This window comes from Molossus molossus, unplaced genomic scaffold, assembly GCF_014108415.1.
Source record: "Molossus molossus isolate mMolMol1 unplaced genomic scaffold, mMolMol1.p scaffold_m16_p_6, whole genome shotgun sequence".
In the NCBI taxonomy this organism is placed as follows: domain Eukaryota; kingdom Metazoa; phylum Chordata; class Mammalia; order Chiroptera; family Molossidae; genus Molossus; species Molossus molossus.
This window is the reverse complement of record NW_023425399.1, coordinates 83,902,306-84,046,484: the sequence shown is the minus strand read 5'-3', so window position 1 is coordinate 84,046,484 and position 144,179 is coordinate 83,902,306. Positions and strand designations below refer to the sequence as shown.

The 144,179-nt window shown below is 36.9% G+C and overlaps 1 protein-coding gene and 2 pseudogenes across 12 annotated transcripts; 1 reads left to right on the top strand and 2 right to left on the bottom strand.

Moving 5' to 3' along the window:
- Positions 1 to 11,473: 11,473 nt before the first annotated feature.
- Positions 11,474 to 12,151, bottom strand: LOC118619262 (annotated as a pseudogene).
- Positions 12,152 to 30,473: 18,322 nt separating this feature from the next.
- On the top strand, positions 30,474 to 121,889 carry TRAPPC8 (trafficking protein particle complex 8). 12 transcript variants are annotated; one of them, XM_036244174.1, is made up of 31 exons: positions 30,804 to 30,979; positions 39,468 to 39,662; positions 47,448 to 47,531; positions 54,362 to 54,451; positions 55,530 to 55,704; positions 58,013 to 58,166; positions 61,012 to 61,105; positions 61,713 to 61,972; positions 62,589 to 62,704; positions 63,357 to 63,507; positions 66,961 to 67,061; positions 70,374 to 70,479; positions 77,498 to 77,515; positions 78,406 to 78,537; positions 82,432 to 82,656; positions 83,529 to 83,637; positions 85,031 to 85,225; positions 85,640 to 85,770; positions 87,970 to 88,044; positions 88,488 to 88,614; positions 91,015 to 91,169; positions 98,706 to 99,148; positions 100,475 to 100,622; positions 101,805 to 101,901; positions 103,139 to 103,207; positions 103,297 to 103,355; positions 105,512 to 105,685; positions 107,379 to 107,480; positions 112,385 to 112,530; positions 119,763 to 119,852; positions 120,846 to 121,701. In XM_036244174.1, exons 1-31 carry the CDS (start codon positions 30,823 to 30,825, stop codon positions 121,078 to 121,080), a joined length of 4,413 nt encoding a protein of 1,470 aa, XP_036100067.1. In that variant the 5' UTR covers positions 30,804 to 30,822; the 3' UTR covers positions 121,081 to 121,701. The 12 variants fall into 12 exon arrangements, with proteins under 12 accessions (XP_036100071.1, XP_036100069.1, XP_036100070.1 ...); XM_036244172.1 differs by having other exon boundaries at positions 77,495 to 77,515; XM_036244173.1 differs by having other exon boundaries at positions 30,805 to 30,979; positions 61,716 to 61,972; positions 77,495 to 77,515.
- LOC118618159 lies at positions 106,833 to 107,233 on the bottom strand (annotated as a pseudogene).
- Positions 121,890 to 144,179: the final 22,290 nt, after the last annotated feature.

Below are 144,179 nucleotides of genomic sequence, written 5' to 3'. Positions count from 1 at the left end.
TTTGTCCCTGGCCCTGGTTGGTCGTGTGGGTGGCAGCCACTCGATGTGTCCCTTCACATCAATGTTTCTCTCTCTCTCTCTTCCTCTCTCTCCCTCCCGCTCTATCTGAACAAAAAAATGGAAAAATGTCCTCGGGTGAGGATAAAAAAATAAAATAAAATAAGTGTGTGTTTGTTGATTTATTTTAGAGAGAGAGGAAGGGAGAGAGAGATAGAAACATCGATGTGAGAGAGATACATTGGCATGTGCCCTGACCGGTAATCGAACTGGGATCTCTCAGTTCATGGGATGATGCTCAATCTACTGAGCCACACTGGCCAGGCAAAATAATTTTTCTTTATTGATTTTAGAAACAAAGGGAGGGAGAGGGAAAGAGATAGAGACATCAATGAGAGAGAACATCAGTTGGCCTCCTGCATGCCTTACACTGGGGATGGGCTCACATGAGCATGTACCCTGACCAGGAATCCAACTGGAGACCTCTTGGTGCATGGGTTGACACTCAACTACTGAGCCACCCCAGCTGGGCCAGGAGGCTAAATTTTTAATGAATATCCCTGGTAATTCTTATAAATATTAAAGTTTGAAAACCACTGCTTATACCTGGTGATTCTTATCAACATTAAGGTTTGAAGACCAATGCTGGGATCCCTCTTGAATTCCCCAAAGTATGGGTAGACCTTCTTTTTGTTTTTGTTATTTTTTAACCCTCACCTGAGGATATTTTCCCACTGATTTTCAGATAGATTGGTGGTGGTGGTGGGGGCGGGGTAGGGAGGGAGGGAGAGAGAGAGAGAGAGACATCCATGTGAGAGAGACACACCGATTGGTTGCCTCCTGCATGACCCCAAGCCCAACCCAGGTACGTGCCCATGACCAAAACTGAACCTGAGACTCTTTGGGCCATGGGCCAATGCTCTAACTGCTGAGCCAAACTGGCCAGGGTGAGTAGCCCTCCTTTTGCTTTCTCCCTTTGGAGCCTTGTGCCTCTCAGGGTGTTCCTCTTGTTTGTTCTTCCTTTTACTGTACCACTGGCATTTCTACTCAGTTGCAAGTAAAATGGAAAACCTAAATCATCCTGAGAAGACATATTTGGAGCCCTCTTCTTGTATTTTTTTTTTTTAAGCCGTATGTTGGGGAACAGGTAGAATAAAGAACACACATCCTAGGCATAGATGGTTCTTGTTAGTAAGATCAGGAGTCTATGAAAGAAACAGAATGTTTAACAATCACTATAGCATATACTTTTACCTTCAAGATTTGAACCTAGACTATTTTATTTCTTGCAGATGTCATCTCTAGCGGTGACTCACAAAACCAAACACTGGAAGACTCTTGGTTTTTCAGATTTTCCCACCTCTCATAAAATATGCTTATTTATCCATCTAGAAGTATATTATTGTCTTTTAAAAGAGTAATATATGTGTATGGTTAAAAATTAAAATAGCATAAAAGGATAAACAGTGAAAAATAAAATCCCTCTCACAGTAGCCCCAACTAATGACACATCACAGTGGTCAATTTATACTCTAGAGATATTCTATGCATATAAAGCATATAAATGTATATATTATCCCCCTTTTGTACACAAATGTACACAACATTGTACATCTTGCTTTATTCCTTGAATAATGGATCTTACAGATTGTTGTAAATTATTATCTCCTTCTTGTTAACAGCATATCTGTTATGTTAGAATAATGTAGTTCTGGTTTCCCTTTTTCACTTCATGGGTGAAAAGGTATCTTGCAAAGAAACTGAGATCTCTTTGATGACTGTGATCACTGTTTCCAGACTTCTCAACTACTTTTCCTTTGAGGTATGCTCCAATGTAACTGCAATAAAAAAGCTGAGGATTAGTTAACCCCACTCTATTATTTGAATTCATCCCAGGTAGATCTCACGTTCAGTCAATAATATTGCACAGCTCACAGGTAAGAGAAATATTAAAGGGATAGTATTTGCTAAAGCAATGTTTTGCAACTGCAGGTTGTGACCTATGAGTAGATTGTGAAATCAGTTTGGTAGGTTTAAAATCCAGCATATATTAGAGAAAGAGGAGACTAGAAAATATGTGTAGCACATACAGAAAATATAAGTATTGCCTTATGAAACATTTCAGTTATATAAGTGTGTGTGTACTGGTTTCTGATATGAAATATATCCTTAATTGAAGTCACAGCAAAAACAAATTAGAAAAACATTGTCTCCAAGTGTATTCCTCGGGAAAATGAGTCCTTTAAATCTTAAGACAATGTAGGAGGTTTAAATGTTAAAAGATAACTGGGACATATTGAACATTTGAAGTTTATTTGAACAAAAATCTATTGAGATAGGGTAACACCGGAAGTGGTTAAGAGCTCTCATTGGACAGGGGCCAGGGGAAGACATACTGAGAAAATGTGGAAGCAAAGAAATGAAATTGATTGGCTATAGCTTAAAGCCTAGGTGGCTGTAATTGATTGTCCTTAGGTTTTGATTTCTTAACATTCAGGCATTTACAAACTGAGATTTGGTTTGCTTAGTAGGCCCACAAGGATTAGAGTCACCTAACAGCCTCCTTGTTTAATTTATTTAACAATGTTCAAATATATTTGGCAGAGTCTGAGAACCAATTTGCCTTTTGGAGGTTCAAAACTCATATAGTACATTAAAAACCCTGTAAAGTCTTGCAGTGGAAAAATCTGTTTAACCAAACATTTCCAAAGAATGATTGCAGAACTTTTTTTTTTTTTTGTCTTCCAGAGATAGCATCTACGAACATCCTCCAGCGCCGGTGTTGGAAGAAGCACGTCTGTCAGCAGCATGGCCTCTGATTTGTGCTGGTGAGTTGTCATCTCTGAGAGTGCTAACTCCTGTCCCTGAGTTTGCTCTACTTCAGTCTAATCCAAAGAGGGGACTGTGGTGTGCACAGGGAGAGAAGTCAGGCCACTGAGTAAGGAAACAGCGTAAAGCAATTGTTCAGTCTCAGTCTGATACCCAGGATCAAATTGCTGCACCAGGCCTTGCTTCTTCTGATCACTTACCCAAATCCCAGCATTTCTTCCAGGTCTGTAGCTAAAATCTCTTTTCAAACTTCCTCCAATCCAGCCATGCTAAAGTAACTAACCTGGGGCCAGAGTGTGAGACCCCAGGGCCTTCCCTTGACAATTCCTTCTACAGCTCCATTAAGTATTACATAAGGAGCTCTGAATTAAGAGTCTTAACATCTGGGAAGGACTTGGTAACTAAGTAAACTGAGATACTGTAATGCTGGGTAAGTTACTTAACTCTTGTGTGGCTCCAGTTACCATATCTAAAATAAGGAAGCTGGACAGATTTTGGAGATCCCACCCTGCATCAGTATTTGGGTCTTTAAACTGGTGTTCTTAATTTTTAAAGTAATCCTGAAAATTTTCCCCTCCAGATTTTTTTTTCCTTCCTCTTTTCTTAACTTACTTTCCAAGGTTTTTGAGGTTCTGCTCTTTGCCAAGCATCATATCAACTGCTGGCAAGATGATGGTGAACAAATAATTCTTACATCCTGTCCCTAGAAATCACCTGCTTAGACAAAATGGTGATTCCAAACTCTGTCTGATCTCGGCCCAAGAGCATTTTGATAAGGGCAGTCTTTTACCTGATCACTATCATTATTACCGAAAACATTTCACTTCACAGAAACATCTACTCTGCTCAAAAAATAAATATGTGATTCACATTTATATTAAAAAATAAATAGATAATGCCAGTTTCCTGTTTGGGATGCTTCCATAATGAATAGTCCCTTTTGTCCCCTTTGAGAAGAACCATGATATCAATAAGTGCTGTCCCCATACAACAACAGCTGGCCAACATCCATATTATATTCATGCTTTGAAAAAGTCCTCTCTGGTGGAATTCTCTGTCCAGGCAAGAATCATTTCTGAGCAGCTGATAGACTGCTTTCAAAGTGAGTTAAATGAAAGTACTTACTGATGCTAATGCAATTATTCTGTACAAAGGGTAGAATATCCATGTTAAACCTAAATATCAAATATACTGAGAAGGTGGATACAAAATTAAATGTCCCATAAACCTTTAACCATATAGTCTGTAAGTTTTCTAAAAAAAAACAAAAAACAAACAAACAACCCCCCCCCCAAACAAACCACACACAAACAAAAACAGAAAAACAAACAAGTAAAACATGCTGGCTTTTTAATTAACAACATCCAGGCATATTTTTGGAGTGTTTTCTATATACATGGCAGTCACTGTCAAACTTGTTTTTTGTTTTTTAATTTCTATTTGTTAAGTGACCTTGAAAAAGTGTACTGTCCAGATGATGGAAGATAATAGTTGTATTGTACTTTGTACTGGTCAGATCACATCTGGAACATTGCGTTCAATTCTAAGCACTGCATTTTTAGAGGAACACAGACAAATGAAAGTATTCTCAGAGAAGTGAGGAAAAATGGAGCGGGAACTCAAAACCACGCAAAACGGAACTGCTAAAGAGGAGATGTATTTTTAGACCAGAGAAGAGCAGATTATAAAGGCACACAATAGCTAGGTAGCTCTCTTCAAATATGTAAAAATATGTAGTATCCTTATTATATATTGCTCTGGAAAGGAAAATGTAGACAAAATGTTGAAGTCATGTGGAGCCATGATTCAGCTCAACGCAAGGTGTAGATGAAGTCTTTGCTTCAGTACTACTTAATGACCAGAAGTAACCGAGCAGAGGCGAGACTACCATTTGGCTGGAATATTGTAGCTCTTCTTGCCTTTCAATTAATCTGAAACCCAGAATTTGATGAAAAATTAGGTCACATTGTATTATTCTACAATTCATTTGAAAACATTAGCTGGTGCAATTTGATACAGAACCGAAGTCTTTGTGGGTATCACGGTCCTCTCAGCTCTAAACCGGCCGCCAAGTTGTACCTGATGTCATTCATTGTTCTTATGTATATTTCCAAACATAAGTAGTATAAAATATCTCATATTATGACCTCAAGGACATAATTTGAAGACATGAATAAAGTTGCAGAACCTAAAATGTAGCCTTTCAGCTTTTCAAAAACTGAAATTTCAAGAGTATTTTCTTAAAATAGATTGAGCTCAACTTGCCCTGCAATTTTCTGGAAGAAAACCTGGTATCAATTGTCACAGAATCATCCCAGAAAGTGCTCTCTGATGTTCAGAAGTGGGATGAAAATCACATCCCGTGCGTGCAGCATCCTGTGTGTGGGTAGAGCGCCTCTATAAAGTGTCATTCATTGATGCGTTGCTCTGAGTGAGGGATGAGGGTGTGGGTGACAGGACAAAGCCAGTGAATACATGTAGGGTGAGGAGGAGGAGAAAGAAAATACATGATAGAGGACAGAGCTCTGCAAAAGCGAGGGAAGTACTGGCAGTGTCACTTGGAGCAGTGGCTACAGCATTCAACAGAGTAGCTCAGATTATGCGCACATGCATGCAAGGAGACTGTGGGAAGAGTCTCCAGAAGGCACTTTGATGGGTGACAGGAGAATTGCATAGTCTCAGATTTCAATCCGTTGGTGTTGAAGAATAGAGAAGCCTACAGAATCTGATGATGGTAAAAAACATTAATTTATATTTGAATACTATTCTATATTTTTCAAAGTTTGTTCACGTTATGAGACCAAATATAACATTGAAAAAAACTTTAAAATATTCTTGAAACGTTTGGAGTCCCAAACCTGCTTAATGACTGCCAAATTCTGGGTATCCAGTGTTTGTAAGGCCAGTGAATTTAGTGGGTATTAGTGATGATCTCTGCATTTTATTCTTGCAGTAACTAACACACAGATCATTTCCCATATTTCACATTGTGACTGAGCAGTTTGGAAGGTTAAAGTTGGTTTTGTGGTGTGTAATATTGTCCAGGGAGAAATTTGACACAATTGCTCATAAGCATGAACAGCAGGTCCAGGATGCACTTTATATGTTTATTCTGGTTTATGCTAATAAATCTTATTGTTTTAGGGCCTGTGCCAGTGAATCCTCAAACTACAGCAGAAATGTTGAGTACTATTTTTCAAATTAATTATTTTTCTACCTATGGTGTTTCTCAGAAAACATCAATTCAATTGGATCTCAAATACAACATTAAGAATTTGATTCAGATCCATTTAGGATTTATTGAGGAGAAAGTAAAAATACAAGCTATGACAGTATAAAGAGTCATGGCAACATAAGGAGCATAGCATGTAATAGATAAGACTGTGGAGTCGGAGCCTGACTGCCAGAGTTTAAATTCTAACTCTACCACTTACTACATTGGATGTTGTGGGTGAGTTAATTAATTTCTCTGTGCCTTGGTTTCCTTGATTGTGAGATAGAGATAATAATAGCATCTGCTTCTTGGAGTTATTGTGCATTTTCAATGAATTAATACATGAAGAATACTCTGAACAATGTCTAACCTTTGGTAAATGCTCGGTGAGTGCCTGGTATCATTTAGTCAAGAATTTCTACTTGGAGTTCTAAGAATTAAGTAAACATTTCCTTAACCTTACCAAATATTTTGAAGTAGCAAGAAAGAATTTTAGAACCTAGAACTTTTTAGAAATTATACTTTTACTGTTTCAAAATTTCAAACAAATGGACAAATGTAAACATAATATTTGGATATTTAAAATGAAAAAAACTTCATTTTTAAAAAATAAGAGAATTTAGGTATATGTAGATTAAGGGACTTACTGGAGATGGGAAGAGGAAGCCTATACTAAAGGATTTTGTTTTGTGATAACCTCTAAAGTATTGCTTAAATATGTAAACCATAATCTGCAAACAAAAATATATAAATATCCAGAGCCAACGTTGGATCACAGATACTATTAACACTTTTGTACCCTTGGTGTTTTTATAAACAGAGTGTTCAATGTAAAGTCAAAGCCCAGGATGAGTGTGCATGGGTGAGTTGACTCATCTTACCTTCTGGAAAATGTACTCATTTGCTTTTTTCTGCCAGTAACTTTAGAACAGTATTTATGCATAGGCAATGTAGAATGCTTACCTGGGGAAAGCAAACCATATAATTCAAGACAAATGACCACCTTTGGTCTGAATTATCTAAATGACTATGACTAAATTGGTTTGTTCTTTGTTATATTTTGTTTGCTTCCTTTTGGAAAAAGGAATCAGTAGGAAAAGTAGATGAAGAAAGAACAAAATTATCCATACAGTTGTCTCAATTTTCTACCCAGGGACAGTCAGTGTTGACCCTTAAAATAGATAATATGAAGCACTGTGTGTTTTGCCCCAAAATAAGAACCCTAGCTCCTGTCATTTTACCATTATAGTGTAAGTCCTATTTAAATTTTGTTTTAAAAATATTGACACTATTCAGATGTTTACTTTAAGCTAGTATCAGCCCAAACCCACATGGCAGTGTCACTACAGCCTGTCAGCAGACAGCAAGGCCAGCTCATCACTTTCTAAACGTTTGTCTAGGAAGAGAAAAGGGGCTCAGACATGAGATGTGAGAGAGGACTCAATGTTTTTTTTTTTTTTAGTCAACAGTATTTTATTTATTGAAAAAAAATTGTGGTTTAAGCCAGGTTTTATTTTTCAATTACAGTTGACATACAATATTATATTAGTTTCAGGTGTATATCCCAGTGATTACACATGTGCCCTGACCAGGAATCAAACCTCATGTCTTTATTCATTTGGATTCTTTTTTCTTTTTGCTGTTCTGATTGGGTGTTTTTGTTCTCCTATATTCCAAATTGATTATTTGATTTTTGGCTTTCTCTACTCTACTGTTAACTCCCTATAAATTATTCTTCATTTCAGTTAGTGTATCCTTCATTTCTGATTGGTTCCTTTTATGGTTTCCATGCCTATTTTTATGCCGTTGAAGTTCTCTCTAAGTTCAACTACTCTTCCCCTAAATTCATTGAGCATCCTTATAACCAGTTTTTGTTTTTTTTTTAAATCCTCACCTGAGGACATGCTTAGAGAGAGGAAGCAGGAAGTAAGACAGAAACATCAATGTGAGAAACATCGACTGACTGCCCTCCTTATGAACCCTAACCAGGGATAGAACCTGCAATCCAGGTAAGTATCCTGACCGGAAATTGAACCAACAACCTTTTAGTGCACAGGACAATGATCAATCAACTGAGCCACTCTGATGGGCTTGGTAGAGTGGCCTAATGTAGTAAGTGTCCCATAGAGTCCAGTGACATAGCCTCCCAGATCACCCAAGCTGGGCACTCCAGTTGTGCCCTTCTCCCCTCCACCCCCACACGTATACTCTCCTGTTGTAGTTGAGACTTGATTTCTCTTGGCACATTCATGGGAGATATTTATCCCCAGGCTGATTCACTGCAAGGACTGGTGTGACCACCAAACACTGACCACCATGGAGGATCAGCTGTGCAGGAGCCCACCCAACAGAGCAAGACTTACTTTAGTGGGCCCCTCTGGTGCCTGCTGAGTTCACCACTTGAGTGTGTCACTGTGGAGGAGGTTCATCCATATTGTAGCATGTATCAGTATTTAATTTCTTGTTATTGACAGATACATTTCAATACCCATTCATCATTCAGTTAACAGATGAATCATGAACATAATCAACAGTGAAACAGTGAATGTTTTCCTACAGTTCAGGACCAAGTAAAGGACATTCTTTTTGATGACTTTATTCAATCTTGTAATGAAGGTCTTTCTCATCACAATAAGTAAAGAAAAATAAAGCATAAAAATCAGAAAGGATTAATGCTATACTATTTGCAGGTGATGTGATTTTTAAAAAATGCTAGAAAAACAATGGTTAGAAATAATGAATAAACTTAGAAGGCCATAAAGTAAAAGGTCAGTATACAAATGTCAATTATTTTTTTATATGCTAGTAGCAAACAACTGGACATTGAAAAAAAAAAGAAAAAAGATCCAATTTACAACAAAACACTAAATACCTAGGAATAAATTTAACAAAAGATATGCAATACCTCCTCACTGGAAGGTATAGGATATTGCTGAGATAAAGCAAAGACCTAAATAAATTGTGAAATTTACCATGCTTATGGATTAGAATAGTCAATTTTGTTAAGATCTCAATTCTTCCAGATTGATCTACAGATGCAACACAACTTCAATCATCATTTTAGTGGGGTTAAATCAATGAGCTGAATCTAAGATTACTTTAAAAAATAATTTAGAGTAAGCAGCCCTGGCCGGTTTGGCTCAGCGGTTAGAGCGTCGGCCTGCGGTCCAGAGAGACCCGGGTTCGGTTCCCGATAAGGGCACGTACCTCGGTTGCAGTTTGTCCCCGGCGCTGGTCGGTCGTGCGGGTGGCAGCCACTCGATGTGCTCCTTTCACGTCGATGTTTCTCTCTCTCTCTCTGTTCCTCTCTCTCCCTCCCACTCTACCTGAACAAAAAATGTCCTCGGGTGAGGATTAAGAAAGAAAAAAAAAAAAAAAAAAAAAAGAATAGAGTAAGCAGAGTAAATTTTAAATGTTGTTAATTCAAGAAATATTTATTAATAGTTGCTACAAGATAAAGTAATTTTAAAAGAACAGCCTGGTCAGTGTGGCTCAGTGGTTAAGTGTTGACCCATGCACCAAGAGGTTGCCAATTCAGTTCCTGATCAGGGCACATGCCCAGGTTGTGGGCCCAATCCCCAGTGGGGGGCATGCAGGAAGCAACCAATTGATGTTCTCTCTCATCGATGTTTCTCTCTCTTCCTCTCCCTCTAAAATTAATGAAGAAAAAAAAAATTTTAAAGAACTGAAATGACCTGATTTCAAGACTTACTATAAAGCTGTAGTAATCAAATGGTGCAGTACTAGCACAAGGATACACATAAAACAGTGGGATACACATAAAACAGTGGGACAGAATAAAGAATCCAGAAATAGATCTTCAGATATGTGGCAAGTCGATTTTCTACAAAGGTTCTAAATACTCAAATGTATTGACATAAAGTAGTTCATTTTCTTATTATCCGTTTAATGTCTCCAGCACCTTTTTGTCTTCTTTTTCATGCCTGTATTTGTACCTTTTACCTTTTTTATTGTTAAATCTTCCAAAGGGTTAATTTTATTAAAATTTTCAAAGAAAAAAACATTTTGCTTTGTTCAATTATCTCTAGCTCAATTTCTTTGTAGTCAGAGACTATAGTCCGTATAATTATAATCTTTTACATTTAGTTAGTTTTTTTTTTTTTTATCCTCTTCTGAGGACATTTTTGCATTTATCTTCATATAGAGCAGGAGGGAGAGAGGGAAGAAGAGAGAGAGAAACATCAATGTGAGAGAGAGACACATCCACTGGTTGCCACCCACATGACCCCAGCCGGGCCGGGGACAAACTGCAACCAAGGTACATGCCCTTAGCGGGAACCAAACCCTGGTCTCTCTGGTCTGCAGGCTGACGCTCTAACCACTGAGAAACTGGCCAGGGCTAGTTTTAGCTTTATATATTATTATGCAAACTTTTATTATTTTATTTCTAAATTAATTAAATTTTGTTTTAATGAACATTTAACATGACATCTGCCATTTTAACAAAATTTTAAGTGTAGGTATAATGTTGTTGGTTTTTTAATCCTCACCAGAGGACATGCTTATTGATTTTGAGAGAGAGGGGAAAGAAGAGAGATAGAAAGAGCGAAACACTGATATGAGAGAGTGCATAGACCAACTGCCTTCTGCATATACCCTAACCTGGGACTGAATGCTTAACCTAGGCATATGTCCTAACTGGGAATTGAACCAACAACCTTCCTGTGTACAGGATGACGCTCCAACCGTGCCACATGGGCTAGGGTAATTTTTATTTTTATTGATTTCTTAGAGAAAGAGAGAGAGAGAAACATCGATTTGTTATTCCACTTATTTATGCATTCATTGGTTGATTCTTGTATGTACCGACAGGGTATTGAACCTACAACCTTGGCATATCTGGACAATGCTCTAACCAATTGAGCTACCAGGCTAGGGCCTATAGGTACAAGGTTGTACAGCAGACCTCTAGAGCATATTCATCTTGCTTAATGGACTTTTTGCCCATTGATTAGCAACTCCCCATTTCTTCCTCCTCATGACTCCTGGCAAGCACCATTCCACTTTTTGATTCTATAAATTTGACAATTTTAGTTACTTTATGTAAGTGAATCATGTAGTATTTGTCTTTCTGTGATTGACTTATTTCACCTAGCATAATGTCCTCAAGGTTCATCCATGTTGTTGCATATTGTATAATTTTATTTTTTTTAAATCCAATTTTTAAAAAGTTTATTATTTTAGAGAAAGGGAGGACAAGAGAGAGAGAGAGAGAGAGAGAGAGAGAGAGAGAGAGAGAGAGAGAGAGAGATTGAGAGAAAGAACATTGCTGTAAGAGAGAAACATTGATCAGTTGCCTCCCACATGCACCAGGATATCAAACCTAAAAGTTGGATATGTGCCCTGACTGGGAATCAAACCTGCCACCTTTTGGTGCACAGGACAACACTCCAACCAACTGAGCCATACTGGTCAGGGTTCCTTCTTTTTCCTCCTCGCCCCACCAAATACTGTTACTTTGCTACAACCTAGAAAAAAGTTAAAGGTATGCCTGGGACACCAAGCCGAGGAGTGCACATTGATAATGGGAACATACAAAGGCAGGTGTTAAGGGCCAGCAGCCCGGTCACCACTGCTCAGGCCAGAAAGCGGATGAAAGCCTCCATGACAAAGGCCTTGTAGATGCTGAGGAACATCATTAAGGAGGCCAGCCAGCTGAAAAGTGAGGTACAGGTCCTTGTGTGTTATCATCCACACTTGTGCAGATGAGATGATATAATGAACCCCAATGAAGTTATAGATGTTGCCTTCCCAGGTGGGAATGAAAGTGGCCAGGAACAACATCTTGCACAGATACATGAAGAGGTAGGTGACCTCAGCCAGGACACACTTCCAGAAGGCCTTGTACTGGGGCAGGCCACTGAGATTGTAGGTGATGAAGTATGGGAAGTAAGTCAGAGCAAAGCAGTTCCCAAAGTGAAACAAAGTCATCGCGCCAGCCTCTGGCCTGGCAAAGGCAGGTCTCTACCTTGTGTGCCTGGAGCCCTTGCCTCCACTGGGGCCATAATTTCCTTCTTTTTAAAGCTGAATCATATTCCATTGTATGTATATACCACATTTTCTTTATCCATTTCTCTGTTGATGAAAATTTAGATTGTTTCCACATCTCGGCTATTGAAAAGTGTTGTAATGAAATGGAAGTGTTAATATTTCTTCAAGATGCTGACTTGAAAGTCAAGATGCTGACTAGGAGTATTGGATTATGTGGTAATTCTTTATTATTATTATTTTTTAAATGTTTTTAGTAACTTCCATACTGCTTTTTCTAAATCCTCACCTGAGGATATGTTTTATTTAATTATTATTTTTTGGTAATCCTCATCTGAGGATATTTTTTTCATTGATTTTCAGAGTGGAAAGGAGGGAGGGAGAAAGAGAGAGAGAGAAAAAAAAACATTGATGTGAGAGACACACATTGATTGGTTGTCTCCTTCATGTGCCATGACTGGGGCTAGGGTTCAAACCTGCAACCCAGGTATATGCCCTTGGACCTGAGACCCTTTGGTTCATGGGCTGATGATCTATCCACTAAACCACACCAGCCAGGGCCCATGGATATGTTTTTATTGATTTTAGAATGAGATTGGGGGGGGGGGGGGGAGACACACACACACACACACACACACCGGTTGCCTCCTATATGCACCCTGACCATGGATCAAACCTGAAACCTGGGTGTGTGCCCTGACTGGGAATCAAATCCATGACCCTTCAGTGCACATGACAACACTCCAATCAACTGAGCCACACCAGCTAGGGTCCATATTGTTTTATATAGTAGTTGCACCATTTTGCATTCCCATCAACAATGTATAAGGGTTCCATTTTCTCCACATCATTGCCAACACTTGTCTTTTGTTTTTCTGATAATAGCCATCCTGACAGGTGTGAAGTGTTATCTCATTTGACTTGCATTTTCCTGATGATTTTGTGATGATGAGCAGTTTTTCATATGCTAGTTGACCATTTTTTTTTTTTTTTTTTTTTTTTTTGAGAAATATCTATTCAGGTCTTTAGTCTATTTTATTATTTATTGGTTTCCTTGATATTGAGTTGTAGGAGTTCCATATGTATTTTGGAGATTAACCCTTTATCAGATATAGAGTTTGAAAATATTTTCTCTCATTCCATATGTTGCCTTTCACTCTATTGCTTGTTTCCTTTACTGTGGAACTTTGCAGCTGAAAGTATTTGAAAATAATTTTAAAAGAAATCTCCTTTTTCTGCTGGAATCTCTGAGTGGCTATGCCTTCGTGATGATTTGTTTTTCTCTGTATTCCACATTTCAGACTTACTACTCTCTCTTCTCTACTTTGTTTCACAATTCTGGAGGAAAATTACATAGGAGATATTAGTGAAGCAGACCTGTGTCTTGATGAGTGTAAGCATGGTTCAGAACCATGGAGAGCAGCTCACATCGTTCAAACTTCTAACAGTCATGATCCGATTTTGGCAGGGCTTTGTTGGCCCTGCTCTAAACCGTAGAGTTTAGAGCAATGCCTAACGTATAAAAAGTGGTCAATAAATATTTGTTGAATAAAACAAAAGGACAAGAATTCTCCATACTAGAATCAATTTATGCAGGACTATGAACACTTTTATAGCTCTTGATATATGCCATCAAATTGCTTTTCAAAAGTGGAACATTAATTACACAGCCACCAAATCAAATTTCTTTGATTTTTCTCTTTATATCCTTCACTCATTTTTCTTTTACAGTATATTTGACATGCAATATTATATTAGTTTCAGGTGTACAACATAGTGATTCAACATTTATATTCCTTATGATGTGATTACCACAGTAATTCTAATAACCATCTGATACCACACAGAATTATTATAATATTGACTATTTTCCAATGCTGTGCATTACATCCAGATGATTTATTTTTTTCTTTATTGATTTTTAGAGAGAGAAAGGGAGAGGTAGGGAGAAATGGAAACATCAATGAGAGAGAACATCGATTGGCTGCCTCCTGCATGGGGATTTGGCCTCTAACCTGGGCATGTGCCCTGACCGTGAATCAAACCGGTGAGCCACACAGGCTGGGTCAGGTGACTTATTTTTTTTTTATAACTGGTGGTTTGTATCTCTTATTCTCCTTCACCTTTTTTGTTTGTTTACCAATTTCCCGAGCTCTCTGACCTCTGGCAACTATGTTTGTTCTCTGTATCTGTGAGTCTGTTTCTGTTTTATTTGTTCATTCATTTTTATTACACATTTAAGTGAAATCATACCGTGTTTGTCTTTTTCTGTCTGACTTACTTAATACTCTCTAGGTCCATCCATGTTGTAACAAATGGCAAGATTTCATTCTTTTTATGGCTGGGTAATATTCCATTGTATATTTATACCACCTCTTCTTTATCCATTTGTCTATCAATGGACACTTAGGTTGCTTCCATATCTTATTGTAAATAATCTGCAGCGAACATGGGGATGCATGTATCTTTTCAAATTAGTGTTTTTGTTTCTTTGGATAAATTCCCAGAAGTGGAATTGATGAGTTATATCTTTAAATTTTTTAAAAATTTTAATTTTAAAAAATTTTTTCTTTATTGATATTAGAGAGGAAGGGAGAAGGAGAGAGATAGAAACATGGATGAAAGAAAACTTCAATTGGCCACCTCCTGCATGCTCCTCCCTGGGGATGAGGCCCACAACCTGGGCATGTGCCCTAACCAGGAATTGAACCAGCGACCTCTTGGTGCATGGGTAGATGCTCAACCACTGAGTCACAGCAGCAGGGCTATATCTTTACATTTTTGAAGTGTTTTCTGCTTCACTCATTTATCTTATGTGGGTGATAAAATAAGTGCTGCCCTGTTCTCAAAAAACTTTTAATCTAGATGGGGAATAGATAACAAAACAAATGTTATATGACAATGAGATTAAATCTATATTAAGGTATGCTATGAGACTTATAGAGGAATATCTTAGTACTAGACCTGAAGGTCACAGAATTTTATCTTAAGAGAAGGTAAAATTTGAACGGAATGTTGAAAGAACAGGAAGTAATCTGGCGAAAAGAGGATGATGCAGAAGTAATGGTGGGAATAAAGGAAAGTTCTATAATAGGTTTCCATATTACTTTTTATTGTACATGACTGTTTGTTACTGACCACCGAAGCATGGATGGACTCTTAAAAATAACTAATCCTTTTATCTGTCTTGATAAACTGAACCAAGGAAAGAGAAGAAATCATTTATTACATCATGTAAAACTGAGATTTGGACAGTCATATTAAGTATGGTGCAAAATGTGTGTGTGTGTGTGTGTGTGTGTGTGTGTGTGTGTGTGTAAGAAAGAGAAGGAGGCCCTGACTGGTTTGGCTCAGCAGTTTGAGTGTCGGCCTGCAGACCGAAGGGTTGTGGGTTCAATTCCCACTCAAGGGCACATACCTGGGCTGCAGATTTGATCCCCATCCCTGTCGTGCAGGAGGCAACCAACTGATGTGTCTCTCTCCGACATCAATGTTTCACTCTTTCTCCCCCGCTCCCTTCCACTCTAGCTTAAAAAGAAAAGTCAAATGGATAAATGTCCTTGGGTGAGGATTAAAAACAAAACAAAACAAAGAGAGAGAGAATCATACAAAAAAGCCTAGGCTCCATAAAAGAAAAGAGGCAGAGACGAAAAGGTCAGAACCCTGACTGAAGAAGCTTTAGCGTTAGCATTTCTATTTGTTTGTATGAAGACCAGTGTATTTCAGGTTCTACCCTGAGTTTTATGAAAAGTCTAAATTGTAACAATTCCCTCTGTATTATACTTGAGTTATTTTGAGTGAGGCTCAATTTTTTTTGGAACTAAAGCCTTAAGGAAAACGTGTTCTAACTACAGGGAATTGATAGATTTAAGAAAATTCAAGTGTTTAAAATATAGTTTCCATATAAATGGAATCATATGTGGTTCTTTGTGACTGGCTTCTTTCACATAGCATGTTTTCAGGGTTCATCCATATTGTAGCATGTATCAGTATTTAATTTCTTATAATTGACAGATAAGATTCTATTGTATGGCTATATCACATTTTACTTATTCATTCACCAGTTGATGAACATTTGGATTGTTTCAAGTTTTGAGCTGTTACAAATCATACTGACATGAACATTCATGTACAAGTTTTTGTGCAAACATATGTTTTCATTCTCTTAGGAGTAAAACTGCTGCATCATATGGTAACTCTATGTTTAACAGTTTGAGGAACTCTATGTTTAACAATTTAGAATACAGCTTCCCCCCCCCCAAACAGCTACACCATTTTACATTCTCACTAGCAGTCTCTGAAGGTTCACATTTTTCCATGTCCTCGTCACGCTTGTTATTCTGTCTTTTCAACTGTAGCCATCCTAGTGGGTGTGAAGTGGTATTTTATTATGGTTTTAATATTCATTTCCCTGATAGTTAATGATGTTGAATATCTTTTTCATCTTCTTCATGAGCAACTTTTTCATCCTATTGCCTATTTGTATCTTTTTTTTTATGAGAACTACTTGCTCATATCTTTTGTCCATTTTTTTAAAAACTTTGAGAATGTTTTCCTCTTTTGTGAAATGACTTTCTGTCACTTGCCTATTTTTTATGTGTTTTGTTAGTCTGTTATGGTTAGCGTTTTTTGAATCTTGTTTAAGTAATCCCTTCTTTCTTTGTGAAAGGGAGGCAGTATAGTGTTTTAAAACAGGGACTCAAGAGGCAGATCACCTAAGTTCAAATCACAGATCTTCGACTTAGTGGCTCTGTGTCCTGGGAAAATTTAATTCACCTCTTTCCCCTAGTTTCTTCATCTATAAAATGGGAATGATATTAATAGTACCTGCCTATATATCAGAGCATTTGGAGGTCAGGGGATGCTTAGCAAATTTGCACATTAAAGTTTCTTAAGCTGAAAAATTTTATGTTATGCTACTTTACAGGTTTGTTATCAAGCATAAATGAGGACAAAATGGTGGCGGAGTGAATGGAAGCTACACAGGCCATCTCCCAGGACCAAACTGGAATTACAACTAAAACACAGACAAATCGAAGGGAAAAAGCAACAGAAAAGCAGCTTGCAAGGACCATATAACCAGGGACACTGACTCGATCCTGGTAGGATTGCGAAGGTGTGAGACGGGGGGCTGGGAGCCCACAGTTGGCAGCTCGGCAGTGGCCTTAGCTGGGAGCAGTGCCCTAGGGTTAAACTCCCAAGTGGCTCCACATTGCAGAGCCACAGCCACTCACCTTGAGCTCTGGCAGAGGGAGGGCAGACAGGACTGGAACTGTGTGGGGACTCTCAGAATTTGGAGGGCACTCAGAGCTTTTGCTGAGTTGCAGCCACACAGGACGGTGGCCATATTGCTCCTTCCCAGGGCTCTCGGGAGAGGCAGCAGCCCGTCCCTCAGAGATTCAACCCCACCCAGTGGACCACTGAAGTGTTAATTGAGGCTCATTACCAACCAGCATCTGCCCCACCCTCGGGAAATCCCCTTACAATGAGCACCCGAGGGAGTTTTTCATTCAATTGACAACACAAAACTCTTCAAGTAACCTGGACTGCTAGCCTCCAGGCAAAAAGCTAGAGGATAACAGTACCATTCCTAGGCTAGCAACTCTAACACCAGGAAAGTAAGACTTGATAGTGGTGTTTAACGTGGGTCCTCCCTTGCTCATCTAAACCCAGGAGAGGAAGACACAAACAGCAGAACACCAATACCAACAGGGAAAACTTGGCAGGCTCCAAAACCCACTGTGATAGCCAAAATGGTGAAACACAGAAACAAAAGCCAAATGAAAGAACAAGAGACCTCCACAGAAGATGATATCAATGTGGAACAGTTAGGCAAGTTAACAGAGCTAGAATTCAGAGTCTTGATCTTGAGGAAGCTCAACAGCATGCGTAAGGACATAGAGATACTTAAAATAAGCCAACTGGAAATTAAAAACCACCAAGAAGAGATCAAGAGTGACATATCAGAAATAAAGAACACATTGGAAGGTCTAAACAGCAGAGTAGAGGAAGCTGAGGACTGGATCAGCGAATTAGAAGACAGGGTAGAAAAAAATCAACCAATCAGAAAACCAAAAGGAAAAAAATGATTGAAAAACAGGAAGACAGCTTAAGAGAACTGTGGGACAACTGGAAATGTAATAATATTCACATCATAGGCATCCCCGAGGAAGAATATGAGCAAGGGTTAGAGAATATATTCAAAGAAACAGTGACAGAAAATTTTCCTAATTTGGTGAAGGAAGAAGGCATTCAAGTTCAAGAAGCACAGAGAGCCCCAAGTAAGAAGAACCCAAACAGGCCCACACCAAGACACATAGTAATTAAATGCCAAAAATTAAAGACAAAGAGAGAATCCTAAAAGCAGCAAGAGATAAGCAACAGGTTACCTACAAAGAAAACCCAAAAGGCTCTCAGCTGACTTCTCACAAGAAACAAACACTACAGGCTAGAAGGGAATGGCATGAAGTAATCAAGGTCATGAAAAACAATGATCTGAATCCAAGACTACCCAGCAAGGATGTCATTCAAAATAGAAGGTCAAATAAAGAGCTACCCAGACAAAAAAAGGTTAAGGGAATATATTAGCACCAAACCAGCATTACAAGAAATTTTAAAAGGACTGCTGTAATTAGCAGGAGAAATGGTAAGAAACATATAACCACACTAAACAAAAATGTCAATAAATAAGTACATATCAATAATCACCTTAAATGTAAATGGACTGAATGCTCCCATAAAAAGACACAGAGTAGCTGATTGGATAAAAAAGCATGACTCATTTATGTGTTGTTTACAAAAGACCCACCTCACAACAGAAGAGTCGCATAGGTTGAAAGTAAAGGGATGGAAAAAATTTTTCCTAGCAAACAAAAAGCAAAAAAAAGCTGGGGTAGCAATACTCATATCTGATAAAATAGATTTCAAACATATATGCACCCAATATAAGAGCACCAAAATATATTAAAAATCTTCTGGAGGACTTCCAAGGAGAAATCGACAGGAATATAATCATAGCAGGGGACTTCAACACCCTGTTGACACCACTGAATAGATCCTCTAGACAAAAATTATCAAGGAAACAGAGACTCTAAATGAAGCACTAGACCAAATAGATTTAATAGATATCTACAGAGATTTACACCCCAAAACTACAGAATTCACATTCTTCTCAAGTTAACATGGGACATTCTCAAAGATAGACCACATGATAGGACACAAACTAAATCTCTACAAGTTCAAGAAGACTGAAATTATATCAAGCATCTTCTCAGATCACAATGGCATGAAACTAGAAATCAATTGCAACAAAGACATTTGAACACACAGAGGCTAAATAGTGTTATTAAACAATGAATGGGTTACTGAGGAGATCAAGGAAGAAATTAAAAACTTACTGGAAACCAATAAAAATGAACACACAACAACACAAAATCTGTGGGATGCAGCAAAAGCAGTTCTGAGAGGGAAGTTCATAGCACTACAGGCCTACCTCAAGAAACAAGAAAAATTTCTAATTGACTGTCTAACCTCACAACTTAAAGAATTAGAAAGCAAACAAAAAGAAAACCCCAGAACAAGTAGAAGGAAGGAACTAGTAAAGATCAGAGCAGAAATAAATGACGTAGAAACCAAAAAAACAATTCAAAGGATCAATGAGACAAAGAGTTGGTTTTTCAAAAAGATAAACAAGATTGATGGACCCTTAGCTAGACTCACCAAGAAACCAAGAGTGAGAACCCAAATACACAAAATCAGAAATGAAAGAGGAGAAGTAACAACTGACACCACAGAAATACAAAAGATCGTTAACAGCTACTATGAACAATTATATCGCAACAAATTCGACAATCTAAGTGAAATGGACAAATTTCTAGAAACACACAGTCTCCCAAAACTGGACAGGGAAGAGATAGAAAACTTGAACAGACCAATAACAACTAAGGAAATTGAAGATGTAATCAAGACTCTCCCAGCAAACAAAAGCCCAGGCCCTGATGGCTTCATGAGGGAGTTTTACCGAAAATTCAAAAAAGAACTAACACCCATTCTCCTCAAACTATTTCAAAAAATTCAAGAAGAAGGAAGCCTTCCAAACTCGTTTTATGAGGCCAGCATAATTCGAATTCCAAAACCAGAAATAGACACTACAAAGAAAGAATGCTATAGGCCAATATCTCTGATGAACATAGACGCCAAAATCCTGAACAAAATACTAGCAAATCGGATCCAGCAATACATCAAAAATATTATTCACCATGACCAAGTGGGATTCATCCCAGGGATGCAAGGCTGATACAATATTCACAAATCAATAAATGTGATATACTTCATAAACAAAATGAAGAACAAAAACCACATGATCATATCAATAGACGCTAAAAAAGCATTAGACAAAATCCAGCATCCATTTCTGATAAAAACGCTCAGCAATGTGGAAATAGAGGGATCGTATCTCGACATAATAAAGGCCATATATGAAAGACCTACAGCCAACATCATACTCAATGGGTAGAAACTAAAACATTTCCCTTAAGAACAGGAACAAGACAGGGATGTCCACTTTCACCACTCTTATTTAACATTATACTGGAAGTCTTAGCCATAGCAATCAGACATGAAGAAAAAATAAAAGGGACCAAAATTGGAAAGGAGGAAGTGAAACTGTCATTATTTGCAGATGACATGATATTATACATAGAAAATCCTAAAGACTCCATCAAAAATCTACCAGACTTAATAAATGAATTTGGCAAAGTAGCAGGATACAAAATTAACGTCAAGAAATCGACGGCATTCTTGTACACCAATGATGAACTCACAGAAAGAGAAACTGAAAAAACAATCCCATTTACCATCGCAGCAAAAAAATTAAGATACTTAGGAATAAACTTAACCAAAGAAGTAAAGGACCTATTTGCAGAAAACTACAGGACATTGAAAAAAGAAATAGAGTAAGATATAAAAAAGTGGAAGCACATACCTTGTTCATGGATTGGAAGAATTAACATCATTAAAATATCCATATTACCCAAAGCAATCTATAGGTTCAATGCAATCCCCATCAAAACACCAACGACGTATTTCACAGAACTAGAACAAACACTTCAAAAGTTCATATGGAACCAGAAAAGACCCCGAATAGCCACAGCAATTTTGAAAAAGAAGGACAAAGTAGGTGGGATCACAATACCAAATATCAGGTTATACTACAAAGCGACTGTAATCAAAACAGCCTGGTACTAGCACAAGAACAGGCATATAGACCACTGGAATAGAATAGAGAACCCAGAAATGGACCCAAGGCGATAAGCTCAATTAATATTTGACAAAGGGGCAAGAGCATACAGTGGAGTAAAGACAGCCTCTTTAATAAATGGTCTTGGGAAAATTGGATAGCTACATGCAAAAAAATGAAACTAGACCATTAACTTACACCATACACAAGAATAAACTCAAAATGGATAAAAGACTTAAATGTGACCCGTGAATCCATAGAAATCCTAGAAGAAAATGTAGGCAACAAAATTTCAGACATCATACGCAGCAGAATTTTCACTGATACATCACCTAATGCAACAGAAATAAAGGAAAAAGTGAACACATGGGACTACATCAAACTCAAAAGCTTCTGCACAGCAAAAGAAACAACCATCAAAATGGAAATGCAACCCACTGTTTGGGAGAACATCATTGCCAATGATACATCAGATAAGGGGTTAATTTCCAACATATATAGAGTACTCATACAACTCAACAAAAGGAAGACAAAGAACCCAATTAAAAAATGGGCAGAGGAGCTGAACAGACACCTCTCCAAACAGGACACACAAATGGGCAAGAGACATATGAAGAAATGCTCAACATCACTAATCATCAGAGAGATGCAAATTAAAACAACAATGAGGTATCACCTCACACCTGTCAGAATGGCCGCCATCAACAAATCATCAAACAAGTGTTGGTGAGGGTGTGGAGAAAAGGGGACTCTAGTGCACTGCTGGTGGGAATGCAGACTGGTGCAGCCACTATGGAAATCAATTGGTGTTACCTCAAAAAATTAAAAATTGAACTTCCATTTGACCCAGTGATCCCACTTCTAGGAATATACCCTAAGAAGCCTGAAACACCAATCAGAAAGAATATATGTACCCCCATGTTCATAGCAGCACTATTTACAACAGCTAAGATCTGGAAACAGCCCAACTGTCCATCAATAGACGAATGGATAAAAAAGCTGTGGTACATATACACAATGGAGTACTATGCAGCTGTAAGAAAGAAAGATCTCTTATCCTTTGAGATGACATGGAGGGACCTGGAAAGTATTATCCTAAGTGAAACAAGCCAAGCAGAAAAAGACAAATACCACATGATCTCACTTATATATGGAATATAATGAATATAACAGTCTGAGGAATAGGGTAGACCCAGAAACATGGAAGTAGGGTATAGACTGACAACCCTCAGAAGAAGGGGCGGTGGGGAGTAGGACGAGATAAACCACACAACTTATATGCATGTATGCAAAACCAATGGACATGGACAACAAAGCCGGGGATGGGGCGGGGGGGATGAGGAAGAGAGTGTCAATGGGGTAAAAAAGGAGAAACATCTGTAACAAAAATAAAATAAAAAAAAAAGCATAAATGAGTTAGCATGTGCAAAATGTTTAAAATCCTACCAGGCACATAATAAGCATCAAGTAAATTTTTGTTATTATTATTTGCATCTTTATTTTACCTGACTTGATATTTTATATGTTGCGACATAGAAAACAATTGAATTTTTGTTCCATAGAGAAAACTAATTATTAAAAAGCATAATTTATTGCCCTGGCCAGTTTGGCTCAGCGGTTAGAGCGTCGGCCTGCGGTCCTGAGAGACCCGGGTTCGGTTCCTGCTAAGGGCACGTGCTTCGGTTGCAGTTTGTCCCCGGCCCTGGTTGGTCGTGCGGGTGGCAGCCACTCGATGTGTCCCTTCACATCGATGTTTCTCTCTCTCTCTCCCTTCCTCTCTCTCCCTCCCACTCTATCTGTACAAAAAATGGAAAAATATCCTCGGGTGAGGATAAAAAAAAAAAAAAAAAAAAAAAAAAAAAAAAAAAAAACTAATTATTAAAAAGCATAATTTATTGATAAATCCATTCTTTCTACATTGCTTTATGTTTCAAGTTGGTCTATCCCTCAGCCCTCTATTCTATTGCATTAGCCCATTTGTCTACTGTCCTTTAATAACTATTATAACTTGAATATGTTTGCTAATAGGATAAATCCCTCTACTTTTTTCACCATCTTCAAAATTACCCTAACTATTCTTAGAAATTTGCTCTTAAATATGGACTTTAGAATTAGTTTCTCAAATTCTGTAAAATCTCTGTGGGTATCTTGATTGGAATTGCATTGAATCTCTAGATTAATTTTGGGGGAATCTTTGTGATTTCTCTGTCACTTTTAGTTAGAATTCTTGCACGGATACGTCTAGCTGACAAAAACCCATCAAATAATGTCTTAACTTTAAGAGAAATTGAAATTTTGAGCTCTAATTTCTGGTTTTTGGAGGGTAACTGAAAGGAAGATGGACAATCCTATAAATATAATGAAGGCACACTATATATTTAGCCTTGTTACATCATTTCTAAAAAAGTTTACAGTAGTCCCTTCCTATCTGTGGGTTCACTTTTCATGGTTTTAGTTACCTGTGGTCAACTGCAGTCCAAAAATATTAAATGGAAATTTCTAGAACTAAATAATCCATAAGTTTTAAATTGTGCCCCATGATATGTAGTATGATAAAATCTCTCTCTGTCCACTCCATTCTGCCTGGGATGTGCATCATGCCTTTGTCCAGCATTAGTCAATTAGTAGCCCTCTTGGTTATTAGGTCGATTGTCTCAGTATTGCAGTGTTCAAGTAACCTTTATCATGACCTAAAAGCATGGCACAATGCCTATGTCATTCACCTGACTTCATCTCATCATGTAGGCATTGTATTATCTCACATCATCACAAGAAAAAGGTGAGTACAATAAGATATTTTGAGAGAGACTGCATTTCCCTTTTATTATATTGTTGTAATTATTTTATTGTTTTATGAGTTATTGTTAATCTCTTACTATGCCTAATTTGTAAATTAAACTTTATCATAGGTATGTATGTATAGGAAAAAAACATAGTATATATGGGGTTCAGTACTATCTGTGGTTTCAGGCACCCACTGGGATTTTTGGAACATATCTTTCATGGATAAGGAGGGACTACTGTAGCTTTGTTTCTTCCTTTTGAAATCCTACAAATTTAGTTTCTTTTTCTTCTCTAGCTGCTTTTAGAGGAAACTAGAACAGTATTAAACAGAAACAGTGATAATGGACATCCTTGTCACATTCTGATTTTAAAGGGAATGGTTCTTACCTTTTACTATTAGGTATAATATTATGGATTTTGCCACATAATCTTTATCTGGTTAAGAGTTTCCTTTTACTTTTTTCTTGAGGCACTGTTGTGGGTGGACCCAGAGTTGAAGGACAGATGAACATCAGATCCTGATCTCAAACTTCTGTTATCATTACAGAAAAATAAAGAATTCAGAAACCTACCATAAACTCAAGAAGAGCTGCAAAAACAGAAACATTCAAAGACCTTGGGACAGAATTCCAACATCAAACCAAGGAACATGGACTTGCAGATTGCTCATAAATTCCAGTACCTTCTCCACCACATACACAGGCAGGTAGAGGGCCATCGCCACACCCTGCCCGCCCCAGCTCTACCAGCACCATCTCTACGGAGGAATTGCTCCTCCTCCTCCAACTCCTTTACCCCAAGCCACCATCATCACCTTTGTTCAGGGATCTCCTGCTCCAGAACTACCACTTGCTCTATCCTAGGAAATGAAGCAGTAATACATGTATAAACCTCAAAAAAGTGTATAAATAATGGTTCAATATTTGTATATATAGTGAAATCACAATAAATCTAGTTAATATTTGAAAGTTACTAAGAAAATAGATCTTAAAAGGTCTTATCACAAGAAAAAAATTGTAGCTATGTATGGTAATGGATGTTAACTAGACTTTGCCCATTTTCAGTTGGGTGTTTTGTGTTTTTTATCATTGAGTTGTAATCGTTTTTCACATATACTAGGTTTTCCCTGTTGTATATCTACATTTTTGGTATCCAAATCCAGTTTTTGGCAGTATTTCCATGTATCAGATTTTTATGAGATCACATTAATGTATGATTTGCAAAAATGTCCTTCAATTCTGTGGGTTGTCCTTTGAAGTACAGTTTTTAAACTCTGATTATGTCCAGCTTATCATTTTTTTATTGCTGTTATTTGTGCTTTGGCTGCTATAGCTGAAAAATCATTATCTAATTCCAGGTCATGAAGATTTACACCTAAGTTTTATTCTAAGAGTTTTATAGTTTTAGCTCTTACATTTAAGTCTTGGACTAATTTCGAGTTAATTTTTGTATATGGGGTGAGATAAGATCCTAACTTTATTTTTCACATGGAGATATCCAGCTGACCAGCACCATTTGTTGAAGAGCTGATTTTTATTCCTCTAATTGTCTTGCCACCCTTTCAAAAATTGTCCATAAAGATGAGGGCTTATTTTTGAACTCTCAATTCTATTCCATTGATCTTTATATCCATCCTGATGTTAATACTACACTGTCTTGGTTATTGTACCTTTGTAGTAAGTTTGTAATTAGTTAGTGTGAATCTTCCAACTTCATTCTTTTTTAAAGATTGTTTTGGTTATTCTAGGTTCCTTGAATTTTGACATAGATTTTAGGATCAGCTTGTCTATTTCTACAAAGAAGCCACCTGGGACTTTAATATGAATCTATAGACATATGAGATGTCATTCCATATGTTTAGGTCTTTTAAAAATTTTTTCAAATTGCATATATATATATAAACTTGCATCGCTTAGTTAGCTAAAAAAAAGTACATATCTTTTGAAGACTGATTAGCAGCTATAATTATTCTTTTTATTTTTATGTAGCTAAAATCCTTTTTAATGTATTAGAATTAAAAATGTTTACAAAGAAATATACATAAAACAATACTCGTTGCTCTAAGTAATTTCTGAAATCAGAAGAAACAAATAAATAACAACAAGTTTTAGTTAATATATATACTGAGGAAGTATAATGAAAAGTCCTTGAGACTGGAAGTCAGGAAATTGGGTAGCTTTTACTAGTTGTGTGCCTAACTAGCCACATAATCTTTGGAAAATTATTTTACCTCTCTAGGACTGTTTCCTCACATATAAAGTGATATTGTAATTTTTCCTAAATAGGAAATCATGGGTCTATGCTACTAATCTACAATATAGCATGTAACTGTATTTACTTTTAGACTAAATCTTGAGAAATAACGCATTTATAAAATTGTTTAGAGTTGAGATATTCAATTTTTCCATGCACCCCTCACCCCATCTTAGAAGTATAAAGGAGAAAATATTTACATAAGATTTTTACTTGCTGCAGATTAAATTAGAGAAAGCTGTATATGGAACTTAAATACCTATAGTAAGTATAGCCCTGGCCGGTTTGGTTCAGCGGTTGGAGCATCAGCCTGCGGACCAGAGAGTCCTGGGTTCAGTTCCCGCTAAGGGCATGTACCAAAAACAAACAAACAAACAAAAAACCAAAAAACAAAAAATAAATACCTATAGTAAGTATAAATTAGAATTATGAGCTTTAGAATGCAAAATTATGGTTATGACTCATCCTTAAAATAAATGAGAAATGGATGTCTGTTGTAGTCAGAATATTAATGTTATTAACTTGTCTTAAAACATTCAGTACAGTAAATGAAAATTTAAAAGTGTGGGCCAATATGCAGATTATATATTTAAACCTTTCTTTTTTTAGTATTTTAAAGTAGCATAGCATAAAAATTTTCAGCTTAAGAAACTTTAATGTGCAAATTTTTTAGGCATCCCCTGACCTCCAATGCTCTGATATATAGGTAGGTATCTCCTTTGTGAGGACTGGACTAGGTAATCAGTAATTAGAATTGTTTTTATTGGATTTTAAAGCCAGTACTCAATAGTACCATCTACTGTTAACACAGTGAAATTTAATAATAATGGAAAGAATGTTACAGTCTCAGATCTTCACATTGAAATGAATATAAGAAACATTCTAGTCCCAACTTTCTAAGCTTACAGATAAAGAATGTGAGGCTCAGAAAAGATAAGTAACTTGTCAAAAGTGACAGATTTCTTTCTAAGATGATACGCACTATTGCAAACTAAAATTTCTGTAGGTGCTTTCAAAGCAAGGAAACATGGAAAAGCAAGTGATAGTCTCTAGGTTTAAAAACCAAGCTGGGAGCCGGGAAAAGGGAGTCAGTGGGGGGAAAATGGGGGAACAACTGTAATACTTTCAACAATAAAGATTAAGAAAAAGAAAAACAAACAAACAAAACCAAGCTGGCTTTGTTTATGGCTCCAGTGCTGATTATCTTTGGGCAAGTTAGTTGACTGCTTTGTGCTTCCATTTCTACATTTGAAAGTTGGTGACACGTGCTTTTCAGGGTTTGTGTGAGAAACAGAAGTAGTAGACAATGTATGTAAAGCATTATGCTTCATATGTGATCAGTAATGGTGACATTATTTTATTCACAAGTGACAGAACTGCTTTTGAATCCAGATGTTTCTGATTTCAATGTCTGTTATTTAAATTTGACCACACCAGCCACCAGAAGAGACTGGCCTTATTTATACCTGCAAAATAAAACAATTCATGAACATTTGATAACACAGTATATCAAAATATAAGCCCATTGGCATAGCATAAGTTCTATGGGATTTGTTGATTTTGGGTAAAGAAGGAAGCTGGGTCTCATCCTCAGTACTTGGAAAACAGGTCCTTAATTTCTTGTCTTATTATTATTTAGTTCAGACAGCTCCCTCTTTTTAGTGATAGACTCTGTCCTCTTGGCCTGCACATGGCCAAGGCCTGGCCAATCATAGCACCTCATTTTTCCTGGACACAGTGAATGGTTCAGGAGTCATGTGATGCAAAAAAAAAAGCCCTTGTCTGGAGGAGTCAGAGAAACAGAGAAGTGTGGTATCTTGGATCCCATGCAAATACCTTCTGCAGTGTACCTCATTCTTAATAAATGTTTTGGAGACTCGACTCTTATCACATATTCATTTTCCTCCTTTTCATTATTTATGTATGACTAACTCACGAACTTACATTTTTCAGCCTCCTTTGGAGATAGGTGTGACCAACAGACTCACTGGGGCCAATGGGATGTGAGTGAAACTGTTGAATGCCATTTCTACAGTTTGATCTTAAACCATTAGTCATGTGCTTCTCTATATTCTATTCCTGCAAAGCAAATGTGTCAGTGACTCAGCTTTAACATTTAGATGAGAACACCATAGAAAATGAACACCTTAGATAAACTAGGAGAGAAATAGATTCTTACAGTGAAGTCACTCACTGGAAACGTGTGTGCATGTGGTGTTAGATTGTAAAGTCAATGCAGAAGACAAAAATCCATTTCAGCTCTCAGCTACCAAAAGGAATGAAGTAATGATTCATGTTACGACATAGAGGAACCTTGAACACATTAAGGTTCAAACAAAAAGTCACATAGCATATGATTTTGTTTATATGAAATGCCCAGAATAGGTAAATCTATAGAGACAGTAAATTAGTGATTTCCAGGGCCTGGAAGTACGGTGGGGTGGAGATTGACTGGTAATGGGTACCAGGATTCTTTGGTGGTGATGAAAATGTTCTGGAATTGGACAGTAGTAATGGTTGTGCAACTTTCTGACTATATTAAAAACCACTGAATAGTATACTTTCAAGGGGTAGTTTTATGGCACGTGAATTATATCTCAAAAAAACCATTTAAGCTAAATTGCCCTTGAAAGTCCTTCTTAAAGAGTCTAATACAGCTAGTTTTACCTTTAGTGTAAAAAATAAATTGCCTTTTTAACTTTTGAGTTGAGTACTTGATAAAGTAGTATGCTTGCATTTGGGAACCCTGTTACCATAAATATGTATAACTCATCATAATCAGTTATATGAAATTCTTACATTATAAAATGCAAGGAAATGACATAAGAGGTATTCAAAAGGGAATATATGTACCCCTGGGGATACAAAAAAAATTTCCAAGAGGTGCTCAGGCAAGGAGAGTTTTAAGAAAATTACTTCCATATCCTCAACGTGCAGGTATTATCTTTTCTAAATTGATCTGTGGCTAAAACTGCCATGTCATTATGTCCTATAGTCCTTTCCTAACTTCCGTTTCTCAGTTTACAGAAGAAAGTCATACCTCTCCTTTCATAAATTCTTACCATGGTAAAAACCTCACGGCACCAAACAATCCGACAATTTGAGTTACTGATGTCGGGGAAATCTCCTTTATATCAAGGCACCATAAACTATGATAGAGCATTGCATTTTTCCATGCCTCATACTTTTGGCATAAAATTCAGAAAGAATTCAAACAACCGAGTGACACCATAGTAAAATTCATTGCATTCAATTCTACTTATTTAGAGGAACAATCTATAAAACTGAAAGCTAGGAATGCAGGCCAGTTCAGGACTCCACAGGTACATAATGACAAGCTTCCTGCACCTCCATCACTATAAAGTAAACACTGGAGCAGAGGGTAGAAAGGAAGCGGCTGCGGACGAACGACTCCGACGTTAGCAGGCACACCCTTTTCTCCCGACCTACATAAATTCAGTAGCGTAGGCGTTTCCCTAACACTCGTGTTAATTGCAGGACACAAGAGGCTACATTTCTGTTCACTGGTTGAGTCCACATTCGTGGCAGTGTGTTTCGAAAAGGCAGTCTGTGTTCAAATGATAGAAGGCCTGTTCAGGCCAGCACCAGGGGAACCCCCAAGCACCGGGGCTGGTGTGTGGGTGAGGCGGGGTGGGGAAGGAAGGGCTGCACACTTTCCAGGGAGCAGGTGCTCTTCGCCGTTCTCCCGGGAGCAAGGGAAGGGCAGGGCGCGGCTGGGGGGCAGGAAGCAGCGCGAACAGTCACATCATTTACCCAGTTTCCCAGAGAGCCTTTGGGGTCCCAAAGAGGCCGGGTCGGCGTGGAAGGCGAGAGGGGCTCCTTCACCACTATGACAGCATTGGTTTCCACCGCGAGGCCTCCGGGAACCGCTCCCACCGTGCGGGGATTTGCCAACACTCAGCGTGAAAACCAGGTGTAACGTCGCGTACTTCCCCGCCTGGCCCCGCCCACTATGTGCGTTTTCCGCCCCGCCCAATAGGAGGAGTCCACCAGTCGCACCACTTCCGGCGTTAGCGTCCCAATCCGCCCCCGCCGCTCTTCACTTCCCTCTCCTCCGCTCCTTTTCCCCACCCCTGTCACCTCCTTTAACACCGTCACGTGAGGGGCGAGCGCGGGGGTTGCCGGGACTAGTACGCCGGTGGGTCAGGGTTCGGCCTCAATATGGCGGTTCCGGTCGGGCAGTGACCAAGGTTTTGCGGTCGGAAGGATTAACTGGGGATTGTCGGCGTCTCCACTTGATGGGTGGAATGTGAGGACGCCGTGGCGAGCGCTGAGGAGCGGCGGTGACGGGGAGGGGTCGGCGGTGTGTGCTCCGGGAGCCGAGACGACGGAGTCTGTTCCTTATATTGGTCTGAAGGCTTCATTGCGGGGCCCCGCCTGGCCGGGCCGGGCCGGCGGGCGGCGGCAGTAGCTGCTGCAGCCGCAGGATCAGCCTCTGGGAGTGGGCCGGAGGGCGGGCGCCGCCGCTGCCTCGGCGATGGCCCAGTGTGTCCAGTCGGTGCAAGAGCTAATCCCGGACTCCTTCGTTCCCTGTGTCGCCGCGCTGTGCAGCGACGAAGCCGAGCGGCTCACTCGTCTCAATCACCTTAGTTTTGCGGAGTTGCTTAAACCCTTCACTCGCCTCACTTCCGAGGGTACGTGGTCTTCTCCCTTTTTCGCAGAGCGCCTGCACGCCGGGGCGGGAGAAGGAGTTGGGGGCGGGCAGGGGCGATGTTTACATGCGGCGCGGGCGGAGTGTCGTCTGGGGCTGGGTCCCCCGGCGTCTCCGGTGGCTGCTGGCGGCGGGGCCGAGAGTGAGCTTGTCAAGACAGCGCGGTCCTAACCTCCAGTTTCTCTAGGCACTTTCCTTCCACCCCTGAGCAAGCCGGACTTTTAGGTAGTTACTGTGTAGAAAAATGTGAGCCGCAGAGCAGGGCGAACTGGGAAGTTGTACAGGTAAGGCTAGGAAGATGCTGCCTTTTAGGACGATGAGGTCTTGGTAAAGAAGACGAATCTCATCCCCTGGGTGTTAAACTGGACTTTTGGAGTTGTTTTAAACATTACTTTCTTCCAGCAACGAGGCTCATCTCTTTCTGAGCTTTTGTTTAGTTATTTAGTTTTTTTTCTTTGAAAATTTAGACATTTTTGAGGTGTATGTTATTTTGCTTAGTATCTCCAGAAAATGGAAAGTATTACAGACTTGAAATAGCCTTTGCCTAATTGACGAGGAAGTAAGAACAAGTTACTTTAATTTAGGTGGAATTACCTAGATTTATGGGGAAGGAAAAGTCCTAAAATTTGTTTTTTCAGATAAAAGTTAAAGCAGTAGTAGAATAATGTGTCTTTTATTGAGAAGCTACCTGTTTTCTTCTAGCTTTAGTGTCTTTATTATGAAAAAAATAGGTGTAATAAAACCCAAAGTATGATTTAACCAATGTCTTTATCTGTACTTTGCAGACAGAAGATGGCAAAGTATAGGTAGAAGTCTTTAGTAAGGTCTGTAAAATGAAGGGTTTCAATAAAGTTGTGTCAAGTGAACGACTATGCTATTTATTTGGTTTTGATGACTTATGTGCTATCAGTTCATGTATTTACATGCCACAGTTGATCTATTCTCCCAAAGAATACACCGTTATAAGTTCACCTCAGTATTTAAAGAGAGGAAGCTGTCCAAAAAAACGAAAGTTTGGGAACCCATGGATTTTCTTCAGCTTGTACCATAGCCAGCTCCTTCAGTGTTGTACTAAGTCAACAAGAACAGCTAAGTTCCCTACATCCTTAAATTCTTTTAAAGACGTGTGCTCTTTCTTGCTTTGTTAATAAATAATAATGTTACTACCAGATACCTATTTTATGTAGCTTTTTTCTTTTATTCTTTATTGACTTCTATGAGGTAGATACTGTTATTTTACATTTGAGGAAATTGAAGCAAAGAAATCATAACTTGTCCAGTCTTACATGTGGAAAAGATCTAAAAACAGGTCATATGCCAGGCCAGAATGGCTTGGTTGAGTGTCATACTGTGCACCTGAAGGTTGCTGGTTTGTTTCCCCATCAGAGCACATACCTGGGTTTTGGATTTGAACTCCGGTTGGGGCACGTATGGAAAGCAACTAGTCTGTGTTTCTCTAACATGGATGTTTCTCTCTCTCTCTCTCTCTCTCTCTCTCTCTCTTTCTTTCTCTTTCTCACTCCCTCTCACTCCCTTCCTCTCTTTAAGCATGACCTCGGTTGAGGATTAAAAAAAAAGTACTAAAAACAGGCCATGTTACTCAAGACAGGTATTCTTCAAGTCATCTTATCTCCTATTGATGTTTAGAATTACTTATTCACACTAGACAGCAGTGCTATCCAATAGAAACATAATGTGAGTCACATGTATAAATTTAAAATTATTTAGTAGTCACATGGTAAAAAATCTGAAAAGAAACAGGTGAGATTAGTTTTAATGATTGGTATATCTTATTTAACGCAGTATTTCCAATATATTCTTAATATGTATTCAATATAAAAAAATCTTTTTTTTTTTTTTTTTTCTTATCCTCACCTGAGGATATGTTTTTATTGATTTGGGGGAGGGGGAGAGACAGAGAGAGGAAGAAAGAGAGAGAAAGAAACATCTATGTGAGAGAAACATCAATTGGTTTACTCCAGTAGATGCCCTGACCTGGGATCTCACCTGGATATGTATTCTGACTGGGAATCTAACCCACCACCTTTTGGTGTATGGGAAAACTCTCCAACCAACTGAGTCATACCGACCAGAGCTAAAAAAAATCTTAATGAGGTTAATGAGGAGACTGGGTGGAGGGAGGCAAAAAGGGGGAGTTGGGGGGCATCTGCAATACTGAATCAATAAAATGCATAAAAAAATCTTAAATGAGTCTAGGCTGGTGTGGCTCAGTGGTTGAGTGTCTTCCCATGCACCAAGAGGTCCCTGGTTCAGGCACATGCCCAAGTTGTGGGCCAAATCCCCAGTTGGGGACATGCAGAAGGTGGCCAGTCAGTTTTCTCTCTCATCGATGTTTCTATTTTCCTCTCCCTTCCTCTCTCTCTCAAAATTAATAAAGAAAAAAAATTAAAACATCTTAATGAGATATTTTTACATTTTTTATTGCTAAGTCTTTGAAATTGGGTGTGCTTTTGCAGTTATATTACATCTCAGTTTGGATGAGATAATATTTCAAGTATTCAATAGCCATATGTGGCTCATGCCTCCTGTCCTGGACAGTACAGTGAATAGAGGCTCAAATCTATATTCTGATTTTCTTCTGTAGACTGAAAGATTTAGGAAAAAAGTATGAGTTGAACTTTTATGGCCAGGTAGAGAGTTGGAAAGATAGCTGCCTCCCTCTTAGCAGTGGAATGAGGTTAGAATAGTATGGACAAAAGGTGTAAATTATGAGTGGTTGGGGAACAGTAAGGAGACTATTCTTATCAGAATACATAAGAGTAAGGGAAGATGCCTAGATAAGGGAGGATCTTGAATTCTATCTAGGAAAGGAATTTTGGCTTTCATACTGAATGGCAAATACCTGGTAGTCGTAGATTCTTGAGCAAGGGTATGCAATTTTGGGAGAGGAAAGAGTTAATATAAATTTTAAAGTTTAAGATGATTAGGATATGGACTATGGTTGGTGGCATTAGAAGTTTGGCAAAAGGATTTGATTTTTCTGTGGTTTAGCTTTTTGCTGGTAAATAAATTTTGGAGGTGATTTCTTAAATTATACCAAGACTTAAAGAATTTGTGTTCATTGTTTCAACACAAATTTTGTGATTCTAATACTACTTGAGAAATTTCTATAGGCTATCTGCTTCAAAGAGTATTGATAGTGTTATTTAATAAAACTTTACTGTTTTTGCTGTTATAATGATAGTTATTTGATAATTCTAAACTGTTCTAGCATTCCATTTAGAAATCTATAAGATTTAAGAAAATTTAACTTAAACACTAACTTTTTAAAAAAAATCCTCACCTGAGGATACTCACCTGATATCACTTCAGATAAAGGGGGGGGGGGGGAGAGATAGATACATCGATGTGAGAGAGACATCCACTGGTTGCATTCCACATGACCCTGACCAGGGCTGGGGACTGAACTGCAACCAAAGCACATGCCCTTGACCAGAATCAAACTGGAGACCCTTTGGTCCGTGGGCAGTTGCTCTAACTGCTGAGCCAGACCAGCCAGGGCTAAACACTAAGTTTTTAAGGTACTTCCATTTCTGAAAAGTAGTATTTTAAAATTTATTGTAAAATATTTTTAAGGGACTAAAAAGATAATAGAAGGCACTTTTTTATTTTCTGAATGAGCTATCAAAAGTGGCAAATTAGACTAGGAAACAACCTTAAAAGGATACTTAATGTCTCCAGTTATAAGTTTCTTTTAAAAAGTTATGTCCTGGCCAGTTTGGCTCAGCTGTTAGAGCATTGACTTGAGGACCGAAGGGTCAAGGGCATGTACCTGGGTTGCAGGCTTGATCCACAGGCCAGTGGGGGTCGTCTTGGGGGCAGCTCATTGATGTGTTTCCCTTATATCAATGTTTCTCTCTGTCTCTCCCACTCTATCTAAAAAGCAATGGAAAAATATCCTTGGGTGAGGATTAAAAAAAAAGTTAGATATATTTCATCAATCTTAACTACCATGTTGGTATAACTAGATAAATTACCTCCAAGATTAAAAAAATACATATTTTTTAATTGATTTTTTTAGAGAGAGGAAGGGAGAGAACGATATATAGAAACATCAGTGTGAGAGAAATACATTGATCAACCGTCTCCTGCATGCCCCCCACCAGGGATTGAGCCCGAAACCTGGGCATGTGCCCTGACCAGGAATTGAACTGAGACTTCTCAGTCCATGGGACTGAGCCACACTGGCGGGGCAAACCTCCCAAGTTTTCGAGTACTGAATTTAGAATAAAATTTGTCAGCTTTTCAAAATTTAGATATATATGTTGTTTGTGTTACTTCATTTTTCAAAATATATTTCCTAGAATACCAGATGTATTATATGCTCCCTAAAAATAAATTTTGTGGACAAATAAATTTTCTTTATGTAGCATGTATTTGGTAGAATCACAGTGTCATTTAGCATATAAAAAGCTCTGGGAAGATCTGTTATAAAGAGGCTATTTAAAAACTTAATTTGGTATTTCCCAAAATTATTTGAACATTGAATCAGTTTTTCAGAAACAACTCTTAACTTTTTTGAAGAAACAATATTCCATGGAACAGCACATACTGGGGGATATTATTTCATAATAATAGCATTCAAGATATTGTATGGTAACCTATAAAAGGAGATAATGATAAAGGCAGATTTGAATTTCTTTTTTTTTTTTTCCAACTTCAGTGGCATTTTATGTATGTATTTACTAGCACCATTTATCCCCCAATATTCTCTTCCACCTCCACCTCCCCCTGCCTCACAAGCACCACACTATTGAATTTCATTTTGAAATTGAGATGTTATATGATGTGTAGCCACCTTTTGTGCTGTTACAATCGTTAAAAAATTTTATAATTTTGTTAATCCTCACCCAAGGACATTTTTGCATTTTTTTTTTGTTCCGATAGAGTGGAGGGAGAGAGAGGAAGAGACAGAGAGAGAGAAACATCGACGTGAAAGGGACACATCGAGTGGCTGCCACCCACATGACCAACCAGGGCAGGGGACAAACTGCAACTGAGGTAAGCGCCCCTAGCGGGAACTGAACCTGGGTCTCTCTAGACTGCAGGCCGGCGCTCTAACCGCTGAGCCAAACTGGCCAGGGCCCAAGGATATTTTTTCATTGATTTTTAGATAGAATGGAAGGGAGGGAGGTTGGGTGGTAGAGCAGGAGAGAGAGAGAAACAAAGAAACAGAGAAACATGGACGTGAGAGAGACACATCAATTGGTTGCCTCTTGCATGACCCCGACTTGGATCGAACCTGCAACCCTAGTATGTACCTTTGATTGGGAATCGAACCCAAGACCCTTCAGTCTAAGGGCCAAAGCTCTAATGGCTGAGCCAAACTGGCCGGGGCTGTGCTGTTATAATCTTTCTTTTTTTTTTTTAAATGTTATTTCTTTATTGATTTTAGAGAGAGAGGAGGGAGAGGGAGAGAGAGATAGAAACATCAATGAGACAGAGCATTGACTGGCCACCTCCTGCATGTCCCCCACTGGTGATTGGCCCATAACCTGGGCATGTGCCCTTACGGGAATTGAACCGCCGACCTCCTGTTGCATGGATCGATGCTCAACCACTGAGCCACATTGGCCGGGCTGTGCTGTTATAATCTTAATGAAGCCTTGATATTACTTGTTTAGTTCTGAAGCTTTTGAAGTTTTTGGGTGATTTAAGAGCATTTTTCTTAATCATAGCTCTTATATTAGGTTGGTTTTTATGATGCTCCAATGTATTACTTATTCTATTGTTGTGTAACAAATGACCCCAAAACTTGACATCTTAAAAACAAATGCATTTATCTCTCAGTTTCTTAGGAATCTGGGAGAGTCTAGATGCTTTTGACTCAGAGTCTCTCTTGAGGTTGATTGGAGCTGTCAGCAAGGGCTATAGTCATCTGGGGCTTGAGGATCCTCTTCCAAGCTCACTCATATGGTTGTTGGCAGGTCTCACTTCCTCACTGGATGTTGGCCTGAGACCTCAGTTCTGTGGCCCTGTCCATAGGCTTCCTGAGTATCCCATGACAATGCAGTTAGCTTCTTCCAGAGAAAGTGATCAGAGAGAGAACCCAGGATGGAAGCTGTACTCTTTTATAACCTTATCTCAAAAGTGATATAGCATTGCTTTTGCAGTGTTCTGTTGGTCACATATACCTACTCTGAGGTGTGGGAGGGGTACACAAGAGGGTATATTACAGGAAATACTAGGATCATTGGGGGCTATTTCAGAGGATGGCTGCCATACCTATTAACTCATTCCTGGATTTGTTAGTAGGATTACCTAACTGATAAGCCCAGCATGAATATAGGATAAAACTAGAATATCCTTTTTGTGTTAACACTTATGAATATTAAAAGATAGCTGCCCAATTTAACATTTTGAGAGAGGTTTAAGTTATTCAACAATTATGGACCAACTTTAAGGAAACTACTTTTTCCTAAAAATATCAGAAATGCACCCTAGTATTTTCATGTTTTTTGGTTTCTCTGTTTCATAGTTAGACCAGCTGGGAAGTTTAATTAGGGAGAGAGTCCTGTGTATGTTTATTTAAATTAGAAGAAATAAACAATTACAGAAGAATTCAGAGAATACAAGAAGCATCCAGCTCCCTACTACCCAGAACCAATAAGTATTAACCTTATTGTCATATTTGCTTTGGATCTTTTTGTTTTTTCTTCAAAAAGAAATCAACCATTATAGATATTGAAGTCACCTTTATACCTTTCCTTAGTCCCATTTCCTTCCTTCCTTCATAGACAACCAGTATAATGGAATTTGCATGTATTTTATTTGTATTTTTCTACATATATTTACAATACAAGGGTGTATATCCATTCCATATAGTTTTTAAAAACTATTTTTATGTTATGTTTTTAAATGAAAAGTTTAGAAATCAAAGAGAGAACACATAGGAAATTTAGGAAGGCAGTTTTTACAGATGTAACTTTATTTAAAATGTAGGCAGGCCTGAACTGAAAAGTTTTGTATAAAGCATTTTCCATTGGGAATAAAAGTGTCTTTTTTTTTTATCCTCACCCGAGGACATTTTTTTGTTCAGGTAGAGTGGGAGGGAGAGAGAGGAAGAGAGAGAGAGAGAAACATCGATGTGAAAGGGACACATCGAGTGGCTGCCACCCACATGACCGACCAGGGCCAGGGACAAACTGCAACCAAGGTACATGCCCTTAGGGGGAACCGAACCCGGGTCTCTCGGGACCGCAGGCTGATGCTCTAACCGCTGAGCCAAACCGGCCAGGGCAAAAGTGTCATTTTTTTTATGGGTAGGTTCCCAAAGCCAGTTTTCCAGAGTTGCCTCTTATTTATGCACGATGGTCTGTGATGTCCTTGAAATAGTGTGTTATACCAGCTGCCTCCATCACCTCTTGAGCACTTACCTATATAGTTAGGTATGTGGGGCATGGTGCTCAGTGCTTTACACTTACTGTCTCATCTAACAATATCTCACCTAAATCTTTAAAATAATCCTGTGAAATAGGTATTAATCACATGTTATAAATCAGAAAATTGAAGAACAGGAAAGTTAAAAGTTATTTAGAATAACCCAATTAATAAGTGGATGGTTGGGATTTAAAGTGTGACTCCAAAAATTGGTCCCTTAATAAAATGGACTGCTCTAATACTACTATGGAAACTGCTTGATTATATTTATATGAAAAAATATGCTCACATTTCCTACTGTGCACTGTGGATACTGTCTTGTTATGATCTCCTAAGAACCTCTATCTTGGCCTGAAGCTCTGAACCACCGGTTATAAATCCCATGAACTTGAGGTGAGACCTGTAACAGGGTAGAGAAAAGAGATATTGGGATGGAAGAAGGGATTTGGATATTGATTTTTTTTTTTTAAATAGACTTCATTTTTTAGGGCAGTTTTAGGTTCATTGCAAAACTGAGCAAAAAGTATAGAGAGTTTCTCTATACCTTCTGTTCCAGGACCTCCCCGCTGTTAATATCCCACACCAGAGTGGGCATTGATTTTTATGATAGTGGAAGAGTGGCTGAGAGTGCAGGCAGCATATAGGGGAAGTAGAATTCTCAGTGCAGCACTTACTCCCCTTTCTTCCCCTTTACTATTTTCAGTGCTGATATTACAGACTTCACACTGCCCTGGACCAGCCTTAGTGTGAGGTGAGAATTAGAGATGTGATATGGATGGTGGTTGGTCCCTGGCAACTACAAACAAGGAAGGAAAATGCATAGTATAGGGACATGAGCCGTAGCATTGCAAGAGAAGGTTAGACTGTCTGGCTAGCCCTTTTGGTTATAAGGGAATGTTAAGTCTGTTGTATTTATGGAAGACTGTTCCACTAGGAATTTCTGGTTTTTGATTTGATCATCTTTTTTGTTTGTAAGACATTAACCCAATTTTTAAATTATTGTTACAGTTGGGTTGTTATGAATTGTGTAGAATTAATTTCAAGTTTTTTTCTTTCTTTTTTTTTTAAAGTTCATATGAGAGATCCTAATAACCAGCTTCACATAATTAAAAATTTGAAGATAGCAGTAAGTAACATTATCACCCAGCCACCTCAACCTGGAGCCATTCGGAAGCTTTTGAGTGATGTTGTTTCTGGCAGTCAGCCTGCAGAAGGATTAGTAGCAAATGTGATTACGGCAGGAGATTATGACCTCAACATCAGTGGTATGTAATAATGTTTATTATTATTTTTTAAATGAATTTTTCTTTTTTGTAAAAAGTAATTCTGTTACTTGAAAGTCAAACACTAAAGTGCTTACTGAATGATAGATCAGGGGTTCAATGTTGAAAAGTTACTGCTTTTTTGGTTTTAATACGTTTTTATTGATTTTTTTTTTTAAGAGAGAGAGTGGAAGGGGGAGAGAGAGAGAAACATCGATGTGAGAGAGATACATCAATTGGTTGTCTCCTCCACACCTCCCACTGAGGATCGAGTCCGAAATCTGGGCATTTTCCTTGACTGGGAATCAAACCAGGATCTCTCAGTCCATGGGACTGATGGTCAATCCACTGAGCCACACTGGTGGGGCAACAGTTACTGCTTTTAAGGAGGTTATAATCAAGTAAGTAGGCAGCCATTCAAACTATGAATTACATGGCTTGATTTAATTTTTTTTCATAATAAAATTGTTCTTATATTTCTACTTGTAAAGCTAATAGATGCTTCATGAAGGCATGAACTTTGGCTCTTTATTTTATTCCTAGTACCTAAATTAATGCCTAGAACATGTGTGTGATAAATATTTCTTGAATGAAAGAACAAACAGTAAATAAAAAAACAACATATTCTTTTGTGATATAAGTACTATAATAAAAAGATTAAAACGTACTGTATTTTTTATGTTGCTTAGTGTTAAGTGGAGGGAATGTGTATATGAATAAATATTTAATTTTTTTGAGTGCTTAATCTAATTTGAATGATAAATAGTTTCATGATAAGATTGGTAGGTGAAATGATATATTAATACGTAAAGTAAGTTAGCAGTATTTGGTGTGATTCTTTTTCGGTATGAAAAAGACTTAATAGAGCGACATGGGATAGATTTTTAGAGGGGAAAGATTAGAAGTACATCATCTAATCAGAATTTTTCAGCAGTCTAATAAAATAATCTTTTTAGGTCATTGCAATTTGTAATATAATGTTTTAACATATTAAAAACATTGCATATTTAAAGATTGTCCTAAACATACCAAGATAACTTAAGTGGTATGTTTTAGGTCACGGAGTTAGTTGGTTGTACTTGTATAGTTAGAAATATTTGTAGAATTATTTTGTTTAAATGTTCATAATTTTCTTTCTATGTTAATTTTAATTCCAGCAAGATAAGTTAACTGATAATTTTAAGTTTAGAATATTATGGTTATCTTTCCACATCAAAAGAATATGAATTTTGCCCTGGCCAGTTTGGCTCAGCAGTTAGAGTGTCAGCCTACAGTCCAGAGAGACTTGGGTTCTGTTCCTGCTAAGGGCGCATACCTCTGTTGCAGTTCGTCCCCGGCCCTGGTTGGTCATGTGGGTGGCAGCCATTCGATGTGTCCCTTTCATGTCGATGTTTCTCTCTCTCTCTCTCTCTCTCTCTCTCTCGCTTCTTTTCTCTCCCTCCCACTCTGTCTGAACAAAAAATGGAAAAATATCCTTGGGTGAGGATAAAAAAAAAGACTATGAAGTTCAGGATACGTATTTTAAGCAGTTCTTGGCATAACATGTTTTCAAGATGGGGTAAAATTTGGATTTCCTAGGAGAAAGTGATAGAATTTGAACTGTTATATTCCTGTCATCAGTGGAAAATTAATGTCGAAGTGTGAACAGCAGTGAACAAATGCCAAAGTGTCCCAGGTTTTTATCTACCATAGCCATTAGTTAATTGGATAACTTGAATAAGTCCCTTACTCAGAATTGGTTTCATTCTTTGGAAACCAGAGAATTTCGCTAGATTCTTCTTCAAGTCCTCTCCTAGACCTTTAATTCTGTGATTCTATTTTATATATGGTCTTTAACGTTTTTGTTATTCATGCAACAAATATTTATTGATTTCCTACTTAGATGCTTTGCACTGAGATATAGAGATGATTGAGACATGTTGTATGAGTTCATAATCTGGTGGGGAGACAAACATGTAAATCAGTAATCACAATACATTCTAATTTACAATACCTTTTAATTACAATACAGTGTAATAGAAATGTGGCATATCCAATATGCCAAAATGCTAGGGAGCAAAGAGAGGGATTAACTCATATTTAAAAAAATAAAAACATCTTTTTTTGTACTGTAAATACCCTCCTAACCTCCAAAGCCCATAATACCTTTTTTTTTTAAAATGTTTAATTTATTAAAATAATATGTACACATAGACATAATGCTAAAAAGACTTATTATAAGGATAAAACAGTAGTGGTCTGCTTCCTGTGCTCCTGCCCCACCAGTTCTTTTAGTGGTTTCTCTGATATTTATTTTGTGGGTTTTTTTTTTTATCCTCACCCGAGGACATTTTTTCATTTTTTGTTCAGATAGAGTGGGAGGGAGAGAGAGGAAGAGAGAGAGAGAGAGAAACATCGACGTGAAAGGGACACATCGAGTGGCTGCCGCCCGTACGACCAACCAGGGCCGGGGACAAACTGCAACCGAGGTACGTGCCCTTAGCGGGAACCGAACCCGGGTCTCTCTGGACTGCAGGCCGACACTCTAACTGCTGAGCCAAACCGGCCACGGCTATTTTGTGATTTTAAGTAATATTTTTATATGGCTGTCTATGGCTTCATCAATGTTACTTATTGTTTTCTCGTTATACTTGAAGGTTTAACTTAATTATTTCTCATCCTTCTTTCTTCATCTCTCTAATGTAGTTTTTCTGATTTTTTATTACTATTAACTATTTACAATGTTATGATTAAATATTATTCACTTTTTTTTTTTTATCCTCACCTGAGGACATTTTTTGTTCAGATAGAGCGGGAGGGAGAGAGAAGGAGAGGGGGAGTGAGAGAGAGAGAGAGAGAGAGAGAGAGAGAGAGAGAGAGAGAGAAACATTGATGTGAAAGGGACATATTGAGCGGCTGCCACCTGTACAACCCAACCAGGGCGGGACAAGCCGCAACTGAGGTATGTACTCTTAGTGGGAACCGAACCTGGGTCCCTCTGTACCGTAGGCCGAGGCTCTAACCGCTGAGCCAAACCGGCCAGGGCTTATTTACTTCTTAATTGCTGGGCCAAATACTTGGGCTTTCAGTCTGTTCTTACACAGTACTTTTTTCCCCCCAAGACTTATAATTGCTTTTTTTTTAAAATCCTCACCTGAGGACATTTTTGTATTCATCTTCAGATAGAGTGTGAGGGAGAGAGGGAGGAAGATGGAGAGAGAGAAACATTGATGTGAGAAAGACACATCGAATGGTTGCCACCCACACAACCCCAACCCGGGGTCAAACTGCAACCGAGGTTGGGGACAAACTTCAACCGAGATATGTGCCCTTAGCGGGAACTGAACCCAGGACTCCCTGGTCCACGGGCCGATGCTTTAATCATGGAGCCAAACCGGCCAGGGCTGTAATTGCCTTTTTAAAAAGCAACTTGCTCAGAGTTCTTTGTATCTCTTGCTCTAGTCTCTTAAACTTCCAATAGCCTGTTAGTAAGATTTTCTACTTAACAGATTGTACTGGAAAAACTTCAGTCCTCCGCCTTCTGTAAAGGGAAAAACCTAGCTCTTCCCTGTGTCTTTCTTTCCTGTGAGTCTTTTTTACCACTCACACAAAACATTTCACTTCAAGTCACCTAATGTGTAGAGTTTTTTCTGCACACCACCAAGCAGTCCTCAGATAAGAATTCAATTCTGACACTGTCTACCTGGCAGTAGCATCAGAATCCATAGGTTAAGGGTTCAGTTTTACTGACTGATTCCCCTGCCTCACTTCAGGTGTCAGTGGCAAGTTCAGGTTATTATCATCACCTGTGCATCTGACTGATTGGCTGTAGATTGGGGTTTTCATGGACCTCTTCCTTGGGTTAGATTATCTTGCTAGAGCGACTCACAGAACTCAGAGACACATTTTACTTATTAGATCACTTGTTTATTTTGAAAGGATATAACTCAGAAACAGCCAGATGGGGGAGTGCATAGGGCAAGGTATGGGGAAAGGATGCAGAGCTCCCATGCCTTCTGGTCACACCACTCTCCCAGCACCTCCACATGTTCACCAACCTGGAATTTCTCTGAACCTCATGCTTTTGGGATTTGTAGAGGCTTCATCATAGAGGCATGATCAAACATTAACTCAATTTTTAGCCCTTCTCCTTTCTCAAGAAAATGGGATAGGGAGGTGGGGAGATGAAAATTCCAAGCTTCTAATCATGGCTTGGTCTTTCTGGTTACCAGCCCTCATTCAGGAGCCATCTAGGAGCCTACTCAGAGTCACCTCATTAGAACAAAAGACACTCATTATCCAGGAAATTACCTGTTGGTGTCCAAGAATTGCTTGATGGTGTGGGGAAAAACCTCCACACATTTGGTGACTTAAAGTGAAATGTTTTGTGTGAGTAGCAAAGGAGACTCACGTGAAAGAAAGACATTACGGAAGAGTTGAGTTTTTCCCTATACTGATTTCTATAATCTGTCAAGTGGAAAAGGGTTTCAGGAGCTCTGTGCCAGAAACTGAGGACAGAGACTAATATATATTTTCTGTTATCTCACACAGATTAATCAAATAATCCATTTATCAGTATCTCCTCCTTGAAGTCTTCTCTTTCTACTCTATGTATTCTCAGTGGGGAATGATATCCCTCAATATGAGGAAAATTTGGGGGACAAAAAATCTAGACATTACAATCGTTTGTGGCTCTCCATAGGACTGGGGTATATAAATAGATACATAGTACATCTGTGGTATTATTTAAAAGTATTTTTTGTGGGAAGGACCAACTAGAAAAGAAAAAAGGCTTATGGGGAGATAATGAAATAAGAGTTGCAAAATTCTGTTCTCCATTTTGGACTGGTTACTGTCCAAGGCCTGCTTTGCAACTGTCATCCTAGGGATTTACTTCCCTTCTCTTCTCTGTAGCCCCTCATTTATATTGTTTTTGGTTTATTTCCTTGGTTTGGTGAAGCACATCTCCAGTAGCTTCCTGAGAAAATTTGCTTGGAAGGTAAAGTTTTCGAGAAAATGTCTGAAAATGTTTTGTTTTCCTTTTTTTTTTTAATACTTCACTGGTAGTTTGTATATTTTTAAGTTAGAAGTAATTTCTCTCTGAATTGTTTAATTTTCTTGTAGCTTCTGTCATTGTAAAGAGACTGTATGCCATTCTGATACATCTCCCACTATTCCCTTCAACATTTAGAAGCTGTAGAAGCTCTTTATCCCTGTTATTTTGAAATTCATGTTGGACCTGATTTAACTCCCCTTTTCACTCAATGTATTGTGTAACCCCTTTTGGTAATCTGGTTATGCATACTTTTTAGTCCTGAGAAATTTTCTTGTTTATTTTCTTTGTTAATTTCTTCATTTTTTCCTTGCTCTTTCTGGAACGACAGCTTTTAGCTGGATGTAGGACTTCCTGAGTTACTTATTTCTCTAATGTTTTCATCTTTCAGTCTATCACCATCTCTTGGGTCTTTTTGTTTTACTTTCTGGGGGTTTTCTTGACTTTATTTTCTGACCTTCTATCGAAATTTTAATATTCACTGTTATTTTTTTTAAATCCTTCCCTTGCTTTGTTTTAAAAAAACCTTTTTTTTTAAAATTGATTTTAGAGAGAGAGAAAGGGAGAGGGAGAGAGAGCTAGAAACATCGATGAGAGAGAACATCGATTGGCTGCCTCCTGCATGCCCCCCAATGGGGATTGGGCCCACAACCTGGGCATGTGCCCTGACCGGGAATCAAACTGGTGACCTCTTGGTGCATGGGTTGATGCTCAGCCACTGAGCCACACCAGCTGGGCTGCTTTATTGATTTTTCTCTTTGTATTATATAGTTCTTGTTTCCTTTTGTGGTATCTTATCTCTGAGAATATTAATTGTTGTTTTTAAGTTTTCTTCTATCTTGTGATTTTTCTCTCATTTGTACTACTTTTCAGTTTGTTTCGGTCTCTTTTTCATGTTGGAAACTTACCTCAAATGTCTGGTGAGCCCTTGGCATTATTTTCTATTTCTTTTTATATGTTTTTATTGATTTTTTTTTTTTTTTTTTTGGAGAGAGAGAAAAGGAGAAAGATAGAAACATTGATGTGAGAGAGAAACATCGATCAGCTGCCTTCTGCACGCCCCCTACTGTGGATCAAGACTACAACCCAGGCATGTGCCCTGACTGGGAATTGAACCAGGACCTCTCAGTCCATAGGATGATGCTCAATTCACTGAGCCACACCAGGCTTATTTTTTATTTCTAATTGAGGCATTAAAACCCACTGAGCAGAACAAAACTTGTCAGCTAAGTGGTCTTCGCTATTGGGTGGTGAGACTGTAATAGACTTGAAGGTTGCCCAGTTTTTATTACTCAAAGTTCTTTTTTTTTTTTATCCTCACCCGAGGACATTTTTTTTTTTTTTTTGATATTTTGTTCAGATAGAGTGGGAGGGAGAGAGAGAGAGAGAAACATCGATGTGAAAGGGACACATCGAGTGGTGGCCACCCACACAACCCAACCAGGGCCGGGGACAAACTGCAACCGAGGTACGCGCCCTTAGCGGGAACCGAACCCAGGTCTCTCGGGACCGCAGGCCGACGCTCTAACCGCTGAGCCAAACCGGCCAGGGCACTCAAAGTTCTTTTTTATGGGGTCATTTATTTTCTTCACAGTAAGTTTCTCAAATATGATATCTGACTATCTGTATCCTGGAGGTGGGCTTATTATATTATAAAGCAGTGCATTAAAGTGGTTGTTAGGTACTTTATAGGAACAATGTGGTCATGATTTGGTTGTGAGAAATTATTTTATCCAATTATATGACATATTCTAAGGCCCCTGTCAATATTCCACATAAGGAAGAATAAGTGCTATTTGTCTTTTTTTTAATCCTCACCCGAGGACATTTTTCCATTTTTTGTTCAGATAGAGTGGGAGGGAGAGATAGCGAAACATCGACGTGAAAGGGACACATCAAGTGGCTGCCACCCGCACTACCCAACCAGGGACGGGGACAAACTGCAACCAAGTTCCCTTAGCGGGAACTGAACCCGGGTTTCTCCTGACCAAGTTGACACTCTAACCATTGAGCCAAACCAGCTAGGGCAGTCCTATTTGTCTTAAAACATAGGTGGAGGCACTGCTATGTAGCTGGATCCTTTAGGCAGATTTAAGAAAGACTCCCCAGTGGTTCGGATACACTACATACCAAAATAAAACAGTTTCTTCAGCTTCTTTTTCTGCTACTTTAAGACACCTCCCTTCAGCTTTATTGTTATGTTGGTCTTGAAGACTAGGAATGTGATATGATGAAGTATTGAATTCATTTTAATAAAATTCCTTTGTAACAATAATACTCTAGAGATTTATGAGAGTGATTTTATCCATTTCAAATAAGATATTCTCTGTGTCTAGAAATACACTTCTAATTTTGTTTGTGTGTTAATCCTCACCTTTATTTTTCCATTGCTTTTTAGAAAGAGTGGAAGAGAGAGAGGGAGGAGGAAGAAAAGGAGGGAGGGAGGGGGAGAGAGAGAGAGAGACACATAGAAACATCTATGTGAGAGACAGACATCGATTGGTTGCCTCTGCTCAACCCCAACTAGGGCTGGGGATTGAACCTGCAACCCAGGTATGTGCCTTTGATCAGGAATTCAACCCAAGATCCTTCAGCCCACAGGCTGATGCTCTGATCATTGAGCCCAAATTGGCCTACACTTCTAATTTTTGCCATTAATGTGAGTCAGCATACTTTTTACCCATTCTGTTTAAGAAATAAATGTTAGATATTTACCTCATAAGACTGGCTTATCAGTGCCATGTTTTCTTCATCAGATCGGTCAATTAAAGCTAGTGTTCCTTGGTACAATAATTGGAAAGACACATTGATGGAGTTGAAAGAATCCTCATTAAATACAGGTATTTTTTATTTTGATCTCAGTTTTCCAGATTGTTCTCTCTCTCCTCCTTGCTTATTATCCTTTTTCTACTGAGCTACTACTTTTTTTGTATTTGTCCCAATTAACATGTCTGTCTAATTTTTCTAAAACAGAGACAGTCTGGTGATACTTGTTCAATTTAGGTTATCCTGTCATTTGTTGATTTACATTATTTATGAAATTCAGACATTTTTTTCGAGTAGTATAATTTTGGTTGGACCTTGTTTTGATGAGGAAGAATGTGCCCCCCCCTTAAGTGTGTAGTATACTTTTTCTGAGTACTTTTATATTAATTGCTATTATTTTGTAAAATACCATGATACTTTGGAGAATAGTCATAAGTAAATAGTATTTTAGAGCATTGTTTAAATATTCTTTAATATTTTTTCCTAAATTTTTATGTAAGAATAAAAAGCATAAAGAAATAACTGTCATGCCCTGGCCGGTTTGGCTCAGCGATTAGAGCATTGGCCTGTGGTCCGGAGAGACCCGGGTTCGGTTCCCGCTAAGGGGGCGTACCTCTGTTGCAGTTTGTCACCGGCCCTGGCTGGGTTGTGTGGGTGGTGACCACTCGATGTGTCCCTTTCATGTCAATGTTTCTCTCTCTTTCTCTCCCTCCTGCTCTGTCTGAACAAAAAATGGAAAGAAAAAATAAAGAAATAACTGTCATTTAAAAAGTGACAGTTATTTAAAGTGTGGCTAGTGCAATATATTAAAGTGTGGCTAATGCAATATAAGACCTTTGTGTTCTTATTTTTTTTAATATCTTAAAGTATTTTGCTGTTTTTCATCATTCTATGAATTATTTATTAATCATCAATTACTCTGAACTATAAGAAAGTGAAAGAATGATGAAATTGCCTAGAATGATGATACAGTATTGAAATGTCATCGCTATTATATCATCCATCAGTTTTAGATTTTTATGTTGCCTGAAGTATATTGCATCTTCTTTTTTTAACACACCAAAATTGAAGGTTTTATTGATCGCCTTTTTAAATGTTCTTATCCAAGAATAATCTGTTTCTCCTAGTAGCTTTCTTCTTTGTTTTGATCTCTGTCATTTCATACCAGTTGCTTTCTTTCAGTTTTTGCTAATTTGTGGTTTTCTGCTTAAAAGTAAAATAGGGCAGGAAAAAAGAAGCATATTGGAAGCTATTGAAAGTTTTGGGTTGTGTAGGTGATACTTTCCAACAGTGGTCTCAGAGCATTTTCTTTCAAGAAGACTTAAGACATCATATTTGTTGCCATTATCTTTGTTTTCATTTTTTTTTCTTTCATTGGACACTTGAGAACTTTTCATGTTTAGTCCATTTTGGCAAAGAAAAGAAATTTGACAGTAGAAGACAATTTTTTTACAGTTGAACAAATCAGTAGATGAGTGCAGTGTAACAGCAGCATTCTGGACTAGTACTGCCCAGTAGAGGTTGTGAGCCATTTATATATACAGTTTTTTATTTTTATTTATTTTAAATGTGTTTTTATTGAGTTTTTTTTAGAGAGAGAGGAAGAGAAGAGAGAGACATAGAAACATCGATGAGAGAGAAACATTGATTGGCTGCCTCCTGCATGTCCCCCTTTGGGGATCGAGCCCGCAACCCAGGCATGTGCCCCAACCAGGAATTGAATGAGTGACCTCTTGGTGTATGGGCTAGCGCTCAAACCACTGAATCAAACCAGTCAGGTTTATATAGTTTTTTAATGTGCTGTACTTGCAATAAAGAATATAAAAAAAGGTGAAATTAATTTTAATACTATATTTTATTATTTAACCCAGACTATACAAAATATCATTTCAACATGTAATCAATAGAAAATTTAATTTTTTTATACTGTCTTTGAAATCTTATGTATATTTTATACCTTCAGTACATCTTGATTTAGACAAGCCACATTTCAAGATAGCGTAGCTCTAGGATTTATGGCTGTGGTGTAATTGTTCGTGAATTGATCATATACAGTAATTCCACTTAATGAGTCTTCAGATGACAATATCGAATCCATATTTTCTCAGACTCAAAAATTGATGACTGAGCAATATATTTGAAGAACAGAAAGGAAATACAATGTTTTCATCTAGCTAGTCAGTAAATTTAACAGGAAGGACATCACATAATACTTTGAGGCAAGAACCAAGACCATCCCATTTTGTTTAAGGACATGTAATAATATTCTTTCATCTTTTATGATGATTGTTGAACAAAATTTACTTGATACAGTTTGTGACAAATGCTAAAGGCAGGCATAAGTATGAAGATTGGAAAGAATTAGATGATGTGGAAATAAAAAAATTTATTGCATTGAATGTTCTGTTTGCTATTAAGAAGTCTAAAAAATGAAAATGTTTTGCAGCGATGAAGCAAATAAAATGATTTTATCTCTTCAGAAAAATTATGAGACATCAGCTTTTTCCAAAATGTTGTACCTTGACTATGCTACAAGATGAACCAGAAATAATAATAAACTGGAACTTATTAGAGATGTATTTGAATCAGTATTTATATGATGGATGTGTTCCAGATTCATGCATGACAGTCAATGTACAGTTAGTTGCATTCAAAGAATGTTGCCTAATTAAGGCATGTGCCTTTAAAACCAGGAAAATACGGAATACAATTTGAGTTTGCTATGTTTAAATTCTTACTAAAATTATTTAAAAGGTTTTTTTTGTTTTTTGTTTTTTTGCTGTGACTTTATTCTTGATTCTGTAAATAATTTGTAAAGTGAATTAAAAATACAGTAAAATATCAAAGGTCAGTTAGATATACTTGGTAAATGACAGTGACTATTTATTTTCCTGATATACTGAGGACTAAAAGGAGTATAGTTTGAAAAGAGGACAGTTTGTTTTAAAAAATCTTCCATTGGAGCTCTGGCCAGTGTGCTAAGTGGTTAGAGCATTGGCAAGAGGGATTCAATTCCTGGTCAAGGACATGTACCTGGGTTGCAGGTTCTGTCCCTGGCCCCCCTGGTCAGGGTTGTGTGGGAGGCAACCTATGTATGTGTCTCTCTCTCCCCCTCCACCTACCTCCTGTCCTCTTCCTCTCCTTGTGTGTGTGTGTTTCTCTCTCTCCTTCCCTCCCTCCCTTCTATTCTCTCTTAAAAAAAAAAATCAATGGAGAAAAAAATCCTCAGGTGAGGATTAACAAAACAAAAAATCTTCCACTGTAGAGTCTTAGAAATTTAAAAATGGGTGTAAGTAATCATAACTCACGTCTTTGGAATACTTTGATTTTTCTTTAAACTCTTGATTAGAAATAGTCTTCTCAAGAATAGTTCTCATGGGTTTTGTAAAAATACAAGGTTAGTATTTCTTATTTCTTCATATTACCTAGCTAAGATCTTTTATGATTTGCAAAACACTCATAAATTTTATGAATACTGGTTTTAGTTTTTTGTAGCTTTTATATTCTAAGACTTTCTGTATTAAACCATATATTCTGATAATCACTGAGTTTAGTGTCAAATATTTTTTACTTTGAAGCTATACATTTATCTAATTAAATGTTTTACATTTAATTATTTAATTTCTTTTCTTGAATATTTTTATTCTGAATATATATAGGGTGGGGCAAAAGTAGGTTTACAGTTCTATGGAAAATGCTACAATAATTAATAAATAATGTAAGGTTTCTCACTGAGGAAGAAAGAGAAACGGAGCCGCAAAAGTGGGCAAGAGAGTTTTATTGGAGCACTCCCGGGCGAGGTTTGCTGGTCTGGGGCCAGGGAAATTTTGCAGTTAGGTCCCCCCAGGAAAGTTTTATAGGGGAGGTTGATGAACTAAGAGGGGAGGTACTTGATTTGTCCAGGGGTAAGGTGGGGTGATTCTGCATAACACAGAGGGGAGGTATTTGATTGGTGGTTTCGATTTCTTCTCAGGCCCTCTCTTTCCCCGAAGTCATGTGACTCCTCAGAGCCCACTGACCTTACAAATAATACAAGAATACACTGTGTTTTGTGTACTCACAACTGTAAACCTACTTTTGTTCTACCCTGTATTAAGTTTTGGTATATCTACTAACTGCTTATCTAGTCATAAGTGCCAACATTATTTGTAATAGATTAATATTTCTTAGTTTGATAGTGATTTTTCTGGCACTTTGCATCTTTTGTGAATGATGAGGAAGGGTTAATATGTGATATACAGGTGATGTTTATATTTAGGATATTCATTCATTTGCACTTGCAGATTTGGTGTCACTAAGTACTCTTGGTTTCAGAAGGATGAGGACCAAAGTTACTCTAGGTTTAGCTCACTGCTGTAGCCCTTGCTAGATAGTTATTGGGAACAGTAATAACTCCGTGTCCCAAATTACTGGCACTAAGAAGGGAACAAAGAAGGTGGGTTGGAGGCTAGAGCTTTACGTTGGTTTCTGGCTCTTAGCTGCCTTCCTTACTCTTTCTTACCAAGACAAATACATTCTGCATAGAAAAACTGGTAGGGTAACATAGTTGCTGTTTCAATTCCAAAGAAAGAACATGTAGAGATGGAAAGGGGTATGGCAAAATACTGATTTCATCTCTAAATAAGTTCAAGAGAATTTCTAAAGGGAGAGAATTGTCACTAAATGTTGAAGTCTTTTGTTAACACAAAACATTTAAAGACTATTATTTTTTCCATTTCCTGCAAAAATGTCATTTGAAAAAACAAAAACAAATAGAAGGATGCCCTTGATTTATTGACATGTAAAATAACTGAAGGAGGAATTCTTAATTAGCTCCTTAAGGAAATAAGAGGCTGAAGGGAAAATTTACCTTCTTAACCGGAATGTGACCTGTGTGAAGAATGAAACTATTTCTGCAATACACACACACACACACACACACACATATGTGTGTGTATAATTTTATTTTTTTTTTTAATCCTCACCCGAGGACATTTTTCCATTTTTGTTCAGGTAGAGTGGGAAGGGGAGAGAGGAAGAGAGAGAGAAACATTGACGTGAAAGGGACACATCGAGTGGCTGCCTCCTGCAGGACCCCAACTGGGGCTGGGGCCTAACTGCCACCGAGGTACGTGCCCTTAGCGGGAACCGAACCTGGTTCACTCTGGACCACAAGCTGATGCTCTAACCGCCGAGCCAAACCGGCCAGGGCATCTGCTAGATATATTTTTAAAATGTTCCTTTGTTCCTCATATCCTTAGTTGAATACCCAGTGTCTTGTCCCTCCTGATGGACTTGTTGGTTTTCTAGTCTTTTATTACAGATAGTGTTGCAATGGATAGCTGTTTTGGAAGATATAATTTGTTTGTTTAGAACTCCCCAGTACACCATGAAACAAACTTTTTTTCATATGTCTATAATTTAGCAGTTATTTGTTAAATTTCCGCAGTATTGAAGCAACAAGGTAAATAGAAAAATAATCAAAGAAGGGAAAGTCATTTCCCAATATTTGTGAAGATTCCTTCCAATTTAATGAAAATTTTCATTATCCTCTCTTTTCTTGTCATTGGTACTAAATGAAAATATATATTAATTTTCTAGACAAAGACTAATTTTGATAGATTGGGGGAGAGATAAATTTATTGGTAAGAAAACTGGTTTTGTATGGTAGGTAACAGAGACTAGTCTGTGCCGTTTATTCTTTAATTTTTGCCACTTTTCATATAGATTATAATATTTCTGGTAATGTTTTTCTTCTTTTATAACAGTGAACATGAAATTGTTACACTAATAGCCCTCCTAAACAATATTTGGGTTATTTTTATAAGGCATTTGTTGGAATTAAAATGTTGTGCTTGTATGTTACCAGGTGAAATATGCTATTTGGTTAAGCTGAATAGCTTTTTTTTCTTCAACCTTCCCAGTCGTTTAATGTAATATTATACTATAAACAGAAAATCTGTTTGCTGTTTTCAGTGATTAAGATGAAAACAAAAAGTATGTAAGATTTGTTAATCAGCAGAAGTAATTAGGACTAGAGGATCCTTTTAGTAAAACTGTGATTTAGATATTCTACTTAAAACTAGTGAAATTACTAAGTTTAAGTTCAAATAAAAAAATGTTAGAATAGTTGTAATGTAAAATGCTTAGTATGGGGCAAGAGGGATTTGACATTTTAAGAAACACTTAATATACATGTATGCAAAAAGTGAAAATACATATCTTTATAGTTGATTATAAGGTAAGTATGCATTGAAATTCCATTTAAAGAGGTTTAATTACAGTCATACTCAAGTAATTAAATTATAGTGTCTGTCAGTCTTGCCACTATTGACTTTAAGCCAAGTAATTCTTTGCTGTTGGGGGGCTCTCTTGTGCTGTTCTTGCATCATTCCTAACATCTTTAGCACCCTCTCCTTACCCCTGGTTGTGACAACCCAGACTATTTCCAGACATTGCTAAATGTTTCCTGGGGTTAAAGTCACTCTCAGTTGAGAACCAGTGTTCTGAAATGATATCATTTATGAAAAGGAGCTACTTACGACAACGTGACTAGTGGCAAGGACACAAAACATTAGTTCTAAAATATTTTTACTCATGCAGGTAATACATAAAGCATTACTAGTAAGTAAGTTGTGGGATTTTAGTGTAGGTTTGGGAATAAATCAGTTTTATATTCGCAAATATATGTACTCCATTGTATGAATATATTTGTGTATATGGCTTTATACACACATATGATAGATGTGTATATTAAAGCATAGGTGAAGATGCTTGTTTATATGTTTAAGCACAATTGAAAAATGCTTATTTGTTGCTAGAAATTACTATCTTGTACCTTTAAGGAGTATGGACTTGAAATTTTATCTATTATAAACTGATTCTGTTTGTAAATTTTAACTGTTTTATATATGGTTAATTTTAGCTACTACTCCATGGTTTGAGTCTTACAGAGAGACCTTTCTTCAGTCAATGCCAGCAGCAGATCATGAATTTCTGAACCACTATTTAGCATGTATCCTTTGACCTTTTTGTTCTTTTAAAGTCAAATGTTTTGACAGTTACTAATCTCAGAAATAGTTATATGAAGGCAAAATTTTTGAAAGGATATAGAGAATGGATAAATATTTTTATTAATGATGCTTTAAGTTTTTGTTATTGTTGTGTTAGTGGCATCGTAGATACAGGACTGGTGTAATAAATTAAGTTTTGATTATAAAATAACACTGAGGGTTTATTTACTGTTTTTCTTTCTTTTCCAACTTGAGTAGTTTACACTTAATAAGTTTCAAGCCATTTTAGAAAGAGAAAATGTAGACTGCCCGTGTTAACTGCTTGTGATGATTGCCTCAAAATTAATTGCTTTTGTAAAAGCTCATGTTTAAAAACAGTTTCCCAATAATCTGTTTTATAGCTATTATAACCTCCTCTGATAGTTAATGGCTTTTTAGTATTTTTTAAATTATTTTTTAATCCTCACCTGAGGATATTTTTCCATTTATCTTCAGATAGAGTGGGGAGGGAGGAGGAGAGAGAAACATCAATGTGAGAGGGACACATTGACTGGTTACCTTCCATAGAATCCTGACCAGGGCCGGGGACCAACTGCAACCAAAGTATGTATGTACCCTTGACCGGAATTGAACCCGTGACCCATTGGTCCGCAGGCCGACGCTCTAATCACTGAGCAACCCAGCCAGGGATACTTTTTAGTATTTTAAATGAGTTTACAGAGAAAAGTTAAGAGGTAGGATTGAGTATGAAACTGCAGAGAAATGGAATGGGGAGGAGCAAGATTCAGCAGAATTGTTCGCTATATTGATGGTTGTACAATTTTGGTATTGTCCACTTTTACTTTCTTGGATTTCCATGTTGATATGTAAATGACCTAAGAACTGTCAACAAAAAATCTTTTTAAGATTTAGAACCTTGAATTACTTAGAAGTATTGGAGAAATTATTTTGTGCTTGCTGTGAAAACCTGTGAAATCAGACATTTTTTAGCTCAGAAATTATCTTCCTAAGTTTATTGTAACAGGATGCTTTTATCATTGAGTTGTAGATGATAATTACCTTAATAATATGGTTTATAAGGTATGTTGGTAGCATCGTCTAGTGAAGCAGAACCTATGGAACAGTTTTCAAAGTTGTCAAATGAACAGCATCGAATTCAGCACAACAATGACTATTCCTACCCCAAGTGGTTTATACCAAATACACTTAAATATTATGTACTTTTACATGATGTAAGTGCAGGAGATGAACAGAGGTAAGCTTTTTATTTTTAATTAAGAAATTTTTTTCTATTAAATAATTTGTGCATGCTTGTTTAAATTTTAGATTTTTTTTTAATCTAAGAAAGTTAAAAGCTATTAATAAAACATTTATATCTTTTATTTTGGAGTTATATTCAACGGCTGAGTCATTTTGTCAGATTTCATATACTTAACCCAAGCTTTTCTTTCACTGTAAATCTCTATTAGTTTAATCTTTATACAAAAGTACTTGCCATTTTACACCCATAGGTCTAAGGTGTTATTTCTTATTTTGTATAAAATTATTTTCTCATTTTTTCTCTTTCCCAGTTTTCCTCTTAACTTTTCGCTTTCTGGTTGTTGCTTATACAGGCACTTCATTTTTTGCTCCTCACTCTTTTGTCATTTTATATTTTTAGCCTTAATCTTTTTCACAATCTCAAAATATCCAACATGTTTTTCTTACGTTCCCTTTAATATTCATTATTAGTGATTTGCTGTAGTCCTTTTATCTTTGGGATAAGTGAATAACTATCTTTAAAACTAAATTCTTAAAAAATAAGATAACATTAAAAGCAATTTTATTTATGGCTTTGGAGTTTACTTTGAGTTTTGACTCAAGATGTGTATCAAATTAATCTTATTTCTCACTTTTCTGATGTTACAATGACATTTACAATATACAGTTAAGTAATTCTTATCTTTCTTTTGAGCACAAACCATCTTTTTAATAACATTTTCTTTGTAAAACCAAAGAATTATTTTGAGAATTCCTAATCTTTGGGATTCTTTGAAATCATAAATAGTCTGTAGCTTGTAGGATAATGAATAGAAATAATTTGAACTGGCTTTTGAGATTAGTTTATATCAATTGAATATGTTATGTACCTTCTAGGATATTTAAGTGGTAATTCTAGTATTAGGTTAGTGATTCTTCTGTTTAGCAGTATCATTGGTGAAGTAAGCCGAAGTTTTGTTTATTGTACTTGAGTGTATATACATACACATATACTTATATATCTGTGTTTGTACAAATTAATAGCTCTTTTACTTATCTAGCCTTAATTTTATAGTATATGATTTAATTTAATTGTATGATAGACTTGTTATTTGTATAGCATTAGTAATTTGAATATGATATAAGATTTCCCAGGATGGTTTTTTATTTTTTGTTTTTGCACCAAATGGCTGATTGACTGAAAAAATACCCATTTAAAGTAGATTAGCTCTAAGTACCAAAATTTCGTTTTCCATTAGAATGTATGTACTGTTTGCTTCTTAGGCTGTTTTATCATTTGAATTATGTTATTTCCCACCAACTAGGAACTTTAATCTTAAAATATGGAAATCAAAATGCTTTTTGTTACATCTGATATATATATAGCTCAGAAGTAAATAAATTTTGCAAGAAAAATGATGGGTTTTATGTAATAAATACCATGGCTGCTCTTCTTGAGTTTTCTCTCTGTTTCTTCTGTATTGTGTCCCCTTAGAGACAACTAAGTGAAGGGTAAACTGGCATTGAAAGATGTTTTGTAAGATTTTGGGTGCTATACTTTTCTATTTTAGCACTTACATTTTTCAATAAATGCCTGTTCTCTTAAGACAGAATTTCCCAAAGTCATATTTCCTGAAATCCTCAGACTTGAAAGAGTTATTGGCCTATAAGTTTGCAGATGCTCTTTATAAATCATAGTGTACTTTAGCAAATGGAAGACCTAGTGATCTTTTGTTGCAGAGAAACTGACTTTGTTTACTGTAATTCCCCAAACTGGTTTGACCACCAGAACTATCTTTTTTTTTTTTTTTATCCTCACCTGAGGACATTTTTCCATTTTTTGTTCAGGTAGAGTAGGAGGGAGAGAGAGGAACAGAGAGAGAGAGAGAGAAACATCGATGTGAAAGGGACACATCGAGTGGTTGCCACCCGCACAACCGACCAGGGCCGGGGACAAACTGCAACCTAGGTACGCGCCCTTAGCGGGAACCGAACCCGGGTCTCTCAGGACCGCAGGCCGACGCTCTAACCGCTGAGCCAAACCAGCCAGGGCACCACCAGAACTATCTGTGAATAACATAGGAGTAGCTTGCAAAATTTTATTCCATGAAACACACTTTGGAAACTCTATACATGCTAGATAAATTTCAGTTACCATCATGATCTTTGTTTTCATTTAAAAATTATTCTATCTCTAACTTTCTGTTCTGCCTTTTTTTTTTTAGGGTATTATTTTTGTGCCATTTTGGTATTATTTTAGTATATTTTATTTCTTAAGGTCTGCTCCTTATTTAATACAAATGTTGTTTAATGTTTTAATTTAGAGCTGAATCCGTTTACGAAGAAATGAAACAGAAATTTGGAACTCAGGGTTGCTATTTACTTAAAATTAATTCTCGAACATCTAATCGAGCATCAGATGAACAGATACCAGATCCTTGGAGTCAGTATCTTCAGAAAAATAGTATTCAAAACCAGGTATATGTAAAAACCAACAATGAAGCAAACCACAAAAGCTGTGTTTCAGTTTTATGACATAATGGTATCACTGTGGAATTTTATGTCTTGATTTAACTAGTAGTAGGATTAATGATATTTATTTTGGAAACAAGCTGGTTTTCATCCATCACCATATGAGCTCTTAAATCAGTGGTTCAAAGCTGTTTTTAACTACTACTACTACTACTACTAATCCCTATGTGTACTCCTTTCAGGCACATAATATCAGTGTTAATTGATCTTTTTTTCTTTAAAAAAAATTATTTTTTCTTTATTGATTTTAGAGAGAAAGATAGAGAAACATCAATGAGAGAGAACATTAATTGACCGCCTCCTGCATGACCCCCCGTTGGGGATTGGGCCCACAACCCTGACCTGGAATTGAACTGGCGACCTCTTGGTGCATAGGTCAATGCTCAACCACTGAGCTGTACCGGCCGGGCGATCTTTTTTTCTTTAAAGATGAAAAGTGAATTACACATTAAGAATTAAGTTGGCTAGACATATAGAGAATATAATTTTTGATGTGTGCATTTAATTCCCTGAATGCTTACAGTCAATTATTTATTCTTCACATGATCTGGGGTTGCTTTCCTTCATTTTCAACATGCTGTTCTTATGACCGCCTTTTGGAGTTCATACTTTTTTAGGTGGTGGTTGGGCTTTTATCCTGACTTTCCTCTGATTGCCTTTCCTTCTTAATTTTCAGGAAGTGTTTCTTCCTAACTTGTTTTCTTAGTCTAGAGTTCTAGACTAATGTTAACTGTTGTCTGTTGGCTGAAATGGGTTGGTGTATGGTTTCACACTGTCAAACTTTTAAGATAGGATTGTATGCCACTTGGTAGTAGTCAAATGACAAGTTCCTAAGATTAGTTCAGATAATCCAGAGTTGACTGTTCTTGTTTAGAAGTAGGATTTCTTAAGTAAATGGAAAATATACTTATATTTTATATAATTAAATTACGTTATGTACTATTATGCAATATTATTTTTTTAAAGTACCAATTATAGCCTGGCCAGTGTTGCTTAGTGGATTGAGCATTGTCCCATGGACTGAGTGGTCCCAGTTCAGTTCCTGGTCAGGGCACAAGCCTGGGTTGAGGGCTCAATTTCCAGTAGGGGGCGTGCAGGAGGCAGCTGATTAATGTTTCTCTGTCACATCTATGTTGCCATATCTCTCTCCCTTCTTTCTAAAAAATCAATAAGAACATATTTAAAAAAATAAAAATACCAATTATAATAAAGTTTATGTAACTTTTTATGTTCTGTAAATATTTAATAATCTATTTGCCCTATTTTTCTATATATATGGAAATGTTGATCTGTATATAGTTCTGTACTGATATCTTAGTATTGAGATGATTACTGACCTTCTTTAAGATAATGCTGAGGGAAAGGGAGAAAAAAAGAACCAATTGGATGTGAAGGGGCTCTGTTTTTTAAAATGATCATTCAGGGTCACACTCAGAATAGGAGCAGTATTGAAATACTCAATTTAGAGCGCAGCATCTAAGGTTGGGAATGACAACGTAAGTTAGATTGTTCAGTTTGAGAACTTTTAACAAAATACCAGAGGTATCAGTTCTGTTGCTTGTATCCCTTGAGGCCCAGGGTTGGAGGATAGTTTAATGGTTATCAAACACAACCTGTTTTTTGTTTTTTTTTATCCTCACCTGAGGACATTTTTCCATTTTTTTGTTCAGATAGAGTGGGAGGGAGAGGGAGAGAGAGAAGCATCAACGTGAAAGGGACACATTGAGTGATTGCCACCCGCATGACCCAACCAGGGTTAGGGGCAAACTGCAACTGAGGTACGTGCCCTTAGTGGGAACCGAACCGGGGTCTCTCTGGACCACAGGCCGACGCTCTAACCAGTGAGCAAACCGGGCAGGGCACAACCCCTGTTTTCTAATGTTTTAATTTCCTTTGAACCTATGAGTGACCTCATCTGGTGACAGTATGCACTATCTTTTCAGGTGATCCTTTCCATGTCTGAATAGCTTGAGTATCAACCAAATTTTTTCTGCATTTGTTTGTACTCATTAGTCCTGAGAGGACTGTATCAGTTTTCTGTTAAGACAACTTTCAAAATATAGGAGGATGGTGCTCATGTTCCCTTTTATATTTTTCCAGGCTAACTATACCCAGATTTTTCAAATTTTTCTTAAATGGTGGTTTCAGACTGTTTCTTGTTTTGATCACTTTTATTAGTTCTAGTTTATATATTTCCTTCAAGGTGTGGCAGTTGGTATAATACCTCATACTTACTGGTCTCATTGACCAGTGTGGGTATTTTTAGTTTGTTTTCTTTGTTGACTGAGAAACTGGTGTCTTTGTAGAAGTAAACACTGCATTGGATAGTTTTCCAAAACATTTTGATATATTCAGTATGTACTTCAACCTATTAACACTGGAATCATGACCAGGAGATTCCAAACCATCTCTCTTTTTTTACTCTGGCTTCACTTTAGTAGTACGTCTCTCTTGTCATTATTCCTTACTTAGACACATGTAGAGAGATTTATATTGGCATATACCTATCACGTATAAACAGAATAACCAAGATAGAGATCATTTGAATTCAGAAGAATTAGGGTAGTAGATTGAATGAGAAAGAGAATTTAAGAATATGGTAGGTGTGGACTAAAGTGCTAGAAAAATATACATGGAAAAAGTTAAGAATTTGGAGGATTGGAAGAAAATAGTCTTGGTGTAGCAAATAAATGAGACTGACAGCAGAGCAACCATACTTGTTGATGGATTTAGTGTTATCTTAAATGTGATTAAATATTAAGTACTAATGCTTTTTATTTTGTTTTGATAGGAATCCTATGAAGATGGCCCTTGTACTATAACTTCAAATAAGAATTCTGATAGTAGCTTGCTTTCTTTGGATGGATTAGATAACGAAGTCAAAGGTCTTAATATACTTTCTTTTTTGATTGAAATTATGCACTGTTGTCAAAGCATGCTAAACTTTATAGATTAAAGATGGTGGAAATATTCATAATAAAAAAGATAATAGGTTAGCTTTTCTTCTGAAGATTTTTGTTGAGGCCTTTGAGTTTGTTTTTATTTGACATTTAACATTTATAAGAGTAATACATTTCTTAAAAATTTGTAGAAAGCAAGGGGAGATAGGATGTGCAACATGACTTATTTCCAAAATTTATATGATTTTGAGTTTTATTTTTGTATTTTAAGTTACGGTTTTGGTAGTAAGGATAACTTTACAATTTTTATTATAATTTTTTTATTGCTGAATTGTGCTACTTGAAAGTAATTCATTATATTTAAAAATTGTATTTTTCTTGATTTATTTACATGACTTTTAAATTTTCTAATTACATGTAACAAGTATTAACCCAAGCCCTGTAGTTTTAAAGGGGAAAAGATTAATGTTATTGTATCGTAGACATCTAAGATAAACAGAAAAATAAAGGATTCCAACATTCTTTTTTTCCCTTAGCAGTATGGTAGTAATATTGTTACATTCTGAGATTAAAGAAAAGATCTGTTTTTCAGTAGATGGCTTACCAAATAACTTGAGAGCTCACCCACTTCAATTGGATTCATCCAGTGACCCTTCTAACACCATTGATGGCCCAGATCCTGTAAAATCTGCTTCATCATTACACGAAACAAAGAAAGCAAATACTGGAGTTATTCATGGTGCATGTTTAACCCTTACTGATCATGATAGAATTCGACAGTTTATACAAGAATTCACATTTCGGGGCCTTTTGCCACATATAGAGAAAACAATTCGGCAATTAAACGATCAGGTAAGATTTAATTTTTTTTTTTATCCTCATCTGAGGACAGTTTTCCATTTTTTGTACAGACAGAGTGGGAGGGAGAGAGAGGAAGAGAGAGAGAGAGAAACATCGACGTGAAAGGGACACATCGAGTGGCTGCCACCCACACAACCAACCCAGGGCCGGGGACTAACCGCAACCGAGATATGCGTCCTTAGCGGGAACCGAACCAGGGTCTCTCTGGACCACAGGCCTACGCTCTAACCGCTGAGCCAAATTGGCCAGGGCAAGATTTAATTTTTTTAGATTATTATTTTAAAAATTTTAGTAAATAGTAAACTTGAGAATATAGTATTATAAGTTATTTAAAGTATTTGAAGTTTTTTTTTAAAGAACGACCAATATTAGAATTTATTAACATTACTATCTCTAATAAAATTTTATTAGATCTTATAAAATGCTTATTCATTTTCACTAGGGATTGTGCTAGTATATCGGACAGTTTTTTTAAAAAACCAATGTTGTTAAAATGAACATTTGCTCACTATTAAAGCTTTTTACTTGTTTAGAATTTTTTCTTTTGTATATAAAAGAAAAATATTAAATTCTCATATTTGTCATCTTATTTAATCTTTCCTCTTAGCTAATATCAAGAAAAGGTTTGAGTCGATCTCTGTTTTCTGCAACTAAAAAATGGTTTAGTGGCAGTAAAGTTCCAGAAAAGAGCATTAATGAGCTGAAAAATACATCTGGATTGCTGTGAGTGAAATATTATTATTTTTGTTTTTTTCTGTGTTTAATTCTGACTAGTATTTGACTATACGACGTCCTGTAAAAATGACTATTTCTTCATTTTCTTTCATATTGGTCAAAACTCAGGTCGGTAAGAACAGTGACTATAGGTACATTCCATTAATTAAAAAAACTTAAATAATTTGATGTCTAAAAATATAGAAGATAATTGGGGAAGTCACTGTACTTTGGTTCTATTTCCCTATTTGTAAAAAGATGGAGTTATATTAGGTGTTCATTAATGATTCTTCTATATTAAAACATTGTGGTCTTGTGATTCTAAGAGTCTATATTGAGAAACTTTTCTTTAATATAAAATCCTGTTTTAAGGGAAGGTAAAATTAACTCATACTGGATTTTCATGTTTTTCCTGGTTGACTATAAAACTGGAAATGCAAAAATGCTTGCCTGTTATTAAGAAGTTCTCAGTATAGGGGTATAAGTTATATAAATACAGATATCTTTGAGACATGATACTCTTTGCTTGGAGATAGAATTTTGTAAAACAGGATCAGTTTTCCTCATGTTCTGGGCAGTTAAGAAGCTGTCAAACATTTTATAATATTTAATGGTTTAGGGATTATAAATTAAAAATTACTTTCTTAACTTATATTTATAGGTATCCACCAGAAGCACCAGAACTTCAAATCAGGAAAATGGCTGACTTATGTTTCTTGGTGCAGCATTATGATCTGGCTTATAGTTGTTATCATACTGCAAAGAAGGATTTTCTTAATGATCAAGCCATGCTTTATGCAGCTGGTGCCTTGGTTGGTATTCTATGTATTATAATTTATTTCTGCTTCCATAAGATATAGAAATTTCTGTTTATGAAATAGTAAGCGAAGTACCTAGGGATAAAGTTATATTCAAAGAGCATACATGCTTTATAGGTTTTGAATTAGTTTAGCTGAGATGGATTTTCCTCAAACTAGTACATTTAAACGTGGTAATACATGAGGAATGATTTCTTAGTTTTGATTAGCACCTTCTGATTTGTGTGTGTTTTCAAAATTTAATTTGAATTTCAGTTGCTATATTCAAAGTGTAAAATTTTTCTTTTGAGAAGATGCTTTTAGACTTCTTGAAAAGTCTTTTAAAATAGCTTGAAATGTTTTTTTTTTTCCTGATGTAAGACTATATGTTGGTTAAGAACATGTACTTTGGTGTAAGACAGAGTGTTCTCTTATGCAAATTAGTGAATCTTTCTAAGCTTCAGTTTTTTTATCTGTAAAATATGAGTCCTGATGCGTAGGATTAGATAAGATGTAAGGCATGTAAGGTGCTTAGCATACCACATTGTATATAATAAGCTATCTGTAAGCATTAGCTATGTTAGTTTTTGTAATTGATGTGTAAACCTAGGTGTTTTAGAAAGAATTGTCTATACTTGTTATAACCTTTCAGTGTTTTTGAAAAGTTGTTGTAAATATATATGTATAATTTGCTTCGTATATGTAGAAAAGAGTAAAACTAGCACTGTTACTTTCTACTTAATCTTCTTTAAAACATGTAAACTTATAAACAGAAGCGTGAAGAACAAAATGTATAAGATTGTAAATACTCTACTGGGTTAATTGCTTCTGTTTTGCATTTTTTAATACTATGTGTATATAAAATTCAAATGGGTAATTTAAAAATGTGAAAATAGCAAAATTACATTACTCTTCCTTTTTATTTCTACAATATTTTCAATGGAAAAGTCAACTACTTTTAATCATCTTGTTCAGGAACAGAAAACATGCTGTGTTTAAGTGTTTGAAAAATTATATGAACTGTTCTTGATTAGACATTCTCTATTTTTTTTTTTTTTAATCCTCACCTGAGGACACTTTTCCATTTTTTGCACAGACAGAGTGGGAGGGAGAGAGAGGAAGGGAGAGAGAGTGAGAAACATCGACGTGAAGGGACACATCGAGTGGCTGCCACCCGCACGACCAACCAGGGCCAGGGACAAACTGCAACCGAAGTACGTGCCCTTAGCGGGAACCGAACCCGGGTCTCTCCGGACCACAGGCCGACACTCTAACCGCTGAGCCAAACTGGCCAGGGCGACATTCTCTATTTTTTATTATAGTCATCTAATGTAAGCGAATATGAAATTACATATACTTAATGTTATTTCATTAATACCTTGATAACATAGGTATAACTTTACAGTTGTTAAGTTTTACATAATGTACCAGCAAATTGAATGTTTGTATATAGGTAGAAACTTTTATAAGTATGGCAAAAAATTTCTGTGATTTTTATGGCACTTAAGTTTTTTCGTTTTTATTTACAATATGAGAAAGAGAAATACTGCATTTAAGCCATTTAGGTGAGGATATTAGTAGCAGATATATGAGAGAAAATAGTGTAGTACTGGAAAATAAAGGCATATCTGCTATAATATAGTATGTGCATGTGTCAAAATTCTTGTCTGTAAAAGCTGCCCTGAGAATAGTAGACCTTGGGGGAAAATAATGTTGGAACAGTCCTCTTAAAACATGTATTTTTATAACCAGGACACAGACAAAAACATAAACAGGCCCTGGCCGGTTTGGCTCAGCGGTTAGAGCATCAGCCTGCGGTCCACAGAGACCCGGGTTCGGTTCCCGCTAAGGGCATGTACCTTGGCTGCAGTTTGTCCCCGGCCCTGGTTGGGTCGTGTGGGTGGCGGCCACTCGATGTGTCCCTTTCACATCGATGTTTCTCTCTCTTCCTCTCTCTCCTTCCCGCTCTATCTGAGTAAAAAATGGAAAAATGTCCTCGGGTGAGGATAAAAAAAAAACAAAAAAAACACATAAACAGTAAAAAATGTATTTTTTGCACAATAGAGGTAAATATTATACTACATAGTCAATATATTTAATAATTTTTATATAATATAGAACCATATGTAAATTCATTATGTATATTAAATATAAACTAGTTAAGAAAATATGTTTCAGAACTATAGAATATTTTGTCACATGGATATGACATAGTTTCATTGGGCTTATTCAATAAATTTTGGAGCAGACACTTCCGAGTGCTGAGGATACATAGCTATGCTGAAACTGATATGATTCATGTTGTCATGGAACTCATAGTATGTCAGGTTAATGGCTTTAATCGTATCCCAGTTTTTAGAAAATTAAATTGTTTTTGTAATTTGTGTGTGTGTGTTTTTAAAAATGTTGCAGAGGAATACATTTATTCATCCTGAAAGTAGATTGGCATTAATAGCTTTTTTTCCCTTAATTTATTAAGATTTCATTTATTTCTAGTTAAATTTTTATTAAGTCCTGGCTGATGGCTCAGTTGGTTGGAGCATTGTCCTATATTCCAGAAAGTTGCAGGTTCGATTCCCATTCAGGACACACACCTTGGTTTCAGGTTCCATTTACAAGTTGGGGTCGGGCGCATACAGGAGCTAACCAGTGGATGTTTCTCACATCGATGTCTCGCTCTCTCTCTCTAAAAAGCAATAAAAACATATCCTCGGATGAGCATTAAAAAAGTTATTTTTATTAATGCTTGGTTTGTGTGAGAATGTAAATATGGACATAGTATGATATTTTATTGAGAAAACCAAACCTGTATTTTAACCTTGATTTCTAAGTCTTTTAGCATTGTATATTATTTCCATTATTAACTAAAATTATAGATATTGACAAGAAAATGGGTTTTGGTAATGAAATAACCTAGAAAATTGACGGTGATATAGGTCTCATAAATGGTCTTAATGCCTTTTGTTATGGTAAACTAGAGTATGAAAATATATATATATTGTGCAAGCTGTTGTGAACTCTGTTTTCTTATTTTGATGCCAACGATTGGAAAGAGATCTACTTTATTTGTCTCTCTCTCTATGCTCCAGTCATTGGTCTGTTCTCTACTCATTGAAGAATAGGGAATTAAAGGGAGGAGGTGGTGTCAGAAATCTTAAGCTAGATTTACTTGGTAGTTATATATGCTCTAATTCAAAGTGTTCACTAGGTCTTCTTGAACATATCATTTAAATACTGAATGACAGATTTGGAATTTGACTGGAGAATTTAAAAATTAAAAGCATGTGTGTGTGTGTGTGTGTGTATATATATATTTTTTTGAAGTCAGCATTAGGCTATTAAATTTATACATGTACATGTATAAAAAATCCTAGCAAACTTTATTCCAGTTTTTAGGCTTCCTGAATGCTAAACTAAAAGAATATTTATCTCCTCTTGAAACAGTGCAAATAATGTCTTTTCCTCTAGGAAATGGCAGCAGTGTCAGCTTTTCTTCAGCCAGGAGCACCAAGGCCATACCCTGCACATTACATGGATACAGCAATCCAGACATACAGGGATATCTGCAAGTAGGTGACTAGAATGTTTATGTTCTTTCCATTTAGTAGTAAATTGGCATTTATATTGTTATTGGATTAAATGGTTCTTTATTTTTTATGCAAGCTCACAAATCATGTTAATATAGTCAGAGACAAGATGAGGTAATCTTTTAAAACTAGTGTTTCATTACATCCTCCATTCCTATTTTGTTTGGATTTGTACTTAGGAATTTGTTATATGTACTCTTGAGGTTACACATTATATTTAGGGTGACTTGTATTGTGGGAACATCTAACCTTAATCACTGGTAAGCCAGGAGTTAGCCATTTTGAACTTTCATTGTTACATAGGCAAAACACAAACAGTTAAATAATAGTCCGGGGAAGAAAATGAGAGGTGTTTTGTTTACATAGTAAGTTTTGTTAGAGCTCATTACCTATAATGAGGTATGAACTGGTACAGAAGTAGTCAGGAAATTTCATGGGATGTTGGGGAATGGACCTTGAAAAAAAAGTGGTTGGGATTTGATAGCCATAAAGACAGTTCAGAAATCGTGATTGGCAAGAATAATGTTTTGGTGCAGCCTTACTAGAGAAAGGGAATAGAACCCTGGCTAGGTGAGGGGGTTTGAGATTATGAAAAGTATTGGGTGGTAAATATGGAAAGATGGCTTGAGAGAAATCAGTGTGGGGAGTCTATTATTAACTCTACTGTTATTTTTAAGCTATAGTTAAAGAGTTGTGTAGTAGTAAATGTGGAGTTACTGAATATTTGAGTATAGCCTTGACATAATAAAAGTTGTTTTCAGGAACATTAATCTGACTTTTCTATGTAGCATGCATGAGTTAGAAGATGAGTTGCAATTTTGTCTTTTATAATGTTGAAATGTAAGTAATACTAGTCATGGTGTTATGTTTACAGCACAACACTGATAACAATAATTGACATTTATTGAGTGTTTAGCATTTGCCACTATGCCAAAATAATTTATATGCTCGTTTAATCTTAAGCCTATAAAATGGTGGGTAGTATTATTTGTATTTTACAGATGAGAAGACTGAAACTTAGAGTTTAACTTTCCCAAGGGCACAAGGCTAATAAATGCTGGAGCCAGTATCGAATTCTACCTATTATACCTATGTAATCTATTTGAGAATAGATTTGGAGGGTCCGGCAGGAGATACAGCTTCCTGTGAAAGAGGAACTATTGAAGGAGTCTAAAAAAGATAGATTCAAAAGGTAGAAGAATTAGGAGAGTGAGATATCCAAAGAAGCCAGATTAGTACAAGAGTTTCAAGAAGTCTGAACATTCTTTCTTGAAAAGATTTTTCTTTTTTTCATGAAGCGCAGAGCTTTTGGAGAGGTGCACATGGAATGATACAAAAGAAAAGGTGTAATACCTAGTGACCCAGATAGCCAAAATCACCTTGGCAATCAGGTTTGGTCTTCTTGTCCACAAGAGACTATATGTTTCTTTTCTAAATAAACATTTACTATTATGCATTTACCTAATCTTCATTTTAAGTTACTATAATTGGTACAGTGTCATGAATTTGATAGATATTTAGGGATAATTAGAAACACTACATTAATTATATATATCAATTTTAAGAAGTTCCCGGTCTCAGATATAATTAAATTTTCTTAATTTTGCAGGAAGTACGATATTACTCTTTTTGAATGCCAGGGTCCACTTTTTTTTTTTTTTTTTTTTTTTTTTAGGTAGAGTGGGAGGGAGAGAGAGGAAGAGAGAGAGAGAGAGAAACATCGATGTGAAAGGAACACATCGAGTGGCTGCCACCCGCACAACCAACCAGGGCTGGGGACAAACTGCAACCGAGGTACGTGCCCTTAGCGGGAACCGAACCCGGGTCTCTCAGGACCGCAGGCCGACGCTCCAACCGCTGAGCCAAACCGGCCAGGGCCAGGGTCCACTTTTTAACTGATGAGATCTTATTTATCATTTAAACTTTTTAAAATTTTCTCTTCCCAAATTATAATGAAAATCAATCATAACTCTTTTATTATCTGTTTTATATCAGTTTCTGCCAGGGGTTATGTTATAGAAATACTTGAATCCTTAGCATTTCCACTGTCTGACACAAACGATTTTTTAAAATGTTGCTTAAATTAACATGTAGCCTTGTGACTTAATAACTGACCACATGGGGAAATAGGTGCAGAATGAAACAAATAAGTGGGACAATAGTGTTAAGATTTAGAATTGAGCATATTATGTGTGAGTAGGAGTTAGTCTTTTATGTTTCTTAAAACATTACTAATAGATATTCATAACTACTAACTCAAAGGAAAACCATGATTTGTAGAAAGGCTGTGACAGATCTACAGTACTTTTTGTAATTTTTGAATGTAGTAAATTGTATTTTAAAAATATCACTGTTCAGAATGACCTTCAAGTTAGTAATTTATCGTTGGAATTTTAAGATCAAGTGGTATTTTGATATAAGGATTAGAAAGAAAAAAGAAAACCTTTGCTGCTATCTCCCAACAAAAAGGTTCCATCTTATAATTTCACAGTAAGATTGGTTTCATTGTTTTTATTATTTTCAAGAATAAATAATCCAATTCTAGATTACTGATGGTAGTAATCCACACAAAATAATTAAGATTGTGTTTTCACAAAGATTTTGCTCAGGAATCAATCAGGCAAAACTGGCCCCAAGCTATCTCTAATTGAAACATGTCAGTGGTACTACCAGAGAGAAAATGCCTAAATATTTCTATAAATAGCCAGTAAAATGAAACACATAACCAAGAGTTTGCAATGAGGAAGGAAAAAGAAATATTAGTGAAATGTTTGTTTTAATTTCTGTTTAAAGCAAATTGTTTTTTGTTAAATAGCTACCGGTTAAGTTCTAGTTTTTTTGCATTCTGGAAATGAGACTTTGCATTGTATTCTTACCACAAATTATATTATAAAAAGTTTGAATAGCCTGGCCGGTGTTACTCAGTGGTTGAGCATCGACCCATGCACCAAGAGATCACCAGTTTGATTTCTGGTCAGGGCACATGCCCAAGTTGAGGGCCCAAACCCCAGTGGGGGACATATAGGAGGCAGCCACTGGATGTTCTCTCTCATTGATGTTTCTATCTCTCTACCTTTCTCTCTAAAATCAATAAAGAAAAAAAAAAGTTTGAATAGTTATGAGAATTCTTAGTTTTTTTTTTAACCTTTCTGATAAGTGGAAACAAGGACATGGATTTATTTTTACTTGAAACTAGAATTGGAAACTTTTGTTGAACACATGGTTACTATATGATATATTAAGATATTATTGTAGTGCTAATTATATTTTTCTTATCTTTTTAAAATTTTTTAGGAATATGATATTGGCTGAAAGATGTGTATTGCTTAGTGCTGAAATCTTAAAAAGCCAAAGCAAATATTCAGAAGCTGCAGCTCTTCTAATACGGTTGACCAGTGAGGTACTGAAACTAGTATTTGTGTTAACTAGTGCTATTTCATAATTTTTAGAAAGTGTTTCTTTTTTTTTTTTGAGACGGTGTGTAAAACAAAATTAGAGGGGAATCTCTCTTTGGGAATTTATAGCATCACTACTTCAGTTATTTATTGAATTAATTTTAAATGCAATATTTTATAGACTGGCTTTATTTTACAGATTTACATCTGCATTATTATTAACCACAAATATGTGTTGTACATCATCTATGAATTAGGTCCTGACCTATGCATAATAGTACTTAAAGTAACAAGCATGTGCATTATTCCTTATGTAAAATTATACTTCAAAGAGTAATCAGGAATTTTTAATCTTATTTCACTAGTATGAACTTTAAAAAAATACATATCACCATAAGTATTTAAAATACCTATATTGTCTGGCTGGTGTGGCTCAGTGGATTGAGTGTTGTCCCTTGCACCAAGAGGTCGAAGGTTCGATTCCTGGTCAGGGCACATTCCCCAGCTTGCAGGCTCGAGCGCCACTAAGGGGGCATGCAGGAAGCAGCCAGTCGATGTTTCTCTCTCATTGATGTTTCTGTGTCTCTCTCTTCCTCTCCCTTCATCTCTCTCTAAAAAAATCAATAAAAATATATTAAAAAGTACCTTTTAAAAAAATCTATATTATGAATATTTTAAGAGGGAGAAAAAGCAATCCATTTATAGTTGCTCTTAAAGGTTTATAACATGTTATTAAGTTGCATTGCCTACAGGCTTGTAAAGAATGATAGTAATTTCTTTAAAAGTACGGTTAAAGACATTTTTTAGATGAACGCTTAAGAACAGAAGGACAAAATGAAACACCTCTTTTGCCTGTTAAATGCTGATGTAATCTACACTATGGCTTTATTTATTTTACTTGTTTTATTTATTTATTATCTGCACCTGAGGATATGTTTCTGTTGATTTTTAGAGAGAGACAAAGAGAAACAGAAAGATTAATGTGAGAGAGAAACATCTATCGGTTAACTCCCATACACCCCCCGGCTGGGGATCAAACCCATAACCTAGGTATGTGAACTGACTGGGAATCGAACCTCCAGCCATTTGGTATATGGGATGACACTCTAGTTAACTGAGCCACCTGGCCAGGGCTGTGTACTATGGTTTTAGTCCTTGGACCATTCTGTACTTTTCACTCTTTATAACTTTTGAGGTGATATGTTCAGTCATGATTTTCACTCTCAAATCTATGTCCCTGACTTCTTGAGATTTAGATTTGTATGGCCAACTAACTGCCTTTTAGACTTATCTACCTGGGTGTTTCTAATGTGCCTTTAAGTTGACATATCGATGATTAACCTCATATACTTTCTTAAATTGTCATAATTGGCTAGCTTCTCATTTGCTCAAGGCAGAAACTAGTTGAGATGCTCCCATATTCTGTTACCTGTCAGTAACACAATTGGGGGTGGTAGTTAACTTCTTAAATAATTTTTTTTTCATCCTCACCCAAGGACATTTTTGCATTTTTTGTACAGATAAAGTGGGAAGGAGAGAGAGGAAGAAAGAGAGAGAAAGAGAGAGAGAAACATCGACATGAAAGAGACACATCAAGTGGCTGCCACCCGCACCACCAACCAGGGCCGGGGACAAACTGCAACTGAGGTACATGCCCTTAGCAGGAACCGAACCCGGGTCTCTCCGGACCGCAGGCCGACGCTCTAACCGCTGAGCCAAACCGGCCAGGGCTTAAATACTTTTTTGTTTTGTTCTGTTTTTTTATATCTCCAAATATTATACACATGTCTCTCTGTTTTAAAAAATCCCTCTTGCTACTGTCTTGGTTCATGGCCCTTGGTTCATGGTCCTTCTCCTGGCTTTTTTCCTCTTTGTCACCTAATTTACTAGTCCTAACATAGATTATGTCCTTCATATAGTCATCTGTAGTACACCAGGTTCTTCTAAGGTCTCTGTTTGTTCTCCCCTCTCATATAATGCTGTAATATATGACTTGTCATATTAGATTAGAAATTACATTTAAGTTATTAGCTTTTGAGAGTAGGGGACTGTGCTGCCTTCTATATTTTTTATCCCTAGTGCCTAACACTGGGCTTGGCACATGGTATATGATTTACAAATGTTTGTTGAACTGAGCCATTAATTATTCTAAAAAAGTTTCTGTAAGATATAACTAATTAGGTTAAGAGATGATATTAAACTGTTGCCAGAAATAAACTATTTGGTAGAACTGAATATAGGCTTTTGTGTGTGTTGATATTCTGTATTATCATAAATAATCTTAACTAGGCTTTAATTCTGTTGCTTTGTTGCCCGGCTGGTGTGGCTCATTGGTTGAGTGTAGACCCATGCACCAAGAGGTCGCTGGTTCGATTCATGGTCAGGGCACACGCTCAGTTTGTAGGCTCAATCCTCAGTGGGGATTGTGCAGGAGGCGGCCAATTGATGTTCTCTCTCACTGATATTTCCATTTCTCGCTCCCTCTCTTGCTCTCTCTAAAATCAGTAAAGAAAAAAAGAATTAAATATGTTGTTCTGTTTTTCAGCCTAGAGCTTCTCAGTGAATGTAAAAGGAATTTATGGTTTCGGAGCTTGAATAAAATTTCTTTAGAGCAAATTCATCTGTCTGCATTGTAACCTTGTTATTTTATTTTATTTTATTTTATTTTATTTTATTTTTTTATCCTCACCCGAGGATATTTTTCCATTTTTTTGTACAGATAGAGTGGGAGGGAGAGAGAGGAAGGGAGAGAGAGAGAGCGAAACATCGACGTGAAGGGACACATCGAGTGGCTGCCACCCGCATGACCAACCAGGGCCGGGGACAAACTGCAACCGAAGTACGTGCCCTTAGCGGGAACCGAACCCGGGTCTCTCCGGACCGCAGGCCAACACTCTAACCGCTGAGCCAAACTGGCCAGGGCTATTTTTTTAATCTTCATCTGAGGAAATTTTTCCAGTTATCTTCAGACAGAATAGGAGGGGAGAGACAGAGAGGGAGAGAGAGAGAGAAACATTGATGTGAGAGAGACATATCGACTGGTTGCCTCCCACACTACCCCGAGCCGGAGACTGAACCACAACCCAGGTACATGTCCTTGATCGGAATCGAACCTGTGACTCTTTGGTCCATGGGCCATTGCTCTAACCGCTGACCTAAACTGGCCAGGGCACCTTGTCAGTTTTTGTCATTGTTCTCTCTTCCTTTCCAACTCTTTGTTTTCACCTCTTTTTCAAACACGGATGATTTATTATGAAATTCTAGCAAATTTATTATTGTTGTTTACTGCTTTGAGATGATGTGTGGAGTCTATTTCCCCAAAAGTTGTGATTCTCAGTGGCCTTTTCTGCTGTACCTTTCAGATATTTCTTTGAGACAACTTGAAGGTAGACTTCTAGGCATAGTGTGTATAAAATTATGTTAAATTTCAACTAATAATTTGTATTTATTGTATGTATTTCATTAACTAGAAAGGCTGTATAATGTCATAAAAAGTTCACTCATCTTGAGAATAGGAAACTGAGTTACATACTCTTGACATTCATGAATTGTGTTTCTTAGATTTTTGCTAACACCATTATAGCAAAAGACAGCTGGAGGCCTAGGTGAAAACAGTTTGCTTTGACTTTATATTTTGGACTGCAAATAATGTGGGCAAGTGGATCTTGTGTTATGCCCTGGGATTCTCAGTGTGGCAGAGCAATCCCAGCTTAATGACAAAGCATGCCACATTGACTACTATATAGTATAGGATGTCTAAATTTGGTGTTTAAGACATGGTGCTTTTCCTCTACTTGTGTCTGTATTTCTGTGTTGAACATTTATTCTGGTCGTGTTGCTCTTTTTGTCTGTTACTTACTGCATTTTAATACATTTAATCAGTTTCTCAGGGATAGTAATAGCAACAGTTTTTATAAATTTCTCCAGCTTGGGAGGAACTGTTCCTACATTAAATTGATCAGCTGATAGCACCTTTCCTGTTAACCTCACAATTGTTCAAAGAAGAAATCTCACAGCCAACCATCCTTGAGATTTGATTCAGTTAAGTTTGTGCAACTGGTGCCTTTATCAACTGTGTTTCTATGGAAGTGTTTATTGAAGCCTCTAGCTTAGATGATTTTTCCCCCTATACTTAATCCTCATAATTTAAGTTACCGTTGCCTTTTCAGGTTTTGTTGTTGGTTATGGGTAAAGTTTATAGGCTGGAGTTCTTGTTAAAGTGGTAGCACAGATTTTCTTTTTAGTTCTTTATAGAGTATATGTAATAGGCTTGTCATAAACTATCAGTGTGAAATTCTTTCATTACCTTCCATCAACATTGATGGCAATTGTCATTCTCTACAGGACCTTTTTTGTTTGTTTCAGAGCAGTGTTTTTTTTTCTACTTTAGATGTCACTGTAAGAGAAAGGGACTAACAAAAAACTAAACTGCAGTAAGATAGGAATGTAGGATTATCAGATCTTCAGATCAGCTTTACTGGATACAAGAGTCAGATTTAGCTTTAGCTAAATTGATACATGCCACGGACTTCCAGGTCTCTCCTGACTGTTTAGCCCTTGAGGGTTAAATTTGAGAATACTGAGGGTTCTCATCTGGATTGTACAAAATCATTTACACACCATTAAAGATAGCTATCCTTATATTAATCAGAATGTCCAGGATTGCTGCCCATCAAGTTTTGCAACTTATTGAAGCTTCGTTGGCAATTAAAAAAATATATGTATTTATGCTGTGTGTGTGTTTGTGTGTTATGTGTGCATGCATGTTAGGAATAAATTTATAGGACTGAAAGAAAAAACCGATATTGAGAAGTCTAGATAAAATTCGAAAATAGAAGAAGTAATTAGGGAATTACCTGTTCTACATATTAAAATATATTATAAGACTATATAAATTAAAACTGTTTACAGTGATAAGAATAGACAGAGTAATGTAATAGAATGAGAGTTTAAATTGTACATTATGATTAGGTGAGGAGTGTTAAGTTAGGTAATTCACTGAATGCTTTTGTGACATCTAACAAGCTGTTTGGGTTGGATTCCTGTGTTATTCACAGGAATAACGTGTAATATAAATATAGCTGGATTAATTATAATGTGAAAAAAACCTAGAAGAAAATGTAGGAGAGCATTTTTAAAAATCTAGAAATGACAATATCCTTTCCTAGTTTGATGAAGTATCCTGAAGCCATAAAGGCAAATATAACATGCTTGACTACTAAAGAATAAACTCTTTCATGTCAAAACTGGGAAATACTATTTGCAAATGTATGACAAAGGCCTGATATTGATTAAGTATACAAAGGGCTCTTACAAACCTCATAATCACAAAAACCCATTCACAAGAGTATAAACAAGCAGTTCACAAAAAAAAGTACAAAGACCTTTAAACATAGGAAAAGATTAATAGCCTACTATTAAAGAAATGTATGTTGAGAAACAAAGTGTCATTTTTCTTCTATTAAAGAGGTAAACATTAAAAAAAATGATCTTGGGCTGAGTAGAGAAAACACTCTTATTCTCTGCTGATGAGAATCTATATTGGTATTACTTTTTGTAGCAATTTGGCTATATTGATTAGAATTTGAAGTATATGCATAGCTTTCATTAACTCAGCAGTTCTACTTCCAGAAATTTGTCTAAACATAATGACTCAAATGTGTTTAGAAGGATGTTTATTGAAGCATTTTTTCTTGTAGTTATAAAAGTTGTATTTAAAAAAATTTTGTTGTTGTTAATCCTCACTTGAGGATATTTTTCCATTGATTTTTAGATAGCGATAGAGTAAAAGAAGGGAAGGAGGGGATTGGGGCGGGGGAGGGGGGGGGAGAGAAACATCATTGTGAGAGAGACACATTAATTGGTTGCCTCCTGCATGACTCCAGTTGGGGCCAGGAATCAAACTTGCAGCCCAGGTACATGCCCTTGACTAGGAATTGATCCTGAGACCCTTCAGTCCTTGGGCCGACGCTCTAACCATTGAGCAAAATCGGCCAGGGCGTTGTTACACAAGTTTGAGGTAGTATTAAATCATTCAATTGGAGACTTAATAATTAGGGTACTTTTATGTAATGAAATACAATGTAGCTGTAAAAGAAATGAGAAATGTATGTTTCTTAGAAAGATGGTCATGGTATTAAGTTTAAAAAACAAGATAAAGAATACTCTGTGTAATATCATTTATGCATAAAAAAGTATGTTATTTTTTTAAAAACTTAACATATAAGCACACACATATAACATACTAAGCTGGCAAATCGGATGAGGCATGGATTGGGAAAGGAAGATGTTCACTTTTTTACCTTCAAACATTTAGTCTTTAAGAAAAAAAGTGTGTTACTTTTTTAAAAAAGAAAATATTTTCTTAAAAAAGTAAAGATGATCCTGGCCAGTTTGGCTCAGCGGTTAGAGCGTTGACCTGCAGTCCGGAGAGACCTGGGTTTGGTTCCCTCTAAGGACATGTACCTTGGTTGCAGTTTGTACCAGCCCTGGTTGGGTCGTATGGGGGGCAGCCACTCGATGTGTCCCTTTCACATCAATGTCTGTCTGTCTGTCTGTCTCTCCCCCCCACCCCTCTCTTTCTCTCTCCCCCTTCCACTCTATCTGAACAAAAAGTGGAAAAATGTCCTCGGGTAAGGATAAATAAATAAATAAATAAAGTAAAGATGTAAGCCCCATAGCTTCCCCAAATAATTCTGATGCATTGTTATTGAACCACCTGCTAATTGTATATTCCTAATTTTCTCACTTACTAGTTTTTGGATCTTAGTTACTAGAAAAAATATCTGATTCCTTAGTTTTTGTTATGATATTAAAATAGATAATATCTACTATTTACTGAATGCTTTCTAGAGTATTTCCTTAGATCTGTTCCAGCTCTAATCTAATTTATGATTGCTACAGAGACAGTTATAATAATGATCTATGAATACTTTCTGATGTAACTATAATCTGTTGAAATGATTTCATTTAAAGTCAATGTTTTCTGTTTTCAACTTTCCCTGGGGAAAATAATGGCAGCAGAACACATGGAAGGGCATGGTAAGTTCAGCTTGAGAATAGCTGAAAAACCTAGAGAAAGTTTTGGTGAAAATGTTGTTGATACTTGATCAGCAACCTTCAGTACTTTCTCAGTTATTATTAAAGTAATGATGGCTCTTTCAGTTGAAGGGTTGTCCTTATGGGTGAGGATGTAAATGCGGTATGTGGTTTTTGTAGACACTGTTGTAAGATTCAGTTGAGGTAGAAATAATTTGAGTTGCACTATTTATTAATATACTAATAGCAGGTGATAATCTTTGAAGGGGAAGCCTTCTGAACTTTTTAATGAAATAGCCATTTGGCCCTCTCAAATTACAGCAAAAATTGAGAATTCCTTTCTAATACAGTAAAACTTTTAGAGGATAAAGTAATAGACTAAACTATTTTATAATTTATACACATTCTGTTTTATTATCTTTCTTTTTTTTATCTTGGATGGATGAAAATATGCTATTGGATGTCACAGATAAATTTCCAGAAGAAATTAGATCGGTGTGAATCTATTTTTCTGTGTGCTCTGTTTTCTTGTTTATCTTTAATCATTATACCTGTACTAAATTCTCAGTTTATGTACTTTTGCCATTTAAAAAGGGATTGCATTTTTTCAGAGACATTTTACATGGTGTATATCATAAACAAGTTATTTGGCTTTATGAAAAGCAAAGGAAAATATGTCATGGTAGATAATTTTTTGAAGGATTTAAAAAAAATTGTGCTATTGGAAGAACGAATCATCAAGATTGAATTACTTCTTGGTCTCTGCCTTCAGATACTGAAAGTTAAACATTGAATATGTTATATATTATTTTAAGAAAGTAAATGTTTTTCACCAATTACCTTTTTTACTTTTAATTTTGTGAAACTAACCTTTTCTTTTAAACATTCAATAGGATTCTGATCTTCGAAGTGCACTTCTTTTGGAACAGGCAGCACATTGCTTTATAAACATGAAGAGTCCCATGGTTAGAAAATATGCGTTTCATATGATATTGGCAGGCCATCGGTTTAGTAAAGCAGGGCAGGTGAGTGCATTTTCTTTAAAAAGAAAATCATTTGTTATTTTAATTGTATTTGTTATAGTGTTGTTTTATAAATGTATGTCTTTTGTCAATTTTTTATGACTTAATATTAATCTTAAAAATGGATACAAATTTTGTTCCAAGGTAATGTGTTATATTTTTATTGGTAAGGCTATGAGATTTGGATTTAGAGAAATCTGAGTTTAAATCTTGATCTTCTGCTTAGAACTTGACTTTGGTCAAGTTACTTCTCTGAGCCTTCACTTTTTAATTGATTTGTAAAATTTGGAATTTTGCTTCAATTTTTGTAAGGTTAAACCAAATCATATATGTGAAGATCCAGGTGTAATTAATGCTTTGAAGCAAGTTTAGCTATTTAGTAGAGGTTGAACTCTTCCTACTTCAGCTCTGGTCTTCTGTTGTCTCTCAGAGTGCTTTATGATGGCATTTACTAAATATTAAATGAGTAGAAATTGTCTGTCTTTGTCCCTGGAAGCAATTGAGTTGGAGGTATCTTTGTTAATTTAGAGAGCTTTCTCCATTCCCAGTGGTCCATTTAAGCCGTTATTTGGCAGGAGTTTTGCTGGAGATAGTGGTAGCAACAGTGAGATGGTGGTTTACTGTAAATATAGATAGAAGTGTGGATTCAGTAGTCATCTCTATATTTCAGGGACTACTAGGAGCTGAGCATACGCCCATAAAACCAACATGGTCTTGTCTCTTAGGGAGCTTTTTTTTTTAACAAGTAGGGGAGTAATTTTTAAATGTAGTTAATAGGAATTTTTAGGACATACACTTTTCAGTCTGATAACCAAAACATGCCAATATTTTTATATTTCAAAGGTACAAACAAATAAAGATGATCAAAAATTACTTGTAGTTTCATGTAAAAATGCCATGATTTTTAAAATCCAACATTTGAAGGTTTGGTTTCTCCTATTTTTGGAAACTGCCAAGTATATATGTGAACTTCCTATATATATTAAATACAAACTGTAAATATATTTATAAAATTAAATGTATTTTTATAATAATTGCTACACTACATGAATTAGAATTTCTCAGGCTTAAAGTAAAAAAAGAAATTAAAAACTATTATTTTTAACAGACTGTTTTTTTTTTGTAGTAATTGCAAATGCATCTTAAACATATTATCCCATTGGTTGTCTTTGCATAAAGTGTTCTATTAAAAAATTTATAGGATGTATTAAGCAGCTGGTTTCCTTTGCTTAAAAGAAAATAATATAACCCATTAGGAATGGTCTGTTGTGTCTTATTTTAAAAAGTCATCCTTTTCCCACATCTTTTGTAAATAGTTTCATTTGTGAGAACGATAATGTCATTGGAAGTGGAAATAGCTGCTTTTATATTTACTTTCTGAAATTACAGGGCATATAGCAAGTTAAAAATGCTATTCTTGTGGTAGGTTGAGATACAGTTGCTATCAGGCCTAATAATCATCTCTAATTGTAATTACCTCATGGAGTTAATGATTTTAAGGTAGCTCGTTTTGCTACTTTGTGACCACTCTCTATAAACCTCAATCCCAGGAAGTCTCCTTCTCATACAGTATGTAGAAACCTTGAAGTATGACTAGAAGTGCTGATCTATCGGAATAGCAAATATGTGGGTTACTGAAGTTGGTTAAGAACAATATCTTCCTGGAAAGATATGGCACATACAGCACACATACTTCTGAGGCTATTGTTTCTTTTCATAACATTTGCATTAAAAACATATATGTATTTGCAAGGATGAGTGGGGATGGCAGAGGAGGTTATATAGTAATGCCATTTCTGTTTCTCTCAGTCCTCTCTAATTGAGAGTCTGTGCTGAACTTAACTTGTTCCCAGAATTTTTTTATAGTATATATATATATATTTTTTTAATCCTCACCCGAGGATATTTTTCCATTGATTTTCAGATAGAGTAGGAGGGAGGGTGGGAGGGGGAGAGAGAGAGAAACATCGATTGGTTGCCTCCCACATGACCCCAACCAGGGCTGTGAATCGAACCATAACCAAGGTACGAGTCCTTGACCAGAATTGAGCCCGAGACTCTTTGGTCCGTGGGCCGATGCTCCAACCACTGAGCCAAACTGGCCAGAGCTATAGTTTAATTTTTTTCATTGAGAATAGCAACAAAAAGTATTTTAAAAAATAGAACTGGCATTATAAAATATTAAAATCAGTTAAAAAAAAAGAAAAAGAAAAATTAAAGAAGTGCTAGGGAGAGTGTGTGTGTTTGTGTTTGGTATACCCTGGACAATCTTTCTTATTTTAAAAGTCAGACTTTAAATCCTTGTTACTTTTCAAATCTCTAGGTGCTTTTCCACAAAATCCTAAAAAATGCACCTGACCTCGACACTTAGACACATGCGATTACTTCTCTGTATCAATTTTTAAGACTTGTCATCTGTTCTTTTACTAAATGCAAAATGGAGATTAGAGTTGGTTTTTTTCAAGAAACATCACTTAAACATTATTTTGAAACAGGCTCAAATTTAAAGAATAGTTACAAATACATTTCAGAAACTTGTTTTCCTGAGCCATTTGAGAGTTGTCTACCTACTGCCCCATTACTTCAGGGCATATTTTCTATCTCCTAGAAACAAGAACTTTTTTCCTGTACTGTATAACCATAATACAACAATCAAAGTCAAGAACTTAGTCCTAAGACAGTACTATCAGACCTAATTCAGGTTTTGACAGTCTCATAAATGTGTCTTCAGAAGGATCCTTTGACTCGTATGACCTTACACTTTAGAAAATCACAGGCCAGTTATTTTGTAGAGTGTCCTTTAATTTAGATTCCTCTGATGTTTCCTTGTGATGGAATTCAAATTGGGTATCTGTATAGGAATATAAGAGGCTGTATTCTTATTGCATGCTATCAAGTGGTAGATGATTTTGATTTGCTTTCATTATCTCTTTATCAAGAAAATATTTCTTAGAGAAACAAACAGTTCTCTTTATACATGGTACAAAGTTTGTAATCTACCCAGGGGAGGGGAGTGGATACAAGATTGTACTCTGAAGCAAAAGGTTTAGTGAAGGGTGGCCTCTTCTTTGGTACCAAATTCCATTTTTAGGGTGGAGGTTGTCAGAAGTCGTCGGGTGGAAGTGATAGGTAATTAACATCAAATATGTGCTCATGGGTGTGGCAGGATGCAGTGGGAAAAAGAAAAGGATACCAGACAAACCAGTTTAAAAATGTGTATGTATATGTAAATATATTTGCACACATAACCATATACTCACACATGCAGTTTTAGCACACATGAGGTATTTCCATTCAGCCCAATGCAGTGGTATAGAGAGAGATGACCATAACAAATTGAGACTTCTTAAGATAGCTCTTCATTTATTTCATTTTATTTTTTGTCTGTGTTACAATAAAACTTTATGAAATTTGAATTTAATATAAATTTCACGGTTCATGAAATCTTTTTATCCTCCTGCCAGCAATTAAAAAAAAGATAATCATTCTTGGCTTGTGGGCTGTACAAAAATTGGTAGCAGGCTAGATTTGTCCTCTCATGGTCTATAATTTGCCAATCCCTAAAGATAGCTCTCATTTACAAGCTAACAACCAAGCCTCTAACTAATCCATAACTCCATATGCTACTGCTTTGAAAACTCCCAGATGGTTTTTCATGAAGTCATTGTAATTCCTGACTTTTAGACTTCTTGCTCTTGGACAAAACAGCTGCTTGCTTCAGGATCTCTTGGTTTTTAGTAATAATTGTTAAGAGGTTTCCCAAAATATTAGTGTCATTTTCCTTATTGTCTTGGAAGAACTAGTTACTAGTTACTTGACTTTTTGTGTATGTGTATTTATTTTTCTGTCTGAGAAAAATTTAGATTGTAATACTTTATTTTGTTTATTTTCTTGCAGAAAAAGCATGCTTTACGCTGCTATTGTCAAGCCATGCAAGTTTATAAAGGAAAAGGCTGGTCTCTTGCAGAGGATCACATTAACTTCACTATTGGGCGCCAATCCTATACTCTTAGGCAACTGGACAATGCTGTGTCTGCTTTTAGGCATATTTTAATCAATGAAAGTAAACAATCCGCGGCTCAACAAGGGGCCTTCCTCAGAGAATATCTTTATGTTTACAAGGTGAATATGCAGTTTCAGGAGTAGATATTAAAGTTACATTGAAGTCATTATTTGTAACTAAAAGACTATTTAGTATTGTCTAGCAGGAGTCCACTGAGGTTTTGTTAGAATATAATTATCTGTGATAATAAAGTTTGGCAGTCTAGGTTTTTCGGTCATGGATCTGAATTGCATTGCCCTTCCACATGCTTTCTGGGCTGTTTCGTTATTATGCTTCTGGGGTTATTTTTGAATAATTATTGATTTTACAATATATTGGGTCCTCTTACCATCCTTTAGAAAGTACATTCCTCACTTTTCCCTATGAAAGGTAAGGAGGTACAAATCTGTGGCAAGTAGACAAATTATTATGTTGTAACCCTTTCCTTTCCTTGAAGGAAGGAAAAATATTTTCCTGAGACAGAAAGATAGGAATTGTAAAGCATTGCTTTATGAGAAAAATTGGAAGTTGTAATTTTTTTATGAAGTCTTATGAGTAATGAATACTATTGTATTTCTGTCTTAAAGAAAATACCCTTTATGCTTTATTAATCTAAAACCACATGGATTAGAGTTTTGGCAGGAAGGATGTTGTAATGAGTCACAGGAAGTAGTATGTGTACCAAAATAATGTTTGGAAGTTTAACTTCCAAAGAGAGCTAACTAGCTGAATAACCTTTGGAAGATCCTTTCTTGGGCCAGAATATATGATCTCGCAAGTTCTTCCCAGTTGCAAAGTTTTATGACTGATGTATTAAGTAAACCTAGTAATTCTTTATCTTAATGTTTTTGCTTAACATGTTTTTAATACTGTGTGTATTAAAAAATGGGGAAGTAAATATAAAGAGAGATTTTCTCAGAAATTATTTCTATTTCTTTTGTTTCTCTCTTAGAATGTAAGTCAGCTATCACCAGATGGTCCCTTACCACAGCTTCCTTTACCATACATTAACAGTTCAACAACCCGGGTTTTCTTTGGCCATGACAGACGACCAGCAGATGGTTAGTAAAGGGTTTTTTGGCCTTGTTACCTAGTGACTATTTTTTTTTGGTAAAGTTTTTTCTTTTTCTTTCTCCATTTAAGAAATGATGTGTTGTTGTTAAAGAATATTTGAAAATAAATAATTCTATACCATATCATCTATTTTCCTGCCATTTGAAGATAACCACTGTTGCATTGTTTTTCCTTAACCCTAAACTACAGAATACTTGTAATTATAATGGCTTTTCTCATACAATATAAAGAATGCTGATATAATCTTGATAAGCATTTTTAATGGCTATAAGATATTTCATTCAGTGCATACAAAATACTTTATTTTCACCTTTGTTTGTTATATAGTTGACTGTTTCAGTTTCTTTTTATATAAAATCCTATTGTAAGAGTCATCTTTGTGGAAAGAAATTATTTTCTTAATTTTTTATAATGGAAGTTTTCAAATGTACATAGAAGTAGAGAAGAGTTGCCAGTATTCTGGTGTTCTTGTAAGACTTTTTAAACTATAGGATTTTTTCCTTAGGATTGAGCCTTAGAATGGCAATACTGGGCCAAAAATATAAATATATTAAGGCCCTTGGTGCATATTAAAGTAAAGTAATGCTAAGCAGTCTTATAGTTGAGCTTAGTATGTTTCTTGAGCTAATTTAGTATTTTATGTAAAAAGCATTCATCAGGATGTTTATAGCAGCATTATTTTTTATAGCCAAAAGTGAAACAACAGCAGCATATAAGTTGACAGATTTTGGAATATTCTTATAATGGATTCATGCTGTAGGACATGAGTGAACTAATTCTACATGTTTAACATGGATAATACTTATAACACAATGTTGAGTGAAAAAAGTTACAGAATGATAGATCAAATATAATTTTATTTACATGTTTCAAACATAAAAACCAGTTCTATGCATTGTTTAGTATATGCTCATATGTGGTAAAGTGGAAAACAAAAAGGATGAGAATGCTATACTTCATCTTTAGAGTAGCTCTGGGAAGAAGTGGTGCTAGTGGAGATGAAAAATTGGGGAGGGTTCCACGGTGGAGGACATGAATTCTATCTCTAACAGAAGTAGACTTTTGTTAAATTTTGATATATAATTTGTTATATCCTCCAAGGTTTTTTTTTGTTTTGTTACGTTTGGTATTTCATATAAAACTGCTTGTGAAAGACTGGAGAAAATACATTTTTTAAGGGTCAGGAGGAAAAGAGCATCAATATTATAAGCAGAGTTCCAGTTAGGCTAGGGTAATAAGAGGTTTTTTTTTCTCTCAGATAATGGAAATAGGCAAGAGTGAGTATGTATATGTATTTTTTTGAATAACTTAGTTTTTTTATTTAAAATGTTTCATTTGAGGGCAGGTATTAATAAACATTTGTTTTTATTTATTTTTTAGGTGAAAAGCAAGCAGCTACTCATATAAGTCTTGATCAGGAGTATGACTCTGAATCCTCTCAACAGTGGCGAGAACTTGAGGAACAAGTTGTGGCCTTGGTTAACAAAGGAGTAATTCCGTCCAATTTTCATCCCACTCAATATTGTTTGAACAGTTTTTCAGATAACTCCAGATTTCCGCTTGCAGTTGTAGAAGGTGATATACTTGAATTTTTACACATGGTTGTTTGGTTTTTTTTTAACAGCAGATTCAACAATTTTCTTTGTACCCCAAATCACTGGAAGCTAGAGAAGGAAAGTAAATTAGGAACTCAAAATTTAGTGAGCTGAATTTATAAAACTAAGTGGTGTGGGTTCCAATGTAGGTAGATGCAAAGTGCTATTGGAATGAAGATGAGAGAATGCCATTCTTTAGTACAGACAAATTGGGGAAAACTTTTTGAAAGGTAGTTTTAAAACTGAATCCTGAATAAATAGATGTTTACAAGTTGGTAAAAGATAGTTTAGGCAGAAATTCAGAGCTACAAAAGCAAGGTGTGTTCAGAGAATTGAAGCAACAGATGAAGTATGGGGTTTATTAAAGTTATTAATTTAGGCATTTCTTTTATAGAACCAATAACGGTGGAAGTGGCTTTTAGAAACCCTTTGAAGGTTCCACTTTTATTGACTGATTTGTCATTGCTCTGGAAGTTTCAACCTAAAGATTCCAGTGGAAAGAATGATGAAGAAGTTAAAGAACTAGTAAGTTATTAAAAGGTATTTGTAATAAGCTTGTTACAGTGATAGCCTAACAGACACTGTAATAACATTTCAACTTCTCTGATTAGTGACCTATACTTAGTCTTTTTTTAGGCCTTTTCCCCCTAGTTATAAAAAGTATGTTACATGTTTATTGTTGAAAATTGAAAACACAGAGAAACATAAGGACTAAAAATAAAACTGTCTTCTCAGTATTTAGAAATAATCATTTTAACACTTTGCTGTATATCCAATCATTTCCATTTGAATTTTCCCTCATATATGGGATATTCTCATTTTGTGTATATTGTGTTTTTCATTGTGTTGATTCATATGCATATTTTGCTTTTAAAATGTTTTACTATTTTATTTTGCTTAATATTCCATCATATGGATGATCTATAAGATATTTTATCTCTCTATTGGTAGTTATTTTGGAAGTTTTCATTTGTTTAATATCATAATCATTCACTGGTGAGAATTTGGGTGCATAGTTTTTATATTGTGATTATTTCCGTATGAAAGATTCCTAGGCGTAAAGTTAGAACATTTTAGGGAATAAATATTTTAATATTTTATGGGTTTCTTGGAAGGTTACACCAACGAGTTTCTCATCAGCAGAATATGGGGTTGGGTGTCTCATCTTTGCAACATGAAGTATTCATAAATAAATAAATAAATAAGAAAGTTTAAAAATGCTATCTTGCTGTTTCATTTTTCATCTTACTGATTTCTGGTGGAGTTAAAATTCTTGTATTTCTTTTTGTGTGAATTATCTGTTGATATCCTTCATATATGTTTTTTTTTTTCTTTACCGTGTTTGTAATAAGCTCTTTACACATTTAAGATACTATTATTATAATTTTTTTTATCGATTTCAGAGAGAGAGGAAGTGAGAGGGAGAGAGAGATAGAAACATAGATGAGAGAGAACATCGGTTGGCCACCTCCTCAATGCCCCCCACTGGGGATTTGGCCCATAACCCGGTGCCCTGACCGGGAACCGAACCAGTGACTTCTTGGTGTAAGGGTTGACACTCAAACACTAAGCCACACCGGCTGGGCTGAAGAGAAAACTTAAAAGACGTCTGTTGTACTAATTTTAAATTATTTAAAGTTTTCTTTTGAAGTGTTCGATTTTTTTTTTAAGATTGTCTTTTTTAAAGTCTTGCTGTGTAAATTAATTGAAGACATTTTATGATTATTTATACTCATTGTGAATAGTTTGAAAGATTGAGGTTTACCAGGCTGTCTTCTGACTTGAATTTTAGCAACCTCAGATATTTTTGTAATATTTTATGGATACCTGGAATACAGATGAGAAGTGTATGAACCCTTTTCTCCTGGAAAAGTTTTCTAAAAAATACCAACTAGCTTTGAAGTATATTAGTTTGTTTAATAATTAGATTTTAAAGGAGGTTTATTAAAGTTAAGTGAAAAATTTTATTGTGTATATTGAAGTTACAGTTTTTCTTATAAATTTCAAATTCTGCATTTCCTCATGAATTCTACTGGTGGATAGAATAAGATGCTGAACTGGAATTTAGGGAAATGTAATCTTTATTATTGTCAAATAATTAATCTCATGGTAAAAGTAAAACTATGGTCCTCAGGATCAGGTTTTCTCCAAGTGTGAGCCAGTTAATTCTACTTTGTTACATGACCAGAGACTAGAGTCTCTTACAGATGTCATTGATTTGGAGTATGGAGTAGTCGAGCCTTTTTACTCTCCTCACAGCCCTTATTGTCCACCAATCTGTTATATATCCTGCTTAGCCTGCCATTACTTTTCCTATGTGTAATTAACCAATTTGGGAAAAGAACCTGTTTGGAGTAAAAGAGGGAGAAATTTGCTCTTATTGCAAGATCAAATTAAATGGCCATTTTGACCATTGTTAATAATAAGCAGCTGAACTTTATCTCTTGAGGTTTTATCCTCTTGGTGGCTACAGCTTTGAGTAGATCACTTATTCTCCTCAGTTGAGTTGGACTGAATTAAATGAAAAAAAAAAAAAAAAAGAGCAAGTGCCTACCATTGAATGGCTTTCCTGTAGTTGTGAACATAAAACTCTGCATATTGCTTAGTAAGAATCTAGTAAATACTAACTATAATTATTGTTCTTAAGAATTGATATATAGGGATGTTAATAAACTGAACTTTAATTATTGGAATATATATTTTACAAAACAATTTATTTTTTAGGTAACAAGTGAACACGAAATGATTGGAACTGAAGTTATTTCAGAGTTCTTAATTAATAACGAAGAATCTAAAGTGGTAATTGTTTGATTATTTTTCAGTCTTAAGCCTTTCTAAAAGCAGGATGAAAACATTCTAAAAATCAGTTTATTTTTTATCCTAGTTTTCTTAAAAACTAGAATTTGGAAGATTAGGACACTCTAATTGTACAGGAGGAAATTGGTGGGAAATGTAGGTTTGCTGTAGTCTTTGGTTTGTTAATTTCCTAAGAAGCCTGGTGAAAAGTTTTTGGATTTTTCTTGGGGTCAGTATGATATTTGGTTGACCAGAATATTTTGATTCTTATTAAAGTTTGGATGAGGATTTTTTTTTTAGAAGAAAATGCTTTTCAGTAAGAGATATTGGTAACTTGAAAGTTTAGGTCATGGGTTTATATTTCTGCAACATTAAGGAATTTAGGTATTGCACTATTTAAGATACTATGAAAACAGATAATAAGAGTGACTTAAATATCTCCACAGGCAAGACTAAAGCTCTTTCCCCATCACATAGGGGAGCTGCATATTCTGGGAGTTGTTTATAATCTTGGCACTATTCAGGGCTCCATGACAGTAGATGGCATTGGTGCTCTTCCTGGATGTCACACAGGTAAAGCTATAACATTGCTAAACAGTTAGAAAACTAATACTTAATTCAGTCTCCATAGAATAAAATGAATGAAAATGAGATATTTAAAAAATAGGTTTAATGTACCTTTAATAAAGACATTTAGTCAGATGGAAGAATGAATAATTTGAATTATTATAAACTCTGCCATTTCTTCAAAAATAAACAACTTTATTCCCTTCTAATCTGTTGTCTTTTGATAATTCTTAGGTTCTACCCTATGTATTTTTCTTTTATTGATTCTAGCTTAGTAAAGTCTAACCAAATATATTCTAACCATTGATTGAAATTTCTGCTGCCAATACAAAACCATTTTAGCATATTCTATTTTTGAATATTGTCTTTTTAATAAAACATAGAGCAAATTAAAGACCAGTGTTTTCACATCATTGGATATTAAATGCCTTAAATTCTGTCATCTATCCTGTGAAAAGAGTAGGATTTTAGTGTTAAGGTGATATTTTTGGTGCCCTAGATGATAGGTTTTACAAATTTTAGAGTGAAACTATATGATACATATTTAACATAGTTTACTTTTTTTCATTTACATTTAGGGAACCCTTCTAGGTTAATATTACCTTATAATTGTTATCTGTAGTTATCTGAGTTTAATTTAACAGGATGCCATGCAGTTTACTATAAAATCCCTTCTACCAGCCCTTTGTTTTAGTAGATAAGTCTTATTTTTTTAAACAAATTAATAGTCATTGACAGACTTGAGTTTAGCATTTATATAAGATGATTATTAATTTTGGAAAATCTTTTGGGAACTCTTGGAAAGTTTATTGGTCTTTTTAATCTTCAGTTGAGTATTTCTACTTCTCCGCATATTAAGGATAATTTGATATAAATATTTTTGTACAAAGAAACAGGTGGAATGATTCCATAAGAATTCAAAAATTAAAAACAAAATTTACACTGAAATTGAGCATGGTATTCTGCATTTTTAGTACTATATTTTTAAGTCTTGGTTGATAAGCAGTAGACAAGCAACATTTATAAATAATCTTCGTAATTTATTGCATATTTTAAGTAAGTTAGGTGGGTGTTAAGAACTTTTTATTTTTATAATTTTTTTTCATCCTCACCCCGAGGACATTTTTGCATTTATCTTCAGATAGAGTAGGAGGGAGAGAGGGAGGAAGAGAGAGAGAGAGAGAAACATCAATGTGAGAGAGAGACATCAAGTGGTTGCCACCCACACAACCCCAACCGGGACTGGGGACAAACTGCAACCGAGGTACACATCCTTAGCGGGAACCAAACCTGGGCTCTCCGGTCCATGGGCCAGCGCTTTAACCGCTGAGCCAAACCAGCCAGGACAAGAACTTTTTATTTATTTATTTTTGTTACAGACAGAACTTTTTAAAGATCCTTTTCTCTTCTGCTTGTACATACCTGCGATCTTAATCTAATATCACAAAGTTATGGTTTTCAGTAAAGTGTAGATCATTGTTTTATTTAGGGTACCAAATATATTTATTAATATAATAATTTATATGTTATTTTAGGACATTAATGGGAGCAAACCCTGAATTAATTATTAAATAAGTTGTGTCCTGTAAGCAGACTTTTCATGATTTAGTGTAGTTCATTATTATGTAAAATGCTAATAGGGATCTGGATCAAACTATGGGAAATGCTACATTGTATGTCTGGTTTGGGAATATCACAGTGACCATCTGAACATTAAAGGCTCTGAGTAGTCCTGCAGGAAAGATAATTGTATGTCCTTGACTTTTATCTACTGTGCGGAAACTTTTGGGGGATATCGCACGTGATTACTAAATGAGTTTAATTTTCTTTGTGCAATCTATTTTGTAGTTATTCAGAAATATTAGTATATATATTTATTATCAGTATTTATATTAGTTTATTAGTGTATTTGAATATGAGTAAAAGTGAAAAGTTTTAGCTATCTAGAAATATTAGTAGACATACTATCAGTGTATTATATTTGAATACCAGTAAAAGTGAAAAGTTGATCTGTCCAATATTTTGGAATTTATTTCCTCTGAGAAGAGATCTTTTTTTTATAGTCTGAGTCAAATTGATAATCCCAGCACAGCCATTCTCTCAGATAGATCTTTTTGGTTAATAGCCATTGTGGTTAAATATAGTTTTGGAAAAACTTTATATTGAATGATAGGTAGTCTTCCTGCAAAGTAAGTAAATCCTAATAAAATGTGAAATTAAGCAGCATAAAATAGGTATGGTTAAACATGAAAATAAAATATGCATAATTCTTTGATTAACCGTGCCAATCAGTAGTCTGTAATTTTTTAGAAATAATCTGAAACTTAGAATATTCATATATTCAAGCTAAATTGATATCAGTTAACATACCAAGTTTGTTAGGACATTGATTGTTTTTTATTTCAGGAAAACATTCCTTGAGTATGTCAGTTCGAGGGAGACAAGATTTAGAAATTCAAGGTCCTCGACTTAACAACACAAAAGAAGAGAAAACATCTATTAGATATGGTCCTGATCGACGATTAGATCCCATAATCACTGAGGAAATGCCACTGTTGGAGGTATTTCATTTTTTAAAATTGTATGGCTTTAATAATTTATTTATAAGGTCGGATGACACTTAGAGTAAATTAACTTTAGGCTTTGAGGTTATTGATATTACATTGATGTTTTTATTTTTTATTTTATTTTTTTTTAAATCTTTATTGTTGAATGTATTATAGATGTTCCTCATTTTTCCCCCATTGACCCCCTCCTCCCCACTACTGCCCCCCCATCCTGCCTTTTCCCACACTATTGTCTGGGTCCATTGGTTATGCATATAAGTTCTTTGGTTTATTTCTTCCCACCCCCCAACCCCTTTCCCTTTGAGGTTTGTCAGTCTAGCAATGAATTTCTGCTTCTTAATCCCCTCACCTTTTTCACCCATTCCCCCAAACCCCCTACCATCTGGCAACCAACAAAATGTTCTCTGTATCTATGAGAATGTTTCTGCTCTGCCTGTTCATTTTGTTTGTAGATTCCGTTGTCGATAGATATGTATTCATTGCCATTTTGTTTGTCATATATTTTATCTTTTTCTTCAAAAAGATCCTTTAATCATTTCATATAATAACGGTTTGGTGGCGATGAACTCCTTTAACTTTTTCTTGTCTGGGAAACTCTTTATATGGCCATCAATTCTAAATGACAGCTTTGCAGGATAGAGTAATCTTGGTTGTAGGTTCTTGCTTTTCATCACTCTGAATATTTCTTGCCACTCCCTTCTGGCCTGCAAAGTTTCTTTTGAGAAATCAGCTGACAGTCTTATGGGAACTCCCTTGTAGGTAACTAACTGCTTTTCTTTTGCTGCTTTTAAGATTCTCTCTTTGTCTTGAACCTTTAGCATTTTGCTGATGATGTGTCGTGGTGTGGGCCTCTTGGGGTTCATGTTGTTTGGGACTCTCTGTGCTTCCTGGACTTGTATGTCTGTTTCCCTCACCAAGTTAGGAAAGTTTTCTGCCATTATTGTTTCAAACAGGTTTTCAATTTCTTGTTCTCTCTCTTCTCCTTCTGGCACCCCCAAGATGTGAATGTTGGCACGCTTGAAGTTGTCCCAGAGGCTCCTAACAGTATCCTCATTTTTTTGGATTCTTCTTTTTTTTTTGCTGTTCTGATTGGGTGTTTTTTGTTTCCTTATATTCCATATCAATGGTTTGCTTCTTGGATTTACATATTCTACTATTGAATCTGTGTAAATTATTCTTTATTTCAGTTAATGCCTCCTTCATTTCTGACTGTGCATCCATCATTTCTGACTGGTCCTTTATTATGCTCTTGAGGCCCTCACTGAGTTCACTGAGGCTCTCACTAAGTTCATTGAGCATCCTTATAAGCAGTATTTTGAACTCAGCATCTGTTAGGTTGCTTATCTCCATTTCGCTTAGTTCTTTTTTTGGGGTTTTGTTCTGTTCTTTCATTTGGGACCTGCTTCTTTGTCTCCCCATTTTGGCTGCCTCCCTGTGTTTGTTTCTGTGTATTACTTAACGAGAGGTGTGGGGCTAACTGAGATGCTGCTTGTTTGAAAGAATTTAGGAAAACCTGAAGCAGGATCCAAGACAGGCTAATCCTATGGTTAAGCAACTGACAAGAGCTTGGGTGGGCCTGAAAGTTGGGTGGGGCGGGGCCTCGGGGAATTACCAGGGCGGGGCTACCAGTGTGAGCCAGGTTGCTGGAGTGTCAGATATGGCGGCTGTCTGCTGCCCCAGGGAAGGGCTCACCAAAGGAACAAAGGCCTCTGACAGCACGTTTGTCCCAGAGAAAGCCTCCTCTCCAGTGCCAAACAGCTCAGTTCTTCCCTGTATGTCTCTGGTGCCCCTTGAGCTGCCTCCCCTCCAAGCTTAGAGGGAGTGAGTCTGACAAATGCGTGTGCGGGCCCTTTAAGGAGCTGCCTGGGGCTCCAGCTGCCGCAGCCTCCCAGAGCCTCAGTTCCCGATGGTTTTTCCAGCCAGAAGTTATGGGGACTTCTCTTCCTGGTACTGGAACCCTGAGTGGGGCATCTGTTGTGGGACAGGGACCCCTCAGTCCTCAGGGGAGGACCTTCCCAGCCGAGGTGTCCTGATTTTTAATATGCCACACGTGGGTGTGGGACCAGCCTGCCCACCTCTGCCCCGCCTACCAGTCTGGATGGGGCTGCTTCTTTAATTCCGTAGTTGTAGGACTTCCATTCAGCTTGATTTCAGGTGGTTTTGAATGATGGTTGTTCTGTAGTTTAGTTGTAACTTTGATGTGGTTGTGGGAGGATGCAATACCGCGTTTACCTGTGCCGCCATCTTGACCGGAAGTTCCCTACATTGATGTTTTTAAATATGTTTTCATTGATTTCACAGAGAGGAAGGGAGAGGGAGAGAGAGATAGAAACATCGATGGGAGAGAAACATGGATTGGCTGCCTCCTTCATGCTCCTACTGGGGATTGAACCCACAGCCCAGGCATGTGCCCTGACCAGGACTCAAACCAGCAACTTCTTGGTGCATGGGTGGATGCTTAGCCACTGAATTATACCGACACTGATTTTTAAAAATTATTATCAAGCTAGGGTTAAATTAAATTACAAAGATAAGGTTAACATCCAACTTGGCATTAAGTCACAGCCTGGTTATAAGACATGACCCTAAAAATATGAATGGGAATTGGGAAAACACTTCTAAAAGAACACTATTCTTGTTAATTATCAGTGGCTTTTTAAAAAAATAAAATATAAAAATAATATATGAATTCTGTAAAAATGTTAAGAAATATGAATAAAAAACTAATCTCTTCACCCTCTTTGTATTCCAACCCCTTTTCTACTTTCATGCCATATGAGTTCAGGGTCTTCTAGTTGCAGAAGACACATTGATGCTAGTTTGCAGGAGCTAAAAAAAAGAAAACATAAAATTTAGTTGAAGGATATTTGTATATCTCATGGCATCTAAAGTACTATAGAATAATAAGTCTCAAAGAAAAATAAGTACTCAGCTCCAGGGAATGTAGCAATACATGTTTTTAAGCCTTTAGAAGTATTGCTTGTGATATGACCTTAGTCTTACAGCTTCCAGTTTTATCTATTGATGGGTGTGGTTCTAGGTTTTCATCATTACTGATTGTTTCTTGGGAAACATTGTTATGTATATATTGTGTCCATGTTCTAGTTTAGATTAGACTTTAAAAATGAAATTACTGGGTCAAAGGCTATATAAATTTAAAATTTTGCAACATACCACAAAATTATCTTCAACAAGGCTGTAGTAATTTGACTTTTCTTCATAATGGGAGTATACATTGTTTCTTATCTATGCCATACTGGGTATTTATTTTCAGTTTTTGTGGGGGGTTTTTTCTTCTTCTTATGCAAATCAGATTAGTGAAAAATGACATTGCTTTTATTTACATTTCTCTGATAACTGACAAGGTTGATCAATCTTCATATTTTTTGTCTATATGATTTCCCCCCCATATGTCCATATAATTCTATTGATAGCCTTTTAATTGGTATTAATTTCCCTTCTCTCATTGGATGAGTTTTATGGGTATTCTATACCTATGGTGGTGGGATAGGTAACATACTCGTGAAAATGGGGATATGTGTATTTTGAGGGTAGGATATTGCTGAGCTGCTTATGTTCTTCCCAAGTTTTACACTTGCTTAATTATATTGCATTTAGAGTTGTGCAGGGCAAATAAAAGCCTTGTAGTCTGACTTAAGTGCTAGTTTCTGTTGATTCCTATTTTGTACATAATATTTTAATTTTAATTTGGTGTCTTTCACCATGTTAAGGTTTTTAACGTGTAGAAAATCATATCTGATAGTTTTTTACTTTGTTGCTTCTAAGTTTTATAATTACTTACACAGACTTCCCTAGTCAAAACTTATACGGCTTTATCTTTTTTTGTTGTTGTTAATCCTCACCCGAGGACATTTTTCCATTTTTTATTCAGACAAAGCGAGAGGGAGAGAGGGGAAGAGAGAGAGAGAGAAACATCGATGTGAAAAGGACACATCCAGTGGCTGCGACCCGCACAACCCAACCAGGGCCGGGGACAAACTGCAACTGAAGTACGTGCTCTTAGCGGGAACTGAACCCAGGTCTCTCTGGACCGCAGGCTGACGCTCTAACCGCTGAGCCAAACCGGCCAGGGCCAGCTTTATCTTTTAATATCTTTTTTTCTTAATCCATGGGAATATAATCTTCTGAATGTCAAGGCGTAGGGATCAAACTTTGTTTCTAGTTTCAATTACTATTAATTAAATATTGACAACCGATTATACCTTCTTTCTATTAATATCCTGAAAGTACCCATACCCTGTTTTGTTTTGTTTTGTTTTGTTTTGTTTTGTTTTGTTTTGTTGTGATACATATTCTGCTTGATACTATTCCTACATCACTTTTTCTGTCAATACTGTACTCTTGCTTTATTATCTTTTTAAGTCTGGCAAGCCAAGTCCTCCTCAGAAACTTTCACTTTTTTCTTATACTTGTGCCATTACTGTCCAAGCTTGTCAGATTCCCACAGTAATGTATTGGATTTTATTAGGATTATATTGCTATAGCTAGGCATTCTAAGACTGAAAATGGATTGAAATGAGTCGGGATCCAAATGTTATTTTAAGGCTGTTTACCTTTATAGGTTAGAAGTCACTAATAAAACATTTTGCTTGAAATTATACATGTGAGAATTTGCTAGTGCTTACTTTCAAAAGGAAAGAGTCTATCCTATGGTTAAAGTTGAGATCAATCAATAGAGCTCACCAAAATACTCATATCTTATCAATTAAATGTTCTTCATTTATGACTGTTAAATGTACAAACTGGTTTTTAAATGCAGTGCTTCTCAGATAACATATTGTTATGCTTTACTTTTTAGGCTTCTGCCAAAGTCCCACCTCTAATTATTTGACCTTGGAAATTTTCTTCACTTACAAAATGAGGAAAGTTGATTTAGATGATGTTTCATTTTTTTTTTTTATCCTCACCCGAGGACTTTTTTTTTATATTTTGTTCAGATAGAGTAGGAGGGAGGCAGGGAGGGAGGGAGGAGAGAGAGAGAGAGAGAGAGAGAGAAAGAAAGAAACATCGACGTTAAAGGGACACATCGAGTAGTTGCCACCCGCACAACCCAACCAGGGCCGGGGACAAACTGCAACCGAGGCACGCGCCCCTAGCGGGAACCGAACCCAGGTCTCTCGGGACCACAGGCTGACACTCTAACCACTGAGCCAAACCGGCCAGGGCAACTTATCCATCTTTAAATGTACATTCATCTTGTTTTTGATACTGGTAGTTCAGTACTTTACTTCTTATATACCATAGTGGTTTTTAAACAATTTAATTGTTACAGATGCAGTTTTCCTTCAAGAGAATTTTTTAGCAGAGAACATCTTATCCTGCATACTAACAACTGGTGTTTCAAAAAACAAAATAGATCAATATCCTAAATGTTTTACCTTAGTTGAAAACATACAAGTGTACATTTATTCACTATTTGCGGGGGAGTGGATTTAGGTCAGAGGCTTTTTCCTTGAATTCTTTGTGTTGATACAGATTTCCTAATAAGCATTTCATTTTGTCTTTCATTCATTCACCCACATTCATAAATTGTCATTTTAAGTTTCCAGTTTTGGTTGCTTTGGAGTGGGAATCTAAAGACAGTAGTCCAATGGTTTAAATACAATATATGTCTAGCTTTTATCCACAGATAAAAACAATACTTTCAGGTACAGGTGGAAGCAGTTTACATGATACTTAATTTGTTAAATAGTTTTGGAAATAAATATGGACTCTTGATAAAGAGAAAGCAGGTATTGTAGAAAGCCATAAGCCAAGAAATATTTTATAGAATTTGAAGTTCAAGAGAGTAGTGAAAGAAGTTACCAATCTGTAGTGTCTAATGAAATAATCTCTTACATTATGTATTTATCAGAAAAAGTGAAGATGAAAATTACTAAAGCTCATTGAGAAAAGATAAAAATTAAAGTGTTGTGTATATACTACCATTATAATATAGAAAAGCAGAGAGAAGAGCAGGCCCCTTCAATTTCCCACTGACTGCATTGACTTTATGTTGTATACATAACTATTTTATTGTGTGATAGATGTTTGATTTGTGTCCAGTCATTTGCTGTTACAAATAAAACCACAGTGAATAACCATGTGCATATCATTTTGTACTCACACACATACATTTTTAAGATAAATTACTTAAAAATGTATTCTTGTTCTTACTTTTCCATTTAAATTTGAAGTAGGTCTTGTTCTTACTTTTCCATTTCAATTTGAAGCTGCTGCCCTGGCAGGTTTGCTCAGCAGTTAGAGCGTTGGCCCGTGGACTGAAGGGTGTCGAGTTCAGTTCCTGGTCAAGGGCTCCTACCTGGGTTGCATTTTTTAATGTTTTTATTGATTTTTAGAGAGAGAGACACTGATGTGAGGGAGAAGCATCAATCCATTGCCTCCTGTATTCACCCTGACTGGGGATGAGCCATACTGGCCAGGGCCCTACTTTATTTTGTCCTATCTTCTTAACTTGTAATTTGGATTTCTACTTTAATCCCTTATTTTCTCATATCCATTTTAAAGTTTCTGATATCTACAAATTTATCTGATTCCTTAAGATTGTGGTGATAATGTAGTTCCACTCAAATGTAAACACACACAGGTATTTCTCCTGGATTTTCATAACTCCTTTGAGATCGCCAGCCATAACATTATTAGAACATTTTTCCTCATACTGTTTATACTTCTCCTTTCTTAGATACTATCAATGTAGTTCTGGCATTTATACTTGAGGATTATTTAAATGCAAATAACTTACTGGATGATTTTGTTAGTCCATATTTCTTCCTTTTTAGTATAGGTCCACAATTCCTTATCTGAAAATTCTGAGGCCAGATGTGTATTGGAAATCACTTTTTGTCTTAATTTTTAGAAATTATGTATGTTCATGTTTATATCTAAAGTGTTATGTGAATTGTATTGGGTTTGTGGCAGCAGCTGGTTATCAAGCACATTTCTTGAGTGAACTGTATGGCACTAAATGGGAAAGACTATAAAGAGCCCACATTAATGTAGTCAGCTTTGGTTCCCATGTGAGTTTCTAAAAGCTTGAGATTCTTTGGAGCTTTTGGGGTTTTCAGATTATGGATGGGAATTATAGATCTGTGTGTTCTTCCCTTTTAAGACCTGTAGTATATCATTTCATTTTAATGATGTATAAATAGTTGAGCTGCTTTTCAAGTTGACATTTTTAAGGACTTTTTGACCGAATTACTTAATTCATATAACCATGTTAAATTACTTTGGACTTCTCTTGTGTATAATCTACACAGTTGTGAAAGTTTTGCCAATAACCCTCTTGTTATTGACATTTTACCTTTAATTCATAACTCTGAACTCTGCTACAGACTAACATTGGTCTCTTTTCTAAAATGGAGTTATTGATTGCCACATATCAGGGAGCTTTCAAAGAGAATAAAATACTTGCAAGCCTTTAGTAAAGAATACAGCATCTTAAAGTGTCATTCATTAGGGGGTCGGAATTTTTAACAGACAATAAAATAATATTTTTTCCCTCCAATGCAGGTGTTCTTTATACATTTTCCTACAGGGCTCCTCTGTGGAGAAATCCGAAAAGCATATGTAGAATTTGTCAATGTCAGCAAATGTCCTCTTACTGGATTGAAGGTTGTTTCTAAACATCCAGAGTTCTTTACTTTTGGTGGTAACACGGCTGTTCTAACACCACTAAGTCCCTCAGCCTCTGAGAACTGTAGTGCTTACAAGACTGTTGTGACAGATCCTACCTCTGTATGTACAGCACTCACATCATCAGCTTCTTCTGTAGACTTTGGCATTGGCATAGGAAGTCAGCCAGAGGTGATTCCTGTTCCCCTTCCTGACACTGTTCTTCTACCTGGAGCTTCAGTTCAGCTACCAATGTGGTTACGTGGGCCAGATGAAGAAGGTGTCCATGAAATTAACTTTCTGTTTTACTATGAGAGTGTTAAAAAGCTGCCTAAGATACGGTGAGTATTATAAAAAAATTTTTATTTAACCTTTTTGTTTAGTATATGTGCACAAATTCAAATAAGCATTTTGATATTTGTTAACATGTCATTTTTTTATTCAGCGATTACTCCCTTCCAAGTTTTGCATGATGTTTATATCTGAGGCTGTTCCTTATATAGGTAGCTATAAGTTCTAAGTGGCTGAAAGTAGAAAAAAATTAAGCTACATTAATCTTTTTAGTGGCTTCTCTATAAACTTCATAATTCTTTGATACAACTAAGTATTATGTACAGAGTTATCACATAATAATGAAATCCACAAATATTGTTTGTATATGATGACAACCTGCCTATAGTCATCTTGTTTTAAGAAAATTATTTTACCATTTTCCCTTGTTTCCTTCCCTGCCCCACGAGAATGTATGAAAAAAATTCTATGTATTTGCTGAACAGATGATTGGGGTGATGTTATATGGGGCTCACTGAAGAAATCAAACCTAACTGGTTCTCACAAAGACTGTGGCCTATTTTATTATATAGCAGAATATTTTATTTGTGATAATGCCATTGTAATTTTTACAAAATTAACTAGGAGTGATTGTGCTACATTTATTTTATTTAATGGAATATTGAAAATATCTTGTAAGACTTACTGTGAGGAGAAATGATGCAGTATTTATAAGTGTAAGTACATTTTAGATCCTTAGTGCTAATTCTCGTTGAGAAGATAACAAAAGTACTCTGTCCAAGATAATCAGGGAAAGATTTATGGAATGTAGTAGAGATTAAATAAGCTTTAAAGGAAAGTAAAAGATTTCAGAATTTTCATATCAAGGGGGATAGGCAAGAAAATAGTGGGTTTTCCAGGATGAGGCTATATATAATGAAGATTTACAAGCTGAATGAGTTAGTTTGGCCACAGTGTAAAACTTATGGAAATGAAGGGGAATAAACTGTGAAATGTAAAGCTTTATTGTGACCCTTGAGTGCCAGGTGAAAGTTTGGAGTTGACTTGTTAGATGTCAGTTTCTTTAGAACTACTGTCAGAGAAGAGGCATAATCAGGACATTACTACCTGAAGATTATTTTCATGTGCTATACATATGAGTTTAACGAGCAAGGGAAAAGTCTAGAGTCAGGGAGATTACTAGTATCCTTCCAAATTGAGGATTAATTTAATTTAGGCCGACTAGATAATTTTACTTTATTGTTATTTATTTATTTATTTTTAAGTATAAATAAATGATCCTGAGAGTGATGATGTTATAAAAGCTTTATTTGGAATTAGAGAATCACATACTGGGAGAGGTTTCTAGATTAAGTTTGTAATTTTTTATTCTTCAGTCACAGAATATTAAGACATACAGCAGTTATTTGTACCAGCCGGTCTTTGAATGTACGCGCCACTGTCTGCAGAAGTAATTCTCTTGAAGATGAGGAGGGCAGAGGAGGCAATATGCTAGTCTTTGTGGATGTGGAAAATATCAATACTGTAAGTTGGTTTAAAACTAAATTTTGTCTTTAATTCTATTTGAAGTATTTCCTTTGTTTTTAGTACTGGATTTTTTTCCATTCACAAGACAGCGTAAGCTAGGAATTTAAGAATGTTTATGTAAAATAGAATGTGAAAACATACTAATTCTCCATTAGCTTTGTAATTTTAAGACTCTTCAAATAAAAGGATCTGGTAACATAAATATGGTACATAGTCACATGATATAAAGTTCACATGCCAGTAGTTCAACCCAAAAGAGATCTCATAAAGTATCTTCTAGTCTCACCATTGAGAATCTCTTATAATTAAATTTATGAAGTCCTATTAGGATTTCATATTCAGTATTGACTTGATAACTCTTCACATACATTTCTGACAGTGCAATTTCCTTTATAAAAAGCATTCAGACATTTTACCATTCCTGTTTAGGTACTCAACATAAAAATAAATGTTCTTGAAAAGGAATGTAGTTTTATGATTAAAATAGTATCTTAGCTTTAGATTGATTCTGTTCAGATACTTATTTAAAATGTTATTAATTCTATAATGTAGTTTGCTTTAGCTTTATAAGTTTATAAGGTCATTTTTTAGCATATTTAGGGTTAATGCAGTAATACTTTGATGATTTTCCCCCAAAAAATCAATATTTGTAAGAGTAAGAAAATTTTAATTTCAAATTGGCTCTTATTCAACAGAATAAAAAATTATATGTAGTTCAAATTATTTTATGTATATTAGAATTCTGTTTTGTGAAGTTTTTGTTTGGGTTTTTGCCTTAATGGAAATGGGTTATCTCAGAAAGATCAGAAGAAATTTTTAAAAATTGTATCATTTTTATTAAAATTGAATAACGTAATTCTTTATGTATTAAACACTACCAATAATTTATTATTATGGATCTAATAATGGCATACTTTTAGTGTTTTAAAATTTACCACTAGGGAGTGCATTATAAACATATTTCTTAGATGAAATGTTGGCTTCTCTGTTTTAAGAACGTTAAAAGGGGATTTAAATAACTTAAACTTTCTGAAATGTATGTTAGTAATTTATTTTAAAATAAAATTTTCATCTTATGTTAATCAATATTGACTTTGGTATCAGTTACTGATTATTGTTTTTCATTGGAATACTCTGTTAGAGCTCCTACATCCTGAATGATTCTTTTCCTTTTGATAGAGTGAAGCAGGTGTTAAAGAATTCCATATAGTACAAGTATCAAGTAGTAGCAAACACTGGAAGTTACAGAAATCTGTAAATCTCTCTGAAAACAAAGGTTTGTGCCTTCTTTGCTTTTCATAGTAAATTCTGACATATCTTCATTGCTTGATTTTTTTTTTTCAGATTAGTACCATAGTATGGTTCCTTTCTTATAATTGACCTTATTAAGCATTAAATTGTCTCCTTAGTTTACATAACTATAAGTAAAATTACTTATTTTGATCAGTTCTTTTTCATCTTTTTATTCCCTTCAACATCATTCTGTTTGCATTATTTTTTATTCACTTATAAAATTGGTACCTGAATACAGAATCACTGTCAAAATTTCAAACAGTACAGAAACATATAGACGAGCATGTGGAAGTTTTTTGTTGTTTCCTTTGCCATTAGGAAGCTAGATTTTCTATGTATAGCCATACCTATGTACTGACTGGCTGTACTGTGTATTTTTATACCTATATAGCTTTCAAAAAAAAAAGAATATGCATACTTGTGATATATATTGACAAATTGTTTTCTATCAGTTTATCATCCTGCCAGTAACATGAGAGCATGTAGAATGGAGTGAGACTGGAAAAAATGATATTTACTGTTTCTGGAAAATAATTGTATGATATATATTCAAAAGATAAAAAATGTTTAAACCCTTAGCCGCATGGTTATCCTTATTTTTGGAATTTATACATAGGAATTAACTTAAAATATGGGAAAATCCATATAGTCAGAGCAGTTTATTGCAAGCTTATGTTTACTAGGAAAAAATTCAGTGTGACTTTAATGTAAATTAAGCTGCAAGTGAGACTGTTTTGTGGTCACTAAAATATATTAGAATTTTAGAGGTGTTTGCAATGTTGGAAAAATACATCATAGCAAAGTATGTGCATATAACAATATTGGTATAAATCATGCATGTTATGAAGAAATATTGAAAGGAAATGAAGAAATAGTAGAGTGGTGGGATTATGGGCTTTCTAACCCTCCAAGTTTTAATCTTCCAAACTTTCTGTTTACCTGTGCTGTCAGATAGATAGATAGATAGATAGATAGATAGATAGATAGATAGATAGCCAGCCAGACACATGTGAACATGTATTTCAAGAAAATTTAATTTTATTATTTTAAAGAGATGAGAGTGAGATTACTTCATTGAGATGAAAGCAAAAATGTTTTTTATTCAACGTTATTTATAATTTTGAAAGTTTCCAGTTTGATTAAGGAAGTCTGAATAATGAATTGCTTTTACCATGTCATAAGCTAAGAAAGATCTTTGAAATACTCTCTTTTCTTTCTAGATGCTAAACTTGGCAGTAGGGAAAAGGGAAAGTTTTGCTTCAAGGCAGTACGGTGTAAAGAAAAAGAAGGTAAATTCATTTTACTTTAACATTTTCTTAGTGGTCATTTTTTATTTCATGCCAGTGATATGATTAATTTCTTTTCCTCTGTTTTTTAGTTGCCACACAGTACTCAGAAAAATACACCTTTGCAGATATCATCTTTGGAAATGAACAGGTATGCAAATAAGCACAGTAGCATTTGATTTTAAAAGTCACAGTTCTGGAACATCTGCCTCTTTTGGTAAATAGTAATCTCCAAATTCTTTGGTGGATGAAGTTGTCAACTTTGTTGGGTTTTGCAACTTGACTTCACGCCCCAAAACAGACCAAAAATGCCATATGGATTATACCATTTTAATTAGTTAAAATTAACTTTCTTTTAAGAGTATCCCATGAAATAAGTATAGTCTTTGGGATTTAAAAAAACACAGGATTTTATGAAGGAACCTGTCTACTAGAGAAGGTGGTCACGGTGGAACATATAAATTATATTCCTCTGTATTTTGGTATATCACGTAGTTCTGAGACCCAAATAATAAATTCTTATGATTTTAAATGTATTATTTGTCTAGAGCAGTGATACTCCCAACTTCATGCAAGAATCCCTTAGAGGAGTGGTTTTCAAACTTTTAAAAATGTATATATGAGTCACCTGGGAATCTTGTTAAAAATACAAATCCTGATGTCCTGGCCAGTTTGTCTCAGAGGTTAGAGTGTCGGCCTGCAGACCAGAGAGTCCCAGGTTCGGTTTCCGCTAAGGGCACGTACCTCAGTTGCAGTTTGGCCCCGGCCCTGGTTGGGGTCGTGTGGATGGCAACCACTCGATATGTCTCTCTCACATTGATGTTTCTCTCTCTCTTCCTCCCTCTCTATCTGAAGATAAATGCAAAAAAAAAAAAAAAATTTAATTCCTGATATAGTAGGACTGGAGTGAGATCTGAGAATTCAGTATTGTCATAAGCTTCTAGGTGATTTTGAGATTCAGTCTGCAGACCCTTTTTTTTGATATAGAGACTTGTGTAAAAATGAGAACTTTATATCTCCATCTCTAAAACCCTGATTTGTTATGTCTTTGGTGGAGTTTAGAAATATGCATTTTCAACCAGCCCTACAAATAATTTGAAGAAGTGATTTGGGGATCTGCTTCAAAAAATACTGGACTAAGGATGTAAAATTTTATGTTGTTGTGTGCTGTTATTGTTGTTATTTCTTTCTTGTGTTCTTTTCCTTGATAATTCCAAACATCCTATACTTTTGTATTTCTCATATCATTTGCCTTCATCATACTGTCTTTTGACATTTTGAGGAAGCAGCTATTTAGAAATAGCTCAGAGCACCAAAAGTCCAATAATTCCAAAACAAGTATGACTTTTGGAGCTACTATGCTTCCTGAATGGTTGAATTGAGCTATCAGAACTTCAGTTTTGTTCATTTCATTTTTAAATTTAAAATCCTTTTAAACATCATGAGGACCCTTAAATTATATTCAGGTTGTAATTTTTATTGGAGCATTGAAGACAGAACAAAGGCATTTTCCCCTTTATCAGTCTGGTTGAGTAGAACTTAACCAAGCACTACAGATCACGGAGAAAACTATGGGACAATGGTTTACCAGAAAAAGTTCACTCCTAATGGGGAAAATGTAGATATTTATTAATAATTAATTATTACTGTAGCCTACAATGCAGGAAATCATAAATAAGAGATTTTACGATGAAACACAGTATTCCATTAAAGGAACTCCTGTAGTTGTGAATCTATTTAAAATTATTTTCTCGTATTCTCTCCCTTCAAGTATAAAAGCCAAATGAATACCATTGACTCATTTGTATTGTTTGATTGGATGTTGCCTAGTGTTCTCAGTATTTAAATGAGATCTACTTCTGTTATTTTAATAGTAAAAAAAAAAGTTACTTTCTTTACAACAATTTATTATTATATTTTTGTACGTGCCCCTAGCGGGAACCGAACCCAGGACACTCTGGTCTACAGGCAACGCTCCAACTGCTGAGCCAAACTGGCCAGAGCTACAACAATTTATTTTTAAATTATTTTCTTAGAGCTACTCATTCATCTTCCCTGGGTACTCGAAAGATCAAACCTAATGTCATGGCAATGTAGATTAATTATTTTGAAGTAATGTCTTTAAGATTGGTAATTTATACCAGATATTTTAGGTGTGCAAGGCTTAGTGTGGCCTCCTTATTTTCAACAAAATTGACACAAAATTTTTGAATTAGCCTTCTGGGTGTGTATAAGTTATAGAAATATAAATTTGGCGCAGGGTATAATAGAAAACATTTATGTAGACAAGTGATATTCTTTTAACAGATAATAAGTTCAGCAAGCCCGTGTGCAGATTTCTTTTATCGAAGTTTATCCTCTGAATTAAAAAAATCACAAGTCCAGCGATCAGTGCATACAGAAAAACAGTCATTAGAGGATGCTGTGAGATTAATTCAGAAGTGCAGTGAGGTGGATTTGAATGTTGTCGTATTATGGAAGGTATGTATTATTATGTTAATTCAGCACGCGTTGCCTATAAATATTTGATTCTTAAGCTGAAGGACAAATGTAGCTTGCTATTTATGTTTTTCCTGCTTAAATATTCCAGTTTCAGAATTAAAGTTGTTTTATAACTTTTATAGCAGTTCCATTATGACTTTTTTTGCCTAAAGGAAGAATTTATTTAAATGAAATCACTTTCCTCTGTATTATTGTTATTTCTAAGTGGTGCTGAGAATACTGTAGACATGATAAACTTCATGAAAGCAGGTATTACTATTAAACCCTTTAATATGAGCATTTTCAAACACTGAAAAAAGAAAAATAGCAGCATGAAACTCTTGGTACCCATTACTCATTTGTTGCTGTTCATCTTTCATCAATTCCTTTTGCCTCTCTCTTTTGTTTTTTTAAAAAATTTTAGCTTCCTTTATTTTGCTGTAGCGTATTTTTAAAATTATTTTTATTGATTGATTTTAGAGAGAGGGAGGGGGGCGGAGAGCAAGAGAGAGAGAGAAAGAGAAAGAAAGAAAGAAAGAAAGAAAGAAAGAAAGAAAAGAAAGAAAGAAAGAAAGAAAGAAAGAAAGAAAGAAGAAAGAAAGAAGCATCAATTTGTTGTTCCACTTATTTATTCATTCATTGGTTGATTCTTGTATGTGCCCTGACTGGAGATCGAACCCAAAACTTTGGCATATCGGGATGATGCTCTAACTAACTGAGCTACCCAGTAGCATATTTTTTTATAATGACATATTTTATCTAAATGCTTCTGTATGTACTTCTGGCAGGTAAGGAAGAATAAGGAAGAATATCAGAAGCCTCTTGCCATTATATTGGTATTCCAGCAAAGCAAAAAGCTTATGTTATAACACTGTTCTTTTGGACTAGTTTTCTTAAGAGCTCTAGAGAAAATTGGAAAAGATTTCAGGATGTGTCTCTGAAATATCCAAGCCAACTGTGTTATACTGAGATAAAACAGATTTTGACACATACTTTATAGATTCAATGATTAAATAAAAGTAGAAATGCTGGCACAACCATGAGTCTTGGTGATTGATAGATTATTAGCCATAATATTTCTGCTTTCCATCAAATATTGTGTTGGTTACTTATATATTTTTTGAGAAACAAAAGCCAAGTTTGTTTTTCATTTCTTGCATTTGAAGTACTCCTCAGTGACATCTTTGGCCTGAGATTCTTTGCCATAGTCCTTAACCACCGTACAGCTGCAGCCAACCACTTATATGGGGCTTTCTTTCTCTGTTAATTTTACAGTGGCTGATTTACTCCTCTAGTATCTTGTTGTCATCAACAGTAACTAGGCTGATTTGGTGTTCAGCACAAAGGGCCTCTGCCACCTTGACATACTACAGGCTTATCACAGTTGGATGAAAGCACACAAAGATGGGCTTGGTTTTTATCTAAGGCTTTGGCAGTTTCGAGAATTCTGTGTGCTAGGCCATCAAGGATGAGGGCGGTCTTCAGCACATCTTGTAAAGCAGTACTAATGTCCATTACACCTCCAGCAGCAATGCCTCCCTCAGCCATAGAAGTGGATTATGAATGGAGCCAAATCTTGAATGCACCCAAACCTTCACCTTGGCACAACTCTGCAGCAGCAGAGAAAGAGCTTCATGGTTGCTTTTCAGGTTACTGCTAAGGCAGAGTAACATTTTCATGTTTTATATTTTAGGCTTACGTAGTGGAAGACAGTAAACAGCTTATTTTGGAAGGTCAGCATCACGTTATTCTTCACACTATAGGAAAAGAAGCCTTCTCATATCCTCAGAAACAGGTAATAACAGTTTGCTTTGGGCCCTTCCTGTGATCTTGGGGGTTTTTGTTTGGTTGGTTTTTGTATTTTTGATGAAGTCTGATTTATGCAGGCTTTTATATCAGGGTTTGAGTTGGTGGTTGGTGGCAGAAGACTGATTAAAATTAGAAATGAACATGAATTGCTTTTAAAATTCATTAGCACCTTATGCCCTGGCCGGTTTGGCTCAGCGGTTAGAGCGTCGGCCCATGGACCAGAGGGTCCTGGGTTCGGTTCCCACTAAGGGCACGTACCTTGGTTGCAGTTTGTCCCCGACCCTGGTTGGGGTCATGTGGGTGGCAGCCACTTGATGTGTCTCTCTCACATCGATGTTTCTCTCTCTCTCTCTCTTTCTCTCTTTCTCTCTCTCTCTCTTTCTCTCTCTCTCTCTCTCTCTCTCTCTCTCTCTCTCCTGTTCTATCTGAAGATGAATGCAAAAATATCCTTCAGGGAGGATTAAAAAAATAAATAAATAAATAAAAATTTATCAGCACCTTCTAAGAATATTGTGATACATTTATGAACTTGAGGTTTCCTAAGATATACTCTATATTGAAGCTAGAATTCTTTTTTTTTTTCTCTGTATTGATTTTAGAGAGAAGAAGGGAGAGGGATAGAGATAGAAACATCGATGAGAGAGAACATCAATTGGCCGCCTCCTGCATGACCCCCTCTGGGGATCTGGCCCACGGTTGTGGGCATGTGCCTTGACTGGGAATTGAATTGGTGATCTCTTGGTGCATGGGTTGATGCTCAACCACTGAGCCACACCGGCTGGGCTAGAATTCATATTATATAAAGAATTGATTCAGCCCTGGCCGGTTTGGCTCAGCAGTTGGAGCGTAGGCCTGTGGACTAGAGTCCTGGGTTCAGTACCAAAAAAAAAAAAGAATTGATTTGCTTGAGAGAACAATGTTCTCTCTATTTTCTTATTTGTTGTAACAGGCCCACACCATTACTGAATTCCAGGGGTCATATCATAAAATGTAAAGGATGGCCTCTGGAGCTGTGCAACAGCTGGTAATAATGTTTAATATGTTTTTTTATTTTTGCTGAAACACTCTTTAATCTTACCCAAACGTTCTCATAGTATCTTATGAACAAAATTTAAGCACATTTAATCCAGTAATTCAAATAGTTATTGTATATTGTATTTATTAAAAATAAATCTTGCCCTGGCTGGTTTGGCTCAGCGGTTGGAGCGTTGGCCTGCGGTCTGGAGAGACCCAGGTTTGGTTCCCGCTAAGGGCGTGTACCTCAGTTGCAGTTTGTCCTTGGCCCTGGTTGGTAGTGAGGGTGGCAGCCACTCGATGTGTCCCTTTCACATCGATGTTTCTCTCTCTCTCTCCCTCCCACTCTATCTAAACAAAAAAATGGAAAAATGTCCTCAGGTGAGGATTAAAAAAAAAAAAATCTTATTTTTCAAGTTTTTCTTGCATTTTTATCAGATTTCATTTTGAAATAATTTTCAAACTTACAGAAAAGCTGCAAAAATAGTAGAAAGGACTCTCTGCCTTTTACTCAGGTTTACCAGTGATTAGCGTTTTACCTTAGTTGCTTTCTCATTCTTTCTCTCTATATATATACTGATTTTTTTCTTGATCATTTTGTTTTTTTGTTGTTGTTGCAATTTTTATTAAATTATTTTTGTTACAGATGTTTCTCCTTTTCCCCCCCAGACACCCTTCTCCCAATCCCCCCCCTTTATCATTTTCAAGTAATTACTTCCAAATAAAATGCAGATATCCTGTCCCTCTACCCCTAATATATCACTGAGCATTCCTAAGAACAAAGATGGTCCCTTACATAATCACAAAAAACATAGTTCAGGAAGTTTAACATTGATGTAATACTCTTAATAAATAGTCCATATTCAAATGTCATAAAAGTTCTCAATTATATCCTTTTAGCTGTTTTTTCTATCCAGGATTCAGTTTAGGATTATGCATTATATCTACTTGTTCTGTCTCTTTAGTGTCCTTTAATCTGGAGTAGTTTCTGTGCCTTTTTCATTTACAACACTGACATTTTTGAAGAGCATGGGCCAGTTATTTTACTGTGTAACAATATCTCTTTGGATTTTTCTGTGTTTACTCGTGATTAGATTAAGGTTATGCATTTTATGGCAGAAACACTACATAAGTAATGTTATATCCTTATCAGTATATTACATCAGAAAGCATATGATACTAATTTCTTTATCAGTGATGGATCAGTTGATTAAACAGTAAAGTTACAATTTCTTCTTTTGTAATAATAAGTAATTTGTGGAGAGATAATGTAAGATTATGTAAATGTCTGTTTTCTTATCAGACTTAAGTCTACTAGTTTTAGCTTCCATTAGTGATTCTATAATTTAAATCTGTTTTTATTTTGATAGTTTCTAATGGTAATTTTCCATTAGGTTTAATGAAGATAATTACATTTAAGCCCAGATCTCCTTATTTTAAGAAAATCATTTTTTGCCCTGGCCTGTGGACCAATGAGTCGCAGGTTCAATTCCAATCAAGGGCACATCCTTCGATTGCAGTTCATCCCCAGCCCTGGTCGAAGTCGTGTGGGAGGCATCCAGTTGATATGTCTCTCTCACATTCATGTTTCTCTCTTTCTCTCCCTCCCACTCTGTCTGAACAAAAATGGAAAAATATCCCCGGGTGAGGAATAAAACAAAATAATTTTTCTCCCTTTGATTAATACAAAAATCCTAAGTTTTAATTGTAAATGCCATTAACTTTTGATAACTGAGAACATCTCAATGGCAAGATTGGCACTTAGGAAGTGAAACATAAGTGATTTCTGTAAAATTTAACCGTGTTATATTCCCGTTTTATATATTATGTATAGCATATTCATTTTTTTCTTTTGTATTTTACCTTTGAGGTATTTTATAGTCTCTTTTTTTCTCTCCTCACCTGAGGACATTTTTTCATTTTTTGTTCAGATAGAGTGGGAGGGAGAGAGAGGAAGAGAGAGAAAGAAACATTGATGTGAAAGGGACATATTGAGTGGCTGCTTTCCGCATGACCCAGTCAGGACCGGGGACAAACTGCAACCGAGGTACGTGCCCTTAGCGGGAACTGAACCCTGGTCTCTCTGGGCCACACGCTGACGCTCTGACCGCTGAGCCAAATGGGCCAGGGCGGTATTTTATAGTCTCTTTATATAAATAACTGAGCTTGGGAGATATGGTGGTTACATTCTACTGTGAATAATAGATTTGAAGCCCAAAGACTTTCAGATTGATGATCTAGAGCAAATTACTTGCATAACTTGATCAACTTAAGCTTACTACTCACTTATAAAATAAGATAATAGTACTTTACATAATGAAACTACTGGTACAAACTCTTTAGCATTTATTGTGAAAATACTTCTTGCTACTCCGAAGCTGGGAGAGAGGGAAAGTCAGATTATCCTGTCAGTAAATTTTCTTCAGGTTTTTACTCTCTTCTTACAGCACTGTTCACATCTTTTCCTCTTGATAGGTGGTATATAGGAATTTATTCAGTATAATATAAAAGTCTCAAACAATAGCTCATTTTCTTTGATGATTAACATGCATTTAAAATAATACATATTTTGAACTTTTCGATAAAGTGTAACATAAATATAGAATAGTGAATAGTTCATTGAATTTTACAAATTGAAAAACACTCCAATATATCCAGGATTCAGTTTAAGAAATAACATACAACCAGCACCACAGAAGTATGCTTCTGCTATCTTCCAATCACAGACTTCTAGTTACTTTTCTCTGATTTATATGGAAAAGGAAATGTAGTTCTTGATTTTGCATAGATCAGGGGTCAGCAAACTTTTTCTGAAAAAATCCAAATAATAAAGGTCTTTATCATAATTACTCACCTCTTTTGTCAGAGTCTAAAAGCAACAAAAGCAAACATAGGCTGTTGCTGTTTCAGCAAAAAGTTCTTTACAAAAACAGGAGGCAAGCTGAATTTGACTTGTGGGCTATAGTTTGCCAATCCCTGGTCTAGATCAGAATCCAGCTTAACTAGTGGGAAATTAAAAACCGCAATTTTCCTGGATGATAAAGGAAAATGGAGAAAAAATAACCAAGGGGGGAGGGGGAACAGTAGAAATGGGATGTTATCTATATATTCATTTATATGATAATGATATTTATTGAATGTTTACCATGTGCCTGACACTGTCACTGTTAATAGTTTCACATGCATATTAACCTTAGTTAATAGTTGAAGGACTATATAATATATAAAACACAGCAATATATTTTCAAATATAAGGCAGTTTTATTTCAACTATTAAAACAGATGCTATACAGTTGAAAGACTATAGCCTAATTACTAAGCAATTTAACCAGATGAGAACCACAACTTTGATATTATTATTATTATGAACCCATTTTTACATAGGAAATTAAGTCAGTGGATTAAATAACATCTAAAATCATAGAGCTAATATGTGGAGTTGCTGGAATTCACATAACAAATAGGAACTGAATAAATGATTCCAGATCCTAGTTTCTTTGTCCTAGAATATATTGCAAATAATTCCAACTGTTTATTTATTATATTTTTAAAATTTAATTTATTGGGGTGACATCGGTTAATAGGATCATAGTAGGTTTCAGCTGTGGATTTTTATGTTACAAGATCTGTATATTGCACTGTGTGCCCACTACCCAAAGTTAAATCATCTTCTGTCACCATATATTAAGCCCCTTTTACCTCCACTCCTCCACCCCCTTTTTTCTGGCAAACCAACTGTTTCTTTAAATAACAGCAGAAATAATATACCGTTCATACTTTACTTTGGTTTTAACTTCTTTTGTTTGTATATGTTATACTTTATTATAACAAGGCAATGCTTTTAATGTCATATATCTTTTTGTTTTCTTTTCTTAGGAGCCACCAGAAATGGAACCATTAAAATTTTTCAGGCCAGAAAACACTGCAGTGTCTTTGAGACCATCAGTAGAGCAGCTTTCTAATCTCATTAAAACAAGTCTTCACTATCCAGAATCATTTAATCATCCATTTCATCAAAAGAGGTTTGAAGGTTTTTTTGTTAAAATTTTTATACGTACACACACATTTATTTTGACAATGGCATTAACCCAAATATTGAAGAAGAAATTTAGAATAATATTGAGTCTATTGATAATTGCTTTGAAGTAATTTACCGTTTACGGCAGTCACTGTATGTTGCTGCTATGGTTAAAGATGGATATTGCCTCAGCCAACTCAGTTGCCAAAAGTTTCCTTTTGATGAGTAGGTTTATAATTAAGTCAAAAACAAAAAAACATGTTATATCATTTTGTGTTTGTTTTAGACCCAGACACTAAACCTAAGACATGACTGCAATATAGACACGTCAAAACAGTTCAAATTTCTACAGCATTATTTACTTAAGATATATTAAGTGGTAAACTTCCTGAGGAATGATGTATTTATAATTTTGGTTGATTATGTAAACTTAAGATTCTAAAAAAGTCCTAAATCAAATAACACTTCAAAAAATTGCTGGAGTCTATGAAGAAGTCTGATAAAAGCAGTCTGTAAGGGATAACTGAAGGTATGAATTTTAGCGAAATCACACCCTGGGTAAGGGTGGGGGAGGGTGGATAGAACAAAAAGGGAATGGTAACCTGCAGAACAATGACATCTGAGAGAGGAGCAAAGGAAAAAGGAGTCTGCAAAAAAGACGGGTTGAGAAGTAGCAGTCAAATAATTTGGAAGAAAAGACCAGTGAGGAGAATGTGGTATCTTAAAGGTTGAGTAAGAACAATTCAAAGAGAGCGAAGTAAGTGGTTTACAATGCTACAGAAAGGTCAAATAATAAACGGACCAAAAAGTTGTTCATTGGATCTGACAATGAAGAGCTCGCTGATGACTTTTGATAAGAATGTTACTATATGAAGGGGTGGAAGAGTGACATAGTAGGTTGAGGAGAGAATGGGAGGTAAGTAAGTAAAAATACTTGGTTGTAGACCACCCTTACAAGAAGCTCGACTATGAGCAGGGATCAGGAAATATCCATTCAATATTATTGTTTTATTACTATGTAATATGTGGATATTTGTATGATCTTGAAGAAATGATGGGATACGAGGAGAGCAGTAGCATCTTTAGTAGATGGAAAGATACACATACCAAGGAATGACAATTAACTTTGGACTGAAGAAGTGCCCTCTTTGCTATTGAAACAGGGAGAGAGAAAAGTAGGGAGAAACTTTAACAAGTTTACACATTATGGAAGGCTTTCATTTAGGGAATGTAGTGTTCATAGGAGCAAGGTTAACTACTCAAAGTAATTAGGAGATAAGAGAATAAAGGGTGTAGAGATTTTTTTAAAAGTGAAATTTGAGGATTAATTATTGAGAAGAATGGGAAGAAGCTGGCTAAGGACACACAGAAAGACTGCTAGACAAATTAAGACCTTGACAGCCCTGGACAGTGTAACTCTGTTGGAGTGTTGTCCTGTGAACCAAAGGGTCTCGGGTTTGATTCCCGGCCAGGGCACATACCTAGGTTGCAGGTTTCATCTCCTGGTGAGATGAGTACGGGAGGCAACTGGTTGATGTCCCCCCCCCCCCTTTCTCTCCCTCTCTTTCTCTCTCCTTCCCTCCCTCCCTTCCTCTTTCTCTAAAATCAATAAACATATCCTTGGGTGAGGGTTAAAAAAAAAGTTAAGACCCTGACAGAGACTTCAGAAATATTTAAAAAGTAACTTAAATGTGCTAACCATTTTTAGACCCTTTCATTGTGGATAGTGCTCAAAAACAAAAATGTATGGCTACAGTGATTTCTTCCCCACAATAACAGCCACATAGTAGAATATTGCTTGCATCTTAGAATCCCCCTCCCAGTTCATCCCCAAACTGGTAGTCATGTTTTTGCTTCCCCTTATAATTTTTCCAACAAAGTGTGTATGCTGATATTTTGATTTTTATGAGTTTTTTTATGTTCATCATTTTTCATATAATTATCAATCATTGCATGAAGCTGTAGAAGTAATTTTTATTGCCATATAAATATGTTGGAAAATACTAGAATTAGTTTACACTACTGTTGATAGATATTTTATTTTCATATTTAAGCTATTTTTAATTCTGCTGTGAACATTCTTGTATATAACTCCTGGTGCACGTGTGCTTGTTTATCTAGAAATTTTCCCAAAGTAGTTTTACCAATTTGTATATCCCACTAATAGTATATGGGAATTACCTCTGCTCTATTTCTTTACCAACACTATTAATGTTGGATTTTTAAAAATTTTAGCCATATAAGTTATTTCAAAAATACTTCGGTCTTACATTTTTGTCTAGATCGTAATGCTGCTCAGTACTCATTCTGAGTGCCTTTGGCAGCTGCACACTTTGATCACCTGTGGAAGTGTGCTTTAGTCCTCCCAGAGATTCTGATTTGATTAGCTCAGGGTGCGACTGGACATCCGAGTTCCCAAAGTTCTTCAGGTGATTCTCACGTGCAGCCCAAATTGAGGGGAAAATTATGTTTTATCCCTATTGAACCTGTCTTGACTTCACATACTTCCATGAGTTTTGATTCCATGATATTTCAGTTTACCCACTGTTTTACTTTGTTCCTGTTCATCAAACTCGTCCTGCTTCATTTACTTCCTGACTATCTTAGATTCCACAGTGCTTCTTTTTAACTTCAGTGATTAATCGTTGGCCACATTTTAGAGGCGAGGATATTTAGGTGTTCTCCACATGCTTCTATTGGGGTTTAAAAGCATCATAGATTCTAGGCAGTGCCAGAAAGTATGTGAAGCAGGACAGGTTTGATCAAACTAAAGTAGAGCAATGGGTTAAAATAAAGTACCACAGATTTGGCTGCACCTTAGAATCATATGGGTAATTTTTGAAAATCCCAATGTTCAGGCCAGTTGAATCAGAATCTTTGGGAGTAGGATCCAGGTGTCTGTATTTTTATTTATTTTTTAATCCTTACCTGAGGATATTTTTCCATTTATATTCAGGTAGGAGGAGAGAGAGGAGATAGGAGAGAGGTGGAGGTGGGGAAGTGGAGGGGGAAGAAAGAGAAAGAGAAAAACATCAATGTGAGAGATACACATCGATTGGTTGCCTCGCCACACAACCCCGACCAGGGCGGGGACCAAACTGCAACTGAGGTACGTGCCCTTGATGGGAATTGAACCTGCAACTCTTTGGTCCATGGGCCAGCTCTCTAACCGCTGAGCCAAACAGGCCAGGGCAAAGGTGTTGGTATTTTTTAAAATGCCCTCTGATGATACCAGAGTGCATTTGTATTAGTCATTGTTGCCACAGTAATGTTTCATAACAAACCACTCCAGAATTCAGTTTGCAAGGCATTTATTCCCACATTCATGGGTCTGTAGGTTAACTACTATTTGTTTCTTTTTTTTTTTTTTTTTTAATCCTCATCCGAGGACATTTTTCCTTTTTTTTTTTTTTTTTTGTACATACAGAGTGGGAGGGAGAGAGAGGGAGAGAGAGAGAGGGAAACATCGATGTGAAAGGGACACATCGAGTGGCTGCCACCCGCACGACCAACCAGGGCCGGGGACACACTGCAACCGAGGTACATGCCCTTAGCGGGAACCGAACCCGGGTCTCTCCGGACCGCAGGTCGACTCTCTAACCGCTGAGCCAAACCAGCCAGGGCGGTTAACTACTATTTGGCTGAAGTCTGTAGATGGGTTGGGTTCATTTCTACACCACACATATTTGGGGCTTAATCCAAATGAACTGCAGCTACCTGGATATGTTCTTATGGCATATCTCTGTGGTACAAAAATTAAGCCATATTGCATAGCACATTTAAGGCTTCTGTTTGCATCAAAGTCATTGATATTCCATTGGCCAAGTAGCCTCACTTTCACAATCAACAAGGATGACCTATAATCCCACAGTGGGAAGGCGAGAGGAGTAACTGCTAAACAGTAATAACAGTTACCACAGTAACCAAGATTGGGAGTCATTGAAATAGAGGGTCAAATAATTGGGCATCTTTGTGAAACTAAAGAATGGAAGTGTAATTGAGTGAGAGAGCTGGAGAGATGGGAGGTAGTGGTCAGAGAGTGAGTGGCTATTATTTTGGAGGAAGCTCTTTTAGGTGTCAAAAAATGTACATGGCATGGTCATGGCAGTTAGACGGCTGAATTTGGAATGCTACTGATGGTTATGGAGGTGACAGATCAATGATTTAAGGAGTTGAATAAGCATCTACCTAGGCAGATGAAATTGTCCAAAAGGATGACAAGATTTGGGATCGAAAGGAAGAAAGCAAATTCCTGCTGAATCTTTTACTAAATGAAGCCAATGGATGATGTGGAAAAGAAGCCTACAATGATGTTTCTCCTCAGGGTGGTATGCCTCTGCTTGACAGGCATGATAGATTAATGTTTTCCTCATCTTTACCTCAGATATTTCAAAATACTCATCTTTTCTTCTCCCAAAGGATCCCTGATTCTACTGAGTTACTGTCACTGGTTTTAGTTTGTCAGTACGGGACCAAAAAAATTAATAAATAAAAAAATAAAATCCTTGGAGTACTTTATGACAAATGGAGGTGTTTTTATGGAAGAGGTAGAAAGAAGACATCATCAAGAAGTGGCTGTGAGAACTACATTAATGATACATTGTGACCCGAAATGGAAGAAAAATAGCATTTGTTATTGAGGGCAATACAGGAAGCTGTGTACTCCACCAAGTTTCAGTTAAAGATGTAGAAACAGAGAAAAGAGATTGACGGTCTAGAGAAATGTTCTTCATGTGATGTAGAAATGTGTGTGGGGTTGGGAATGGGACAGAAGGAGGTTTGGTCATGGCAGTGGAACACTGCATTAGAGAAGGAGAATATGAAAAGGAGTAGGTGACCAGAGATAACAGAGTATGACTCACATCAGATTTAGCTGCCATAGGTTTTCAAAAGGAAAAGCCATACTAGATAATGTTTATGGAGCTTTGGAACATTATTCTCAGCATGAATATATTTGATCTTAACTAATCACCACAACTCAAGAGGTAGGTACAGTTGTTATTTCCAATTTACTGTTGAAGAAACAGGTACAGAGTTGAGCTGATAATTTGACTCTTAGCATCCAGAATCTAGTACTCATGTCTTTAAAAATGCCAAATTTTGGTGGTGGGGGAATAGTTGTCAGCAGTTCGATCTCTAGGCTCCGTTTGTGGCTCATCAGATTATAGAAAGACTGTTGTATAAAGCAGTGGTTTTCAGATGTGGTCCCAGACCAGCATCATCAACATCATCTCGGAACTTGTTAAAAAGGCAAATCTGCCCTGGCCGGTTTGGCTCAGCGGTTAGAGCGTCCGCCTGCGGTCCGGAGAGACCCGGGTTCGGTTCCCGCTAAGTCCGCCTGCGGTCCGGAGAGACCCGGGTTCGGTTCCCGCTAAGGGCACGTACCTCGGTTGCAGTTTGTCCCCGGCCCTGGTTGGTCGTGCGGGTGGCGGCCACTCGATGTGGCCCTTTCACATCGATGTTTCCCTCTCTCTCTCTTCCTCTCTCTCCCTCCCACTCTGTCTGTACAAAAAAATGGAGAAATGTCCTCGGATGAAGATAAAAAAACAACAAAAAACGGCAAATCTTGGGCCACACTCCAGACATGCTACTGAATCAGAAACTATGGGAGTAGCGCCCAGCAGTGTTTTTTTTTTTTGTTTTTTTTTTTTAACAAGCCCCCAGGTGATTCTGGTGCATGCTCAAGTGTGAGAGACAAGTCAGATTTGAGAACTACCTGGGTAAAGAATGGATTGCATCAGGGCACTAGTTCAAACGTTGTTAAGGTAAACCAAGACACATGGTGACTTGAAGTCATGAGGAAAATGAAGATGAGGTGAAGTACTGTAACCAGGTTCCAGAGATGTGTGAGTAAAAGAATTGACAGGAATTAATGAAGAAAAAAAAAAAAAAAGAAAATCAGGAATGGGGGTTGGGGCCAGAAAGCAGTAGTCCCCATTCCCAATGAAAAACCACTTAGTATCATGCCTAAGGTTTTCTGGGGTGGATGGGGGATTCACTGAGAAACTGTGAATGAAGGAAGAGGAGGAATGAGGATAATGAGTTTGGTTTGGAGCTAGAAAACATCCAGATGTTCACATTTCTTCTTTTACCAGAAACGTTTAAGTAAGGCATGGAGAGTTTGACATTTGAGGATTAAATGGGAATAGACTAGCAAAAGTTCCTGGGGTTTTGCTTTGGTTTCAAATTATGTGATTGGAATTTAACTTTTAATGAGGTGCTTCAGAGTGGAAACATACTCAGTAGTCTTGCTGCCCTCCTTGTGAGAAGTTTGTGGGGGAGGTAAGAGCATAGCACTAGCATAACAAGGGTATGTTTTAGAATTATCTTAGTTTTTGTTTAGGAAAATATGTCATTTGTAGTATTGTTTAGAAACTATTTCTCAGTAAGGATATAACATTTCTGAAAGCATAAAGTATCTGAGCAGAATTTTAGTTATTTTGTGTGTGCTTATTTTACTGTTTTTCCTTTTTCTTCTTTGAGTTTATAGGGTACAATATAAATACATAATAGTGTGCAACCAGGCTTCATTTGTGCACAGGTTATGTTCGTTTATTATGTTCTTGATTTTAAATCTACATCAGTTTGTTCATATGTCCTCTTCTGTCACTGCCTGTCTTTTCTCTTTGTTTTGGTAATTTGTGAATTATAAAGTGACACCAGAAATGCTCTTATCTGCACAAATGTGTCCACTAGAAAGGGCTCTTCTTATAACTTATATAGAAATAATTTTCATATTCTCCAAAATGTGATGGCTTTTATGTAGATTTGGTAGAAAAACAAATGTTTTGGGCCAAATTCTCAAAATTAATTAATTTTCAAGAAACACACACACAGAGAGAGAGATAATAGGATTAGTTGTTGGCATTTTGATGATTTATTTTTTTCTCCATTGATCTTGGTAGTTGAGGTTATTTACTTTTGTTTTTTATTTTGGGAAATAACCACCTAGAAATATTTTAGTTTTTTTTTTTTAAAGGTTAGCTATAATAAATGGAAATAAAATGGTTCGTAGATATATATATATTCTGATTATGTACTCAGGTATTATTAAGTTTTACTTCTTATTTACACAGTTTGTCTTAAGTGATTTTGGAATTCAGTTTTTTTCCTTTCTTGAATTTAATTGTTTTTAAGGAGCTTATGCTCTATTAGGTATTCTTAAGTGTTATTTTCCTGAAAGTTGTTTTTTAAAAATACACAGCTAATTTGTTGTTGTTTATTTCTCTTCTATAGCCTTTGTTTAGTACCAGTCACCCTTTTACTTTCCAATTGTTCTAAGGCTGATGTTGATGTAATAGTTGATCTTCGGCATAAAACAACAAGGTAAAGATTTATTTAGTGTACAGTTATTTTGTAGTTTAAGATTGATTTGAGAACAATTTAATGTTTGGAAATTATGCAAATAATTACTAACATGGATAGAGAAAGTTTCTCAGGTGTGCCCTGATTTTTTTTTTGTTTGGTGTTACAGAAGTGTTAGAGAAGAGCTATGGAGGAGTGTCTTATCATTGCTAAGACAAAATTAATTGAAAGCATTTCCAAAAGCAGCAAATTAATTTGACCAGAGATAAAAGTTTTTATAAAAATTTGTTGGTGAAAATGAAAACTAGCAAGTTTATGATAGAAATGTTTGTTTGTTTAGTTTTATTTTCTTGATTATAAATAATACTTGATTAAAATACACACACACGCGCACGCACACACGCACACACACGTCCATACTCCCATATCTGATACTCCAAGAGCTAGATGCTTTTTGGAATTTCAGAAAATGTTGGATTTTTAGAAAAGTAATGTGAAGTGAGTACTGATTTTTGTTGTATGACATCCCAGACGGGATCTGAAGCAGCTCTCTGAAATCCAAACATATTCTGTGTACGATTATGTTTATTATAAATTAAGTAACTAATGCCTAGGTGATAGATTTTGGGTTGCTTTCCATTTTTCAGTATTATAAACAGTTTCAATATTATAAGCATTCTTGTATACACATTTATTTTTATGTATGGATAACCAAGTGGTGATTAAAAGCTCAGGTTTGAAACCAGATTCCATAATTTAGTAGTGGCTATATTCAGTGTTGACTAAGATAATTCACTCTTACACTTGTACCTAGAACATAGTAACTGTTAATAAATATTAGCTACTATAGTACTAATAATAGCAGCATTGTCGTTATTGTTATAATTAATAAACAGTTGGCTTCATAAAATGATTTCTAAAAATTGCTAGATGAAAGGGATGTGTTACTGGGACTTCGGGGAAAAATTTATAAAGAAAAAAGCCCTTCAACTTACCCTTTTTCCCCTTTCTTAGTCCAGAATCATTGGAAATCCATGGATCATTTACATGGCTTGGACAAACACAGTATAAACTTCAGCTTAAAGGCGAGGAGATTCACAGTTTGCAGCTGAAAGCATGCTTTGTCCATACGGGTGTTTATAACCTTGGAACTCCTAGGGTATTTGCCAAATTATCGGACCAAGTTACAGTGTTTGAAACAAGTCAGCAGAACTCCATGCCTGCCCTGATCATCATTAATAATGTGTGACAACTTGTAAAGTTGTACTGAAATCCACATGAATCAGTTTATTTTACTGACTGAGTTTTACAGCAGTATTTGAAATACTTAACTTGTTCCAGAGGTTGGTGTCAGATCACTGAAAAATACTTGTCAATGTGTTGATGATGCAAAGCACGTTGGACTGAGAATGCTGATAATTCTTTTTTTTTTTTTTTAATTTCTTTAAACCTGATGATAATTTACATGCTCATATTACAGAATTTCAACATATCCATGCACCTTATTAAGCCCCATCTTAAAAACCAGTGTCTAAGTCTGCTGTTACACCTTATCGATGGTATACAAATACTAGGAGACAGTTTTGAGGAAGGAAAGGCCTTGTTGGCAATACTCCTGTTAAGCCATTAGTCAAATTCCAGCTTTACTGTGAAGTTCAATAGAGTATTAAATACAAAATGTCCTGTCTTGCTTTACACAATTCTCTAACATCCGTTTTGAACTTCAGTTATAGAGTCATCATACTTCAGTATCTGGTGGTTCCTATGGCTTATATATAACTTTGTAAAAAGAAAAAAAGTTTTTTCTTCTGCTTTGAATATAGTTTTGAAAGGAGTTTGACCTTTTTTTCCTCATTCATCTCAGCATAGTGTGCACTATTTCACAATATGAGATTTTTGTCATTTAAATTATCATATTCTTTATTATGTAACTTTAACAATTGAGTTGATCTGTTTAAAATATAAATCTCAAGTTAATTAAAAATAAGCTTTTCAAAAATGTATTATATTTATAACAAATGTACTGTAAATAGAATAAAGACACGCTATTCACTGTATGGATTTATTAGACGCCCCCCTTTTTTTATTCTGAGGACCTAATATATTCTTTATTTAAAATGAATGCCATTTCCCGAGAAAGCATATCACCTTTGTTTCCCAAAGTGAAGGTACAGTCCTTGTGACATTGTTATGCGTGAACAAATGAAAGTTGTCTTCAAATGTGTCATGTCTGGTGCCCAGTTACAAATTTGGATAATCCTTTTATATCCTGGGAGAAAGGAAGCTCAATTTGTATTGAACCTCTTATAAATAATCACATTGAAGACTGGTGCTGCTTATGACAGACCAGGTAATTTAGCCTTCCAGCTAAAAAGTAAAAATTCTGAGCAAGACAGAAGAAAACATCTTATGAAAAACAGTGTTACCAGTATAGTCATTAGAGGACCAAAATCCAGAAGAAAGTCTAGAGAGATGAGACTGTCGTTTGGAACTACTTTGCCTTGGCGTGTCTGACCACCTAAGCAGCAGCAGCTGAGAGGCAGAGCTTTACGTTTGACATCCTTTGAGACAAGAAGTATAATCGGGAGAAATCTGAACTGGAACAAGAGAGGAAAAAGATGGAAAATAGGTGGAAAAAAGGTCGAAGACCTACTGTGTTCAGTGAGAAAGGCTTACCTGTTTATTTGGAGTCCTAGAAGAGGAGAGGGGATAGGGCAAAAGCAGTACAGTGATACCTCGGTTCTCGAACGCCTTGACTTTCAACCAAATCGGTATTCGACCAGGAGATTCGAGAAACTTTTGTCTCAGAATCCGAACAAATATTTGGAACTCGAACTTCCGAGATGAGCCGAGTTGAGCCGAATGGCGTTCATTCGGCCCAGCGCGCCTTGCTTGCGTCATCAGTGTGAGTGCAGAGAGAGTCACGCTTTGTGGAGAGAGTCACGCTTTACACTGAATTTAACCCTTAGACATACTGTACACTTTTATTTCTTGTTGAGACTTATGTTTTTCTACATATTATATACAAATTAGGCCAGTAAATAGGCATTTTCTGGGGCTTGGAACGAATTAATCCAGTTTCCATTATTTCCTATTGGGTTTCATTGCTTCGGTTCTCGAACAATTTGGTTCTCGACCGTCCTCCTGGAACGAATTATGTTCGAGAACCGAGGTATCACTGTATTTGAAGAGAATCTTTGAGAATTTTCCAAGATAGACATCAAGTTAGATTCAAGTAGTTCAGTAAATTCCAAACAATAAATAAAAGAAACCTATGTATCCAGATACATCATAGTAAAACTGCTGGAAATTAAAAACAATCTTGAATACAGAAGACAAAACTTAAATGGTAATAATTCAACAAATAGCTGACTTTATTCACCAAAAATTAATGGAAGCCTGAACATAGTGGGGCATCTTCAAAGGGTTGAAACTTATCTACTAAGCCAGAATTCTAAACTCAGCAAGGATACCTTTCAAGAATGGAAGTGAAATTAAGATATTTTTAAACAAAGCCAGAGAGTTTATATCCAGGTTGCCTTAGAATAATAGTGTCTGCCTAAATCAATTTTTTTTCTATTCAATTTCTAAGTATGCAAATCAAGAAGAGCAGGTGAAACCACACCTAACTCATGCTTTTAGCATAACTAGACAAATTACTACTAACCTCATATCTGTCAATGAAAAATTTAGCACTAAATTCCAGCTAGCCTCTACTGTGAAGTTTTTGTGGTGAGTGGAGGAGGGGAAGAGAGGAATTCAGAGACTGGATAGGAGATAAGAGAACAGAGGATTCAAGGTGAGTTGAAATCACTTAAACAGAGAAAGTTGACACTAATGGGAAAGGATTCAATGAGAGCTGGTAGAGCAGAGTTTTGACGATAGGCAAGGCATTTGAGGCTTTATAGTGGGGCTTTGTAGGAGCTGCAAGGGATAGGGACCATTCATCAGCTAAGGAAATGCCTCCTAACAGAAATTACCTTGTAGATCAGCTAGAGGACTATTGAGTACTGTATTTGAGGCTTGTGCAGCCCAATAAGTTAAAATCTCAACTGAAATTTTTCCTTTAAAGATTCCAACCCCTTGGACTTTTGTTCAAGATGGCAGCGTAGGTAAACATGGTACTCACCTCCCACAACTACATCAAAATTACAAACTACAGAACAACATTGAAAACCACCTGAAATCAAGCTGAATGGAAGTCCTACATCTCCTAATTAAAGAACAAGCCATATTGAGACTGGTAGGAGGTGCTGGTCCCACAACCATGTGTGGTGGATAAAAATCAGGAGGGATACCTTGACTGTGAAGGTCCTCCCTGAGGAGTGAGGGGTCCCTGGCCCATACCAGCCCCCCTAGCTCAGGGTTCCAGTGCCAGGAAGAGAAGTCCCCATAACTGCCAGCTGTAAAAACCAGTGGGGATGGAGGCTGAGGCTGCTAGAGTCCCAGGCAGTTCCTCTTAAAGGGCCCATGCATGGACTTACTTGGACTTGCACCCTCTAGGCTCCAGCATGGGGAGGCAGCTTGAAAGACACCAGAGACATAGGGGGAAGAACTGAGTTGCTTGGCATTGGGGAGAAAGCTGAAGAGTCAGCTTTCTCCTGGACAGGTGTGCTGGCAGAGGCCCTTGTTCCTTTGTTGAACCCGTACCCCATGGGCCTGGCAGACGGGCACCATATCTGGGACTCCAGCAACTTGGTTCACACTGTTTGCCCCTCTCTGATGATTCCCTGAGGCCCTGTTCCACCCAACTTTCTGGCCTACCCAAGCTGTTTCCAGTGGCTTTACCATGGTATGCCCTGTCTTGGCTCCTGTTACAGATTTTCCTAAATTCTCTTTAAAAAGTAGCATCTTGCCTCAGCAAGCCTCATACCTCTCACTAAGTGGCCTCAGGCCTGGCACTAGGAGTAGCCATCCTTGGTTCATAATGTGGCTTTGCCTGGGCACCTCTAAGCCCAGCACAAGAAGCAGCCATCTGAAGATTGCTTTGGAGCTTATGCCTGGTGGTCCCGGGTAGAACACAAGCAGTGGCTGACCTTGCCCCAGAGCTAACACACCCAGTGGACAGCTTCAGACCACGGCAAAGCACCACCACCCAACCACCTCCACAGGTGACACACTCAAGGAGTGGACTCAGTGGGTACCAGAGCCCTGTTGAAGTAAGTCTTGCTCTGCATGATGGGCCCCTGCATAGCTGATCTTCCAAGGTAGTCAGAGGTCAGTGGTCAGTGGGTACAGCCAGTCCTTGCAGCTGATCAGCCTGAGTAAATCCCTCCCATTGATGTGCAACAGCAATCAAGACTCAATTACAACAGAAGGGTGTGCAGGCCACATGAGGGGTGCACCTTGAGGGCACAGCTGGGGTGATCAGGGAGGCTGTGCCACTGGACCTTATAGGACACATACTACAATAGGCCACCCTAGGAAGCTGAGGAGACATGACAACTCTACCTATTACATAGAAACAAACACAGGGAGGCAGCCAAAATGAGGAGACAAACATGTCCCAAATGAAACAATAACAAAACTCCAGGAAAAGAAGTAAGTGAAATGGAGATAAGCAATCTAACAGATGCAGAGTTCAAAACACTGGTTATAAGGATGCTCAATGAATTTAGCGAGGGCCTCAAGAGCATTAAAAAGGACCAGTCAGAAATGAAGGAGGTGCTAACTGAAATAAAGAATACTTTACCAGAATCAATAATAGAGTAGGTAAAGCCAAAAAGAAAACCATTGATTTGGAATATAAGAAAGCAAAAAACACCCCATCAGAACAGCAAAAAAAAAAAAAAAAAGAATCTAAAAAATGAGGACAGTGTAGGAGCCTCTGGGACAACTTCAAGTGTACCAACATTCACATGGGGGTGGCCAGAAGAAGAGAGAGAACAAGAAATTAAAAACCTATTTGAAAAAATAGTGACAGAAAACTTCCCTAACTTGGTGAAGGAAACAAACAATACAAGTCCAGGAAGCACAGAGTCCCAAACAAGATGAACCCAAAGAGGTCCACACCAAGACACAGCATCATCAAAATGCCAAAGGTTAAAGACAAAGAATCTGAAAAGCAGCAAGAGAAAAGCAGTTAATTACCTACAAAGGGGCTTCCATAAGACAGCTGATTTCTCAAAAGAAACTTTGCAGGCCAGGAAGGAGTGGCAAGAAATAGAGTGGCGAAAAGCAAAATCTACAACCAAGATTACTCTGTCCTGAAAAGCTATCATTTAGAATCGATGGGCATAGAAAGAGTATCCCAGACAAGAAAAAGCTAAAGGACTTCATCACCACCAAACCAGTATTCTATTAAATGTTGAAAGGTTTTCTTGAAGAAGAAGATAAAAAATATGAACAATAAGATGGTAATAAATACATATCTATCAACAATTGAATCTACAAGCAAAATGAACAAGCAGAAACAGACTCATAGATACAGAGGGTTGTCAGATGGGAGGGAGGTTGGGGGGATGAGTGAAAAAGGTGAAGGGATTAAGAAGTACAAATTGGTGGTTAGACTGACAGACCTCAAATGAAAGGGGGGTGGGGAGAGGGAAGAGAGAAACCAAAGAACTGTGCATATATACATAACCAGAGGACACGGACAGTAGTGTGGGGGAAGGCAAGGGGGTGACCGGAGCGGGGAGGAGGGGTCAATAGGAGAAAAAGGAGGGACATCTGTAATACATTCAACGATAAAGATACATTTTTTAAAAAAAAGATTCATTCCCTCAGGCCTGATTTCCAGAGACTCCATTAAACTGCACATGCATTTGGTACCCTAATAGCTACCCAAAGTTGTCTTTAAAATGTAGGTTTTGCCAGGCAGCTTGTAAGAGCCAGGCTTTACGGGAAGGACCACCGGAACAGTGCCTGGAAGGGAGGAGAGGAGGCTGGGGGGACTGGCAGGAACGGGGACAGGGGTCTAAAGGAGGAAGTGATAGGATGCTGAAGAAAAACCTGTCCCATGTCATCGTTTTGCTCAGGGTTAACCCCGTTCAGTGGTACTCCATTGCATGTTCCTGCATTATTGGCCTACAGTTTTTCACCTCAGGAAAAACGCATGCCCTGTTGTGTCCCCTGCCCATCTCCCAGCCCTGTATTTGTTTTGCTTTTTAAGCTGTGATACAAGAGTCAGCTTTAGTTACTTCATTAGATCTCCATTCCTTACCTACTGGAAGTAATTATGCTGTACTTGGTGGCAGGAAGGGATACATCTGAGAACTGGGCGCTTGTGAAAGGCAAAAGTGAGTGTTTTTTTGCATGTGAATGGTATGTCAGTTCACTAAACATTCCACCAGGACGTAGTATATAACAATCAGAAATCTTGTGAAGAATATTAGTATCTGTCAATTAGAGTCTGGTTTCAAAACAATTATTTTAACTGGAAAAGGGACATAAAGCTGCAAGAGGGACAATAGGGAGGTTAAAAGCAAGGTAGAAGGGGAGGAGGGGGTCTTGGAGGGAGGCCTCTGACCGAAAGGAGGCCAGGCGGGGGTGGGAGGGCAGGCTGGGGAGCCAGGCTCAGCCAAGTCTGGAACAGGTGGGGCCCAGCTCTGTGCAGCTGCCATGTTTTGTTCCAGCAACCCTCCAAGGGGCAGCTGCACAGCGAGAAGAGACCAAAAGAAAGACCTGGTTTTGCAAATTCCAAAAGACTCAAGATTCAAAACCTGGGCACCGAACAATTCCTGAGAGCGGGGTTGCCAACCTGCCGGCTTCGCTCCAAGGCTGCTTGCGTTCTGGAACTCACGTGGGTCTCTGGCTACTCCACTCCTGCCCTGCGTTTCAGGATGAGTGCGACAAGGTGGAGAGGAAGGTCACATCTAAGGACACTTATTTTCTTCTTGGAATTTTAGGACCAGGGCTTGCCAAAATGTCTGAGGGAGACAAAGTCTGAGGGTGAGGGGAGGCCCACAGTGGTGCCCTGGAGTGTGTGTTCACACCACTCATATGAAAGCCCATTGTTCAACTTTCAGGAATTCTGGGAACCACCTGTTAAACACAGCCACTAATGAAAACTTGCAAATAAACACATTATATTAAAAATAAAGGTAATAGCCTGGCCAGTGTGCCCCATGGACTGACAGGTCCCGGTTTGATTCCTGGTCAGGGCACATGCTCAGGTTGCCGGCTCGATCCCCAGTAGGGGGCGTGCAGGAGTCAGTTGATTGATGTATCTCTCTCTCATCCATGTTTCCCTCCCTTCCTCTCTAAAAACTCAATAAAAACATATTTTAAAAAAGATAATAAATCCTCAAGATTCACATTGCTTCCTAAATATTTCACTAATACCTATACTCCCAAGATATCTGTCAAAAAAAGAACCTGAATCTTTGAGGATGTCAGAAAGATTTTTACTTATGGGCCTTGCTGAGGACTATATAACCCGAGAGCTGAGCTTCAGGAAGCCTTGCAACAATGCTCTAACTTCAGAAAAGTAGGGGGCAGGGGATGCTTATATAGGCCAAGGAGTAAACTAAAAGTTTCACTTGGGCACATACAGTCCCACGAGGAAGAGTTTTACATCAAAGGAATGTACAGAAAAGATAAGGTTGAGTTGCTCTTTATAGTTGAAACTGTGAAATATTTTTTAAAAATATTTTTTCTTTATTGATTTTATAGAGAGAGGAAGGGAGAGGGAGAGAGAGATAGAAACATCAATGGGGGAGAACATTGATTGGCCGTCTCCTGCATGCCCCCCACTGGGGATCGGGTCCACTACCTGGGAATGTGCCCTGACCCGGAATCGAACCAGCGACCTCTTGCTGTGTGGGTTGACGCTCAACCCCTGAGCCACACTGGCCCGGCTGTGTGAAATATTTTAAAATTATATTCAATATAATATTTGATCACAATGTAAGTAGATGAATACAGATAGATGTTCCAAGACAGTATTTCTTCTTAGGTTAACAAGAACTGTAAGAAGACTTAAGTTTTTAAGCACAATATTATGAAATAGTGTTTCCCAAAATGTGTTTCACTAAACAGGATGTTAATGAGGTATTAGTGCACCCTGGCCAGTTTGGCTCAGCTGTTAGAGCGTCGGCCTCAAGGACCAAAAAGGTCATGGATTTGATTCTCTGTCAAGGGCAACTACCTGGGTTGCAGGTTCGATCCCTGGCCTGGTGGTTGAGGTTGTGTGGGAGGCAACCAATTGATGTCTGCAAACAATATGTAAATAAATGGGTGTGGCTGATTTTATAAATAAACACCCATTCTTGTAAATAAAGTTTTATTTGCTTTAACACTGAGTGACATTGTCATCATACCTTGGGAACCTGGACAAGACAGAGAGTAAAGAAGAAACGAGAAAGGACAGAATGTAGGGTGAAGGGATGCCTCATACCTTCCTAAGGCGGGTTTCACTAAAACCTAGCAAGTGATTTCTGAAACCAGCTATATCCACTAGAGGGCGCCAGGAGTACAATAGTGCATCAATGCTATCTTTACAATTTGCCTTTGAAATGTTGAAACTGGCGTTTCATTATGTGGTAGCACTTAATGGAGTTTGGAGTTAGTATTAAACTTTTTTTAAGCTACAGAGAATTAGAACCAGGCAAGTTAATGATAATAATTTATTAACCTCAGATACTAAAGGTGTTAACCCAGGACATACTTAATCATTAAAACAGTTGCTGACTTTTTAGTACTTTTTATCTCATCCAGAAAATCAAGATGCGTGGGTTTTCTTGAAATTTTTGACATTTTAAGACATAAATTTGTATTGTTCACAAAGTCATTTAATTTATCGCAATGCAGTCTAAAATGGAGGTTAAAATAGAAAATTGTTAAATCAATAAAACCTCTGACAAAACATGGGTAAGAATTCCTCCATCCCCCTTGTTGGCTGTGGACAAATCTCTTCGTTTCCTTGTAACACAGGATTCTCTTATGGTATTTAAATGAGATAATGAGTTTTAAACTGCTTGGAACTTGGTGTTTAATACATAGTAAATCATGGCTAAGTGGCTAAATGCTGTGTTGGTGAGCTACATGTTTCAATGTATCTGGAGAACTCCTGCTAGTAGGATATGATGTTATTGAGCAAGAAGGGCTCCAGGCTGTTGAGGAGAACAGGAAAGCTTACCAGCTTGATTTAGTCATTTGAGCAGCTTTCTGAAGTATCTCAGTAACCCAAAAGTCAAAATCTGGCACTGTTTAGAAGCAATGTGTCATAATCTTTCACATTTTAAAACAGAAGTTACAGTTATAAACTAAAACATCAATTTCAAAATCAGCACCAGGATTCAGATAGTGAGTGTAATACTTAAATACTGTTGGTATTTAAAAGCAGGTTGTAATACTTACTAAGCAATAAAGTAAGGGTGTATGATTTGGAGTGGATGAGTTTACTTGTGGGTAATAGACCATAATCTCTAAAACAAGACTTCTTTGAAAGATCTGGTGTGAATGGCTCCTGCCCAGACCTTGAGAAAGTCAGTCACTTAACCACCCACCGTAGTTTCCTCATCTGTAATGTGCGGCCACAGTAGTCCCCTCTCACTGGGACTGTGTTGAGGAGCAAATGACTTAATTCCATGAATTTCTTAGTTCAGTGACTGACAGGTGGTAAATACTCAATAAATCTGTTATTTTTAAACATGATTTACTTATATTCTATTTGAGAATGCTCTCCGTAAGCCCCTCTATTAGATTCAATTTCAAATGGCTGTACGAACCATAAACCCATAATTCTGTCTATAGCAACCATTGTGCAATTTTAAGTTTCCAGTTTTGCTCAAGATTATAGGCTGTCCTGTGATTGCAGCCTTGGGCCAGGTGTACATTGACCGTGGTATTTGCTTCCTTCACATGATCTAGTGCAGGACATACTAGAAACTTGTTCAATTGAGTAGAAGCCTTGAATTGATTAAATTACCTTTTGTCTATTAAAAGCTGAATGAATTTGTGATGACACAACAGCTCCCCAGTGGCTTTAATATAACATGTATGGAATGCTTTATTTACAAATATTTACAATCCTGGTATTTAGCTGAATAACAACAAGCTTTTAAAACCGAATTCACACACTTGCATGCCCAGGAAGTCATGTGGAACAGTTGTTAATTTGAGTTGTTAATTTGACATACTGTGCTTGTGCAGTGTAAACCCAGTCATCTCTTCATGTTTGAAGGCACTCTTTGTATGTTTTTGCTTAAGAGGAAGTCATTTTGTTTTCATTAGAAGTTTAAGCCTTGTAACATATTAAGGAGCATGTGAGATAATTTTCTCATCGTGCCTTTACTAACAGACTCAGTCTGATGCTGCTTTCTTTTTTTTTTTTTTTTTTTTTATCCTCACCTGAGGACATTTTTCCATTTTTTGTTCAGATAGAGTGGGAGGGAGAGAGAGAGACAGAAACATCGATGTGAAAGGGACACATCGAGTGGTTGCCACCCACATGACCAACCAGGGCCGGGGACAAACTGCAACTGAGGTACGTGCCCTTAGGGGGAACCGAACCCGGGCCTCTCTGTACCGCAGGCCGATGCTCTAACCGCTGAGCCAAACCAGCCAGGGCCTGATGCTGTTTTCTTATTTCTTAGTTTCGTGCATTGAAATACAGTATTTTATCTTAAAACAGTCCAAAAATCTTACTCTGTCCAAAAGAAAAAAAAGTTCCCCAAAGTATTGCAAACGTCACTAGCAATAATTTTAAAAAGGTTATAATATATTCTCTAAAATTTGAAGGGATCATATTCTCCTAACAAGCATGAGTTGATTGTGGCCACTATTTAACTACGTGTTTTGAAAACTGTATGCTTTTTAGACCATGCTTCTGGAGGTTACACGAGAACTCGTAATGGTGTTGTCTCTCTGTCTGGAAAGTTGATTATAGGGTAGAAATGGGAGGGAAACTTTCTTTTCTGTATTCTTTGTCACCATTTACATGTCAAACTATTCAAATATCTTTATTTTAAAAATTAAAATAATTAAAAACATAAAAGCTAATTTCCAACCCTCATTTTAATTAAGCAGATCTGAGTAGGGAACCCTGACTTTACATATTTTAACAACAAAAATGGTCACTTTTTAGGTTTCCTAGGAATTTGGCATTATTATGAACATAATGGTAGAATTGAGACTTATCTCCTGAATGAATGTGTGGTATCCATATGTACCAGCAGTTACTGGTAATTATTGTAGTTTTAACATTAAATAGAGTAACAATAATCTAGTTTTTGCCTTTAAGTGACACTTTTGGATCAACTCTCACAGAGACTCCCAGGATTTACGTAGTTCCCAGGAATTATTTTACATTACTCATAAAATTCACGGACAAAACATGTCCCATCTTCTTGTATAAAGCCTAATTGTTTTACTCGGAAGAACCAAGGATTCAAACTAGGGAGCACAGCCCAACAGCCCCTGAAGACCATATCATACGTCCAGGTAGAAGACTGTTGATGACCCTTGGCCTGGGCACCGTTTCTCCCTGACCTGCGGTACTGGTTCCCTCTCATCACCCAAAGCTGCCACCCGCCCTCTTGGACTAGCAGGCGCAGCAGGAAGCAGTTCTATTCTTCTGCCGCCTCCTCCCCAGTGTACACACCCAAACCCACCAGCCCTACAGAGGGAAAGCCGGGGGCCATCACTCTTCCAGTCACTTTAAATCTCAAGAACAGCCTCAATTTCAATGGAAAATTCCAAGCATTTTCATAACCAGAATTCTGCATTTTATGGTTTGGTTTTGTTTGTTTTTTTATCCTCACCCGAGGACATTTTTCCATTTTTTGTTCAGATAGAGCGGGAGGGAGAGAGATGAAGAGAGAGAGAGAGAGAAACATCGACGTGAAGGGACACATCGAGTGGCTGCCACCCGCACAACCAACCAGGGCCGGGGACAAACTGCAACCGAGGTACGTGCCCTTAGCGGGAACCGAACCCGGGTCTCTCTGTACCGCAGGCCGACGCTCTAACCGCTGAGCCAAACTGGCCAGGGCTGCATTTTATGGTTTTGCTTCTCTCCTGGGAAGATTTAAATGGAGGAGGAGGGTGGCCCACTTCTCCCTTTAACATTGTGTGTTTCTCCTCTTCCATCTCGGTGCACCTGGCTGCCTCCAAATCTTCCGGAATGTGGTGAGAGGACCAAGTGGGAGAAGCGAGAGTTAAAGAAGGCCTTTTCCCTCGCTGGTGCTGTGGTCATCCGGCCTTGGTGTTCCCTGGGGGCTCTGGTCTCAGTTCTTCAAGGCTGACGCTCCATCAGGGAATGCTCTGTGGGTCCTGGGACACCTCCCATCTCTTCTCCTCTAAAGTGCCTCCAATGTGGGCCATGCCTCCGTGGGTGGTTACTTATGGCTCTCTCTGTCTTTCTTGGGCTCCCAGTTCCCAGATGAACCCCTTTTAAATCCAGCCACAGGATGGCTTTCTCTTGTTCGTGGTCCAACAATCTGCAAGTGCAGACTATTCCCGAAGCAGCTACTACTCCTTGCTCTTCTCTCAGAGGAACCAGCCAAACAGTTTTCCAGCCCTGTGCCTGCTTCTCCCACCTCTCTTCCCTGCAGTCTCCGCGCCACCCAGGTCGAAGCGTTGAGAAGTTCCTCTGAAGTCCTGTCTAGGTCTCTAGACTGAACCCTCTGTGTACCTTTGAGGTGGGGGCTGAGTCGACCGGAAGCCGACTGTCTCCTCTGGGAATCCTGCGTAGGCCAGTTAGTACCGTGTTTGGAATGTGGGGGTGCTTTCTACCTTTTGCTCTACTCTCGTATTTTTGGGGCATCTGTGGAAATGAAAACAGAAAGAGTCCCATTTCAACAACTGATTTCATTTATTTTACAGGACAATTTGGGTTTCTTGGTGTCAATATTATTGTAGGTTGGCCTTTTCCAAAAAGTAATACAAGGTGGTTGTTCTTGGGGAATTTTACTCTATTTGCTCTAGTCTAATATAATTTCACTCTCTTACCCATTTCCATTTTATTTTTCTCTAGTTTCTCAGTATTCCTGCATTTTTAGCAGTGTCTCATATTGGTGCCACTTCCAATATAGATTTCATCTGTAGCCTAATTTTGTTTTGCACTTTTATTCTTAAAATTTTTTTTTTCTTTATTGATTTTAGAGAGAAGAAGGGAAAGGGAGAGAGAGATAGAAACATCAATGAGAAAGAACACTGATTGGCTGCCTCCTGCATGCCCCCTACTGGGGACCTCACACACAACCTGGGCATGTGCCCTGACTGGGAATCGAACCGATGACCTCTCGGTGCATGGGTCGATGCTCAACCAGTGCGCCACACCAGCTGGGCTACTTTACACTCTTTCTTTCTTTCTTTCTTTCTTTCTTTCTTTCTTTCTTTCTTTCTTTCTTTCTTTCTTTCTTTCTTTCTTTCTTTCTTTCTTTCTATTTTATACTTTTTCAAGTCATTCTCATCATTGTGTCCTTGTGTTCTTGTATCTCTCTGCCTTGTGAAGGGGTTAGTAATGTTTTAATGGGTAAAGGTAAACGTTTGTAAAAGGCAAAAACTATGGAAATTGTGATGCAAGCTTGCATGACCTTTGTTCAGCCTTCTGTTGAGTACGGATAAGGGCTATCTGGATTATCCCCAAGACAATGGATAACCCAGCAGGTGCCGGACGAGGTACCAGACCAGCCCAACTGCAAGGTGGACAATGGGCCATGCAGAGTACGTCAGCAAGACCTGCTGGAAGCCAGAATTAGGGTATGTAACCGACACCCCATCCCTAATTGAGGCTGACCCCTTCTCGGCTCAGCCCGCCTGCACTCAGGCGCATGCAATAAAGCTATTTTGCTCTACATTGGCCTTGGATTGTGGATGTGATCTCCTGCCGGCTCAGACCTTTTACCTTGTGCTCTTGTTATACAGAGGGGATTGGTTCATTAAGTGTTTGTCTTTTAATGTGACGGGTGTATCTTTGGCCATAAATTCTGTCTGCTCTAAGCAACATTACAAGATATTTTTTCTTGTTCTTTCTTTTTTCTTGCAGTATACCTATTCTAGTCTGGTTTATAAACTTATCTTTTAAAAATAATGAGTTCCTTGGCAAACTGTTTGCAAGAGGTTGATGGTAAAGAGGGTTGTGCATGTTTGACAGCTCTGTGTTTGAGCAATTTTCCTTATGATTGATGGGTCTGTATATTGAGTAATGTTAGCCTTTGCTATATTTTAGCCAACCAAGATTAATAGCTGTAGAAGTTGTTGCTGACTGTTTCTCCTCCACCTTGCCTCACTGCAAGATTTTTTTCTTAAAAAATGACTTGTCAGTATAATTTCTTGTTCAGCCCTGCCTTCTCTGTTTTTCTTCAGGTTCAAACCCAAACAAGAGACGTTCTCATCTTGACTTGCAGGACAGAACACCCTTCTGGTTTTCCTCCAACACCTCTGATGCTCCTTCTGGGTCTCCTTTCTAAGCTCTCTTTTCCTTATTTCACCATCAACAGGCCAAATTGTTTGTTAGAGGGGGTGGGTTTGGGCACAGCAGGAGGTTTCCATTAGAAACAGGGAATTGGTTCTACTCCTGATTTTTCTTTCCAAACTCCCATGCATTCCTGAGCTAACAATCACAGAAAATCACAGAGAAAGTGCCTTTTCTCCTGAGCTTTTTAGGCTGCATAATTGTGCATTTAAACATGAACTGTATTCTGTCCAGCTGGAGTGGCTCAGTGGTTGAGCGTCGACCCATGCACCAAGAGGTTGCCAGTTCGATTCCCAGTCAGGGCACATGCCCAGGTTGTGGGCCTGATCCCCAGAGAGGGGCATGTAGCAGGCGGCCAATCAATGTTTTTTCTCATCGATGTTTCTATCTCTCCCTCTCCCTTCCTCTCTCTCTAAAAATCAATAAAGAAAAAAAAAATTTTTTATTAACTGTATTTAATGACTAGAAGAGTTAATAAAGAAGACAACAAAGAAATACCTGTACAGCCCTGGCCAGTTTGGCTCAACGGAAGAGCGTTGGCCTATGGACCAATGAGTTGTGGGTTCAATTCCAGCCAAGGGCACGTACCTCGGTTACAGTTTGTCCCTGGCCCTGATCAGGGTTGTGCAACAGTTGATGTGTCTCAATAAAAAAAAAAAAAAAGAAGAAGAAGAAATAGCTGTACCACAGAAAAAAGAATCCAGAGTAAAGAGATGAAATAAATTTTTGAAATAGTTTTGTATAATAAATGAAAACTAAGCCTAACGCTATTATATTGGGAAGATTTGACTCTTTGTTAAGTTTAATATTTAAAAAATTAGGACCATCTACCTGGCAGTTAAAATTTTGTGCTGCATATTTTACATTAATGTATTGAATTAATCAGAAAATAAATAACTGTAACTTAGGTACAATTTTTAAAATAAATGATTATCGCTACAATAATAATAATGTAATAATTCCTATGTTCTTGTGTACAGGAACTTGGAAGTTGCCACTTTATATGAACACTTGTGTGCCTATTGTGGCTATGTTAAAACATAAATTTAGGTTTCCCATATAGGAACTGGGAATTGGATGCTTCTCACAAACACACATTTGTCAATTATAATTATTTTTAAACATAAGCTTACATCCCCTATTTTCCAACCAAAATTTCCCTCTGAGCTTTAACCCTAGACACCATCACTTATAAGTCCCACAGACATTTGAACTCAGCCTGTCTTGGCTACCCCACCCTCCCCAACCCTGGTGCTCCCACCAACTTCCTTGTTTTATTCTACCCTTCAGCCACACATCAAGGCTGGGACACAGGGACTTGCCCCTAACTTCTTCGTCATTCATCCTCCACATCCAATGGACTGCCATGTCCTGTTCGTACTATCTCCTACCACACAAATGTGTCTTCTTTTCCTTTGCTTCTTCCAGACTCCAGACTTCTGTGATGAAGAAACTGTACTACCGAAGTTACCTAATGGGCCTAACCTTCAGGATACCCCCTCTCCAATCCAGTTTCCAAACTGTATTGGAGTATCCTTCTCAAGTACAAATCTGATCAAGTTATTTCCTTGTTTGATGCTTCTTTTCCTTACTTAGAAAATCTAAACTCCCAGCAGGCTCTTTGTCCCGAGGCTTAGCTTAGATGCATCTTTCCCCTTGCCTTACCTTATACTCTAGGCTATATTCAAAACAACTTTGGGTTTCTCCAGTGCATCATGCTTTCCCTCACTTCTGGGTCTTTGTATAAACTCTTCCCTCTGCCTGGAATGCACTGTCCCACACATGCCTCTAGGTCTGCGTCCTTCAGGATTCTGGCTCCATGTCCTCCCTGAGGCCTCCCGAAGTCCCCAGAGTAGCTGCCATGGCTCCCAGGGCCATGCCTACCACATGGTGTCATGCATACCATGGCGGAGCTTGCCGGTCACCCCGCAGTACCCATTCTCCCCTTCTTCCACAGAGCAGAACCCAGATGTTTAGCTGGCATATGCCTTGTCAGAATAAGGAACTCTCCAGTGAGTAGATGCACCCATAAGTCTAAATTTCAGCCCGTGGCACGTAAGTGAAGTGTCATGTGTGACTTCTGGGACGTGTCCTGAATGGGCAGGGGTGTGCCTTCCTTCTTTGATCCTTTCTGAAGCCCAGGATGCACAGACGGGGATGGCTCCAGCTGGGGCAGCCACCTGGGGCCACCAAGTGGAAGCCATGTGGTGGGAATAGAGTGACATGTGAGTAGTAGCCCTTGGCCCTAATGACCTTGGAGTCCACATGGTAGCGTGGGACTGTTTGCCTGGATTTCTGTCAAAAGAAAATTAATTTTATTTAAGCCATTGGTATTTTTACTGACCATAACCCTAATAAAACTGTATAGCCATTGCCAGTAAGGTGTGTTGTTACCTCTGAGTGTTAAGATCCTTGAGGGCAGGTGTCTCCTTCACCATTATACCTCCAGATCTTAGCACAGTGCTGGCCATATACTATAGGCCAAGAATATTTGCTTAAAAATACGTGTTCAGTGAGTGGATCAACCTGACGTATTTATGGAGGCAGGCTGTTTCGGTGTGCCACATTTTATTGTCTAAACCCAATTTAGAATACAGCAGTTCATGTGATTGAGTTTAGCATTGCTTGTATTGATTAATTCCCCCCGAAATTCTCCAACTCCCATGTTTTTAAAGTCTAGTCTTTAAAAAGGTTCCCCTTTACCAGGTTTCCCTCCTCACCCCCAAGGATGCGTATCCTACTGCAGGTCTATCCTGGCTGTGCTCGTCTGGACAGCTGCTGTCTGGCTTCTGGGGCCTCCTCTGGCCACTGGGCAGGGAACAGGCTTTTCTACTACAGCTTCTCTCATGCTGCTTGGCCCTACGTGTGGTCAAGCCAGGCCCTTCCTCAAGACCCCAAAGCATCGCGGATACTAAGCCATGTAATTGAAACAAGAATTCACTGAAGGCTTGCTGTTATGAACACAGACTAGAGTCTGTTTTTAATATAGAGTAAAATTTCCTATTTAAACAAAAGTTTAAAGTCCTGTCCTCATCGATCCATTTGTCTCACTGGGCTTTTGCTGATTGATTGGAAGAGCAACATAGACCCAAACTGCTGTTTATTAAATATTTATAAGATGTCTTTTCTAATGGGATGTAAGCAAAACTGCCTAACCTTTGCCGCCCTGACCTTTACTGGTTCCCAAGGCTGTACACAGCATAAACATCCTGGAAAAGGTAGTCTGAAAGCAAAGGCCAGTGAAGCTTGGCTCACAAGACGTGCAGAAATGCAAGCCACCCTCGGAGAATTGTCCCCCAACAGAAGACCGCCACTATGTCCCTTGAGGGTAACTGAACATTTAAGAAGCTTTCTTGAGTAATGTTAAGAGTAGCAAACCACTTTTAGAATGCCCTCCACCTGGAAAATGATTGTTACCATGTAATCGTAAAGGAAAAGGAAGTGTTATATTAGGAAAATTGTTAGGATTGCTGGCGAAGAACTAAGGACTATGGATAGCCTTAGAAACCATATTTACACCCTCTAGTGTTAATCATTAAACAGAAAATCTGTGCTAGACATTTATTTCTTGGTACTACGCCTTGATGGTCTGGTGATAATTGGAAATTCTTTGCAGATAAAGATAATTGTTATACAGTCTCTTTGTCATCAAATGACTAATACCACAGTTCCAGAGTTCCCAACGTTCACACAAACTTTCCTATTTGTGGAGGCTGACACCTGGTCCACAGCTTGTTACTTCCTTTTCCTTAGTCACCGTTTGGCTTTGCAGGTGTTCAAATGTTCCATATTTAGTGTAACACTTCCCACTAGATGGGATTCTCGAGGATTTTTACCTCTTGCCAGATAAAGTAGCTTTGCCTTTAGTTCCTTATTTATGACAGAACTATCACAACTCTCATATTTTGTAGCATTTTTTATTCTTTTATTTTTATGGAATATGTTAAATTCTTTATTTTTTATGTAATAAGATAATATTATAGAAATGGCAAGCTTTTAAAAAGAAAGAAAGAGACAAGCTGACCCTAATTGAACAAATTAAACTATTAATTTTATGTTAACTTTTAGCTGTTTGTGACTTGGGAATAAAAATTCTATGTCCTCCAATTTGTGAATTAGAAAATGTTGTGTGGGTGTATGTGATATACATTTCTAGTTTGTAACATTAAAATACATATATGTGTATATTTATTTAGTGATGCATAAAGAGAGCTATTTGGAAATTAGAATTATTTCCAACAATCAAAACAATGTCTATATTTGGTTGGAACTGATGATAAGGTTTCATACAAAGGAAGCCCTCTTATTTGTTGATTTAAATTAAATTCAAATTTTCACCTGTTCATCTTTCTTAAAGCACATGATCTTATACCATTGCCATTTTTTAATGTATTTCTTACAGATTTTAAAGAGAGAGAGGAAGGGAGAGGGAGAGAGAGAAACATCTATTGGCTGCCTCCTGCATGCCCCCTACTGGGGATTGGACCAGCAACCCGGGCAGGAATTGAACCAGCAACCTTTTGGTGCATGGGACAATGCTCCACAAATTGAGCCACACCAACCAGGGCTCATTGTCACTTTGGATGTTAACTCTAAGCCCAAGATTGTAGGAGGGTGTCTGTTGCCAGGCCAAGACCTGTTGCCACACCCACAAGTCTTCCGAAGGTGATGTTTGCCTCAGCCAGTTCACGGCCTTCAAGGGACTGTCCCAAAGCCTTGATGTCTCAGAAATCTGGCTTTAACAGAAACCTAGGAAGAGATTCATTTCTTGTATAGACTGAGGAATGTGTGCATGCACGCGCACACACACACACACACCCCGAGGTGAATTTATAATGTATACCCATTTATTAATTTACAGAAAGCAGCAGTGACACTTGGATCAGAATGCTCATGTCAGATCTGTCCTTTGGCTTCTTGCAAGCAAGCTACAAAGGAAGCCAGACTATAATCCAAACATTTGAAGAGTGTCGAGTCAAGGCAAAGAGTCTTTTGGTTTGAATCTTTGATGGCAATGACCTATCTCAGTCTCCATGAAGAAGATATATTGTGAATAGAAAGTTGGGGAGTAAACTATGAATAAATAATATATCTGAAAAGCTTACCAATATCCAGTGCTCTAATCTAGATTACTCTGGAGCAAAGGATAGAAAGTGATCGTAATTTAGTAAGGGGAAAACTACATTATATGAAACCTGGTGACCAGGGAACCAAGGCACCCTGATGTCAATACCAGGCAGCACATTATTACATCATGAGTAGCAGTGAAGCTCCCCACAGGGTGGTCTTTGTTCCTCAGGCCATAGCAGAGGTACCCTGTTGGAGGTGGTGATGGTATTAGGTAACCATTAGTCCCTCTATTGTGTTGGATGTTTAATGATGGTTTCTTCCTGGAGGCACAGAGAATTTCAAAGAATTGTTTACTTAGAGTGTAGTCCAGTCAGGAAAGAATGCTGCAAAGGAATAGTTAATAAAGGGAATGACAGTCATCAGAGGGAACAAGTAGGTAAATAAAAGGAAGGGACAAGGTGGCAGCGGTGGGGCTATTGTCTCCACTCTGTCCTTGTATCTCTTCCCCCTAATGTCAAGCTTGAGCCTGAGGTGGCAGACAGATCCCCCTCCTTCCTATTTTTTATCTGGTATCTTCAGATTAAGAGTTTACTGTTTCTCTTTCAAATCACTTCCCTCCCCCCATGCTTTATAAGGTGAAATGCATTTAATGTGAAAAGACTTCTAGGACTTCAGTTCCTTTGTGAGAAGATGACTTGGGTGGGACTGAAGGAGGAAAATACTGGCAACAGGAACTGGGCTTTAAGAGAAACTAATAAATAAGACCTGGGAGTTTTTGTTAATATTAACCCACCAGTTCCCCAAAGTAGGAACAATGGTTCTTTTGTTCTTACTGAGAGATAAGAGGACTGTTGGAACTGCATGAAGTGCTATCAATGTGAAACAGGATCAGAGAAATAGAAACAGCAAGTAAAAATACTGAAAGAGATTGATGGAAATCGAGCATATTTTCTGACAGTGCTTAGCATAAATATGAGAGTTGGGGGAGGGGTGTCTAGCTGAGCAGGAGTGAAAATTCTTTAAAAATTTTTATTATTTATTTATTTAATTGAATTTATTGAGGTGACATTGGTTCTCAAAACCATCATCTGCACACGGCATTGTGCACCCATTGCCCCAAGCAAAGTCTCTTTCTGTCCTTTCCCCTACCTTCACCTAATATGCTTTTAAACTCACATTCTGAGTTTTGATTCCATGTACCTTAAAAAAAAATTTTTTTTTTATTGATTTTAGAGAGAGAGGAAGGGAGAGGGAGAGAAAGATAGAAACATCAATCAGAGAGAACATTGATTGGCTGCCTCCTGCATGTCCCCCACTGGGGATAGGGTCCCACAACCTGGGCATGTGTCTTTTTTTTTTTTTTTTTATCCTCACCTGAGGACATTTTTTGTTCAGATAGAGTGGGAGGGAGAGAGAGGAAGAGAGAGAGAGAGAAACATCGACGTGAAGGGACACATTGAGTGGCTGCCACCCGCACGACCAACCAGGGCCGGGGACAAACTGCAACCGAGGTACGTGCCCTTAGCGGGAACCGAACCCGGGTCTCTCGGGACCGCAGGCCGACGCTCTAACCGCTGAGCCAAACCGGCCAGGGCGGGCATGTGTCTTGACCAGAAATCAAACCGGTGACCTCTTGGTGTGTGGGTCGATGCTCAACCACTGAGCTACACCGGCCCAACTATTCCATGTACCTTTTAAAATCTCAATTCCATTTTCCAAGTAAATTTCTCAGTGAAAAGATATTTCTCACCGAAAATGTTGAAATTGGCTTTCTGTATCAAATTGGTCCTATTTGAGCCTGAGTGTTGTGACCTAATTTTCCCTGAGCCAAGTCATCCCAGAATGTACAGAACATTGAGACTCCAGAACTGCCGAGTGGAGGTCCAAAGTCGGTAGTATTTCTGAGTAATTCTGAGATCTTCCCGGACCTCCTAGTTCCCACAATTTTGAGATCTAAAAATAATTTGGAAAACAATTTTTTAAATGGTCAGAAGTCATATAATGTGATTTGGTGCTATAGGTTCATCTTGCTTTATGTGATGTTCCATTTAAATGAGATAGATTTGTTGATTCCTTGTACAAAAATTTCAAAGATGATTAGTTTTTATTTCTGATTGATCTGCAATTGGCAGCCTTCTACATTTCTCTCCTTCAGTCTTCACCCCCTAGCCCCGCCCCCAAGTAACTAGTGAAACATAACACATAAACCTGGGAGTGAGATTTCATGTAGATAATTATAAATCCATATGAAAACTACTTAAAGGACTTTTTAAAATTAAACCAAACTATAAATTTAATATATGGACCCAACTTCTCTATTTGGCTATTTTAAAAGTAATTGTTATAGTGTAATAAGAGATGACACTTTAAAACCCAGCTCAGGTTGATTTTTTAATATTTTTAAGCTCCTTGGGATCAACACAATCTTGGGTTGGTTTTCAGCTTTATAGAATTAGCATTTTGACTATAAATGCCTCAGAGATATTGTGTCTGTAGTAGAAATGACTCATGTTATTCAAATTCACAAGAGTGATACATTAATTGATTACTAATTTATTAATATTCTTTTCTAGTGTTAACAATATTCAAGCTACTATGCAGTTACAAATAATCCCAAATTTTGTGTCTAAAAACAATAATCAGCCATCGCTTACAGTTTCTATGGATCAGGACTTGAGATAATGCAGAGGGGATGGCTCCTCTCTTCATGATGGCTGGAACCTCATCTGGAAGGTTGAAGACTGGGAGCTAGACTCACTGAAGGGTTGTTCTCTCACATATCTGGTGGTTGATCCTAGGTTTTGAGACTTTTGCTGGGCTGTTGGCTGGAACATCAGTATGTGAACTCTGCATGTGACCTGAGCTTCCTTACAACATGGTGGTCGAAGAATTTAAAAACCACCACACTGGGCATCTGAATTATTAATCAAAAGACTTCAGATCTATTGATTCCAGTCCTTGTGTTTTCCAGGTTAACAGGATGACTTTCTGTTGGTTTCTGGGACAAGTCCCAGCCCCACCTAACTGGAAAAGCTACCAGTCACAGGAGCACCAGCCCTGTGGACCCCATGCACATTCTACTACAGGGCAGAGCAAGTCTTCATGTGGAAAAGGCCACGATTAGTCCAGACTTAGAATTGTATTGCTTGTAGTTGTCAGGACCCTTCTTCCCAGCACTCTGGGACAGCCATCAGGGTTACCTGGAGGAGTCTGAGAACCCTCTGGCACCCAGAATCTTTGATTCTGTAGCTAGGAAGATGCCTCTAGCATGGGGGGGGGGAGGGGGGGACAAAGCTTTGTTCAATGCTCATCCCAGTGTGCAGAGGACATAGAACACAGGATTCTTATTTATTTTTTTGATGATTGTGTGTTCTTTCTGGGTTATTACCTTCTGACTGAGCATATATATGCCACCAGTAAATCACATGAATTTTGGATGTTTCATACAAAACTCCCAAATTTTATATAAGTGGTGTGGATTTGGCTGGGATTGAGGATTTTGCTTCTATGAGGTGGTAAAAACCCACAGATGTAGCAGAATTATTCTAGAGCAATTGGCTGGTACAGCAAAATCTGCAAAAGGATAGTCATTATGCAAATACAGGGCTATTAAATGCCAGCCTTCTGAGCATCCTGTCAGAACCGGCTTTAGACCCAAGGCAAGGAGAATAGATGCATGTTTTACTTCAATAAAATTCATCCTGTTCTGACTGAACTGTCCCCATAAATCAGACTAACAGGCTTTGCTTAACAGCAAAGACCAGCAGATGATTTCTGATGTAAATGGTGCTCACCTCCCATTCTAGTTTGGTTCCCTTTTAGTATTTCCCTTCTCAGCGTTGAAGGTTTTCCTTAAGTTTCCAGGGTCAAGGAGACTCTAGAAAATAAGGAAGAAAAACAATCTTTTAAAATAATCC

What these genes read in the sequence shown, in the direction of transcription:
- TRAPPC8 (XM_036244172.1), top strand. Translation starts at nt 30,823, where the DNA reads ATGGCCCAGTGTGTCCAGTCGGTGCAAGAGCTAATCCCGGACTCCTTC. An exon ending in TCCGCTTGCAGTTGTAGAAG is followed by an intron (nt 85,226 to 85,639) that starts GTGATATACTTG and finishes TTTCTTTTATAG; the next exon opens with AACCAATAACGGTGGAAGTG. An exon ending in TCATCTTTGGAAATGAACAG is followed by an intron (nt 103,356 to 105,511) that starts GTATGCAAATAA and finishes TTCTTTTAACAG; the next exon opens with ATAATAAGTTCAGCAAGCCC.